The sequence below is a fragment of the Brassica napus genome, chromosome C1 (assembly GCF_020379485.1).
Source record: "Brassica napus cultivar Da-Ae chromosome C1, Da-Ae, whole genome shotgun sequence".
Lineage (NCBI taxonomy): Eukaryota > Viridiplantae > Streptophyta > Magnoliopsida > Brassicales > Brassicaceae > Brassica > Brassica napus.
This window is the reverse complement of record NC_063444.1, coordinates 18,976,502-19,120,680: the sequence shown is the minus strand read 5'-3', so window position 1 is coordinate 19,120,680 and position 144,179 is coordinate 18,976,502. Positions and strand designations below refer to the sequence as shown.

General features: G+C 36.4%; 7 protein-coding genes, 1 non-coding gene and 1 pseudogene across 16 annotated transcripts; 5 read left to right on the top strand and 4 right to left on the bottom strand.

Annotated features, from left to right (window-relative positions):
- Window positions 1–14,581: 14,581 nt before the first annotated feature.
- LOC106370032 lies at window positions 14,582–16,101 on the bottom strand. Its single transcript, XM_048743749.1, has 2 exons — window positions 14,903–16,101; window positions 14,582–14,741 (listed from the first exon to the last, which is right to left on the bottom strand). Exons 1-2 carry the CDS (start codon window positions 16,099–16,101, stop codon window positions 14,582–14,584), a joined length of 1,359 nt encoding a protein of 452 aa, XP_048599706.1.
- Window positions 16,102–35,478: 19,377 nt separating this feature from the next.
- Window positions 35,479–36,858, top strand: LOC106370031 (annotated as a pseudogene).
- A 3,234-nt stretch (window positions 36,859–40,092) lies between these two features.
- On the bottom strand, window positions 40,093–43,762 carry LOC106372709 (probable protein S-acyltransferase 19). Of its 3 annotated transcripts, none has more exons than XM_013812987.3 (10): window positions 43,618–43,762; window positions 43,232–43,328; window positions 42,992–43,105; window positions 42,479–42,874; window positions 42,324–42,392; window positions 42,175–42,246; window positions 41,974–42,102; window positions 41,802–41,882; window positions 41,524–41,724; window positions 40,093–41,448 (listed from the first exon to the last, which is right to left on the bottom strand). In XM_013812987.3, the coding sequence occupies exons 2-10, from the start codon at window positions 43,274–43,276 to the stop codon at window positions 40,405–40,407; spliced, it is 2,151 nt and encodes a 716-aa protein (XP_013668441.1). In that variant the 5' UTR covers window positions 43,277–43,328; window positions 43,618–43,762; the 3' UTR covers window positions 40,093–40,404. The 3 variants fall into 3 exon arrangements, with proteins under 3 accessions (XP_013668441.1, XP_013668443.1, XP_013668442.1); XM_013812989.3 differs by having other exon boundaries at window positions 43,594–43,723; XM_013812988.3 differs by having other exon boundaries at window positions 43,232–43,454; window positions 43,618–43,719.
- A 16,449-nt stretch (window positions 43,763–60,211) lies between these two features.
- Window positions 60,212–61,268, top strand: LOC106370755 (VQ motif-containing protein 22). Its single transcript, XM_013810753.3, has one exon. It carries the CDS (start codon window positions 60,504–60,506, stop codon window positions 61,053–61,055), a length of 552 nt encoding a protein of 183 aa, XP_013666207.1. The 5' UTR covers window positions 60,212–60,503; the 3' UTR covers window positions 61,056–61,268.
- Window positions 61,269–63,621: 2,353 nt separating this feature from the next.
- LOC111212460 (choline-phosphate cytidylyltransferase 2-like) lies at window positions 63,622–71,152 on the top strand. Of its 3 annotated transcripts, XM_048744915.1 has the most exons (9): window positions 63,622–63,894; window positions 63,968–63,993; window positions 69,618–69,705; window positions 69,806–69,901; window positions 69,977–70,019; window positions 70,092–70,247; window positions 70,358–70,426; window positions 70,535–70,645; window positions 70,735–71,152. In XM_048744915.1, exons 1-9 carry the CDS (start codon window positions 63,758–63,760, stop codon window positions 70,921–70,923), a joined length of 915 nt encoding a protein of 304 aa, XP_048600872.1. In that variant the 5' UTR covers window positions 63,622–63,757; the 3' UTR covers window positions 70,924–71,152. The 3 variants fall into 3 exon arrangements, with proteins under 3 accessions (XP_048600872.1, XP_048600873.1, XP_048600874.1); XM_048744916.1 differs by lacking the exon at window positions 63,968–63,993 and having other exon boundaries at window positions 63,664–63,894; XM_048744917.1 differs by lacking the exons at window positions 63,622–63,894; window positions 63,968–63,993 and adding an exon at window positions 69,312–69,549.
- Window positions 71,153–74,050: 2,898 nt separating this feature from the next.
- LOC125581150 lies at window positions 74,051–74,157 on the bottom strand. The gene has a single exon (XR_007318861.1). It is a non-coding gene; the product is annotated as a small nucleolar RNA R71 (small nucleolar RNA).
- A 462-nt stretch (window positions 74,158–74,619) lies between these two features.
- On the top strand, window positions 74,620–75,966 carry LOC106370030. The gene has a single exon (XM_013810110.2). It carries the CDS (start codon window positions 74,620–74,622, stop codon window positions 75,964–75,966), a length of 1,347 nt encoding a protein of 448 aa, XP_013665564.2.
- A 23,896-nt stretch (window positions 75,967–99,862) lies between these two features.
- Window positions 99,863–101,484, top strand: LOC106372705 (extensin-like). The gene has a single exon (XM_013812979.3). The coding sequence runs from the start codon at window positions 100,165–100,167 to the stop codon at window positions 101,281–101,283; it is 1,119 nt and encodes a 372-aa protein (XP_013668433.1). The 5' UTR covers window positions 99,863–100,164; the 3' UTR covers window positions 101,284–101,484.
- An 8,281-nt stretch (window positions 101,485–109,765) lies between these two features.
- LOC125580442 (sterol carrier protein 2-like) lies at window positions 109,766–111,713 on the bottom strand. 5 transcript variants are annotated; one of them, XR_007318153.1, is made up of 4 exons: window positions 110,528–111,708; window positions 110,383–110,443; window positions 109,909–110,008; window positions 109,766–109,820 (listed from the first exon to the last, which is right to left on the bottom strand). XR_007318153.1 is itself a non-coding variant. In XM_048744874.1 (3 exons), the coding sequence occupies exons 1-3, from the start codon at window positions 110,612–110,614 to the stop codon at window positions 110,171–110,173; spliced, it is 252 nt and encodes an 83-aa protein (XP_048600831.1). In that variant the 5' UTR covers window positions 110,615–111,706; the 3' UTR covers window positions 110,022–110,170. The 5 variants fall into 5 exon arrangements, 1 of the variants encoding a protein (XP_048600831.1); XR_007318152.1 differs by having other exon boundaries at window positions 109,900–110,008; window positions 110,528–111,704; XR_007318151.1 differs by having other exon boundaries at window positions 109,769–109,998; window positions 110,528–111,713.
- Between the last annotated feature and the right edge of the window lie 32,466 nt (window positions 111,714–144,179).

Below are 144,179 nucleotides of genomic sequence, written 5' to 3'. Positions count from 1 at the left end.
AAAAAATAATTTCTTATACTTATACTTTGTACCTGGGCTAAACCATTTATTGGCATCGTAAATAAATGACTGCAAAGTATAATTAATGTCGATTTTTATTTGTCATCGTTTCCATTTTTTAAGGCAAAATTTTAGTTAGGAATATGAATTAATCAGAAAAGACAACATTATTAAAAGGAAAAATTATTTATTAGCTCAGTGGCATTGTAATGTAAATAACTTCAAAAACTTGGGAACATTTTCCTAGGGTGAACTTCTAGGTTCACCAACCAATAGAATTATGATATTTCATATTTGATATCTTTTAATAAAGGAAACAAAATATTGTCAAATTATATTATGTTTTTAAAATAAAAAGATAAAATAAAATAAATAAAAAACAGTAATAATTACAAAAAATAAAGATTTTTAAAAAATATATTTTTAACGTCGTCAGCAAAACATTAAACCCAAAATCCTAATCCCTAAACCCTAAACCCTTGGATAAACCCTTGGATAAATCTTAAATTCTAAATCAACAACACTAAACACTAAAACACTCAAGGGTTTAGGGTTTAAGATTTAGGGTTTACGGTTTAGTGTTTTAGTGTTTTAGTGTTTTAGTGTTTAGTGTTTTAGTGTTTTTATTGTTTTTATTTAGAGTTTAAAATTTATCCAAGGGTTTAGGGTTTACCCAAGGGTTTACCCAAGGGTTTAGGGATTAGGATTTAAGGTTTAGTGTTTTGCTGATGACGTAAAAAATATTGGGAAAATTTTACTTTTACACTTTGTTTAGTACCACTATTCATATATACACTTAGAAGGAGGACATTTTCAGAAATAACTAAATCATTAATAGGCAAAAGACAAAAATAACCCTCTCCCTAATTTCCTATCTCTTTCTCTCTCGAGTGAAAGCTTCGACAGAGCGGCGGCAACGCGACGACGGCGACGAGATCAAGCGACGACAGTGAGGAAGTCGAGCGACGACGACGAGATCGAGTGTATCCTCTCTCATGCACGAAGAAGACGAGATCGAGTGACGACGGCGACGAGATCGAGCGACGACGAGATCGAGCAAGAATCACAACTTGTAAGTAATTTTCTCATATTTTGTTGTTTCGATATAAGAGAAAGAGTTATCTATAGTCGGATCTAAGAGAAAGATTTCCGATAGTGAACATTAAGTTTTTGAAAATTTATAACTCTTTATAAATCTAAGTTTTAGGACGACGGCGATCCTAACAATGACGACACTCACGGCGGCCACTCTCACGACGAAGACGAGAAAATGTCTTCTCTCTCACTAGTCACGACGTCTCTGGAAAGAACATCCGGTGACGACGAATAACAATCACACTACACGATTCAAAATCTCATCTCAAAAATGTCGTCTTCTCTTCACGATTCTCCTCTTCGCGATTCTCCTCTTCACGATTCTCCTCTTCGCGATTCTCCTCTTCACGATTTTCCTCTTCATGATTCTCATCTTCACGATTCTCTACAAGTAAGTTCCTAAATTTGGGTATCTTTTTGTTTGTTTCAAGTCCTTTTTTGAATTTGTAATTTCTGTTATAAGAAAATAGAAGAAGATTGGTTTAGGATTGTCATGTTCCAAGTTAGATCTAAGAGAAAGAGTATCGATAGTGAACATTGAGTTTTTTGAAAAATTATAAGCCTTTATAAATGTGGGTTTCAAGTAATTATAAGATGCGTGAACTCAAGAAGTGTTGTCTTGTATTGCAGTTGGATAGCAACGAGTTTTGCACAACCTTGAGATTGCCTGGGAGAGTTTATGAAGCTGGAGAACCACCAGATAATCCCAAAGCGATAATCCATTACTCAAAGATTGATTATGTCGAGAAGGTAGAAGATATATTAGGAAAAGAAGAGTTCTCTTTGATAGAGAACTCTCACATTGGGAGCATTTTGAAGGTGGTTAAAAGGAGTAGGGTTCAATTTTCAGAAGAGTTGTTCCATTTTCTAATGCAGAGAAGAGTATTGACGCAAGGAGAGGATCTCCGGCTAACTTTCTCGGACCAGCCTATGAGGTTTTCACTAAGGGAATTTCATCTGACAACAGGCTTACGTTGTGAGGAAGATCAAACAATAACAGAGCCGCAGTTCAAAATAATGAAGAAGCCATACCTTTGGATGCTGGGCAAGGATGATAAGTTTACGGTGAGAACGTTGTATGAAATATTTAAAGAGAAAGCCCGAAGCATGCCAACACTAGAAAGAGTATCCCTTGGAACAACAATAATCACATAAGCGGTAATTATGGCAGAAAACCCGAGTTCTAAAATCCCGAGAGACAGATTGTAGCGTTATATGAACTATCGCTTACCCAAGGTGGCTTGGGGTAAAACTGCTTATAGCATCTTGATGAGAAGTATAAAAAGTTTGAGTGCAAGTTCCTGGACCGGAGATAGTTATGAAGTGAGTGGTTTTGCGCTAGCCATAAATTTGTGGGCAATGTCATCAGTGCATGTGCTTGGTAAATCTTTGGGAAAACCATGCGAGACATCCTCTTCTTCAGATCCGTTGTGTCTACATTGGGACTCAACAAGAACTCCGACAAAACTGAAGTGTTAGAGCTGGAGAAGATAAACAATGTGAGTTTTTATAAACGTCTATAAATATATTTGTATTGTATTGTTTGAAAAATGGATTTCTAGGGACTCCTTAAAAAGATCCACAAATTGGTGTCTTGTAGGGATTGTAAATGTGACGTGTGTTTATAAAAGATTGTAAATGTAGTATTATAGGGACTTATAAATTAATATATATGAGGTTTACAGAGATTTTTTTTATTTATTATACATGTTGAGGTTAGCACAGTGATTGGATTGGCTGAGGAATACAAACATTTGGTGGGGGCAACACATAGTAACGATGCTGACTTTCACAGTGTTGTGAAACTAGTTCAACAAGGATACAAAATGAAGAGAAGCGATTGGGAGCAAGGTTTTGTGGATATGTTTGTTGCAACAGAAGATATAGGTCAACAACGCAAGACAAAAGACGAAGATGCAGAGCATGGTGAAGATCTGAACCATAGTGAAGATGAAGAGGAAAAGAAAGATGAAGAGTATCAAAAGGATAAGGAGCAAAGAAAAGATAAAGATCATTCCATGTCTAACAGCGAGAAACTTGATAAGCTAATCCAAATGGTTCGTGATTTGGATAAGCGAGTAGTAGTGATGCAGAATGTTTTAGGAGTTAAGGTAACCACTTGAATTTTACCAAGTACTTATCAAATATCACGTGTTATTTCTCTCTAACGATTTCACTTGTTTTTTTGAAGTTTAATGACGGTTCACCAAACAAAGAAGATTGTGAGAATATAGCTAGTTCTGGTGATAGAAGAAGTGCACAAGATTATGAAAATGAAGAAAATACAATTGATGAAGAAGCAAACTCTGGTGATAAAAAAAGTGCACCAGATGATGGAAATGAAGAAGATACAATTGCTGAAGAAGCAAACTCTGGGGATGGAAGAAGTGCACTAGATGATGAAAATGAAGAAGAGATATGTGATGAAGAAGCGAAATCTGGTACAGAGCATCTAAGGGAAGAAGAGAATATTCTTGGGGAAAATGAGACTACACAAAAAATCACTCAAGAAGAAGACACAGAAAAATTTGTATCAGAAAGTTGCTTGAAACAAACGTCGCACGTATGAATCTAAAAATATGATATAAAGGTTTATAAATTTTTTGATTTAGTGCTTGGCAAACTGAATTTCTTATTTCTTTTGTAGGTTACGTCGCCTACTCCAACATTCAATACTCCAAACTTTGATACAAGGGTACAAAATTAATATATTTTATAAGGCCTTGTAAAATTTAATGTATATATCATAAACATCTAATTTTCAAATATTTTATTTGCAGGTTACATCGCCTACTCCAACATTTACGTCTCCTAAGTTTGATCTTCTTTCCCAAGAAAGTCGTCATAGTGGAAACGGTACAAATGAGGTATTTTATAAAACTTTATAAACTATTTCATGATCGATAAGGTCTCTTAAACAATTATATAAAACGATTTGCATGAATCAGGTTCTTATGAGAGATATTTGTGAGATTTCTGTTTTCCAACCTCTAATGAAAATTAAAAAGAGATTGGTACAACAAGACAGCCAGGTTTGTTTTCCAAACTTTATGAGTATTGATTTATTTTATAGACATAATAACTCTTCGTAAAAACTATTTTTTTTTGTATGTAGGTAAACGAAGATGTTGAGCCTCCACTTCAAAAGAAGATTAAAGCTGATACAGATAATGTTCCACTAAGAATAAGTGGAAGAGGGTCAAATACCATCCATTCATACACAACCCCCATTTATAGGAGCAAGGAAGAAACATCCGATTCTTCATCCCTTTGAGTAAGTTGATAAAACAAGAAAGGAAAAGATGAGAGAATGGAAAATGTCAAACAAAAGAAAGTTAGTTTTATTTTATAAGAAACTATATATTTCATGAGGTGAAACTAGATACCTTCATAATAAGTATGAGTGTACAATGTAGGAAACTGAGAATCAATCATGAGATAGTAACCGCAAAGTGGTTTTCAGATATTGAAACTTCCGAAAAAAGCTTTCAAAAACGGTTAGACTATATGTGAACAAAAAGTCTTTGTAGTCCCTTATAAATTTATATTAATCTTCTTTATAAAACTATATAATCGCTTTTCTGAGTATTTGTTATTTCTGTCTCAGCATATTGAAGCAGGTTTGGAGTTGCTGAAACTGAGAAAGATAAACAATCCAGATTTGTTTCTGAACAAAACTGCCTTAGTTATTGGAGTGAAGTTTCTTGAAGAAATAGATGAGCTTTATGATGAGTTTTTAGGTGACAAGGAAGGTTTCCAATTCGGAACAGGCTTTGACAAGTACAACATATAGAAGAATATCAACTTCCTCTATTCGGCTATTGCAGTAAAAGAAAAGTATTGGGTTGGAGTTGTAGTCAACTTGGAGAAGAGAAGTATCACAGCATTCAATTGTGCAGTAATGAAGTTCACAGATGCGAGTTTAGTCCCTTACATAAATGCATATGCGATGGCTCTCCCATTCATGATTCGCAACTTCTTCAAAGATGTCAGCATGGATACAAGCATGTTCTCGATAAAAATTGTATCTGAAGGTTTCCCACAGGTAACATCTTTATAACTGCTTATAAATCTTCATGTTAGATTTGTATCATAGATCAAATAACTTATATTATAATTTATCTGCTATGTTCTTAAGACTAATATATTACTAACACATTTTTGTTTCAGGTTCCTAAAATAGAAGACAATGGAGTTTATGCATTGAAGCTGATAGAGTGCCATGCAATACGTATAGTGGACTTGGCAAAGCTGAGTGAAGAAAAAATTGCAATCATCCGAGAAAAGTTGGCGGTTGATATCTTTTCGGAATTACAATGAGTACTAATGTGGGAATGAACAAAAACTTTATCACTTGCTTATAGTTATGTATGAACAACTATCTGTTTTATGCTTGTTTGGTAAACTTTGTTTGTAGAATTCTGAGTATTATGAGTTTATGACTTGGATTTATGGTTTTGCTTTAATTTAGAAAGTTAAATGGTAAATTTGTATTTCAGTAGCTTTATAACACATTATTAAAAATAGTTTATAACCTCTTATAAAATCAAAACAAAATGGTTTATTACAAAATTTATATCTTAGTAGCTTTATAACACCTTATTAAAACTAGTTTTTTACCTCTTGTAAAATCAATTGAGTTTAGGATATATAAAGGCGTATTTAAAAGTTATAAGGATTTATAAATCTATGAAAATTAATTTATAAATGTCTATAACTAATATAGAAAGGCTTATAAATCGGTTTAAACTATTAATAATTATTTTCAAGAGCTTATCAGTTCATAAACAAAAATAATTAAGGTTTATAAAGTCGTATAAACAACCAATGATTTATAGATCTGTATAAACTAATTTATAAGGGCATATAAATTTATATAAGATAAAAAATAAATGTTTAAAATGAAAGACTATGTGTCATATAGGTTTAAGTTTCCAAATTTGTATTTCCGTATCTTTATAACACCTTATTAAAAAGGGTTTATAGACTCTTATAAAATCAAGGGAAACAAAATGGTTTATTTCAAAATTTGTATTTCGGTAGATTTATAACACCTTATTAAAACTGGTTTTTTACCTCTTGTAAAGTCAATCGAGTTTAGGATATATGAAGGCGTATTTAAAAGTTAGAAAGATTTATAAATTTATGAAAATAAATTTATAAAGGTCTATAACTAATATAGAAAGGCTTATAAATCAATTTACAATATGTATATACTAAAATAATGATATATAAACACCAATACCAGAAACCGTGTTAAGCGTAACGAGTATGTGATATGGTCTAGTGGTAAGTTGAGGTTCCCTTAAACTTCAGTTTAGTCGGAATCCCGGGTTCGAACTAGGACCTCAACGATTTATCTGTTTTTTATCATTTAACAAAGCGATGACAAAGCAGTAAATTTAACTCTTCCCACGCCACGTCTTCATCCTCTTCCTTCCGACAATCTTCCCCATTTTGAATCACTAGGGGCATTGCCCCCGCACAAGCGCGGAGTTGTGGACAAAGTTTTTGTTTCATCTCAATATTTACAAGGGTTATTGTAGTTGTGAATTTTGCGTTTTGAGTTGTTTTTCAAGTTTTTTTATTGTTATATGGTTAGAGTTGTGATGATGAATTGTGTATGCATTGTTCTCCACTTATGAAGTACTAAACTGTGTTAGTAATGTGATTGATATAGTTCGTGGTGTTGTTTGCTGTGTCACTGAGACTTATTGTTTGTTTGTCTTTTTAATTTGTTTCTTGTACTATTAAGAGTACATAAATTATATTAAAGTTGTTGAGATTACCTTTTGTTTCTGGAAATTTTTTCACCAGTTTAGTTGTGTAAGTTTTATGTATTAAGTAATAATTTTTATTATCCTTATTATGTTTGTTATATGTTTTTTTTTTAAACTTGTTGCTCTTACCGGACCTTTAAAACAAATATATGAAGACTTGTAGAATTAACAGTAAAATGAGTGACAGTTCTGAGTATTTGGACCTTAATGGAGTTTAAATGAATTTATGTATTTCTCATAAGAAGACAATAACATTGACCTGTTGACATTGGACATGTAAGCTGTTTTTATAAGACAAGAGGAGTAAGCAGGTGGAGATGTTGTTGCCGCCTTTGTGTATGTCGGGATTTTATCTTGTATCTTCTGGTTTGGTTGTGTTTGTTTCTCTTTTATTTGATGGGTAATATGTAAGCAAAAATTATTGTTAGTTGTATTTATCAGAGTTCGTAATTTACTCTGCTTTTTTGTTTAGGTAATTTCTCTGATCTTGGTTGTCGTCTTCGTCTTCTTCTTTGCTAAAGTAAGTTTGTAAATTGTTAAATAGTTGGCCGTGTAGTTTGTATTTGTTTAGCTGACTCGATGTATGTGTCGTTGAGTTTTAGTTAAGGTGATTTATTTGGTATATTCGTTTTGAAGTTTATTTCTAAGATTAGACAAAAAAGAGAGGTGATCATTAATGATTTGTCTTTTTTGGAATTCTAGTTTTTGGTGTTTTGATTGTTTGAGATGTTGTGGTTTCTTTTAAGCTGTAAAAAAAAGGTTTGTGTAAAATTAATTTGATAAGTAAGGGAGATAAATAGACGACCACATATTTTGGGTAGGAAATATTTTTGATTATTGATGTTAGCACAATATAGATAATAATATAAAGGGAATTGTGTGTTGATTGTTTCTTACGGATCAATGAGGAGACGGATAACGACTCGGGTTGTTTCTTTGGTAAGGTCAGAGCCCTGGACATAACGGATTTGTCCAACCACATCTGCGAGTTTAAATATCAGTAATGATATCAAAACATAATATAAACCCAGATGCAATATGACAATATACCTGAGAGTTCTAGGTTTGTGTTCGCAATCACTTGGAAATTGTCGAACAATCTAATTACGACTGGAGATTGATCTTAGGAGCATCCGTGATGACTTCATCAATAATAGTTGGTGAGATGAAACGAATGAGGAAAGAATGATCAGTTATCTTGTACATGCTTGAGCACCTATCAACCTCAAAACGATCGACTTACACAATGGAACCGGCTTTCAAAGATGACATGTAATGATTAGCACGTCCGGCGGAAATAAACTCATGAATCACAGAATCTGTAAATAATATTATTCAACAAAAAATCAGTAAATCAATTAAGAACAATCTATAATATTTTTCTTCCCTAGGCCCGGCCCACAGAGAAAGCCGAAGAGGCAAGGGTTTCCGACCTTCATAAATATATATTAGTTTCGGCCATCAATGTACAAAGTATCCTTTAGTTTAGTGGTATAAATGTTGGTGTTTATATCTTAATAACCCGGGTTCGAGCCATGGACTTGACACTTTTTCACACTTTTTAAAAGTGGGACCCACAAAATGCTGACGTGGCGCGCTGAGGAGAGAGCAAAAACTCAATCATTATAATATAGATTATCGTGGACAAGGTAATTGAGTTTCATCTTCAATTTTGAATCAACAATCTAAATCGAATTGAATTTTTGTTTGGAACCTAATTGATTGACTTAAAATCTCAATCTGTTTCAGTTTCAGTTCCAATTCAACTTAGATCGATTTTGGCAAAAGTTAATTCAATTACATTCTCTGTATTCTCTTTTGACTTTTTATATTCAATTTAGATCAAATTGAATTTTCTCTTTGCTTTTGTATATACACTCCAAAATCGAATTGAATTTTTGTATGGAAACTAATTGATTTATCTAAAATCTCAATTTGTTTCAGTTTGTTGGATGCATGTCGTTCATTTGATTTTATTTACCTTCTTTCTTTCTTTTCTTGATTTTTTTTTTGGGGCTCTGCATTTTCGATTCCTTTTCAGGAGTAACCAAAGATGAAAAATTTGAAGAAAAAAGGAAAACTTTTGTCTATTGCCAAAAGTTGTGAAGTAGAAGTATCTCTTCAAGAAGATGGGTTCAAAGGTTCTTGGTTTAGAGCTATGCTCGAGCAAAATCCGACGAGAGTGAAAGGAGAAAAGCTTCGGGTTTGTTACAAAACTTTGCTCCACGAAGACGGTGTAAATCCTTGCAAGGAAACTATTGAAAGATGTTTTATTCGGCCGGTCCCGCCAAAGTGTCTGAATGAGGGTGTCGTATTCAAAGAAGGGTCGGTGGTGGATGCTTATTTTAATAATGGTTGGTGGACTGGTGTTATCATAGTTGAAATACCAGATGGTAGTTTTTTGGTTTACTTTGATGATCCACTAGACATAATGAGATTCATCAGAAGCCAACTGAGACCTCATGCTGATTGAATCGGCTCTAAATGGGTCAAAAGCAAAAACAAGGTATTGTTTTCTTTCTATGTTTTAAGTTCTAAAATTTTGAATTGTTTAGGGCTTTAGCTTATATATGATTGTTTTGGAATTGAAGGTATTGAGTCAGCACATGTTTAGAACAAGGAAGTTGGTGGAAATGACCCGTGAAATTAGTGAAAGTGAAAAGGAAAAAATATGGGTCCGAGCATTAGTAATTACAGAGATTCAAGGGGGTGATAGAAGAAATTTTTTGATCAAAATATGTACAAGCTCACAAAATTTGAGTGATGAAGCGGAAGGAAAACCTTCAACAGTTGATATTTGCAAAATCATGCCATCTCCTCCTCGAGATCTTTGTGCAGAGTACAGTCTGAACGACTTTGTTGAAGTGGTTGTTACACATGGGTGGCGCAAAGGTCGAGTGACGGAAATTCTCATTGAAAACAATTACAAAGTGTATTTCGATGCCACAAAAAAGGATGCGGTTTTTAATTACACTGAGATTAGGCTGTCAATGGAGTGGCTAGGTGGTGGTAGTTTGATTCGCGCACGTAAGGTATTTTCTCACACATAAGTTGTATTCAATTTTGGTGTAATTAAAAACCTTCCTACACCATTTTTTCAGAGAGAGTTTGGAAATAATGCTGCCACACCAATCAGATCCGCTCAAGAGAGCCCTAGTAACACACTTGTTTTAGAATCCAATGAAGATGTTACGGTGAATGATGATGCCACCGAAATCACATCCTCTCAAGAGAGCCACAGTAACACTTCTGTTTTAGAAGCCACTGAGACTGAAAAACAAAACCATGAAACCATAGATGTAAGTTTTAAACTATCACCCCCTTGTGTGTTGTCATAGGCTTCTTTTTCTTATCGTTAAACTATATGTTTTTACTAATGATGTGTAGGGAGTGGAGTTACCATTACCTCATGAATCATATGATATGATGGATGATGTAGCTACTCCAATCATAGACCCTCAAGATATACCTCGAGGTAAAATGTACATTAGGATTTATAAAAGCCTATAAATAATTTATGAAGACTTACGAATCTATATATTATAATTTATAAAGTCCAATAAATAATTTATAAGAGCATATAAATAGTTTACAAGGGCTTCTAAATCTATATAAAAATTTTGACAATTATTTTGAAGGGCTTATAAGGATTTATGAAGATTTATGAAATAAGTTATAAAGTAATATATAAAGGCCTATAAATAATTTAAAAAGATTTATAAATCTGTATAAAATGATTTACAAATTTTGCCAATAATTAATTTATAAAGACTTATGAATCTATATATAATAATTTATAAATACCAATAAATAATTTATAAGAGCATATAAATAGTTTACAAGAGCTTGTAAATCTATAATAGTTTATAAAACCATAGTATTGTTTTCTAAGCATTAAACCATATATACCTGGGCCTTAAACATTGATAATCGAAATTGGGCCTTAGAGATAAAACCGTCACAATTAAGGGTAAAAAGACGGGACCTTTCATCGTCTTCCTCCGTTCGCGTTTCTTCCGATACAAATCCACAACCACATCTTTTGATCTGTTTTTATATTCCGCCGTTCTCCATTTTTTTTATTACAAAAATCTACTTTTCACTGGTGGATTTCAATTACCATCGATTTCTCTTAACGTCGGTAATGTTATTGGTTCTTCTTGGCGATTCTTCTTCTCGCTCTGCCTATAATAGATGTGTGATTGATATTAGTGTAATATTTGAATAATTTTGTTAGAGGTTGTGGCCTTTAGGTTTAGTATGTCGTAACTTGGAATAGAGTAGATTAGATTTTTTTTTTTGTCATTTGCGATATATTTCATTGCTAGTTCTTTCGTTATTGATGTGGTTCATCAATTTTAGATTGATATATTATGATTTACAAGTGTTGATAAACAAAACTTTTATAAATCATTATAAAACATATCTTTGACATTACCATTTTGAATTGTTTCAGGTGAAACGATGAGTAAATCTGATGATAAGATTGCTTTGCCAAAAAGAATCTCCGAACCTGGTACAAATGGAGGCGTATTGGATAGAATTAACAAGCGCTCCAACCTGAAGTTGGTTGATACTGTTGAAAACATTTTGGACAGAAAATTCAAGAAGCTTGAAGATTCATTCTTGGCTCCGGTAATTAAGATGGGAAGGAGGCAGAACCATATGGTGTTTTCAAGGCATTTGATTCATCACTTACTCTTAAGGAGAATTGATATAGGCAAGTAGGGTTTGTGGTTTTCTTTTGGAGAACAACTAATGAGATTTTCTCTAAGAGAATTCCACTTGGAAACGGGTCTGCCTTTTGTTGTTGACAAAGATGAAGAGGAAGTGGAGACTTCAGCAACAAAAAACAAGAAGGAAGACCCATGGATGAAGAAGAATCAAACTTTAAACACCTTTCTTAATCTACTTGTGAAAAAAAGTACAGAGCTTACTGCTGATCAGAGATCAAGGTTGGGAGCTACAATCCTTGTGGAAGGGATATTAATGGCAAGCAAACTAGTGACAAGTATACCAGAAGAGCGTCTGCTTAGAGGTAGAAATTTCAAAGAGTTTTGCAAGTATCCCTAGGGGAATTTGGCCTTTGATTATTTACGAAAAGAAGTGGAGAGCTTTGCCTATAAAAAGTTGACGGAGAAAGATCAATATGCGATTTGTGGCTTTATATATCCACTTCAGCTATGGGCGTTATCTTCTGTGAATCAACTAGGCACGTTCTTTGGTATTAGGGATGATGAAATTCAGTTTCCCTTGTGCTTGCATTGGATAGAAACCAAATCGCTTACTATTGAAGAGGTTAACAGATTCGACAAAATGGAAAAGGTAACCTTTTATAATGTTTTATAAAACTGTTTTAATCTTTGTATTCTTCTTTTATCGATTGTTTGATCATATGCAAACACTTGTCAGGTTGATGTCAAATGTATCCTTGGAGATCCCGAATTGCATAGCGACTTGGTTGAAGATGTTGACAGTGAATTTGGAAGAGTTGTCAATCTTGTCAAAAGAGTTTATCGTTTGAAGAGACAAGATTGGCTTAATGGAAGTGTCGACATTGCCGTTGCTGAAGCTGAAGTGGACGAAAATAATTCTGCTCCTGGGATTGATGCAACTGATCAAGAAAAGATTGAATTCCTCACTAAGAAGGTAGTGTCTCTTGAAAAAAAAATGAAGTACCTTGAAGGTTTTTTGAACATTCGTGGAGAAATATTGAAGGTAAACTATTTTCAATATTTGTTTCCTGTTGTAAATGAAAAGAAAGATTCATATGCTTATCTATAACGTCTCCATATTCTTAATACAATGTATTTGTATTGACATATAATTTTTCAGGTAAATGGACAAAATGCTGATTATGAAGTTGGTGACACAGAAGTTTTACAAAATTATATAGATGCCAAAAGACAGGAAATCGCTAAGGTTATTGTCTTGTAATATTAGGGAAAGAAGAAAGGTATAAGACCTCCAGGTGAAGTAGACCATCAAGTAGAAGATGATACAGAAGTCGAACACGGTGCTAAAGAAAGTGACACAACAAAAGTCAATGAAGTAAGCTTATTTATAACTCTTTATAAACTGAACAACCGTTTTATATTTATAAATCATTATAAATATGTAATCATTTTTTTTAAATAGGGAAAAACACAAGAGGAAGAGGAACACCAAGTAGAAGATGACGCAGATGTGTACGTCGGTGCTAAAGGAGATGAAAATCCAGAAACCAATTAAGTAAGCTGATTTATAAATCTTTATAAACTGATAACCTTTTTAAATGTTTAATATACTCTATGTAATTTTTTTTATTGTGTCATCAAAATTGAAGGATGGAGAAGTAAATGAGGATGCATCCAAAAAGCCCGTGAAGGTTACAAAGAAACGTGGAAGAGGAAATAAGGTAAATATCTCCGTGTATAATGGTTTATAAAATGTTCTTTCAAATTTCATAGACTACATTCAATTATCATTTATGATTTACAAAGGCTGTTATTAAATTCGAAATTGCTAAGTTATTTTTTTTTCTTGTAATATTAGGGAAAGAAGAAAAGTGTAAAACCTCCGCGTGAAGTACAACAACAAGTAGAAGATGATGCAGAAATCGGTGCTAAAGAGAGTGAAAATCCAAAAACCAATGAAGTAACCTGATTTATAAGTCTTTATAAACTGATTGACTTTTTAAATGTTTAATATACTCTATGTAACTTTACTTATTGTGTCATTAAAATTGAAGGATGGAGAAGTGAATGAGGATGCATCTAAAAAGCCCGTGAAGTTTACAAAGAAACGTGAAAGAGGAAATAAGTTAAATATTTCTGTGTATAATGGTTTATAAAATATTTTTTCAAATTTCATTGACTACATCCAATTATCATTTCTGATTTTCTTAATTGTTATACTTATAAATGGAACCTAACGTTGATACCTCCAAATCAAAAAGACAAAAGAAACAAGAAGATTCAGCCGGTGATGTGATAGGACGTGTATTGGAAGATCTGAAAAAAGCCGATTAGAAGCATGACGAATTTGAAGAAATGAAGCTCTTTTCAGTTTTTAGTGCTTTTAATTAATATCAATGAAACTTTTTCAGTTTTAGTGTTATCTTTTGTTGATGTCTTCAATGAGGAACATTTGTTGTCTTGTACCTTAATCCTCCATGATGAGAAAAATATCTTTTGGTTTGTACCTTAATCCTTTGATAAGGAAACATATTTTATTTATGTTCATGCATGTAAGCTAAGATATCAAAAGAACATATAATTTACCTTAATCCTCCATGATGAGAAAAATATCTTTTGGTTTGTACCTTAATCCTTTGATAAGGAAACATATTTTATTTATGTTCATGCATGTAAGCTAAGATATCAAAAGAACATATAATTTCTGCAATTAATCTGAATCCTAATGTTTTATAAAGGGTGGTTAATGTAACCACACATTTCGTATAATAAGTAACATAACTTTTATTAGACACCTGTAAACTTTATAAAGCATTATAAAATGATAAATGTAATAATAAAGGTTCCCCAAAAGCTATGGGATTCCAATTCTCTCTTATATCATCATATAAAATAATCAATTGCACACAAGTTTTTATACTACTCTGTTATCAAATAGGCACTACACAACTACTTTTGTTGTGTCCTTTATGTCCACATCTGCTACATTTGTAAGACTTGGGTGATGGGTTGGATATGCGCCGATATTTTTCATACTCCCACGAACTTGGTATCCTCTTTTTTTTTCCTCCTGCCACTAGGAAAGCGTGTAGATGGAGGGCGACAAACAAACGAAGCTACATGGGGAGGAATATCCCAATATGCTTTATCACCAACAGGATATACACTCTCTGAATATGCTAGTGTAAACCTAATAAGAAAATTAAGAGAATTAGATAAAGGTACAACCAAGAAAGAAAAATGAAAAAGAAGTGTTGTACAATAATGTTTGTAAAACCTTATAAATTCGATCAATTATATAAACATATATAAACGTGGTAATGTATTACCACAATAGCTGAGAGAACGCACCTTTCATTGGAGAAAAACTCATCGACATAATCATTTTCATGCTTATTTCCAGCCTTTGCAGCGGCAATTGCATGAGCACAAAGAAACTTCTCAACATCAAACACAAAGCATGAACAATGCCTTGTTTGAAAATTCACCACTTGATCTCTTGTATTTCCCTTAACCTCAAACTCTGAATCATTGATTTTGGAAACTTCGAGAAAGTGAGACGTAAAATCATATAGCTCCTTCAACTTGTTCCCCACATCGAGAGTGACAAGGTGGATGTGACGAACTCCTTGCTCACGTCGTTCAGTGAACCACCTAGTCATTATCATCCTAATAGTGTCAAAAAGACAGACTATTGAATACTCACGACTCACTTTCAACAAATAATTTATAGATTCAGCCAAGTTTGACGTCATGATGTTGAAGCGATTAGCAGGAGAATAAGCTCGAGACCACTTCCTGAAGTCTGCTTTACGAAGATAATATGCTAATACAATGTCGGACGCCTCAATCTCATGAAAATAGCAATCAAAATCATCCTTGGTGTAGGCATAAGCAGCTTCAACAACCAAAGGGATAAGTGTTGAACTCTTGAAATTGTCCAGAACATTCTTTTCAAAGTGAAAGACGCAGATTCCATGGTGAGCAAGCGGATAATGTTGTAAAAAAGCATTTTCAATAAAGGTTGCATGATCAGAGACAAAAACCAAATCCTCTTCATCAGGAATGATGGTTTTCAGACATTTCATAAACCAACTCCATGAGGCATCATTCTCAGAATCAACTATAGCAAAAGCTATAGCATACAAGTGAAAATTACCATCTTGTGTTGTGGCAGCAAGTAGAGTCCCTTTATACTTTTCTTTCAGATGGGCACCATCAACAGAAAGTACCTTCCCCATCAACTTAAACCCTCTGATAGATGGACCAAGCGACAAAAATGCGTATTTGAATTTCCCAACAGAATCAACTTCAATAAAAGTCACAGAACCTGAATTCTTCTCTTTTATCATGTGAAACCAGCTGGGCAAAGCTTCATAACTGTCATCAGGAGTATCCCTAGCTATATCTTGGCCGTGCTCTTGAGGCCTCCAAGCCTTTGAATATGAAATCACAACACCATGATCTTTTCTAGCTTTTTCCATGATCTGTTTAGGTTTCATCCCAATCTTTCCTCCTTCATAATGATTGCTAACCATAGTTCCCAACATTTTCGCAGTAGCTTGCCGATGACTTATACTGCTCAGAGAAGTGTCACAAGTATGTTTAGATACATAATGTTGAACAAAAAAACTCTGAGATCCTTTAACTGATTTTGCACGAAAACACCAACTGCATTTTTCATCCACGCATCTAAGAATATAACGTGTTTTGTCTGAATATTCTGTGTGGAACTCAAAGCTTTTACTAACTGCATGCAATCTCAACTTTGTGCTCATTTTCTTTTTATCCTTGAAAAACTTCCCGCAGAACAAATCATCATCATCATCACATTTATTTGTTAAACAAATTGGGGCCAAGATATCTGAATGGGAATGTGAATCTTCTCCCATGCTTTCTCTACCGCGCCTACTAGAAAAAGATGTCAATTTTGACTTTCCAGACCCATATACAACAAGTCCCATCTAGTCCAATCCTCTCTAAGATAAAAACATGAAACATGTACATTAAAAATAGAATTTATAACCTATTATATGACATTGATTAAATTCTTATATATTTATATTTAAGAAAGGAAAAAGTTATATGTACCTTATTGCTAACAAGACCACTTGAAGGATAAATAAGACTATCTCTAATACGAGTAGTTGTATACCAGAAACTTCGTAAACTCTCTGAATGTTGTTCCATTTAGTCTCTGGGTGTGTTTTTTTTCCTCTCTAGAAAATTAAACATGTATATATTACCTTTATAAGACATTATAAAATAAAATCCTTATTTACAAAGTTTTAATATGTACGTCACAACCAACAATAGCTCAATAAGAGCCAATACTGCCAAAAGTAACGATATTATTGTAGAACTCCATAAAGTATAATTTCTAAAACAATTTACAGAACCTTATAATTATGAATGTTAAGGTAAGAGTTTTGAAAAGTACCTCAAATACATTACTACTTCTAGCAATAGGCGAATCATGAGTACTGGAAATTTCATCTTGTGTCTGAATCATGTTTCACATAATCAATGGTGATTTTTGTGTTCCTCTCTGAAACATAAAAACATAAAGCTAGTAATGAATCTTGTACCTTGTATTTTATAAGGTTGTTATAAACATTAAAGGTGTCATAAATACCTGACAAAAATTTCTACTACCAGCAATAGGCAAATCATTAGTAATTAACACTTCATCCTGCGTCTGAACCATATTTGACACAATCATTAGTGATATTTGTGTTTCCCTCTGAAACATTAAAAGATAAAGCTAAATATAGAATCATTTATAATGTTTTTACAAGGACTTATAAATATAAAAGTTGTAATAAATACCTCAAGCGGATTACTATTTCCAGCAATAGGCAAATCATGATTAATTAAAACTTCACCCCGTGACTGGATCATATTTGACACAATCATTGGTGATAATTGAGTTCTTCTTTGAAACATTTAAAATAAAATAAAAGCTAATTGTTAAAATATATGTGGTAATGATCCTCCAAAATGCACAATTATTATTATAAAGTCTTACAAATGTAAAAGTTTTAATAGATACTGCTATGGCATACTTCCTCCATCAATGAGCAAATCATTAGTACCACATACTACCTTATAAAATAACTGATAACTCTAATAAACAAACAAGTTAGCAAAAGAGTTTCATGCAGTTACCTTAATGGTTACACATAGATGAAGGTCTCCATTCTCTTTAAGTTTATTCAGATAAGATGTTACTTGACGATCATTCCTAATAAATACTGGAGGAAGTTCTTTTGTACCAAAATTTAATTTTGAAGGTGAGGCATAGCTAAGATTTCCACTGTTTATGTTGCCATCAATTCCAAAATCTTCTAAAACAGCCACAATCAAATCATTGTAGCTGATATCTTCATGAATCATTCTAAGAGAGGATCCTCGTTGATCATCCACTATAAATCCAGTGAATTCCATTTATTAGTTTCCTTTCTCCACATATAGAACATATTTCGATCATCATAACCTGATTATAAGAACATGGGGATTAGAGAAGGAATGATCAAGAAGATATATCAAAAAGAAAAATACATAACACTATGTTCCTCATCGATAAAAATTTATAAGGTTTTATAAATCTGAGATTTGAAAACTTCATGAGAAAAACTTCGTCTCCTTCCCAGAAACCGATCGATTTTGAGAAACCAAGCAAAAATTACAGAAAAGAGACGAAAATCACTATCTATTATCCTCTGACCTTTGTTACGCGTTCGTGAAGAGAGATTGTTCTGTTCGTTTGATCTTGTAGTCTTCCCCAAATCTCGTCGGATGTCAACGTCGTCGGAATTATCAAATCTCGCCGGGGAAATCGCCGGAGTCGTCGAATCTCGCCGGAATCGTCGAATTTCTCGCTGGAGTCGTCGATCAATTCTGAAAATTCTTGTTGGAGAAGACATGTGTATGTTTGATTAGATAAGGCTATAATGGTACTTTACCCATTAAAATTTTAATGGTAAAGTTGGTTAGTGTAAAATTGAAAAGTGGTATTAGAAAAATGGTATTAGTGGCAATTTTCCAAAAATATTTTTTTAAATATTTTTTTTGTAATTACTATTATTATTTTTTTACTTTTTTATTTTAAAAACGTAATATAACTTGACAATATTTTGTTTCATTTTTTGAAATATATCGAATATGAAATAACTCAATCCTATTGGTTGGTAAACCTAGAGGTTCACCCTAGGGGGTGAACCCAAGAATAACTCCTATTTTAATAAGATGGATGAAATTTACTAATATGCAGGCCTGCTCATATGTACCTTTTTGTCGTCGACAGACAGCATTGAACTCTTGTCTTTGTTCCTATGCGACGATGGAGAGTGAAGCCTTGCATTTGGCGATGGAGTAGCTTTGCCTCTGGTGATGGAGACTGAATCTTCGTCTATTGCGGTGGAGAACAAAGCCCACTATTGTCCCTCATGTTATATGGTCGGTGATTATCATTCGCTTTGCTTATTTTTGCTAAATTATAAATGTCATTACCAAGAATAAAGGTTTTGTTGGGTCCCTCCTAGATGGAGAGGACCAATTGGGGTGAACTTAAGAAATAATTAATGTTCTCCTTTGGCACTTGACACAATAATAGAGTTTAGAGAGAGAGAGACAAAAGAGAGAAAGAAGAGAGAAGGAGGAGAAAACTGGTCAGGCTATTTCAAGACTGGTTTTGGAGGATCAAACGGAACTTGATCGGGCTAATATTTTGTGGGAAGCTTCTTCAGTCAGTGGGTTAGAGATTCACCGAAGGGATTTGGTTTTCAACGGTTGGATCTTCTGTTGTCTGGGTTTTAGTGAAGCTGGTCGTCACAGTTCTTCAGCGGGACAGTCTTGGGTGTTTGGTAAATCCAACGGTTAGATCTTCTCTTCTTGAGCTGAAATTTGGCAGAGGTATTGTCGACTTGTTTATCTTGGATTTGTACGGTTGGATTAGTTTCTGGAAGCCGGAATCTTTGTGAGCTGAGGTCATTTGGTTGCTGCCGGTTTTGAAGTTTTGTGTTGCTCTCTTGTTGTTGTTTTTTTGTGTTGGAGATAGCTATTTGTAGCTAGACTCTCTGTTCTGTTCAGGCTGTTGAACAGGGAGGACGTGGTTGTACTCATACCATTTATATAGTGGATTTTTGAGTGGACTACGGTCCCGTGGTTTTTCCTTCTCACATCGAGGAGGTTTTCCACGTAAAAATTGTGTGTCTCATTTAGTTATCGCAACTTTGATATCTTGCCATCGTCGAAGTATTTTCTTCACAGGTTCGCACAAGGTCAGGGGAACACGACCGTGACATTCCGCTGCGCCGTGTGTCTTTCCCCAACAGAGTGGTATCAGAGCTTCTGATTTTAGAGCTTTGGTTTTGATAACTTTGGGTTGTTATTTGCTTGTGTGAAAGATGGAAAATATGAGCAGGATGATAAGCTTGAATGGTGCTAACTATCATCTATGGAAGGGCAAGATGGAGGATTTGCTCTTTGTTAAAGAATTCCATGTTCCAGTCTTCGAGGAGCAGAAACCTGAGAAGAAGACGGATGAAGAGTGGAAGCTGCAGCATCGCCAAGTGTGTGGGTTGATAAGGCAGTGGGTAGATGATAATGTGTTGCATCATATTGAGACTGAGACGGATGCTCGTTCTTTGTGGAAGAAGCTGGAGCAGTTATATGCTAGGAAGACCGGAAACAACAAGATGTACATGATCAAGAAGTTGATTGAGCTGAGGTATCAGGAGGGGACTCCGATGACAGATCACTTGAATGCGTTTCAGGGATTGCTCAACAAGTTGTCTGATATGGGCATCAAGTTTGATGATGAGATTCACGGTCTGTGGCTTCTCGGTACTTTACCGGACTCTTGGGAGGTTTTCAGGATGTCTCTTTGTAACTCCGCGTCGGAAGGTGTTATTTCGATGGATTCAGTGAAGAACAGTGTTCTTAATGAGGAAGCAAGAAGGCAGTCGAATGCTAGCAGTTCGCGTTCAGATGTCTTTGTTACTGAGTCAAGGGGGAGAAGTACAAGTAGAGATCCCAAGAGAGACAAGAACAGGAGCAGGAGCAAGTCTAATAGATTTGCTAATATGGAGTGCTACTTCTGTCATAAGAAAGGGCACATGAAGAAGGATTGCTGGAAGTTGAAAAACAAGCAGCAAGGAAATCAAGAAGAAAAGGTGGATCGGGTGACTCTCACCGAAGATCAGTTTCTCATTCTTCTTGAGGGTGATGCCATTAATGTCGCATGCCAGGACACCAGTTGGGTGATTGACAGTGGAGCTACTACTCATGCTACATCACAGCGGGATTTGTTTTCTACCTATACTACGGGTAATTATGGTTCTGTGAAGATGGGGAATGATGCGATGGCTCAGGTTGCTGGCATTGGTGATGTTTGCTTGGAGACTAGTCTTGGTACTAGGCTGGTGCTTAAGGATGTTAAGCATGTTCCTGATATTAGGATGAATCTGATATCGACGGGAAGACTTGATGATGAGGGTTATTTCAGTTTGCACGGTGGTGGTAAATGGAAGCTCTCTCGCGGTTCTTTGATTGTGGCTCGAGGTGAGAAGTCTTCATCTTTCTATTGGATGCAGGCTAAGGTCTCCAAAGATGTTGTTAATGCGGTGGAGAATGATAATGCCATGGAGTTATGGCATAAGAGACTCGGTCACATGAGTGAGAAGGGAATGGATGTGTTGTCTAAGAATGAGGTGATTCCAGGAATCTCTGGTTTGCACCTACAGAAGTGTTCGCATTGCTTTGCGGGAAAACAACACAGGGTATCTTTCAAGTCTTCCGCACCTTCTAGGAAACCCGAGGTACTGGATTTGGTACACTCAGATGTGTGTGGTCCAATGAAGACAAGATCTCTTGGTGGCGCATCATATTATGTGACTTTTATTGATGATCATTCAAGGAAGTCGTGGGTATTTCCTATGAGGACGAAGGATCAGGTGCTGGGATATTTCAAGCACTTTGTGGCATTGGTTGAGAGACAAACGGGGAAGAAGCTGAAGTGTATCCGCAGTGATAATGGTGGAGAGTATCTTGGACCATTTGATGCTTATTGCAAAGAGCATGGAATAAGGCATCAGTTCACGCCACCTCATACTCCACAGTTGAATGGGTTGGCTGAAAGGATGAATCGGACGATTGTCGAGAGGATGAGATGTTTGATCTCACAGTCAGGCTTATCGATGACTTTCTGGGCAGAAGCTTTGAACACGGTGGTTCATGTGCTGAATTTGTCACCAAGTGCTCCATTGGATGGTGATGTTCCAGAGAGGGTTTGGACTGGTAAGGATGTTTCTTACAGTCACTTGAGGGTCTTTGGGTGTAAGGCATTTGTTCATATTCCCAAGGTTGATAGATCGAAGCTTGAGATGAAGTCGCGGCAGTGTGTGTTCATCGGTTATGGTCATGATGAGTTCGGGTACAGATTTTATGATCCCGTTGAGAGGAAGCTCGTAAGGAGCAGAGATGTTGTGTTTATGGAAGATCAAACGATTAAGGACATTGACAAGTCCAAAAACCCAACTCAGATTTTTGAGGGTTTGATCGATACAGAGGCTACTCCTTCTACATCGGTTCACGGTGAGGTTGAGGCTGAGGTTCAGGATAATACACCCAGTGCAGATGCTCCCGCACATGAAGATGGTAGTGGTGATCATGGTGACGATCATGGTGAGACACCAGCTGCTGAGAACCAACCTACTATTGTTAGAAGATCCGAGAGAGGTCTTAAACCGTCGACAAGGTATGATCCTAGTGAGTATGTATTACTTACTGATGGGGGAGAGCCTGAAAGCTATGATGAAGCTTTGGAGGATGAACACAAGGATAAGTGGTTTGGAGCCATGGATGAGGAGATGGATTCTTTTGAGGAGAACCATACTTTTGAGTTGGTGAAATTGCCTAAGGGCAAGAAGGCTCTACTTAATAAGTGGGTGTACAGAATTAAGCATGAGGATGACAATTTGCCACCTCGACACAAGGCTAGATTGGTTGTGAAAGGCTACAGCCAAAAGAAGGGAATTGATTATGATGAAATCTTTTCTCCTGTTGTGAAGATGTCATCCATTCGGGTTGTACTTGGATTGGCAGCGAGCCTTGATCTAGAGGTTGAGCAAATGGACGTGAAGACTGCTTTCCTTCATGGTGATTTGGAGGAAGAGATCTACATGGAACAACCGGAAGGCTATGTGAAAAAGGGCAAAGAAAATTTGGTTTGCCGCTTGAAGAAAAGCCTTTATGGATTGAAGCAAGCACCAAGGCAGTGGTACATGAAGTTCAAGTCTGTTATGGGGGAGCATGGTTATGCAGAGACTGATTCAGACCATTGTGTATTTGTGAAGGTGTTTGGTGAGGATGATTTTATCATCTTGTTGCTGTATGTCGATGATATGTTGATTGTGGGCAGGAACATGGACAAAATTAAGGAGCTGAAAGAGCAGCTCAGTGAGTCCTTTGCCATGAAAGATATGGGTCCAGCGAAACAGATTCTTGGTATGAGAATTGTTCGAGATAGAGGTGAGAAGCTGATTCACTTATCTCAGGAGAAGTACATTGAAAAAGTACTTAAGCGGTTTCACATGGACAAGTCTAAAGTGTTGAGTACTCCTCTTGCTCCACACTTAAGACTGAGCAGTCAACAAAGTCCGAAGACATATGCGGAGAAGGAAGATATGGCGAAGGTTCCGTATGCTTCTGCAGTGGGTAGTTTGATGTATGCCATGGTCTGTACAAGACCGGATTTAGCCTACGCCGTTGGAGTTGTCAGCAGGTTTCTCTCCAATCCGGGAAGAGAACATTGGAATGCTGTGAAGTGGATTTTGAGATATCTCAGAGGGACTTCTAATTTGAAGATTACATTCGGAGGTAAGAAGTCATTGCTTGTCAGTTACACTGATTCTGACATGTCGGGAGATGCTGATTCTAGCAAATCTACTTCGGGTTACTTGGTAACATTTGCGGGTGGAGCTGTGGCATGGCAGTCAAGGCTGCAAAAGTGTGTTGCACTATCTACCACTGAGGCAGAGTTCATTGCAGCAACTGAAGCTTGTAAAGAGCTGTTGTGGATGAAGAACTTCTGTGAAGAGATCGGTTTCAAGCAAGAAAAGTATGTGTTGCTTTGTGATAGTCAAAGCGCTATTTGTCTCGGGAAGAATTCTACATTTCATTCGAAGTCAAAACACATTCAAAGGAGGTATCATTGGATACGTGATGTGGTTGCTTCCAAGGAAGTGGAACTTGAGAAAGTTCATACGGATGATAATGGAGCTGATATGATGACAAAGTCATTACCGAGGGGGAAGCTTGAGGTATGCCGAGAGATAGCCGGAATGGCTGTCTCTTCCATCTAGTCGGAGGGGGAGTTTGTTGGGTCCCTCCTAGATGGAGAGGACCAATTGGAGTGAACTTAAGAAATAATTAATGTTCCCCTTTGGCACTTGACACAATAATAGAGTTTAGAGAGAGAGAGACAAAAGAGAGAAAGAAGAGAGAAAGAGGAGAAAACTCGTCAGGCTATTTCAAGACTGGTTTTGGAGGATCAAACGGAACTTGATCGGGCTAATATTTTGTGGGAAGCTTCTTCAGTCAGTGGGTTAGAGATTCACCGAAGGGATTTGGTTTTCAACGGTTGGATCTTCTGTTGTCTGGGTTTTAGTGAAGCTGGTCGTCACAGTTCTTCAGCGGGACAGTCTTGGGTGTTTGGTAAATCCAACGGTGAGATCTTCTCTTCTTGAGCTGAAATTTGGCAGAGGTATTGTCGACTTGTTTATCTTGGATTTGTACTGTTGGATTAGTTTCTGGAAGCCGGAATCTTTGTGAGCTGAGGTCATTTGGTTGCTGCCGGTTTTGAAGCTTTGTGTTGCTCTCTTGTTGTTGTTTTTTGTGTTGGAGATAGCTATTTGTAGCTAGACTCTCTGTTCTGTTCAGGCTGTTGAACAGGGAGGACGTGGTTGTACTCATACCATTTATATAGTGGATTTTTGAGTGGACTACGGTCCCGTGGTTTTTCCTTCTCACATCGAGGAGGTTTTCCACGTAAAAATTGTGTGTCTCATTTAGTTATCGCAACTTTGATATCTTGCCATCGTCGAAGTATTTTCTTCACAGGTTCGCACAAGGTCAGGGGAACACGACCGTGACATTCCGCTGCGCCGTGTGTCTTTCCCCAACAGGTTTTGGTTACAAAGTGAATTGTATCCACAAACTTGATCTTATTGTCTTATTAACTTCAATCATTCTCTTGATTGAAGCTTGGATTTAATCCATTAATCTCTTAAGAGTTTTTTAAAAAACTTTTTGCGGCCTCTTAAATGTCATTCACTTTTCTTAATCATGCAATTTTTGTGAAAATATGAGTTTTGTATGAATATTTGTTGATTATTGTATGAATAGTCAGAATGAAAAATATTGAGAACAAGAAGAAAATGAAAACGAGAATGGAGTTGGCAATTTGGAAGAGAATGGAGATGACAATACAGAAGTCGTGAATAGTAAATAGGAGAATAGCGATGATGTGGATCGTTATTAACATGAGATTGAGCAATCTGTTGCTGAGTTTGTTGATGAGGAGTTCATTGGACACAAGACAAATCCTGAAAGTTCAGATGAAGAAGAAAATGTGTTTGTTGCAAGATAGAAGAATTAAGGGAAAGAAATATGATGGCAAGCTAGCTTTTTTTTTGGAACACAACTTTTTCATTGAGCTCAACTTGCTTGATTACAAATGATATAGGGAAATATCTATCCACTTTGAGTGAAAGCATAAACTATAACATCATAAGACAAAAAAAATAGTTCTTCAAAAGAAGAAGATGACAGTGAACTCAAGATGGTGTTTGAATGTGTCAGTGTGTAACCTTCACGACATGGCCAGACAGCAGAGAGATAGTCACCTTAAATTGTGACGTTGGTATCCAATCCGCACTTCGTAAACTCGTCGAAACGAATCCCGCTGCATCTTCAGTCCCCGAACGAACTGCTCCACAAGATAGCAAGAAGGTTATAGATATGGACAGAACACTCCTTAAATAGGAAGCAATGGATGATAATGATATTCCCAATGAACCCACCTGTAAATGAAAAGATAGGCTACTCTTCCAATAAGAGAGAGGATTCAGTGAGTACAAATTTGTTTCAGTAAAAAACTTGTTGAGCCCCCCCCTGGCGTAATAGTGAGCTGTGAAACTGGCACATTAGCTTTTGTGGGCTCTCTTGACTTCGATCCAGGTCAATGAGGCCCAGCCTAGTGAGACCCTTCCGGTTTCATCGACAGTAGGTCAATGCGGCGAATGTGAAACGCGGTCGAGAGGGAGGGATCCGATGGTTGAACGGCAACGAACCGGGGCCAAACTCTGATCTGAAGAAAACGAGTTGCAGGAAGGCGGAGCGGCAGTAAACGTGAGAAAACCTTGGTTCAGTTAAGAGAGTGAGCTGACATACAATGGTCTTGGCTCTGAGGGAAGAAGCACAGATCCGACACCGCGGTGAGAGAAGCTAGCCTCGGAAGAAGGCTGATAGTCAGCAGCCGTCAAGCCGACGAGACAACCGTAACAGTATAGCCCAGCGCCGGTGAGCGTTGGAACTAATGGAGATATGGGAACCCCCCCCCCCCCCCCCAAAAAAAACAACAACAGATCTGGTGAGTCCGGAGAGAGCAGACCCGTCTCCTCCACACACCAAAGGCGGCGGTCGTAGCAGAGGACCGTCGGGCGAGGTGACGCGGAGACATAAACGACAGCGGGGAACGAGAACGATAGACATATACGAAGCTGTAACGCGAGAGAGATGGTCTATGAGCTTGGAGTGCTCGACGCCGGCAGACAGAGGGTCCACCGGCGTCGAGAAAAGAGAGTAATGGCGCTTCCTCGATTTCCAGGTTTGGGAGCGAAATAGGGCGAACTCGGGAGGTTTTTTTGTTGTTTCTCTTTATTTTCTAAATTGATGGCAAACTAGCTATTGGAACAACTTTCTACTCCGGTTTTGAGTTCAGAGAGGCAATGTTAGAATATGCTCTGAGTAAGGCGAGAAACATTGTCCAAGAAATGTGGGATAAGAGCAAACTGAATTTTAAGTGTGGTATTGGAGGGATATTTAAATGGGGGATTTACTGTTCTTATGATAAAGCCGAAACGGTGTTGGTTAGTTAAGATATGGCACAAGTACCATAGTGGTACTCCTAATGGAAAGTGAAAGCTCCTCAAACCGGTAATAGCTAAGCTATTTCTAGACAAGTTGCAAAAAAATAGTGGTCTGGTGCCAGAGAAAATACAATACCAAATTAAAGACATTTGGAAATTAGTTGCGTCAAGGAATCAATGCCAACGAGGAATACTACTAGCATTGAAAATGGCTTAAGAAGGAGTATGCAAATCAATTTGCTCATCTCAGAGGCTATGTGAAAGAGGTTGAGAGGAAAACCCAGGGTAGCAGCGACGTAAATTCGTTGTTACACTTACTACGAATTAATTAACTAGGAACCAAAAAAAATAGAATACCCTTTAGTATATGTAAACTAGATGTTTCGCTCACGAATGCGGATATAAATATTTTATAATTACTTATAAATATATTTTCTTACTAATTAAAAGACTGTAGTGATATATTATTATTTATGTCTTTTAACTAACTATTATTCATGTTTTAATTTGAAAATTCTTAATAGCCGCATGAAGTGGTATACTCTGCCGACCATTATTAATAGATAAATCTTATAAAGATAACTCAATATTTCTATTCAGTTATACAAAATTAAGAATTTTACCTTTTTTATTATTTAGTAATGAGTTTTCTGTTTTTCAAAATTTTTTTTTATTAAAACATATTTTCATATAACAACACAATATATATATATGAATTATCTTTTCTTTTTAAATAATTTATTTTGGATAATTCGTCATATTATTAATTTTGATCACTTATCTAATCAAAATAATTTAAACTCGTTTTTATTTTGTAAGTAATTTATATATTTTATTCGTTAAAGGTATAAATGATATCAACCCCTGTAACTTTTAACGTGAGAGCTTAAATGCGAAAATATTTATATTTGAATGGATCATTCTTATTATTAATAATTTTAATCATTTATGTAATTAAAATAATTTAAATTATTTTTATTTTGTACATAATTTATATTTTTTATTTATTAAGGGAACCAATTTTCCGTATATGGGTGAATTTGTGAAATGACCAAGTCTGGGAAAAAAATTAAAGTGCAGAGCATTGATTTTGACATAATGTATTATCTAACAATTGTGCTTCATTTCCACCGGTTTTACTCTTGATTCATACAAGTTTTCAGTGGCTTAAAGATGTAGAGATGACGTTGACAAAATCCAAGTGTGACCAATAATTAATGCAAACTGGCACCAACAAAAGGAAAATAATACAGCCACATCACATACAGAATAACCACTAACATTTCATTAATTCTACTTCATATCACCAAAATAATATAGAATATTAATTATACATCAAGCTTAAATCTAGATACTAAAACTTATCTCAATGTGAAACTAATCTCTAAATACTAAACCTTAAACCCTAATCACTAAACCTTAAATCCAAATATAAACCTTAAACTCAAGTATAAACCAAAATCTAACTCCAATTTTTAAATACTAAACCCTAAATGGATCACTAAACACAAACTCAAATGTAAACTATATTATATATTTATAATTTTAAAATAAAATTAAAATCTGAAAATATATATAATATTTTGTGATATTAAACTATACTATATAAAGATGGAAAATATCATACTAAACTCTAAACCGGGAAAATGGCCTATTCCTATATAAACTAATTGTTTCCCGGTTTTTTCACATACGAACTTTTACGCCATGCCAAAAACTACATGAACAGCGGGAAAATGGTTTATTCCCCAATGAACTACTTGCTCCTGGTTTTTTCACACACAAACTTTTAATTCATGCCAAAAACCATATGAACAACTCTATTTTTTGAATTACATACACAAACTATCGATTTTAAACTAATTCCCCTGAAACCGTAAACAGTGTTATTTAAACGTTAACTTGATTTATAACAGGTGGAGAGCCAATTTATTATTTTATTCTTTTTTATTCAACTGCTTTTCTTTTCAGAAATCGTTTTCCTCTTCATCATCGATTGGGGATAAGATTTATTATTCTGCAGAAGAATAAAACATTTTACATGACTCATAAAGAAAGAAGAGCATCAACTACTAGCTTACCAATCTCCATGTATTGCCACAAGGAACTATAAAATCGGTGCAGTATCTCCAATTGATGATGAAAAATAAAACGATTTATGAAGAAAATGAGCAATTGACAAAAAAAAAAAAGAAGAATAAAACGACGTAGTATTTTTTTATCAACTCAAATTAAACCGGCTCTCCATCTGTCATAAACCAAATTAACTTTTAAATAACACGTATACGGTTTTAGGAGAATTAGTTTAAAATCGATAGTTTGTGTATGTAATTCAAAAAAGAGAGTTGTCCATGTGGTTTTTGGCATGATTTAAAAGTTCATGTGTGAAAAAACCAAGAACAACTACTTCATAGGGGAATAAGCAATTTTTCTGTTGTTCATGTAGCTTTTGATATGACTTCAAATTTTATGTGTGAAAAAACCGGAAACAACTAGTTCATAGGGGAATAGACCATTTTCCGACTCTAAACCCAACCCCTAATTACTAAACTCTAAACTCTAGCCACTAAATCCTAAACCCAGATCTAAGCTATAATATATATGTAAAAGAAAATCAAAATCTTAAATATATAATATTTTCAAGTACTATACATACATAGTATGGATATTGTATAAAATAGTATACAAATGTTTATTCTATTTATATTAGTTGAGCATCATATGTAAAATAGTACGAAAAGAAATAAAAGTACTTGTTGATGAAAAAGACGTTCTTGAACTAGACATGACCCTACATTGTCAAACATTTGAATGAAACTAATTTTATATTAAACCCTAACTTTTGAATACTAAACCCTAAACTGTTATCACTAAACTCAAACCTCAATCTCCGATACTAAACCCTAAATGCTAATCACTAAACCCTAAATCCTAATCACTAAGCCCTAAACTCAGATAGAATGGAACAAAAAATATATTATGGTTTACTAAGCCCAAACTTCTACTTACTAAATCTAAACCCTATGCATGAACCTATAAACTCAAATACAATCTATAAATTATTTCCTAATATTGGACACTTGAAGGCACATTTACTTGGTTAGCATGTTACATATTTTCTATTCCATATAGTCTAAGTAGTATTGTACAAGAATGTTTAAAATAATCAAAAAAATTCAATGGTGTATCCATAGTATGAAATACAAATAGTAAATCCTCTTCACCTGCAAAAAAACAACAATACAAGACACACCATCTATATTATTAAAATTAGGCGTCACTTGAATATTATAAATTTATGTATGAGGTTTGAGTTGGATCCTCCCAGGTCTGAATGATTTTGATTCTGATGTGTAAAAACATAAAAATATCTAAATAACCAATGTATCCGAAAGGGGTTCGTATATTTGTACCAAAAATAATCTTATTACCCGATTTAGTCCAAATTTTTTGAATACAATTAGTTATATGACGACACATCTTAAATATATAACGATAGTTATAAAATAACGAATAAAAATTTATAAAACCATAAAAATTAACACCCGCACGGACGTGCAGGTCAAATCTCTAGTTAATTATTAAAGCTAAACCCTAATTAAAGAAGCATAAACCCAAATAGTATATATATATATATATATATAATATGGTTTACTATACCCAAACCTCTACTTTGTAAATCTAAACCCTAGACATAAACCTATAAACCCAAATACAATCTATAAATATTTTTCCATTATTGGACACTTGAAGGTATATTTTGAATATTAAACCCTAAACTGCTATCACTGAACCCAAACCTTAACCACACACCTTCCAAATACTAAAATTTAAACTCTAATCACTAAACCCTAAACCCAAGTATAACTCCTAAACCCAAACATAATGGAATAAAATAAACAGTATAGTACATATTGGTGAACAAAATAAAACACTCTTTATTAATCGTCAAATGAAACGATACATGTTCACTAAACTTAAATCCCAACCTCGCCCTTCTAAATACTAAACCCTAAACCCTGAACCCAAGTATAAACCCTAAACCCAAATTGAAACCATAAACCCTAAACTCTAAACTCAAATCTCAAAATCTAATATTGGCCTCAAACTCACCCCTATTACTCTAAATACTAAACCCTAATCACTAATTACTAAACCATAAACTCAAATATAAACTCTAAATCCAAATATCAAAATCTAAAATAATACATAATATTATGTAATATTAATTTATACTATATAAATATTATTTATAGTTGAGAAATGTAGTATAGTACCTTAATATAAGAGTTTATTTGTCATCTATCCAAAATTGGTTTTAATCATTACACTTAAACCAATATAGTATCAATTTCATATTACAATCAATTACACAAAATGACATAGAAGAAAACTATCAAATTTGTAAATATGAAGATGATTACATTTTTAAGGGATTGTTTAGATATATATCCCAAATAGTATAGTAACTTTACATAAATAACTACACTAAAGAATATATACTATACTATTCCTTTCCCGAATATAGTATAGACGATAAGTTCATCATCTTCAATTCTTCTTCTGTCAAACATGCTGATACACCTTCACTTCGTTCACCGTCGTTATTCTTCACTATCATATAGAGATCATCTTCATCTCTTTTTCTTTTTTTCCGACACGGCGACGCTTTTACCGGTCCGCCGTCGTTATTCTTCACCATTGGATCACTAAAAAAAAAAGGAAACGAAAACAAAGTATGAAACCAAAAGCATGATCTGAGAATCAATGATTTAAGAGAAAGAGAAAAAAAAATGAAAGAGTTGTTATGTTTGCTCACCGTATACGTCTTCATCGTTGTTCTTTGTTCTTCTCATGAGAAGAAATTTAGTTCAAGAAGATGTATGCATAATAAAAGACCACGTTCATCTTCATCTTCATGAAAGCTATCTAATTATCTTGAGAGGTGAGAGTAAATACAACGTGACCACATATTTTACTTGTTACATTAATTAATTATTTATTTAAGTTTTTTTTGGTAGTAGGTTTCACCGGTTGAATATGAGAGCAATATGGAAATAATGTATATTATGTACAGGGTATATAGGTAAATTAAATCTTTTAGATAGTAGGTGAATTATAATTTGTTTGAAGATTATATAGTCCAATTTTCTATATATTAATTTCTCTAACTTTTAATTTGAAATCATACGCTAAATCACTTCACAAATAATATTATAAACAATAAACTGTCAAACTAATCAAGATCATTAATACGGGGAAAGTGGGTCTTGGAAAAGTAATGAATCAAATATCAATCGCGGAATAATAGGACTAACAAGTCTAAAAACCTTGCAAGTTGCGTGTCAATGACAATCACCAATAAATCATAAACTTAATTGCTACCTCACGTTACAGAACCGGAATCAAGAAAGAGAAAAAAAATTAGAAATAGTTTCCTTGTTTTTTATTAAGAAAATAAAAGGGAAAATCAGTACAAATACACAGATTAATTTCTATTTGCTAATAAAATACACTAATTATTTTGGATCCATGTTTAATACACTAACTAATTTACGTTACCTAATAAATACATAAACTTTTAAAATTTGTAGATTTTACACATCGTTTTAGACGGCGTCCATTATATGTAATGGAAGTAACGACGGTGTTATTATTTAATTATACAAATAAAATTCCATGAAAATACACGAACTAATTTTTTTTCTTAATAAAATACACAAACTATTTTGGATCTCTGTTTAATACACAAACTAAATTTTGTCTCCCATGAAACACACAAACTTTTGAAATTAACCTTGATTGACTCATTATCAATGCAATCAAAGAGAAAAATAAGAATCAGAAACACATAACACTAAACTAATTCTAAAATCAGAAACTCGTTTAAAATTATTTAGTTTCTTTTTTCCTTTTTCACGAGATGAAAATCGACTCCACTTCGAAACGATATAAAGGGAAATCAAAGCGAAGAAGAAGAAGAAGAAGAAAAATAACAAAGTTTAGAGAATAAGAGAGTTTTTGGCTGACTGTGAGCGATTTTCATAGTTTAGTTAACAACATCTTATATATTAAAACAGAAGTCACAACCTTGATTCATGTGTGATTTAAAAAAAAATGGACTTAATGGACATATTCTTAAAACTCATGTTACATTTAATATCAAATCTTATCATTTAAATTTTAGGCATACCAGAAATTTTTTTTGGGCTATCAATAATTAGATTTAAACAATTGATGATCCATTGGATTTATAGATAGTATAAACTAAATAGATATAATTTAATATTGTAATACTATACCTGTATATGCTAAATATTTAAATATCTGTCGATGTTAACTTTTAAAATTATAAAGATTTTTTTTAAAATAACAAAAATCATATTATCTAACTATGATTAATCTTTACTACCATAAACCAATGAAAACAAATTTTAAACTATATAATTTATTTTAATGTTTAATTATTTACTCGATAATATAAATCTATGAAGCAAAAAGTTTAATTTTTAAAAAACTTTATAAATTTGTGAAATGTTACAATATCTTTGAATATGACAATAAAACAATATTTTACTAATATTTTTATATATATAGTTACGATTTTAATAATGAAATAATAATCCGAAAATATATATATAGAAGAACATACAAATACATATAAAAGTTTGAAACAATCTATTCAATGAAAAAAATATATCGTAAACTTATTATGTTTTAAAAATTGATGGACACATATATATTATAATATATACCAATTTAGAATTGAAAACAAAATATTTCTATAAAAATAAATGAAAAAAAAACGCGCGGGTCGAAATCTAGTGTTTAATTAAAATTAACGTCATATTATGTTAAACATAGTTGACGTTGTCTGAATAGATGTGTAAATTTATAAATTTCAAAAATTTGTGTATTAGATAGAAAATGAAACTTAGTTCATGTATTAAACGGAGATCCAAAATTGTTAGTATATTTTATTAGCAAATAAAAATTAGTTCATATATTTTTAAGGAATTTTCATTTCTCTGTTTAGCCACGTGTGCAATTAAGCACTAACGTTGTCACCACTTTCGGTAAACATAATTGACGCCGTCAAAAGCGATGTGTAAAATGACTTATTCTTGGGTTCACCCCCTAGGATGAACCTAGGATTGTATTATTTCATATTCGATATCTTTTAAAAAAGAAAGCAAAATATTATCAAATTATATTATCTTTTTAAAATTAAAAGGTAAAAAGAAATAAATAAAAAATAGAAGTAATTACAAAAAAAAAAAAAAATTTAACGTCATCAGCAAAACATTAAACCCTAAATCCTAATCCCTAAACCCTAAATCCTAAACCCTAAACCCTTGGGTAAACCCTTGGGTAAACCCTAAACTCTAGGATAAATTTTAAACTCTAGGATAAATCTGAAACTCTAAATCAAAATCAATAAACACTAAAACATTCAAGAGTTTAGGGTTTAGGATTTAGGGTTTAGAGTTTTAGGGTTTAGTGTTTTTATTTAGAGTTTAGGATTTACCCAAGGGTTTAGAGTTTACCCAAGGGTTTAGGGTTTATCCAAGGGTTTAGGTTTACCCAAGGGTTTAGGGTTTAGGGATTAGGGTTTAGTGTTTTGCTGACAACGTTAAAATTTTTTTTTTTAATTCCCTATTTTTTTCACTTTTTTTATTTTAAAAACATAATATAACTTGATAATATTTTGTTTCCTTTTTTAAAAAATATCGAATTTGAAATAATGAAATCCTATTGGCTGGTGAACCTAGAGGTTCACCCTAGGGGGTGAACCCAAGAATAACTCGTGTAAAATCAGCAAATTTCAAAAGTTTGTGTATTTAAGGTGTTGATTGTTTTTAGTTTTTAGAATGGTTTTTGGTTTTTGTTTTTCAAAAATCATTTTCTTAGCCAATCAAGATTTCTAAAAAGCTGATTCCCTAAGATTATAGGAAACCAAAACTCTTTCTACACCCAATCAAGATTTTAGTAAAAGAGTTTTCCTATAAACTAGGGAAACCAGTTTTACATGATGTATCAACTTTTAAGTGAAAAACCAAAATCCATGTTTTTCTAGTTTTTGTAGAGGAGCACGTAGCTTCTTATAGTTTTTTTTAGCTTTTTGATACTATTAATATAATATTTATCAACATTGATTAAATGTTATGCTCTAGAATAAATGTATTTTTTTTTGAAACACAAAGTAAAAATGTATTCTTAGTTTATAAATATTGTGTAGTAGTCATAAACAAATTTATTATTTATTATTTATATTTTTAGTAAAATATGTTAATTTTTTAAACATAATAAATTGCGAAATATTTTAATTGTGAAAATATATAATTTTAAATATTTTAATAATTATTAATTTTTTCAGAAATCATTTGTCATCCACTCAACATTACACATAAAACTAATCATTTATATCATAAAACAATTGTCATTCAAGTTTTAAAATAAAATATAATTTATATACTAAAATTTCTAAATAGTTTATTATTTTAAAATATTTTAATGTTTGCAACTTATATCTATTTTATGATGAACATTTTATTATAATATATTTTTATAATAATATAAGAACTAGAAACATGTTACTGTATTTTATTATTAAACAAAATCATAATATTTTGATAAACTTTTATCGTAACTTCTAAAATTTAATTGATATTTTGTTGTATTATTTAAAAGTAATATATAATTATTCTTTTAAAACTAAAAAATACTGCAAAACCAAAAACTAAAATCAAAATCTAAAAGCTAAAACCAAAAGCTGAAAACTTAAAAACAAAAACTGAAAATCAAAAACCAAAATTTAAAATCTAAAACCTAAAATCCAAAAGGTAAAAACTAAAATCAAAAACTACTAAACAATCATCACCTAATATACAAGACAACCAAAATTAGTTAGTGTATTAAACGGGGATCCAAAATAATTTATATATTTTATTATCAAATGAAAATTAGGCTTTGTATTTGTAAGGAATTTTCCCACAATAAAATTATTAGAGGACCAAATCTTTTTGTTTCCCCTAGCCCCAAGGCCTTAAGTATATAACAGCCGGCGTGAAGACAATTCAATATTTTGCAGTCTTTTCTGATTCGTTGCTTCAGTTCGTGCTTGGAGTTTGCCAAGATATGGACAAAATCAGTCAGTTGCCTGATGAATTGCTTTTGAAGGTACTATTGCCTCTTCCAACAAAAGTTGCTGCAAACACAAGTATTTTATCCAAGCGATGGGAGTTTCTCTGGATGTGGCTGCCTAAACTTGAGTACGATCACTCAATGGATGAACGCAAGAGTTTAATTGATTTTATTACTCTGAATATGCCACAACATAGAGCTCCAGTCATAGAGAGCTTGCGTCTCAATTTTAGTTACGGATACGAAGGATCAGTTACACGGGAAGATATCAGAATGTGGGTAGCTATTGCAGTTACTCGCTTCCTTCGTGAGTTAAGTCTTGACCTTTATCCTAATTTTGAATCCCAGACTACTAAACTGCCGAGTAGTTTGTATACTTGCAAATCACTCGTGATCTTGAAACTGGAAGAGGGGATTCTCGTTGATGTTCCTCGTACAACTTGTCTGATTGTCTCCCTTCCCTGAAAACTTTGCTTCTTCAAGGTGTTACTTACGCAGATCAAAAATCTCTTCACCGACTTCTTTCCAGTTGCCCTGTTCTTGAGGATTTATTTGTGAAACACAATGGATGTGAAAGTGAACATTTGGAAACATTTAGTGTAATTGTGCCGTCCCTGCAGAGACTAACCCTAAAGATATGTAGAGGATCTTTTTTCCAAGCGCTTGTGATGAACACTCCATCTTTAAAGTATTTCAAGTTTACGGATTATACTTGTGAACATGATGACTTTAGTGATATTGATTTTGATTTTGATTATAATGGTTACTCCTTCTATTCTGATGATATGCCTAAGTTGGAGGAGATGGAAGTTGATTCGACATACCTTGATACAGAAAACTTTGTTAGTTTAATCACATATGTCAAGCGGCTTTCATTATGCCTACCTGACCAAGCCGAAAAGGTAACATGTTTTAATCCATCTGTCGATCTCAGTTTAGAACATCCTCCTTATTCTCTTTTTTTTTTTTTTTATCGTGTGCAGGCTTTATATCGTGAGGGTCTTGTCTTGAGCCAGCTTCGTCATCTGAAGCTGTGTTCATGTACTATAAAATGGTCAAAATTACTTGTCCTGTTCCTCAAAGATTCTCCTAATTTACAAGAGCTTGTGGTCCATCTAACTATTGTAAGTTTCTTCGAAACAGACCTATTGTGTTGGCTTAATTTAATGTACGTGTAAGCAAATCTGTCCCATTTGATCTCAGGATCATACAGATATTTGTGAGGATCCACCGGTTTGCTGGGAGAATCAACTGAATTGTGTTCCAGGATGTCTGTTGTCGAGTCTCGGAACTTTCAAGTGGATAGGGATATATGGATCGCAAAAAGAGTTAGATCTGGTCAAATTTGTGTTGAGAAATGCTTGCTGCTTAAAGACTGCGACAATTTTGTTTCGGTCATGGGATAGTGCACTGGAAGAGGATGAGCTTGAGATGGTTATACAAGATTTATCACTTTCTTCTCGAGGATCAAAAGATGTCAAACTCGTATTTGTTTGAGTATTTGAATCATTTGACGCTTTAGTAATAAGATTCAGACTTCCCGGACAGACACCTCATGGTCAACTCCTTGGTTTTCATTATAATTTGAGAATGATGTATAGCCTGATGCTAAGTTACCTCAAAGTAGCTGCTAACTAATTCTGATGCATACCCAGTCAACTCGCGACCAGCATCACTAAGTATAACAAAAACAGCCAGTGATCTTTGCACGGTACCTGTTATGAAAAATTCAAAAGCCAATACCAGCAAAAGCTTAATTGAATATTGAGGCGAGAGTTCACACTGTGCAACACCAGCTATGTTAACCTTTCCACATTTTGTACACATCAACGAAGTTTGGCTTTTGGTAGCTTTAGTATTGCACCCACTGCAGGCAATATAATACCAAGCAGAGCCATGCATAACATCATCAATCGTAGCGGTGCACTAGAAAAAGGCATCCTGCGACCGTGCAAGTGATAAAAGCCCAAGTGGGTTCGATTTGTGCCAGAGTAAAATATATTTCAGACCATGGGAAGAAGCCCATCATAGATGATTTTCTGACTATGAGTAAAAGACTTTTTCCCTGGTTGGCTTTCTTTTTAATCTAACGAGCGGTAATCCTCTTTAGTATTGTTAGATTGTGCCTGAGTAAAATAGTTTTTAGACCACGGGAAAAAATCCATCATAGATGAATTTCTGACTATGAGTAAAAGACCTTCTTCATGATTAGATGTTCTTTTAATCTGACGTGGACATGCTATCTTTTGAGCATTAAGCTTTTTTTGTATTATTAAATTGTTTATTTGGTGTTTTTATTTCTTTGCAGACTTTCACACTACCTTAAAAACGATTAAACGATTTATCGAACCTATTTTATCTTATAACTAGTTGATCCGCACCTTGTGCGGACTAATATATCTACATACCTAACAATTTTTTAGTTTTAATGTTTATTTTTATAAAAATAATAATTAATTTTGATAGAAAATTTAAATTATTATAAATCATAAAATTTCAATATTAATATTGGTAATCAATGTATTAAATTATGTTCTTTTGTTTCATAGTTTTATTTATGTGATGTAGATTTTAGATCAAAATATTTTCTATAGTAATAATTAAATTAAGAAATTTGTATTTGAAATTAAACACATATATACTGTATTTTGGACTGAAAAGAAATCATGTGGCACTGAAAGGATTTTATAAAATCACAACTACAAAACATCAACAAAATAATGATAGTATATGAATTTTCAATCCGGTAAAACCGAACCATTCAAAATCGAACCAAATCGAAATAGAGAAAACAATCTGGATATGGGTAGTACCAAATAAACTGAATGAATGTTATTTTTAAGAAACCGCAATATATATATATGGTTCAGTATATTAACCGATCAAACCGAATAAACCAAAGAAACTGATTAATACATATATATTAGTATACTTGTATATAATTTTTTTAATAATATGTATTTTATCAATATTTCTAATAAAAGTCAGAGAAACTGACTATAATATTAGTCATTAAAATCATCAACTAAATATAAGATAAAAGTAATGATGATATTATTGGTAGATATTATTAATATCAATTTTTAATATCAATTTATTAATTAAATATCTTAAATAACATTATAATTATATATTTAAATATTTTTTTAATAATAGAATATATATATATATATATATCAATAGAATAGTTTAATGTTTATCTATTATCTTAATATCATGATACTATATAAATATTAAAATAATAATTTAAATCATAATATTAATTAAATTAATGATTTATCTTAAAATCATGGAAAAGATGACAAATAGACAAATTAACTAAAATCATGGAAAACATGACAAGTAAGCAAATTCACTTATCAAATAAAGATATATTAGTATACTCGTATATAATTTTTTTAATAATATGTATTTGATCAATATTTCTAATAAAAGTCAGAGAAACTGACTATAATATTAGTCATTAAAATCATCAACTAAATATAAGATAAAAGTAATGATGATATTATCGGTAGATATTGTTAATATCAATTTTTAATATCAATTTATTAATTAAATATCTTAAATATCATGATAATTATATATTTAAATATTTTTTAAAATAATAGAATATATATATATCAATAGAATAGTTTAATGTTTATCAATTATCTTAATATCATGATATTATATAAATATTAAAATAATAATTTAAATAATAATATTAATTAAATTAATGATTTATCTTAAAATCATGGAAAAGATAACAAATAGACAAATTAACTAAAATCATGGAAAACAAGATAAGCAAGCAAATTCACTTATCAAATAATAGTATAGATCTTTGACAAAATAATTTATCGTATAATTTCAAAAATATTCTGATGGATTATTATAATCTCAAATATCCTAATGGATTATTTTATAAATGTATGATATCTAATTTCATAAAGTCCTATCACAGACAAAATACGTTTTCGCTATCATTATCACAGTTTTTTTTTTTTTTGGGCAAATATCACAGTTTCTATTCACCCTGTTTTTGAAGTGAGATTGGATCATTCGATCTATGGATACATAGTTTAGCTAGAGAGACGAAGTGGCTTTGTTGGGTTAACATTGAACAGGGGAATGGTATATCTCGGTGGGGAGGGTATCAGTGGCTGCTACAAAGTCGAGAGAAAGTAACAGTTCAAGACACAGGTTAGCTAGACTGTATCCAGAACCAAGATGTAACTTTAAACCTTGGGTAATTCTGTGGAGTAATGATCATAAAATCAAGGTTAGATTCATGGAGTCATAGAACAAACTAGTCTTTAAAGCGAATACGAAGCAATGAAGTAAGAAAGGCTAAACCCATGGAAGAAATGTTCACAAAGGATTCTACTTTCTACCTCATTAAGTCCTCCGCAAACCTCTCAATCTCAAATACTCAAAGATTCAATCAACCCCCATTAGACTTTCCTGCAACTGCTGAGCGAACTCCATGAGTTTTGACCGTCAAACAGCTACATGTATGTCCTTAACCTTGACAGTCTCAGATCGATGAGAACAAAGTCCTTGAAATAGTTATGGTTTCTACTTGCGGGTACCCACAGGAGCAAACACTGGAAGCTGGTTTGAGGTTGTGTCTCTTCTGAATCTAGCTTCCCGAGGTAATGCCAGTGTCATTCTGTCTTGCCCCTCTCTTCCCGAGTCACCTTCGTTTCTTAGACCATCTCTGTTCGGGATATTTACCAGCGGACCTCCAAAGAAGATAGAGTCACCTGTATACATGAGTTTCTCTCCTTGCTGCGGTGGAGGAGGATGAAGAGGGGCTTTCCCTGATGAAGAATCTTGAGGTGGAAGAACGGATCTTGGATTCTGAGCGTGTGAGCTGGGAATTGGCTGGTGGTGTGAAGCTAATCTGGTTCTTGCCTCAGATGTTGTAGCAGGTACTGATACATATCTACCTGCTTCTTGGTCCCACACAACTGATGTTCTTCTCACATCTCTCAGAAGAGAAGCTGCGGGAGCAGGAGCAGGGTGTGGCAATGGATCGGCCTTGTTTCCTTTCTGCATTATCTTTTCATCAAAGGTTGAGTGGATCATTCCTGGATTGAGAGGTGGCCGGGGAGCATTCGATGAGGCCCCTGCAGCAAAGCGGTTGCCAGCAGTATGATACTGAGGGAGAGGACTAAGCGAGACAGCCTCGTGAACATGACTTGGACTGCTGAAACTGCTCATACTGTGGGTCTCTGTCTCGTACTCGTCCTTGCTACCATGGCTTGGAGCGAAAGAGTTTCTAGAGAGAGGCAACCTTGGATCATTGTTCCCCATCTCTTTACTCATCGCAGCCGCATTTGCATCTGTGCTTACACTACTGACGACACTCATGGTGCCACTGGAACTAAGTTCATCGTCTTGTGCATGACGGTTTTCTATTGGCCGTAGAACAGATGATGACGCCCTTGCTCTGGCTGCTGCCCTCGTGGCTTCGTTTGAATTCAGCTTCGCGAGTTTCCAAGCACTGAGTTTGACAGGTCTCTTAGGAATCTTGTTGCCCCTCTCTGCTGATTCAGTTGCATCTGGATCTACCGTTGATGGAACCATCCCAGGGTCCAAATGAGGAATCACTTCATCCTGCAACCAATGTAACAAGTATCAAGGCCACATATCAATTAATGTATATATACTCAATGGAAAAGCAAATGATACCTGATAATCAACAAACACTCTAGGCGGAGTGCACCAGGCTCCTTTGTATGGTAGACTAAGGGAGCTTCCACCACTAAAGCCGGTCGTGGCAGATCCAGAGGGAGAATACATCACATTAGGCATTTCCTCATCAACAGAAGCTCCGGGTGGAACCTCACTCATTGCTCTCATTGCCACAACGTACTCATAAGTTGTAATGCCCTATTAGAATAAAACAGGGAAAGTGAAGTGAGTTCACGTCACTTAGAACATATATTATATACCATAACCACACTCACCTTTTTAATGAGAAGCATGTGGAAAAAGAAAAGTTCACCCAATGGAAACAATGCGAGCATGGAAACAGCAGTGCAGAGACCCTGCATAATTTGCAAGAAAGCGTCAGGAACATCAACAGTAGAGAGGCTCATACTCACAATATTGTAATTGCTTAACACTAAGAATACTTACAACAACCGTAGCAAAAGGTGCCCGAGAAAATCCATTTCCGAGCCTATTGACAATCTCTGTTTCCATTTCCCTTTTGTTAACAAACACACGCACTATAACCGCAATCCCAACTGCTGCTTCAATAATGAGCTGAGAAGGGGAGAGATTAATTGATTACTGGTTAAAGCAAAGAGTGAGCTTGATGAATGAGCATATACGTACCCAGAGAAGACTGGCAGCCATCAGCAATATAAATGTGATATAGTTCTTGCGACCGACACAATTGTTAAGCCACTGTAACATTTAAACATTCGATCTTTAAAACTCTAGCCAAACAGCTTCAACATTGTAACAATGGTACGAAGACTTACCCGGCAATGATGATCAAAACAATCAACACATTTGTCACAACTTCGACAATGCTTGCTAAACTTACGTACCTGACACAAAGAAGGAATCAATAGAAAATAATAATCAGCAAAAGGATTAAGTGGCAGTAAAGAAGCATGCAAATGTAGCATAATACCTCAGCATTGCACAAGGTGCAAAAGAGAGCTTCTTCCCTGTCCCCTTGCTGTTCATCTATCTCTTCTTTCTTGCGACAATCTTCATAAACAAACACGCCGCACAGGATAGCCAAAGGATTATAGCAAGATTTCCTCGGAACAACAGGCTCCACTCTCTGAGGGTCTCCAACAGAGCCTTTCACGCTAGAGTTTGCTGGTAAAGTAGAGGTCCTTGAGGCAACTGAAGGAGAAGACTGCAGGTGACTGCCCGCTTCACTAAACCTCCTGGCGATATCTTTGGAAGGTAAGTCATGATGTCCCATGTCACCACCTTCTCTTTCGAATTTGGACATGATTCCTGGATCCGCAGGATTGATTGCAGTACATCGAACATAAAGCACGAAAACAATGAGAGCCTGCAAAACAAAGACAAACAAAACTTATATCAATTCATAATTCAACAACCCAACAAGGGTAGTGGGTATGAGCCTCAAACTCGTGATTCAGAAGGAAGGATATACTAAAGAGCATACCACAGGAGAGTAAACACCGAGGAGAATGTACTCCCAGATGCGTCCACCAACAAAAGGAGCGAAGAAAGCATAGTATGCTACAGCCAACAAGCAGAACACCGTAATCGCAATCACCTTTTAAAACAAAAAAAAAAAGAAACAAACTTTACATAAGCAAACCCCATCACAATCAACAACAACTAAAAAAAAAAAAAAAAAAGAACCCAAAAATTGCAATCACAAATCAATAGAATCAAAGACCTGAAATTTGTGAGCGGGGAGTTGCCAGCCGTGTTTCCTCACCATACTGACGGATTTCAAAAATTGAAAACGGAACCCTAAGTCTCAGACGGCGGCGCTGCAAATCGTCAAAGAGAGATTTGGTCGATGATACGAGAGAGTCAGGAGAGGAGTAAATGGACTGAGAAAATATCTTCTCTCTCAATCTCCTCTATTAGTCGCGCTCTAACTATGGTAGGTCAGTCTATGGTCAAGTGACGAAAGAGGAAAGTAGATTGAAGTCTATTTATTTTAATTAAATGGAAAATATATATTAATGCGAGACTAGAATTGACCTTTAAGTCAATATTCAAATTAGCTGCAAAAGGTAATAATATACGAACCATGGAAGGGCGAAAAGAGCTTACAGCGGAAGAAGAGCAGGCATGGATGGCCTTAGTCCCAAACTCCTCCAAAGAAAGAGAGAAACTGAAAGGAATTTTTGGAAGAGAGAAAGATGACAAAATAGAAAAACGTTGACAGACTAAAAGGCAGAGACAGACAAATGAAAGTGGTTACCGGAGCTTTTATTCTTCGCTTACGTGTCTTTTTCCATTTCTTCGATTTTTTTTCTTTTTCTTTATGTCCAAACGATATTTATGTAAACCCTCATTTCTTGGGAAAAATAAAAATTGAAATCCAACCGTTGAGATTAATGTTTTATTAATCCAAGGGTTGTTATTTTTTGGGCAATTCTCTCAGATATCACTTTTTAAGTTTTTTTCACAAAAAAAAAATGACTAAAATAGCTCATTTTTATTTTTAAATTTTTAATTTTTTTTATTTTTTTTTTTTAATTTAAAACTTTATCCCCAAAAATTCACTTTTTAACTCTAAACTTTAAGTCTAAATTAGTTAATCGTAGGGTAAAAATACATTTCTATCTTTTGATAAAATTTATTTTGGTCATTTTCTTTATTCAAGACTATTTTTATGACAAAAATTTTAAAAAAAACTATCCTAGAGAATTATTTTTTATTTTTTTAACAAACAATATTTTGTTTACCGGAGAACTGGTTTCATATCCCAATCACTATCCTTAATTTTTTCGTTTCATTCTCTATCTCGATTTTGTATAAACAATTACCTCTTTGAAATAGTTTATTTTATTCAAATAAATACAAAAAAAAATATAGATCCAAGGTCAGGTTGGATATCTAAATTAATTAACCATTTCAAATAACATCTATAAAATTGGTAGCCTAGTGGCAATCTATTGGATTTTAGTGTGTACCCACATCAGTTCTGGATTCAATTCTCCCTCGGAACTAAATTATCATCGCTTGGCCAGTCTGTGCTTGAGTTTCGGTCCAAGTGGTTTACATGGTGGATCGTAACAGATGATCGGTTCACCTCTTGGCATTAGTCGGAAGGTATTCCAAACTCGGGTCAGACAGTGTGGTAGCCAGACCACTCTGTAGCACTAAGTGCGTTCCTCCCGAAGCTGACCGGATCAGCCGATAGGGTTTATCAAAAAAAACTAAAAAATTAATTATAAATATTCAAATAATTTCAAAATTCCTGAAATTTTTTTAAACTATCCAGAATGTTATCTTCTACGAGTCTAGTTAACCTTTTCCAAATTACTGATTTTTTTTTCTCTGATTTTGATTAATAGTATTGTGGGGGTGGATTTACATCCTCCATCAAGGCCCATTAGACAATAAATTAGGTCCATTTTACTATGAAGCTCTATGCTTCTTCCTTGGATAAATAGATAGACACTTCTCTTAAGCAAATGATCCTCTTTCTCTATTTTTTAAGATCTAAAACACTTTCTTATAGAGATTTATAGATTCTAAGGTTCACTTTAGATATCATCTTTGTAATGAATTTTTAATCAATAAAATCTCTTTGATGTTCTCTTTTCTCATTTGATTTCTATGAAGATATATCATAAGCCTCATGAATCTAATTATTAGATTCTTTATTGTATGATTCCAACGAACACTACCAGCACTATTTTTGGATCAAACAGTTGGCGCTATAAAGAGGAGGCCAAGGAGAATTATCTTCAAAGCATATCAAACTTGAGAGAATCCTAGATCTAACTTCACCTCAAGCTAAAGGACGAAGCTTTCTCATGAAAGCTTTGCTTTTGGTGTCGTCAAAGATCGCAACAACCCACGAAGGAAGAAGACGAGTCTCATAAAGCTTGCTACTATGATTGACGTATCTGCAAAAAACCACAGATTTTGTAATCACCTCAACACAAGCTTGCCATCTCGGGACAGCTGGCCACCTCGACACGAGTTCATCATCCTCTACTTCGCATTCCTCTGGGTGATGCGTGAAAGTATTCGTTCTTATCTTCACAGCACCAAGACCAGCACAATCACTTCGTCAAGCTCGACTCTTTGTAATGATCAATCACGATTCATACAAAGAAGAGTTATGGTCGGCGACGACTCCTTGATGTCGACAAGAAGGCCATCTGTTCAGTCAGTGCCGAGAACAAATACAAAAAAAATTCTACCAATCTCTATCTTATCTGGATGCAGCAGAGTAGAGAAAATCAATGTGTTCTGAGACAAGCAACATCTGATGCTGACATTCCTTCAAATCCATCCCTAGAAGCTCGTCTCTGACGTCAAGCTCCATCGATTTCATCGAAGGAGTCACAGATCAGCGGGAATGACGATGAGATTCAAGGAGAACAGAAAGAAGCCCGGTCACTTCAGTGCCCGACACGGTCGTATCGGGAAGCATCGATCTCAGCAACTCCCTGTCGGGTGGTTCATGCCGGCGTGGAAACCTCTACCGAAGACAAGCTTGGCTTCGTGAGGGTCCTGGTAGAGAGCGTTCATGTCTCTTGGTGATGCTTTTTCGAGCTCTGTTCCTGTCTCTCTCTCTCTCTATGCCGCCAGCTCGCAGTTTTAGAGATTCGGCTCGGTTCCAAGCTCGTGGTTGGCGAGAACGCCTTCTAAGAGAGCCGCATGGGTTGCTGGAGCAACAAGATGAACCGGTTCTCTGTTTCCTTTGCTCCGCTAGAGCTGCTAGTGAGAGCTCGAGGTCTAGTTATTACAGCCTTCACATGGAGGGTTCAGGAAAGCTAGAGCTGAGGTGGGAGAGTAACATCACTTTCTGGAAAAGCTTGAGACTTTATCGTGGCAAAGCTCGAGTCTCTAGCTCGCCGTCTCGTGCTCGTTCCATAACTACACCATCTTCTCCACGAAGGAAACAACTTCAGCATCTCCCAGAGAAGAGACAGAGCGAGAGAGAGTTGAGAGGAGCTACAGAAACATTCGATCAACGTAGTGAACGTGTAGAGATCGTTTCAAACCCCTGAAAGTTTTATCTTTTTGCTAGGAGAGATGACGACATCGTGTCTCTTTAACGTGACGAGAAGAGAAACAAAGAGAGATCTTGAACTAAACTCATGGTTTGTCTTGTCGACAATCACCATCCGGTTTTAGGACGATCTCGGTAGGTCAGTATATGCGGCTCCTTCTCGTCAATGCTCGAGACTTGGCCTCAGGAAGAAGGCCATCTCGTCACATTTGTCTTGGCGTAATCTTGTCACAAGCAGTTTCTGAACCAATGACAGAAACCCCGTTCTCACTCCATTGAAAGTTGATGTTTCTCTCTGTCGGCTTGTTCTGTGATATGCAAAGCTCATCACTATCTCAGCTCAGACAAGAGCTATCCATTGAGATAAGTTTTATCAATATTAATTAATTATTATCATTAGACTACATTCTTTAAAACTTCAAATATGCTCGTCTGATAGTTTGACACCTAATTGTTTTATTAACGTAATTGGCAAAGTTAATCTTGCTATGAAAAATTAATATGCTAGCCTACGTATTAAATCATCTTTTTGAAGACATGCCACGATGGCACAAAAAGACTACGAGACATATGTTCGAGTCTCAGCACACCAGTGAAGTCACGAAAGTCTTGTTTTGATCTCGGCAGTGCACGCAGACCAACAAGACGACTCGACGTGCCGACTCCACCATTTCATCTACACATGGATCGCAACAATACCGCGAAGACATGTCCACCGTGGTGATTTGATTGTGGCGGTTCGTCCATGGTGGTACGTTCATGATGATGATGTCATCAAACTTGGGAGAATCTAAGATCTAAAAAAAAATCAAAAACCAAGATCGACTCATTCCTCTTCCATTCTCAAAACATCTCAGTAGCCTGCAGAGCTTTCTCATCCTCGGTGAACCTGCAATCATAGCCATTCACAAGACAACTTTTTGTTTCTCAGGCGTTTCGTCGAGCACTTGGCGTGCACTAGAGATATCACCTCCCGCTGAGTAAAGCTTGACAAGGGATGTCGGGATTTGGGTTAGGCTTTCGAACCCAAGCGTTCTTACAAGAGCGTGGATCTTTTGGCCAACAAAAGAAGGAAGCTTTCTCATGAAGCCTTGCTGTTGATGTCACCAAAGACCCACCAAAGTTTGAAATTTCCGAATCTTGCCATCTATTCCGCATTTGCAATCAGTTCGACAAGAGTTTGGTTTTGGCAATGCTTGAGACTTTATCTTGGCAAAGCTCAAGTCTTTATCTTGGCACCTCGTTCTTAAAGATGACGAACTCATTCAACAATGGTGCTTCTCCAACGATCGCTAAGCAAACATGGTGATTCTTCTCGGCAAAGTAGTGTGACGAGGAGATAAACTCTTCTCCGTCTGTAGCTATCCTTTCATGCTCCGTCAGCAAGTTCCGTCAGTGACAATGTCTTTAAGCTTCATCCCGAGCTCTATTTTTTGAAAGAGTGATCAGTGAGACGCTGCCGACAAAGAAGCTCGGCCTCTTATGCTCCATCGGTTGCAACATCTTTAAGCTCCGACAACACCAAGGAGCCCGAGCAGGACCCTCAAACACACCGTTTTTGGGTCAGAGAATACATGACAGAGGAGAAGGAAGAAGAGAAGCCATGCTATCTGTTTCAATTGGAGAAGACAAGCACGAAAGATGACGTAACGATCTCAGCACGATAAGTCTTGAGGTCGACATGACGTCACCTTCTTCTCCACAGTTCGCCAAGACTAGCTTTCCGCAACCGGTTACGAGCTTCTCTAAAGTACTGTCGTGTCATCAACCCAAGCTTCGAGATCAAACTCTCCAACAAGGTCTTCTCTAGAGCTCTCCGCAACTGGCACGAACAGGAGAGAATAAGAGTTCAGTAAGAACAAGCTCATCTCCCGATCTCGCAAGACTGCAATGATGGAGCTCAATCTTGCAAGATAAGCTCACAGACCAGAGTTCTACACAAGCCTCGGGAGGTCATTGTGAACCAGCCATCTCGCCACAGAGACGTCTGGAAGCTTGAGACAAAGCCATCTCAGCATATGCATGATCCCAGCTGTGACACCCCAAGAACGTTGAATAAGATCGTCGAGACTGATCTAGTAAAGCCACCATGTGTTTGGTCGTGTTTCGGTGGTGGAACTGAACGTGTCATCTCCGATGTCATCCCGCCACGAGCTTGACGAACAGAGATGGCCCCGAGATGAGAAAAGGGTCCTTGCTGAAAGTTATCAGTTTTCCTCTCCACGCCTCTTCCATTAGCTCCCATATGATAAACAAGCTCAAGCAGCTCAAAGGTTTGAGGACGCCAAAACCGAGAAGCTCGAGCTTATCATCACGAATGCAGCTCCGATCTTATCTTGATATTAAAGTTGAGCTGAAATCTGGCGAGATCTCTCGGAGCTCGCTCAACGTCAACGTCCTCACGAAAGCAGAAGAAAGAGAGAGGAATCTCATGATAACAGATTGCTTAACTAAGCAATTCACCGAGTTTGTCGCTTGTCATCATCATCCTCTTCGCAGAGTAGTTAACTGTTTCGCCATCTCGTCGTCAAACAGCCGACCCCAATGAAGAACATATAAACTAATGTCCTTCTCGGCAATGGTGTGACGGGGAGATCAAGACTTTTCAAGACACATGTTTTCAAAATAAGTCTTCTAATCTTATTAGTTAATTATTTGCCAGATATCACCGCTTCATATTTGGTGGCAGAACAAAGACCTTCCCTTAATATATAGTATTAAACATGGTCTCCCATATTAATAATTGATATGCCTGCTTACGTCTCAAGATACCCAATTTACAATACAAAGTCAAATTAATTGAATTTAATTTTCTCTGTATAGTATGATGAAGTGGTTCTTGTATGCGGAGCCAACACAAGAGGTCGTGACTTATCTTCTATATTGTCTCAACGCGAACAACTTCAGATCATCATCGCACGAAACACGAGACAAGCACTCTCCCCTTACACAAACAGAGCATAGAAGATGAAGAATATGAGACCCTCTTTGCAAATGACGCCGACTTGATCATATTTCTCACAACTCTTGGCGACTTCATCGTCACTGATCACCATCTCGCATTCATCGACGTCATCATACAACGAGCTCGGCACGAGACATATGTTTGAGCCTCAGCACACCAATGAAGTCACGGTAGTCTAGTTTTGATCTCGGCAGTGCGCGCAGACCAACAAGATGACTCGACGCGCCGACTCCACCATTCCATCTACACATGGATCGCAACAATACCACGAAGACATGTCCACCGTTGTGATTTGATTGTGACGGTTCGTCATGGTGGTACGTTCATGATGATGTCTATGGCGACTTGTTCTTGGCAGTTAGTCGATTGACGCTTCGTCCATGGCAACTTGCTCCGGTGGTTCAGAACACTGTCTTCACAGATCGTTCGCGCAACCATCCCGGAGTAAGAAGTATGATCGGAATCAGAAGTATGTCGATGACAGCTCGCCCGAGACGGTCCGTCTATGAGACTTCATTTATGGCAACCTAACCATGACGGCCCATTCATGACAATCATCTGCGACATGGGTATGTGTCTAGTTCATTGTCTCATAAACCCTATTCGTAAAATTCACAGAGATCGATTTCATCTCTCTCTACGAACTTGGGGGGAGCTTACTGTTGGGGGTGGATTTACATCATCCCTCAAGGCCCATTAGACAATAAATTAGGCTCATTTTACTATGAAGCCATATGCTTCTTCCTTGTATAGATAGAGAGACACCTCTCTTTAGCAAGTGATCATCTTTCTCTATTTTTTAAGATCTAGAACACTTTCTTATAGAGATTTATAGATTCTAAGGTTCACTTTACATATCATCTTTGTAATGAATCTTTAATCAATAAAATCTCTTTAATGTTCCATTTTCTCGTTTGATTTCTATGAAGATATCTCCTAAGCCTCATGAATCTAATTCTTAGATTTTTTATTGTATAATTCCAACAAACACTACCAGCACCGTTTTTGGGTCAAACAAGTATCAAAGAGAGAAAAAGTTGGTATATATTTTTCTAGCAAAAAATGTAAATATATCTGAAATTTTAAATCCCAACTGAGAAAACATTCAAGGGAAACAGATATTACAAAACGATTCTGAAAAACAAAAGGATAACAACTAATGAACCATTGGCCCGATATCGTTTGAAAAGGTGGACAAAAGATTCTAAGAGTGGAGAGTATCGCCTTGAGAAAGAGCAGGCCAGAGTTCAACTTTATAATGATTTGTGTAGTCCAGCCCTTGAATTGAGTCAGGAAGGTTGTCTCTGAAGAAACCTACGATAAGATAACACTGGTTGAGACCCTATAAAACTATGTTAATCTGAACAAGTCTAGAAACATCACTAAGTCTAATAGCCAGCTTAAAAATTGTGCTCACCAAGAAAAAGAAAAAAACAGGTAATGGCCGGAGTACAAGCAACCAAAAGAAAACTGTTGTTAGGAAAAGAAAGTACATTCTCTGCAATCTAAAACCATACGTATTTGATACTAATACATTCTCTTAGTTTCAAAGATGTAAGAAAGTACTCAAAATAACCTTGTGCAGAGACAACCAGAGGCTAGTCAAATGCTTGAATCTCAACAGAGCTTGCAAAACCCAACGGTTTGTGCTTTGTATGAATCTTCTCTTAATTCATTTGATTAACAGTGCATCTTTATATATGAGATAGAGTAGGATGTGTTGCTGCTGGTTTTTGTGATTGTTTGTGCGGGAAAATATAACACTACAAGAAAACAGCATGATTCCTACTGACGATTTTCGTCGGAAATCCGTCGGAATAAGTCATTTATGACGAATTTCCGACGAAAAAAAGTCGTCGGTTCTATCTCGTCGGGAAAAAAAATTTCGTTGGAGTGTCGTTGCATTTTCTGACGAAATTCCAACAGACAAATTTACTAATTTCCGACGAAAAATTGATGGATAAATCTGACGAAATTCCGACGGATATATTTCCGATGAAATTCCAACGGAGAACATTCCGACTAAATTCTGACAAATGTTATCCGTCGGAAATTTTGTAAACTATTTAAAAAAAAAAATTATTTTAAATATAATATTTTAATGAATTACTTAAAAACAAAATTTAAAAATCATTTATAATAAATATTTTTAATTCTTTATATACAAATAAAATAAAATTTAAAATTAGGAAAACGTTTTTGTAATATAATAACATTTTTAAAAACACAAAATGTTTTATAAATCAAAAATATTTAAGATAAAGAGAAAACGTTTTAATAAATTTTAAAAAATCTTTTTGTAATTGAACCCATTTCCTAAAAATTGAAAAATATTTTAATTAAATCTAAAAACACACAAAAACCTTTTATAGATTGAAAAGGTTTAAAAAAAGTGAAAAATGTTTTGATAAACTTTAGAAACCAGAAAATGTTTTATAAATTATAACAAACTTTAAAACTTTTTATAAGAACTTAATTTTTCTTTATAAAAAGTTTAAAACGTTTTATAAAATCATAAAAACGTTTTAAAGCAACAATAATAATAAAAACCTGAAAACGTTATATAAATATATTTTAAATAAAACTTTTAAAAATTATAGAAACTCCAAAAAGGTTTTAAAATTTGAAAAACATTTTATAAAATAATAAAAACTTTTTAAATTTCACAAAACAACAAATTAAATAAACAAACCCCAAAATCACAATCAAAACCTATCTAAACCACAACCTAACAACAAAATCCAACATATAATTCATAAAATTCTTCATCCTAATATAAATCAAACATTCAAAACCTAAAATTCACAATTTCACTATCAAAAAGTAACAAAAGTCAAATGAGAAAAGGAAAGAGATGACTTACATAATATGTGAGGTGGATTTGAGGAGTTTAAGGCTTAGAATCGCCGGATTAGAGAGAGAGAATCTGATAGAATTTGTGGGTGTTTAGAGAGAGAGAGAGAGAGAGAGAGGAGAAATGAGGAAGAAGGGGCTTACTTTATATTAAAAACTTCTGACAGACTGTGTTCGTCGGAATTTTTTATTTTTGCGCTTCACGAAAAATTAGGCGGGGTTTTTCCCGGGCAAATTTCAATTTTTGACGAATATACCATTTTCGTCGGAAATTCGTCGGAATATATCATTTTCGTCGAAAATTCTTCGGAAATATATTCGTCAGAAATTTCCTACGAATTACGTATTGGTGGTTCGAAACATAGGAAAAATAGAACGATAATAGCCATTCATAATAAATTGATGACTTTTAGGGGTTTAAAATCTTCATAATGTTTAAAAACACTTGAAAACACACAAATTAAAGATTGTAAGATGGATCACCGGAAAGTATTTGCTTAAGTGTATAAGTGTTAACGAGAAAGATTATGTATCTGTCAATGCATCGATCGCAAGAATATATATATATATATATATAAAGCTTAAATAATTGAGGTATTTTTAACCGACATCATATTTATCACTTAATATATCCGGTTTAACATTTATTTTGAATATTTCATATCTAAAACTCAAGTTCGTCAGAAATTCGTCGGAAATTTCCTAGGAATAAATTTGTCAAAAATTCTGTCGGAAACTTTTACGAATTAATCATTTCGTAGGAAATTCGTTAGAAATTTCTGATGAATTTCCGACGAAAACATAAACCCCAAATCTATACCCCAAATCGTTTAATCTTCCTCGGGAGTCGTTGGTATTTCGTCGATTAGTTATGACGAAAGAAAGTTCGTCGGAAATTCCTAGGATATTTCCGAAAAAATACCGAACGAATGGTAAAATTTCATATTTCTCATAAATCCGTCAGACGTTTGTCAGAAATTTCCGACGAATATTTCTTCCGTCAGAAATGACTATGTGAAATGACTATGTTTTCTTGTAGTGAATTAGCAACACATGTTAATACGGTCCTCAACTGAACGTTCAAGGATTTGTATGCTTGATTATTACTAAACCTGTTTTAATTGTGGATATAGTTATATTTGATGGAACCACCTCAAGAAGGCTACTTTGTAAATCAAGGAACCATCCAAGGCCTGGCGGGTCATATATACACATATATGGTTGAATCAGAGAAAATAACACCAATGATCCATCACCCAAATATGTGCTGATCAGTATAAGTTAATGTGAAAGGATCAAGATTTGTCATGTGGTTCTTTATGATTTCGGGGACAACTGAGTTCCATTGCACCAGTGCATTTTAGCTTCTTCACGAAACAACAAGCCATGTCTTGGCTGGTACACCCTGCCTTACATTATAAAATCCTCCACCAAAAAGGTGATTTTAGAAGTGTGTTATGAGTGTGATCTTACCAAACAAAAAAAAAATCCTAAATTTGTTCTCACATTCTACTATTATAAATATGATATTATTCTAAATGTATCAGTTTTCAAATCTGTGTGGTAAATTATGAAGATACAATTCAGAGCTTGTAGATGTTAATATTATGTCTTGACAAAGTCGGCCGTGACGAAGTCACTGATCGTGAATACAAAAGGAATATGAACTGGTCATACCACGTTGATGTTGAGTTAGAGAAAGATAAACCTGAAGTTTGATGCAGGTTGTGTCAGACAATATTCCAAGAAGCATGTGGAGTGATTGATACTACGTAGATGCCAATGTTGAGTTGGAATAAGGTAAACTTGAGGAGCAAATTTATGCGTAAAAAAAAAGCAAGACGATACACTTTGCGAGTAAGTTTATGCTTTGAAAATATGAATAAGAAAAATTCCAAGAAAAGAAAGTTGTACTTATTAATATGGAAATTTCAATATGCATTGCTTGAAGATCTTTAGACTAGAGTTTTGGGAGCATGGAGATTACTTTAAATAGCTACAGGTCGATGAGGAATCGATGAGGCACTAAGACTGATTTTATAGAGGAAGAATGGGAATCTCTTGAAAATGTTTTTGGGATTGCTCTGAGTTAGAGGTTAACGTATTAGGCAACGAGACATAAGTTGGATAACTTAGGCATATTTCAATAGCTATTGTTATGGTGTTAATAAGTCGTGTAAAACATATTAAATATGTCATGTAATAGATTGTTTTAAGTGATTTCTAATTAAAAAAATGTGATTGCTTATATATTACTAGGGGTGAACCCGCGTTTCGCGTATGATTTTATATTTTAGAAGTTTGAAATGATATTTGTTTTAAATTTTAAAGAGTTAATTATTTACTTTTTTAAATCATTATTTTCATGATATTTTTGTGTATATAGAATCTGAAAATATTGATAGTCCAAGTCTCTACAGTTGACTAAATTGCATAATGTAATAATTGTGATATTTGGTGACATATTTTTTTTTTGTTTAGACGATGTAACTATTTTATTTCTTTTGTGCCATCCAGTGTTAATTATGTCTACTCTTATGTGTTCTCTGTCGATTTGTTGTGTACTCATCCGGACGTTGCAACTATTTATTTCAATTTATATTGTTGCAATCAGATTATGATAGTATTTTAATTTGAAATCATTTTTTTTTAAACTTTTCCATAAGTAATTGGACATAGTAATCCTACATCTCTTTCTTAAATTCTGAAAATAAACTTTTCATCTATTTTTTTTAGTAGCCGGTGCTACAATTATTTTCCATGTTGCCAAGGTTACTGTCGTAGATGAATAGTAATAAAGAAAAAAAGTTAGTTTTAGAATTGACTTGAAATTATAGGTTGGTTTTGAAAAAACCCCATAAATATTACGTTTTAGTTACAAAATATATATATATATACATATATATATATATATTACGTTTTCGGTAAATATAGTCATTTAAATACTAAACTCACACATTTCACTCAAAAAAGTATGTATTCTTTATTATTATTATTTTTTTGACGTCAAGCGGCTATTCTATTACTCAAGTTTGAGGTGGACTAGGTAACCAGACCGGAATAGAATAACCAATAAAATTTAACTTCCTATGGAAGGATCTAGCAGTCTTAGCTAAAAAATCTGAAAACTGATTGCGCGCTCGTGGAACATGAATGATGTTGAAATCCGGAAAGCAAATCAGCAGCGTCTCTATCCTTTCCAATTCCGTCGCAAAGCTAGGCCAGACATAAGGATTCTTTATCATTGCTATCAGCTCCTTGCAGTCTGTCCCAAAGTTCTGGCAAGTTGAGTGTTGAAGCATGTTCTCCATTGCCCATCGCAAAGCTTCTACTTCTGAATGCAAAGCTGATTCACGTCGATTGAAATTTTTTGTCCCCAACAATTGAATGTTTCCTCCACTGTCCATCCAGACCCATCCACATCCACTATACTGAGCCGAGGTTGTCCAAGATCCATTTAGCAAGCAAATATTACCCAAGCTTATTACTTGGGGCTCCTCAGGAATGACTTCTTGTACCACAGGTTGTACCACTTCGTTCGCATTAAACCAGGCTTGACATTCACTCTCTGCATGTCGAACTAGCTCCAAAAGATCTCTGTCTATCCCCCTGAAAAGTTTGTCATTCCTTGCCTTCCAAATGTACCAAATTATCCAGGGATAAGGATCCTTGTCCTGTTCCGGCTCGATAATACTGTTTTTCCTCCATAATAGGTAATCCACATTTGCGTAAATGCTTGGTACTGGAAATAAACCTGGGCTTGACGGAGTTGATGATAAGGTCCAGACTTGTAGAGCTGGCGGATACTCGAATATAGCATGGGTTACAGATTCTTCTAGCTCTCCAAATCTTGGGCAGTAGTTATCACATCTCATATTGCGTCTTGCTAAATTCTTCGTTACTGCCACATGACCAGTTAACAGCTGCAATATAAGATGACATATCTTCGAAGGTGCTTTTATCTTCCAAGCGAAGGCTTGAAGCTTTGTGATACTCGGTTCTAGGACTTCCTTCTCCCCCTCTGTCTTTAACACATTATGAGCCACTCAATATCCAGATTTAACCGTGTATTGGCCATTCCTTGTGTAATTCCAACATAATGTATCGCGACGATGTGCTGAACTTGTGCCCAAACTCCTTATAAGTGGTATGTCCTCCGGATTGACATAATTCTCCAAAAGACCAACATCCCACTATTTCGTTTCCGGATTAATGAAGTCACTAACTCTCATATTAGGATGCATTACCGGTGCTATAGGGAGAGCTGGTCTCGCAGGGGTCGTTGGAATCCATGGATCCTCCCACACCTTGACTTCATAGCCTGAATGTATCTTTTGTCTGATTCCCGTTAAAAGCAACTTTCGCACAACACTAATGCTAGACCACACGTACGATGAGCTACTAGCAGAGATTACTCTGAGTGGTGAACTCATCCTATAGTATCTTCCCCTTAAAACCCGGGCCACCAAAGAGTCTGGAAATTGAACTAGTCTCCATAATTGTTTTGCCAGTAATGCCAAATTGAACTCATGGATCATACGAAAACCCATCCCACCCTCTTCCCTTGGTAAACAGACTTTCTCCCATTTCGCCCAGTGTATTCCTCTTTTTGGTGGATTTGAACTTCACCAGAATTTAGCAATGGCACTTGCAAGGTTTTCACATATCTCCAAAGGGAGCAGGAAAGTAGACATTACGTATGTCAGAAGAGCTAGCAGAATGGATTTAATCAACACTTCCTTTCCTCCTTTTGAGAGCCATCTACCTGTCCATCCATTTACTCTATGCATCAGCTTATCCTTTAGAAACGCAAAAAGTTTGCACTTAGAGCCACTTATGTCTTCCGGGATCCCTAGATAAGTACCCATTCCACCTTCGTTTTAAATTCCCAGCACATCTTTAATCTCTTGTCTCTTGTTGCATTAATCCGCTTACCAAAGAGTAAGGACGATTTATCAAAGTTGATACATTGGCCTGAAGCTTTACCATACTTCCTGACTATTTTCATTACTTCTTCACATTCACGGGGCTCCGCCTTACAAAAGAAAAGGCTATCATCAGCAAAAAGAAGGTGGGATACCGATGGACACGCGCGTGTAACACGCATCCCCATTATCTTCCTTTGGCTCTCTGCATGATTGAGAAGGCTAGTGAGCGCTTCCGTGCATAGAATAAAAATGAAAGGAGACAAAGGATCTCCTTGACGTAGACCTCTACCTGGAACAATATTTCCTCTTGGCTCTCCATTCATGAGGACCTTATATTTCACCGACGTAATGCTTCGCATTATCCAGGCGATCCAAATTTCTGAGAAACCCATCTTGTGCATGACAGCTTCAATAAAAGACCATTCCATCCTATCATATGCTTTGCTCATGTCAGTCTTGATGGCCATCCTTTTATTGCGCCCACTTGTTTAGTTCTCAGAGCGTGGAACATCTCTTGTGCGATCATAATGTTGTCTGAGATCTGTCTCCAAGCAACAAAGGCTGACTGGGTTTCCGATATCAGGCCTGGTAACACTTTCTTTAATCTCTGGCATAAGACCTTAGAGATTATCTTGTAGCTGACGTTGCACAAGCTAATGGGTCTGAACTGAGCCATTGCATTAGGCTTTGTTGTTTTCGGGATGAGGCATATATTTGTATCATTCAGTCCACTCTCCATTGTCCCCTCAAAAAGGATTTTATTAACCATAAGAGTTAAATCCTCCTTTACTATATCCCAAAATTTTAGATAGAAAAGCGCAGCATCCCATCTGGCCCAGGGGCCTTCTCTGGATGCATAGCAAAAAGCGCTAATTTGACCTCCCATTAAGTTACCGGGGAGGTAAGATTGTCATTCATTGCACCAGCGATCGTGGTAGGAACTTGAGCTAGCGCCTCTTCAATATCCTCTGGATTTGATGATTCAAAGATCTGTCTAAAGTAGCTAGTAGCAATGGCTACTAGTCCTTCTTCATCCTCAACAATATTTCCATTCTCATCTAAGAGCTGTGTGATCTTATTTCTTGCTCTTCTTTGCTTTGTCAAGGCATGAAATTTTTTTGTGTTTCTATCTCCTTCTCTCAGCCAGAACACCTGGCTTTTCTGTTTCCAAACATTTCTTCAGCTTTAAGAGAATCAGAGAGTTCCTTCAAAGCTGCTGCAATTTCCTCAGTTGTGGCATTATCATCTGCATATAAGCCCTCCACTTTTTTCTTAAGCTCCTCCACTATTTTCACCGAGTTGACATTATGTTGCTTTCGCCATTCACTCAAGGCTTTTCTGCAACTGGAAATATGTTTCATAATCGTTGCATTGAGAGGAAGATCAGGAGATTTCCATCCCTCAAGGATAACTTGCCTTAGCTCCTCATTATCCAGCCATCTTTTATCAAACTTGAACTTTTTTTATCTTCTCATTGGCTTTATGAGAATGTCTGTCAGAATCGGACGATGGTCCGATCCGCATAACCTCATATACTTCACAGTCGAGTGGAGAAACTTCTCATGCCAGTCTGCATTTCCTACTGCTCTGTCTAAGCGACATGGAACAGTTGATCCTCCTGCTCTCTTCTCTACCCAGGAGAGCATGTCCCCCGTGAAAGGAAACTCTAGCATCCAACAATCATAAAGCATCTACTTGAAAGGGAGGAATGAACAATCAGGGCGTCGTCTTCCTCCTTCTTTCTCATTGTGACATGTTATTTCATTAAAATCTCCAATCATGAACCAAGGTCCATTTCTTGTTGTTGAGAATCGCGTAAGACGCTCCCAAACTTGATCTCGTCTTTCTAGTACAGGGTCCCCATAAACAAACGTCATATAGACTTTTATTCCATTTATGACTGCCTCAATGTCAATCATACGATTATTTGAAAATAAAACATTAACTTGAAATTCATCCATAAAAAATAAAGTTAAACCTCCGCTGAGTCTAAGTGGCTCAACAGTAAACAAATGATCAAATCCGAAATCGGCCTGAATGTTTTGCAACAGCAGCCTTCTGTTCTTCGTCTCAGAAGGAACACAAATCCTGGGCGATGCTTCTGACACATCTCCGTAAGGCGTCGAACTGTGACGTCGTTCCCTATCCCTCGACAGTTCCAACTGATTGTCTTCATGGATGATTTTTTGGGTTTTTTTTGGACCCCTCCAAACCATTTTCCAAATGAGAACTAGCTTTTGATTTTTTCGATTCTCTAGGACGATTCTTATTATGTTCGGTTCTCTCATAAGAAGAAAACCTTGACGAAGATTGTTGCCTTTTCATTGGAGAACCCTTGCTCAATAGCCTTGCCTTTGTGCTTTGCAAGCCCAAAGGAACTCTACTTCTTGAACGACTCCTTGAGGACCGAGCTCTTGGGCGATCCATCCTAGCAGCTGGGCGTGATGATGATTCTGGAGTGCATTCCACATCTTCCATCATCTCAAGTTCTGCTCCCAATAAGTCATCTTCATCACAATCTATCGTCATATCTTGTTGATCTTTCTCGGCAATACCCGCAATGTCCATATCCTTTAGTGCATCTATAACCAGATCATCACTTTTTGGGGATTGTTGCATTGCCTTCTCCGTAGGGGAGAATGTCGTTGATCGTGCAATTTCATGTCCCCGAACCGTAACGTTCGTATCATCAGGAGCGATGCGTGATGGTGTAACAATAGCACTAGCCAGCTTCTTCCCTGGTCAATTAAACGTTTAAAAATAATTTTCCCTGGTCAATTAAACGTTTAAAAATAACTTTTAAAAATTATATATAAATTTGATCAACCGAAAATTATAAACTTTGATTAAATATAAAAAGTAATACAAAAAGTGTTTTTGGAATGAAAGAAATGTGATAAAAGTGTCGTGATGTAAATGACTCCTAAAGTTACTGAATGTCGGAATTGCACTATGCGAAAGAGTAAAGAAATGCAAATCGACAACCTCAAACATTAGGCGACGACAACTTTCATCTGATCCACGTGTCAAAAACACACACCAAAAGCAACGGCAACGATTCGTATAGATGAACTTCTTTTGACCAAGCCGAACCGATTAGAAAATCAAGAAAAAAACTTTTACTCCTTTATAAAACACGTAGAGACTAGAGAGTCTCCACAGATACATAACCAAGAGGGCTAGTCTATAATAGTATAATCTCTCGCATAATAAGAAGATGGCCAACCCCAACAACGACTGGTCTCAATTCTACAACAAACAAACCTTCTTCCCCACCACAAGCACCACCACGACCACCGCTTCCACGTCAGCTGATTCTTCCGTTAACCCTGAAAGCCGCCGTGTTTCAAAGCCAACTCGTCGGAGGTCTAGAGCCTCCCGCCGTACACCCACTACACTTCTCAACACCGACACAGCTAACTTCAGAGCCATGGTCCAACAATTCACCGGCGGTCCATCCGCCATGGCTTTCGGTTCACCGTCATCTGGTTTTAGCCTCACCTCGTCGGGACCCACAGCCGGAGCTTCTTCGGTCGGCTATCAGTACGCTAATTTCCAGAACCAAGTTGCTCATCACGAAGTATTGCAACAACAACGACAGTCCATGGTCTCGTCATCAAACCACGTGAGTACTCATCTTAGCTATCCTAACACAGTGGTTTCCGATGGTTTTCTGGCGGTGGATGAAAGTAGAGACGGTGGAAGAGGAGGAGGCTATGCTCCGTCATCGGAGATGAATAGCAATAGTACTACTTCATGGTTGCAATGAGGATCGGTGGATCATTCTATATATTTTATTTCTGTAACTTATTTTCTGAGGAAAATAAACATAAAAGGAAGAAATGTTAGGTACTGACTTTGTTTGTAGCAGAATGAAAACTTTGACTATCGTAATTTTTGTTTAAGTTGTGTTTTTCTTTAGGATTTCTCTTTTAATCACTTTGTGAACGCATACATAGATTGAATAAATTAAATTTTCATTTTCCATGTTCAAATAGAAATTAAATAATGTAAATAAAAAAAAAATCATTTACATTTTTTTTTAACTTTCTTTAATCATAAAGAAAATTATCATACAGAGAAAGAAAATAAACATAAAGAAATTCATTTTCATTTACTTTCTTCAAACATAAGGAGAAAGAAAATCAACTGTAAACTCAATGTGCTCATCTCTAAATTTTTTTATTGTTTTCGGCTACATAATCATACATTATGTAGTCATACATTATGTAGAAAACATTATATCATATACTTGTGTTATCCAAACAGCTTGCTCAATCTAAATTCGTGTTGGGATAATGGTAGGTAGCTGTACTTTTACTAACTACCGTAGTCAAGTTTTATAATATAAGTTTATATTGAGATGATGTTGGGAAAAATTCATGCAACCTAGCAAACTGATGTTTTAAGATGAAATGATCTTCTTCTTTTTTTGGAAAAGAAAAGAAAATTGAAATGATGTTTGGAAAAAACACAAAACTAAAATTAAACACGCACAATGTAATTACATCCTAATTAATATGTATTATATATATACATATATATGTATATTTCGATTGTGAAAAGAAATAAGAGATGCGAATACAGTTTCAATATTTCAACATGGGATATGACTAATATCATAAAATAGATATAGGTAAGTTCGATTATATGGTATCCTAATCTATTGACATACTTGATTCTTTGTTTAACTATATGGGATTCATGATTTGGGAGTGGTGGGGTGTGTGAAAATAACTTTTGAAAACTATATGAGAATTTAATATAGAACTTCTTTTCTTTTGGGAATTGTTTCGAGTATCATATGACTTCTACATGGAAACCTGTGAGCGTATTTTTCTTTATTTCTTTCAATGTGGCTAGCTTTAAGAAAATTATTAGTTGCAAACGAAGAATTTTCTCTAAAGAACAAAGAAAAAAATTAAATATTTTACTTCGCCGTTGCTTTTCGTTTGGAAACAGAAGAAAGTAAGTTGGTGAAAGTAGGCTACCAACATGTGAAGACACTCACGTGATGGTTTTTCTTTTTAACTTCCCCCTCCTCCACCCCCACCCCACCCCCCCCCCCCCCCCCCCCCCCCCCCCCCCCCCCCCCCCCCCCCGAAGAATGAGTGACAAGAAAAGGGTCGAAATAACATAAACATAATTCGAGTTTTAATTGAAATTCAAACTCTGGTCAATTTTGGCATGGTTTTTATTTTGAACGTGTTGAGAAACAAGAAGCTGCAAGAGAACCGACACAAACCGCAACAACGGGTTAAAATTTAGACACCATTTGAAAAAAACTATTTGTCTACTCATTTATGGATACCAGCTCCATAACTTTAAATCTTTCTCTGTAACTTCGGTTATTGGTCTGCTCCTACAATCCTCATACGTCGACCAAAGCTGTCTAACTCAAGCTCAAGACAATGCTCGGTACCAGCTCCATATATGAGATTCCTAAAGCTCACTTCATTCAGCCTTTTAAATTTATCTTTTTTAGGATAAGTTTGTTCAAAATTCCTCTCGACGAGGCTGAGAGAGATCTATTTCCACTTCATCCTTCTCAAAGGAGAGAAACTGTCCCCTGATATCCCTCTTTTTAAGAGGATACAGTCTCCCGGAACTTAAAACCGGAAAAAAGTACCAATTTCCTAGCCGTTTGTTATCTTATGTGAAGGTTCACTTGGAGCCGGTAGATGTAGCGATTCGCATTGTGATGAGAGTCGAGGTTTTGGATGGTGTTGCGACGTCACATGCTATTGTGACTAATCGTTTCTTACTGGAAGAATTTGAAGAGCGGTGTAAATCTTTCATAGATTGGATCGTAAATGGCAACTTCTATTTCTTGCTTAAGGCTTTATCAAACTTTTTAAAGTCTGTGTCTCTATCCCTGTATTTTGTTGAATTTTATGCTTTGGATTTAGCCTTTTCGCTCGCACATCTGCTTATATGCGATGGTGCTACTTCGTTTGTAATCCTTTAAATTTAGTAACAAAGAAGTTTGTGCACAAAAAAAAAAGACGTCCACGAAGTACTATCAAATTTGAAAATTTATGAAGACGACACATGATAAACGTTTACTAGTGAAAATCGAAAATTTAAAACATTTGCACCACATTCTCAATTGTTTAAGTACAGTAAACAAAATAATATCATATAGTTAGTTAATTCTCTTTTTTTTGGTCAAAACATGGCCAAAATATTATCATATCGTTAGTTAATTCAACCATTGAATTTTAAGTACAAAATTTCAAAAAAGGAATCATTTGTATTATTGACTTTTGGTACATGTCAGTGTTCAAACATGGCCAACTAAGCTAAACATCTATCTCCCCCCATCTCAGTTCTGTCTGAAAATGAGAGATCATTATTTATTTAGAAAATTGCGTGATTGGAGGGAGAGCCAATAGAAAACTAAAGAAACAAGAACAACACATTTAAGAAGAAAACCAAAAAAAAAAAAGAAATCAAGAAAGAAGAAGAAGAATGGCCATTAACGGTGACGATAAGGTTTCAGGAGAAGAAACAGCTTCGTCGAACCTGCCGGTTAGAGTCTACGCCGATGGGATCTATGATTTGTTCCACTTCGGTCACGCTCGGGCCATCGAACAAGCCAAGAAATCGTTAAGTACCCATTCATTTTTTTCTTGTTATGATTAGATGATTCAGTTTCTAATTGAAACGGAAACAAATTAGGTTTCCGAACACGTATCTGCTCGTAGGATGTGATAATTTGTGAGATTATGAGAGCTTCTAAGTGTTTTAACCGTGATGAAGCACACGAACAAAGTAAAAAAGAGTGAAGTAACCGTAAGTATTTGAGAGAGAAGAGAAATTTGAGAATTTAAGAGAATGAGAGGATTTGTGAGATTGAGAGAATGAAAGAAATGTTTGTATTGAATTGTGTGTTTAATTGTGTAACATACATGGTGTATTTAAAGGAAACAAAAGCAATAAGCACTCAATGGTGGAAGAATAAATAACTAGTAGTGGATTAGCCACTCCTCCCCATTTGGTAAGTGATATGGCCACTCCTCCCACTTCTTCCACTAACTAGTAGTGGACTAGCCATTCCTCCCCATTTGGTAAGTGATATGGCCACTCCTCCCACTTCTTCCACTAACTAGTAGTGGACTAGCCATTCCTCCCCATTTGGTAAGTGATATGGCCACTTCTCCCACTTCCTCCACTACTTCCCTTTGTTTAATTCTTCATGTCAACACTCCCCCTCAAGCTTGACAGTAGTGAGTGTCAAGCTTGGAAAGCCATGAAGTATTCCCTCATTAAAACTTTTCTTGGAAAAACCACTTGGGATAAAAACCAAGCAAAGGAAAAAGAGTAGAATACTCCACGGTGAGGAGATCATTGACATGGAAGGTTTATGAGTCCAAGTCTTGGAAGAATGGACTCACAAACTTTGCTACTGGCCGCCTTGGTGAAGATGTCAGCCAGCTGATCCGCACTTCTTGTATAACATGGGAGAATCACTTGCTGCTCCACTGCTTGTCTGACCTTGTGGCAGTCTACTTCTATGTGCTTTGTCCTTTCATGAAAGACTGAGTTGGATGCAATGTGTATTGCGGCTTGGTTGTCACAGTGCATGGTCATGGGAGAGGTGATCTCAATTCCCAAGTCGCCTAAAAGCCCCTTTATCCAGATAAGCTCACTGGTTAGCTTCCTCATTGATCTGTACTCTGCTTCTGCGCTTGAACAAGATACTACTTTCTGTTTCTTGCTCTTCCAAGTGACAAGATTCCCTCCAATGAATGTACAATAACCGGTGGTTGACCTTCTGTCTACTCTATCTCCAGCCCAATCTGCATCACAGTATCCTATCACCTCAGTGTTCTTGTTGCAAGCCATCCATACACCTTGTCCTGGCGCTTCTCTTAAGTATCTTAGAATCCTCTCCACCATGTTCCAGTGATGAACCTTGGGAGTTTGCATGTGCTGGCTCACTTGATTAACTGCGAAACACACATCTGGCCGAGTGATGGTTAGATAGATCAGCTTCCCAACCATCCGTCTATACTGCTTGACATCTTCAAATGGAGTGTCTTCATACTCCCCCTCTCGCAATACCTTGTAACCTTCTTCAAGTGGTGTCTTGGCATGTCTTCCTCCAAGATCTCCTGCCTCCTTTAATATGTCCAGGGTATACTTTCTTTGGGACATGAATAATCCTTCCTTTGATCTGCACATCTCAATGCCAAGGAAGTACTTCAGTTCTCCCAGGTCTTTGATGTCAAATGCGGCCTTGAGAAATGTCTTGGTTAAACTGATCCCCTCCTTGTCACTACCCGTGATGATGATGTCATCCACATAGACTAGAATTACCGTAATTCCTTGCTTGCTGGTGAGAGTGAAGAGTGTGTGATCCGCTTGAGACTTCACAAATCCCCTTCCATTCAATGTAGTGCTTAGCTTGTGGTACCAAGCTCTTGGTGATTGCTTCAAGCCATAGATTGCCTTTCTGAGTCTAAGAACATTCCCTGGTTTCACCATTTCTTCCATCCCCGGAGGTGGTTTCATATACACTTCATCTTCTAGTTCTCCTTGCAGGAAAGCATTCTTCACATCCATTTGCCAAAGGTCCCATTCTAGGTTCACTGCTAATGAGAGTAGAATCCGGATTGTATGAAGCTTGGCCACTGGTGCAAAGGTGTCTAGATAGTCCTCTCCATACACTTGTGTGTATCCTCTTGCCACCAGTCTGGTCTTCTTTCTTTCTGGCTTCCCATTTGCAAGATACTTAATGGTATGTATGAGTCTGCTGGTCACGGCTTTCTTCCCTTTTGGAAGTTCTGTCTCATACCAGGTGTTGTTCTTCTCCATGGCCCTCATTTCATCATCCACCGATATCCTCCATTCATCATCTTCCATAGCTTCTGCATATGTTCTTGGTATCCATTCCAGGTCCAATGAACTCATAAAGACTTGATGTTCTTCTGGATAGTGAGCTAGGGAGCATAATCCACTTTCTGGATGTGCCACAGCTTGAGCATTGTAGTAAACAAAATCATTTTTAACCCAATCTGAGGCTGGTCTTCTGATCCTTGTACTTCTCCTTAGGACTTGTGTCTGCTCAGGTTCATTACTGCTGCTTGGTTCTCCTTCTTGAGCTTCAGTGTCTGGTTGTCCCATCTCATCTTGATCATGAGATAATACTGGGTTTTCTTCAGGTTGAGCTTGCGCCGGTTGATCTTCATTCCCCCCTTCATGGTCAGGATGAGAGTCTTCAGTGTTATGAACCATGGTCTCTTTATAAGGAGTAGTGTCCCGGCCTTTCTCTGGTTCCTTTTCTAGGTTAATGCCGAGTCTTTCCATAAGAATCTTCAGGTTGTTAGCTCTGTCCGAGGCAGAATGAGATAGATCTTTGAGTTCCTCCCAACTCTTCTCATCATAATAGGCCTTGGATTCCATGAACTTAACATCTCTGGATACTAGGACTCTCCTTGTCTCTGGTACATAGCATTTGTACCCCTTTTGGTGCGTAGAGTATCCAATGAACATTGCCTTTGTGCTCTTTGCCTCCAGTTTGTTTCTTAGTTCTCCTGGAATCAAAACAAAGCACACACACCCAAACACACGCAAATGATCAATTGATGGTCTAGATTTGTTTAGTACCTCATATGGGGTGGCATCAAAGAGGACTCTTGTAGGTGTGCGGTTGATTAGGTAGGTGGCTGTGACTACTGCATCCCCCCAAAACCGCTTGGGTACATTTGTATGGAACATCATACTCCTTGCCACTTCCATCAAGTGTCTATTCTTTCTTTCAGCCACACCATTTTGTTGGGGTGTGTAAGGACAGCTGGTTTGTTGAATGATTCCATGTGAGGCTAGATGTTGTTTGAAGGCTGTGCTAGTATATTCACCACCATTATCTGATCTAAGAATTTTAATCTTAACATTGAAATGGTTAGTAATATAGTTCTGAAAATTTTTAAATGCTTCTAGCACCCTATCCTTAGATTGCAACAAAGTGATCCATGTGTATTTAGATTTTTCATCAATGAATGTCACAAAATATTTATGTTGTTCTCTAGATACACATGGAGCAGTCCACACATCAGAGTGAATCAAATCAAAGCAGTTTTCATATTGGGTTTTTGATTTAGGAAACACAGTTCTGCAATGTTTTCCTAATATACACGCTTCACACTCATTTTTAAAAGAAATACTAGGCAACAGGATGTTCAAGGCACGAGAATGGGGATGTCCTAGTCTAGCATGCCAGATTTCATCTTTAGGGAATTCAGAAACAGAATGAAACACACACGATAATTGAGATACAGGTCTTGTGTCCTCAAGTAAGTACAAGTCTCCCTTGGTAACACCTTTGCCAAGCAACTTACTAGAATCAATATCCTGAAAGTATACATTGTTAGGCGTGAAAGTAACTTGACAATTGAGATCATTAGTTACTTTTTTAACAGACAGTAGATTTGAGGCAAATGTAGGCATATAGAAAGCTTTAGATTCTTTATCAAACAATCTAAGTTCACCTACACCTTTTATTGGAATTTTATCTCCATTTGCTATCATCACATTTCCTAAAGCCGGTTCTATGTTCTTAATCAGTTCTAAATCACTTATCATGTGATGAGAAGCACCAGAGTCTATAACTAAGGGCTTAGCCGATTTAAAATTATTCATAGAACCATTTGCATTGTGAGAAGTATTAAGGGAGATACCAAGAGTTTTAGATATACCAGATTCCTTGAGAGCCTTGATGAGAGCGGTTAAGTCAGACTTCTTGATGGTCTCATCTAGATTGGCTCTTGGCGTGGCATAGCCTGATGTGGAGGCAGTAGCTCTTCCCACACCTAGGTTGCTTATACCCATGGTGATTGGTGTTGTTGGCTCAGCACCATCAGTTGAGAAATTGGCTCTTGCATCTTGGTATTGAGGGCGGTTGTCCCTAAATTTGTTGGGCTTGAGGTGCGGATGTAGTATCCAGCATTTGTCCTTCATGTGGCCCTTCTTCTTGCAGTGATCGCATGTCAAGTTTTTCTTCTCATCTAGCTTGTAAGCTGCCTTGTTTGACACGGCTCGTTCAGCTTGATGTGCCATGTTTAAGTCTCCCTTGCCTCCAAATAAGCCCACAGAGCCTTCTTCCTTCTGAATTTGAGCGCATACTTCATCCAGGTCAGGTAACTTGTCAGCTCTCAGGATGTGCTTGATTAAGCTCCCATAAGATGGATTAAGCGTGAGCAGTAGTCCAAACACTCTGTCCTCTTCACGCCTGGTTAAGAGAGTGGCGGGGTCGGTAGTATGTGGTCTGAGTAGTTCCATCTCTGCCCAAAGAGACCGGAACTTGCCAAAGTGAGGCTGGAACTCCATATCTCCTTGGTTGAGGGTATTGATAGCTCTTTTTACTTCAAAGACCCTTGTAAGGTTGGAGGTATTTCCATACACTTTGTAGAGTGTATCCCACAGCTGCTTGGTAGTTTCACAGTAGGAGTAAGACTCCATGATGGCGGGTTCTAGGGAGCTAAGGAGCACTGTGAGAACCATGAGATCTTCCTGAGCCCATTTGTCTTCATCAGTAGCTACCACAATCTCCTGTCCATCTTCTCCTTGGGTGGTTTGTTTTGGAGCTGCTTCTGCTGAGACATGACTCCACAAACCCTTTCCTCCAAGGGCAATCTTCACCATCCTGGCCCACAAGAGGTAGTTAATCCCCTTCAGGGTCACAGGTATGCTGATGCGGTTGTTGTTATTGTTGTTGTTGTTCTCCATCTTGGGGATTTACTTGGTCAGAGGTAGAGTTTAAGAACTAGAAACAGAGTTTTGATTTTGCGGAATTTAGAAAGGTTTCAAGATTGAACCTTGCTCTGATACCATGATAATTTGTGAGATTATGAGAGCTTCTAAGTGTTTTAACCGTGATGAAGCACACGAACAAAGTAAAAAGGAGTGAAGTAACCGTAAGTATTTGAGAGAGAAGAGAAATTTGAGAATTTAAGAGAATGAGAGGATTTGTGAGATTGAGAGAATGAAAGAAATGTTTGTATTGAATTGTGTGTTTAATTGTGTAACATACATGGTGTATTTAAAGGAAACAAAAGCAATAAGCACTCAATGGTGGAAGAATAAATAACTAGTAGTGGATTAGCCACTCCTCCCCATTTGGTAAGTGATATGGCCACTCCTCCCACTTCTTCCACTAACTAGTAGTGGACTAGCCATTCCTCCCCATTTGGTAAGTGATATGGCCACTCCTCCCACTTCTTCCACTAACTAGTAGTGGACTAGCTATTCCTCCCCATTTGGTAAGTGATATGGCCACTTCTCCCACTTCCTCCACTACTTCCCTTTGTTTAATTCTTCATGTCAACAGGATGTTGTAACGACGAGATCACAAACAAATTCAAAGGAAAGACCGTGATGACAGAGTCCGAACGCTATGAATCTCTCCGACATTGCAAGTAATGTGGAAACACACACACACACACCACGGAGATTGTCTTTATTTTGTTGAGTTTTTGTTTTGTTTTTGAGTTTAAAATTATTTATATGGTAAACAAGGTGGGTCGATGAAGTGATTCCAGATGCACCATGGGTTCTCACCACCGAGTTTCTCGATAAGCATCAGATCGACTACGTAGCTCATGATGCTCTTCCGTAAGCTTAAGGTTTAATGCTTTGTGTTGTTCTGTCTTTAGTTTTTAACTCTTATGTCATGTTTTTTTTTCTTAGATATGCGGATGCTAGTGGAGCTGGAAACGATGTCTATGAGTTTGTAAGTTTCTTCCTTTGGTTATCTCTTCTCATTCATATTGTTTCTTAGGGAGTTTGGGCTTGGTATCTGCAGGTAAAGTCCATTGGGAAGTTTAAAGAAACTAAACGAACAGAGGGGATATCGACATCAGATATAATCATGAGAATTGTGAAAGATTATAATCAGTATGTGTTGCGTAACTTGGACCGAGGATATTCAAGAGAAGAGCTCGGTGTCAGCTTCGTTAAGGCACGCTCTCCGTTCTTTTTGATGTAGTAATGGTATTACTATCCAAAATGATGCACTAACATATTCATGATGCACTAACATATTGTGATGGGCTTGTTTAATACAAACAGGAGAAGAGGCTTAGAGTGAACGTGAAACTGAAGAAACTACAAGAGAAAGTGAAAGAACAACAAGAAAAGGTGGGAACTGAGGATTCTTTAATTTGTTAATGATGTTGCTTCTGATGCCCTGCTTGGTATAGTGTAAATAACTTTTAAAATCCTGAATATTTTTTCTTTTTTGTGCAGATACAAACCGTAGCAAAAACTGCTGGGATGCACCGCAATGAGTGGGTTGAAAATGCTGATCGTTGGGTTGCTGGGTTTCTTGAAATGTTTGAGGAAGGTTGTCATAAAATGGTAAGCAAAAGGATTGATTCTCTCAACTTTTGAGATTTCAAGTGTTTCCATACATCACTCATGTCTGGATGGATGTTTTTTTTTCTCAGGGAACAGCCATCAGAGATGGGATCCAGCAACGGCTACTGAGGCAGGAATCAGAAGATGCCGAAGAGGATGATGAGAGCGAAGAAATTTCTGATGAGGATGAGGTTGCAGAAGGGGATGAAAACTATCATGATCAGGAAGGTTTCTTAAATGAGAAGGGCAACACAGAGAATGGGATAGTGATGAAATGAGAGTTTTGGTTCATCATTCAAGAATTTCCAGATGCGGAAGACCAAGTGTAACAGATTCCACAGTTATGGACTAGAATTTTTTATTATGTTCAAGTGAATACATGAAAACTTTACTTCCAAATCTGTACTTGTTTCTGAGACTCAAATGTCACTGATGTAGAATTTATCAATCACTCCAAATGATTACATGTAGACCATACATAGAAATAGAAATACATATAAATGTCCACCAAATGTTTCTTAATATTATGATTTGAAGGTTTCAAAAGAAATTAAAAGTTTACGAGACTATGGTTTTGGATAATAGAAATGAACACAAGGTAGAGGAGAGACTAGCGGGACAGAAACATAGAAGGTTGATTTTTTGGAAAAAAAAAAGTAGTGACAAACATAGCTTAAAAAAAAATCAGATCGAGAAATAAGAAATTCAGAATATGCATGAGGAACGAAAAGAATTTAGCTTTTCCTCCTTAACCTCTTTTATCTCTTCAAAATACTCCTCCACGGTGCTATTTCGTTGTCTAAGAAAATACAACAGTTTTGTAAATCTCTATGGAAATAAAGATCAATGTACATTTACCTCATAAGGTGTTTCATGTCAATACAATATTCAAATGGCTCGCAAAAGGTTTCTCTTTTGGTCTGATCATTATATCCTTTTAAGAGGAGTCTCTTTGGTCCAAGATTTTGTACTAATAAAAGATGTGGTTCATCCTCTATTTCAATCAAAGTATGCTTATGGATACACATTTTCTTGAGAAATATGGAGTTGTAAGCTTGATGAAGCTATATTTTTGTCAATATAGTGGTGTAGTTATCATCTTTTTCCTCTCTATGTTCATCTTGTGGAACAAATTTCCTTTGTGTTTTATAGTTGAAAAGGGTGATCTAGTTCATCTTATGATAGCGGAAAAACATTTTCCAAAGGATTTGAAGCTGATGCATTTTCCAAAGGATTTGAAGCTGATGGTTCATTGACATGAATTCAAACATAATTTGGTATTGATCAGGTTTGTTGTCGTGAACTTATAGACCATGGATTTTACCCATTATTAGCCATGGTATATAAGTATTTTAAGTTATATTTACTATTATATAGAGTCTTTTGGAGCAATTACAGGTTCATGTATTTATTAGAGGAAAATGATGTATTTGGAGACCTTTTGAGCTTTGCTGGAAATAAAAGATGGTCGATTATTTATCCAGAATATCGACCGACGGTTACCAAGAAATATCGATCGATGGAAAGCTCTTCTCATCGATCGACGGTGAGGCCACCCGCGAGTTAATGACAAATTAGAAGATTGCAAGTTTCACAAAAGTTTCAATAATTACATTCTAAGTCTCTGACCGCCTGTTAAGCTATATATTATTTGGGTTTTGTATCATTTTAGAGGCAAACTTGCCTAGAGACCTTTTTGGTGACCTAGTTTGGAGTGAAGCAAAAAACCACCATTGGAGAGAGAGCTTAAGATAGGAGAGATAGTTCTGAACTACAAAATATAGAAGATCTTGAACTCCTTTGTTTTCATTTACTTTATTGCTTACTCTTGTTTTTCACTTTAATTAAGTATTAGTCAGACCATCATAACTATGTGTTTCATGAATATGTCTGAGTAGTCCTTGCTGTCAGGTTTAAGTTTCTCAATAGGTTGATACATGTAATGCTAACTTAAACTGTTGCTATGGTGTTTAAAACATAGTTCTTCGTCTAGTTGTTCTTAAAGCTAAGTTTAGGATTGGTCACCCTTTAAACTTAGATCATAGGATTAATTGGGATCAAGCCATTGCTTGACTCAATACCTGAAAACAAACTAGTATGATCTAATTAACCAGATACAGACGAGGGTTGGTCTAGAAGATTAGAGAACACAAATCAAACCTGTTCGTAAAGCTTTCTGGAAGAAGCGTCCATCGACGCAACAATAGTTCTGTCGGTCGATACTTTGAAAGGTGTATCGACCGTTATTCTTTATGAATCATCAGTCGACACTTTCTCGCGATTAACATACGATAGTTGAAACCCGAGATCCAGATTAGATAATCCGATTGATTATATCTAAGTTTGAGTTCGAGAACAATTAATATCAATAAACCCCTAAAAACCCAAATTAAATTATTTACTTATCATACCTGAGATTATATCTGAATCTAACCATTCTCCCAACTGTTAACAACCTCAAAACAAATCAATCGAGCAATAACTTTGCTCGTCAATTCATTTACTGCTTTAAAAATCTCTAAATCTAACTCTAATTCGAAGGCTATAAATCTACTGCGTAATCCTAGAGTTTCTGTGGATTCGATCCATAAGTACTACATCTGATACTCTTATTTGAGAGAGTAATTCACTCCTTAGGGTAATTTGAGTGATATCAAATTTAGCGCCGTTGCCGGAGACTCTTTCTTATTACCATTAGATTAAGTTTAGAACTTAGTCTAGATTTTTGTTACTAAATTTGAAAAAGTTTTCCCTCTTATCCTGCTGACACATGTACTTAAGATGGAAGATATGGATTTTGGCCTGACATCGATCGACGAAACAACAACAACATCGAGCGACGAGTCGACAGAAAAATCGATCGACGCTGCACATCAAACATCGATCGACGACGCCCCGCCGGAAGCAAGTAAGTCTTCTCTTACCAATAATGCTAATGAGGGAGTAGTCCTAGGAGAACCTAAATGTCAACTAAGCAACGCAATTAACAGAATCATAAATGAACAGGGGACTGCAATCCCTGTTAAAATTAATTTGATCTTAAAAAGAGATAATGAAATAAAATTGCCTCTGCAAGACTACTTAAACCCTGGCAGGACCTATTCCAATAGGTCCGCCATTAAACTATCCAAAGATGATACCAAGAAATCCGAGGTTAGCCTCGAATACTTATTCTTGGTACGTCAGAATCCTTTTCGTGGAACCGTCTCAGAACACCCACAAGATCACATCAAATATCTAGAAGATATGATGGATGACGAGTACAATCACTGTAAACTTTTTTCATTTTCCTTAGAGGGCGACGTCAGAAAATGGCTGGACCAACTACCAGCAGGCTCTTTGACGTGCTGGAAGGAAATAAGGAATACCTTCATTAATCACTTCTTCGATGAGACGCGTTACTGGGATATAAGGAAGAAAATATCTGCATTCCGCCAAGATCCACGAGAATCATTCAAGAACGCTTGGGAGAGATTCAAGAGTTACCAGCTTGAATGCCCCCACCATGGCTATTCAGAACCACAACTCATTAATACCTTTTACGGAGGTATTAACTTGCATTACCAAATCATGCTTGACACAGCCAGTGAAGGGAGCTTCAGTACCGGGAACCCTGAAGAGGCGAAGCGTTTGATCAAGGATGTAGCTACGGGTAAATCCTACGAAATGATGGACGTAGAGCGAGGAAAGAGAGTCGACTCAATGGATGGGCCACATTTAGCCAAAATCAAAGAGTCTCTAGACACACTTCATTCTGCTCTAGAGGAACAAAACCAATTTGGAATTTACCAAATTGACGATGATACCCTTTCTGAACTAGAACAACGGGTGGATTTCGTAGTTATTACAACCTTGAAGGATAGGTATTATATCCTAACACCGATAGTTTTACCCAAAACTACGATGCTACTGTGGGATCGTGCAGAGGCAGAACGAAATTTAGGCTAAACCAAACTTTCACGGGAAATCGCAAAATGGCCACTGACATGAATGGAAAGATAAACATAATCTACAGTGAGCTGATGAGAAAGTTCGACGCTTTAAGTGAACACATTAAGAGACTGGAGAGTCAAGTAGCGGAGAATGCGACCGCCATCAAAAGAGAAATGGTACGTCTCCCTGGGCGAACTGACGCGAATCCGAAGCGTCAAGTTAATGTTGTGTTGCTAAGGAGCGGAAAACGCCTCATCCCGAGCACAATAGAAATCAACCATGCAGAAAAACCCGCTGAAGTTGAAAAGACCGGCGACAGTAGATCACTGCCGATAATTCTGGATAGTCCCAACCCAGAATTAGAAACTTCTCGAGAAAAAGGACGGTCCAACACTGAGGAAGCGGCTATCGACCTCGAGGAGGAAGAAGAGGAGTTGGAAGAAGAAGTGGAAATAGATCGACAAAAAGGAAACAACGTTGATCGACCAACTACGGTAAATATCGATCGACAAACTGGAAACAATGTCGATCGACGCTCGACTTCTGCTGAACCAGCCGTAGAGAGAGTGTATAGGACTTTACCACCTTTTCCTCCTAATAAGACGCAAACTAAGCGAGAATTAGATAAGGCGATCTGCAAGAAAGCATTCGATAAAATCACGTTGGAAATGCCATTGAGTGATGTCATAAAAGTATCACCTTCAATAAAGAAATATGTAAAAGACATGGTATCCAACAGCTTCCCAGCCGCTGAGCACAGCGTCATGATGGTTTCGGAGGAAGTGAGTGCAATAATCCAAGGCGAAACTCCGATCAAGTGGCCCAATCCGGGCAGCTTTGTTTTGGATTGCAATATACGAAATAAAAGTCTTCCTCGATCCCTTTGTGACCTAGGTTCCAGCGTGAACCTCATGCCGCACTCTGTCACGATATCCCTGGGATACGACAAATTCAAACCAACCAAAATAACTTTGGTTCTTGCCGATAGATCCGTTAGAGTACTTGAGGTAGTACTTGATGACGTGTCAATAAGGATTAACGACTGTCACGTACCAACGAATTTCGTTGTGCTGAAATACCAGAACGAACCGAAAGATCCCCTTATTTTGGGTAGACCATTTCTAGCTACAGCTGGTGCGGTCATCGACGTCAAGGAGGGTCAGATATGTTTAAACATTGGAAACATTCCAATGACCTTCGATATGGAAAAAATGATAAAACGACCCTTAATCGATAAACAGATCTCCTACATGGACGATATCTCTGAGCTGGCTGAAGAATCCTTCGTAGACCTATGCTCAGATGATCCTCTGGAAAAAAAATGCTTACATCTACCGAAGAGGAAACATTTAGTGTCGACAGGAGGGCTGATGAATACATGCGATTAATGGACGCAAGTATAGAAAAAGCAAATGTCGATGAAGTAGAGGACGTGACTTCGGAAATCAATGTCGATCGATATTTAAAGGATGCCATCGCTCGACAAAAATCTTCCCCAGAAGATTGGGATCCCGAAAAAGCACCAAAAATTGAGTTAAAGCAACTACCTACCGGACTTAAATATGCTTTTCTCTATAAAAATTCCTACCCCGTAATCCTAAATGCCAACCTAACCAATGGAGAACTTGCGATGCTATTAATAAAACTGCACAAATATAGGAGAGCCCTCAGATACTCTCTCGAGGATATTCCTGGGATATCTCCGAACCTGTGCATGCACCGAATTCACTTAGATGACGATTCCAAATCGTCTGTGGAACACCAAAGGAGGCTAATCCCGAACTTAAAAGAAGTTGTTAAGAAAGAAATTATCAAACTCTTAGATGCTGGAGTCATCTACCTAATTTCAGATAGCAACTGGGTGAGCCCAGTGCATGTTGTGCCTAAGAAAGGTGGAATTACAGTGGTGAGGAATGATAAAAATGAACTAATCCCTACGCGCATTGTCACCGGACATCGGATGCATCGATTACATAAAACTGAACGCCGCCACTAGAAAAGATCACTTACCTTGACCTTTCATTGACCAAATGTTAGAAAGATTAGCGAATAACCAATACTACTGTTTTCTAGACGGATACTCTGGATTTTTCCAAATCCCTATACATCCTGACGATCAAGAAAAGACCACTTTTACGTGCCCTTACGGAACATTCACATACCGCAGAATGCCATTCGGTCTATGTAATGCCCCTGCCACTTTCCAACGATGCATGATGTCAATCTTTACGGAGATGATAGAAGATATCATGGAAGTCTTTGTGGACGATTTCTCAGTATATGGATCTCGTTTCAAAAATTATCTCGATAACCTATGTAAAGTTTTGGCAAGTGTGAGGAAAAGAACCTAGTTCTGAATTGGGAAAAATGCCACTTCATGGTTAACGATGGAATCGTCCTAGGACATAAAGTATCCGCTGCTCGTATAGAAGTCGATCGAGCAAAAATTGAGGTAATGACCGGCTTGCCTGCACCTACAAACGTGAAAGACGTAAGAAGTTTTCTCGAAAATGACGGATTTTACAGGATGTTTATACAAGATTTTAGTAAAATCGCTAGACCACTGACAGCCTTCCTCTGTAAAGAAGTTAAATTTGACTTCACACCAGAATGCGTAAAGTCTTTTGAGGAAATAAAGAAAGCCTTGATAACTGCCCCCATTGTACAAGCACCTGACTAGAATCTTCCTTTCGAAATTATGTGTGATGCGAGTGATTTCGCCGTAGGCGCAGGTTTAGGCCAAAGGAAAGACAAAATGCTACTTGCTGTTTACTATGCCAGTCAAACACTCGACGAGGCACAAAGGAATTATGCAACAACAGAAAAAGAACTACTTGCTGTAGTCTATGCATTTGAAAAATTCCGGCAATATCTAGTCGGTTCGCGTGTGATAGTCCACAACGACCAAGCTGCAATAAAATATTTAATGCAGAAGAAAGACGCAAAGCCACGACTCCTGCGATGAATCCTTCTACTTCAAGAATTCGACATCAAGATGAAAGATAAAAGAGGAGTAGAAAACGGAATCGCCGATCACCTTTCTCGGATATGAATAGACGATGACGTTCCCATCGACGATTTCTTACCAATATAAAACGTTTACCGAACAGATTCATTCTTTGGAAACATATGTCTCACATCCGAGGAGCCGTCGATGGACGCCGACGATGCTATGTCGATCGACACTCCCGATGATCAATATTGCCTTCAACACCATACCTCCTGAACATGACTCTCCCGTAGACGGAAGTCTGAGTCGGGAAGTGCACGCAATCTAAAAAATTTTACGCGATAGACATTGGTACGCTGACATAGTGAACTATCTAGCTGATGACGTAGAACCTGAAGGTTTAAGACGGTATACAAGAAAGAAATTTTTGAGAGAAGTTAGGAGATATCACTGGGACAAGCCATATCTCTACAAACATTGCTCTGACGGGATATATAGACGTTGCGTCGCCGAAACTGAAATCCCTGATATTTTATTCCAATGCCATTGATCCGACTACGCTGGACATTTTGCAACCTTTAAAACAGTGTCAAAAATCCTTCAGGCGGGATTTTGGTGGCCGACCATGTTTCGCGATGCTCATGCATTCATAACACAATGCGACAGATGCCAACAAAGTGGGAAAATCAGTAAAAGACATGAAATGAAACATAAATCTATTCTAGAGGTAGAAGTCTTTGATTGTTGGAGAATAGATTTCATGGGCCCTTTCCCTTCTTCGTACGGGAACAAATACATACTAGTCGTTGTTGATTATATATCGAAATGGGTAGAAGCAGTAGCGTCCCCAACGAACGACGCGTCTATAGTCATCAAACTTTTCAAAAGCATTATCTTCCCAAGATTTGGAATACCTCGAGTAGTCATAAGTGACGACAAAACCCATTTCATCAACAAAATTTTCGACAGATTACTCCAAAGTAAAGAGTAAACCATAGAGTTGCCACACCCTACCATCCACATACAAGTGGATAGGTGGAAGTCTCAAATCGGCAGATCAAGGAAAGCTTAGAAAAGATTGTAGGGACCTCCAGGAAAGTTTGGTCTAGGAAACTAGACAATGCACTCTGGGCTTAACGGACTGCATTCAAAACTCCATTGGGAACGACCCCATTTCACCTACTCTATGGGAAATCCTGTCACTTACCAGTTGAGCTAGAACATAAGGCAGCATGGGCTATAAAACTATTAAATTTCGACATCAAACCAGCTGCCAAAAAAAAACTAATGCAGCTTAACGAGCTGGATGAAATTAGACACTTAGCCTACCAAAGTTCTAAGATATATAAGGTCCACCAGGGCGTTGGTGGAAGTGCAGCCTCGGGCTGATCCGGCTTAGGTCCACCAGGACGTTGGACCGTGTAGCGTCAAGGCATGGTCGATGGGGTACGGACAATCGCTAGAAGTTCCTTTTCTGTAGTTGCATAGCGACACTGAGCTTCATCTAATGTCATGCTCGCACAATCGATCACGTGAAGCTTCTTGTCTTTTCGTTGTCCTAGCACAGCTCCAAGTGCGAAGTCGCTTGCGTCTGTCATGATCTTGAATGGGAGCTCCCAGTCTGGTGGTTGCACGATGGGTGCGCTGACTAGAGCTCCTTTGATCGTGTGGAAGGCTGACAAACAATCGCTGTCGAACTCAAATCTTGTCTCCTTGCAGAGCAGGCGAGTAAGTGATCTTGCGATTTTGGAAAAGTCCTTAATGAATCTTCTGTAAAAGCCAGCATGTCCTGGGAAACTCTTGATTCCTTTGACAGAGTTTGGAGGTTGTAAGCTCATCATCACTTCTATCTTTGCTTGTCCACTTCGATCCCCTTTTCGAAGATTTTGTGACTGAGAACGATCCCATCTCGCACCATGAAGTGACACTTCTCCCAATTCAAAACGAGATGCTTTTCCTCGCAGCACTGAAGGACCCTACATAATTTTGACAAACACACAGAAAAGGAGTTCCCATAGACGCTAAAATCGTCCATGAAGACTTCCATTATATCCTCAATTAGGTCAGTAAAAATAGACATCATGCAATGCTAGAATGTCGCGGGAGCGTTGCACAAACCAAACAGCATTCTCCTGTAGGCAAAGGTGCTGTAAGGACATGTGAAGGTCATCTTCTCGTGATCGTCTGGGTGAATGGGAATCTGAAAGAAACCTGAATAACCATCTAAGAAGCAGTAATATGGGTGGTTTGCCAATCTCTCAAGCATTTGATCAATAAATGGGAGCGGGAAGTGATCCTTACGTGTCGCCGTATTTAATTTTTGAAAATCAATACACATACGGTGACCGGTTACTGTCCTAGTGGGTATCAATTAATTCTTTTCATTAGCAACTACAGTGATACCCCCTTTCTTAGGAACTACATGAACAGGACTAACCCACTTACTATCAGAAATAGCATAAATTACACCAGCTTCTAGAAGTTTCATTATCTCTTTCTTAACAACATCTTTTAAATTTGGGTTTAACCGCCTCTGATGTTCTACAGAAGTCATCGATTCATCTTCTAGGTGTATTCTATGCATGCATAAATCATGTGAAATACCGGGAATATCAGCTAATGAATATCCTATTGCCTTGCGGTATTTTCTCAATTCACACAATAGTTTAGCAGTTTCCACATTATTAAGCTCAGAGTTCACGATAACAGGGTATGTTGAATTAGGTCCAAGAAACGCATACCTGAGTCCCGCTGGAAGGGACTTTAATTCGATCTTTGGAGCCTTGAGTTCGCTCCACGAATCATCGAGCTGGCAGGTTGGTTTGGTCAGCTTTTTAGGAGCAGCTGCTCCTCCTTGTGAAATCTGATTTCTCGTTTCCCCCAGACTTAGAAAAGCGACCGGCTTCTCGATGATTTCACACGAGTCTAGCATCTTTTCGTATCCGTCGGCATCAACGTTGCACGTGTTCTGCTCAGACTATACTCGTATCAGAGCTACTTCCAAAGGATCATCTACAAGGATTTCTTCGATCATCCCTTGTTGAGGGGTCAAGGCAGCATTCTCGTCGCTAATCGTGAAGTTCTGACCATCTAGCATAGGTCGTTTGAGAAGCTCATCCATCTCGAACTTCATCACAATATCTCCCAGTTGGAAATCAATCGTCCCGTTGCAGACGTCAATTATTGCACCAGCTGTGCACATGAAAGGACGGCCCAGGATGAGAGGGTCTTTTGGTTCATCTTCGAGCTCTAGAACCACAAAGTCTGCAGGAACAGTGGTGTTACCAATTTGAACTTGTAGATCTTTAAGAACACCTACTAGCAACTTAACTGATCTGTCTGCGAACACTAAAGAAATCCTGGTTGGCTTGAAGTTGGTTAGTCCCATGCGTTTTGCAATTGATTAGGACATGAGATTCACACTGGAACCCAAATCGCATAAAGAACAAGCGAAGACTGTCTTTCCAATCTGAACAGATAGGACAAATTTTGCAGGATCTTCCAATTTCCTGACTGTTCTGTTTTGAAGGACTGCGCTGCATTCTTTCGAGACCATCATGATGTCGCTGTCTGCAGAAGTTTTCCCGGAGATCAGCCCTTTCACAAGCCTGCGCATTGAAGGAATCATCTGAATAGCATCCATGAGAGAGAACTTAACGTTCAACTATTTTAGCATCTTTTTGCACTTCATCTCTTCGCAATCCTTGCGTGATTTCTTAGCAGGGACTGGATAGGGAACTTTTGGAATGTAGACGCGTGTTGGAACAGGTTGTTCTTGCGTCATGGGGGCTACTGGTTCAGCGGTTTGTTGGCGGCTCCGGTTCATGATCGTCATCGTGGACATCCTCATGCGAATGTGGTTCTCCCTCTTTCTGATTTCCCTTCTCTTGAGTAGTGAGCTTCTTGTGGGCAGGATCTGATAGATGTCTTCCACTTCTCAGATCCACTGCGTTACAGTCTTTGGGATTCTTGTATGTGTTCCCTGGGAGTGTTCCCTGTTGCCTTTTTATTGTTTCAGCAGTTTGAGCAATCTGAACGTCCATCTGCCTTATGTGGCTCGCTACAGCATCGTATTTGGAATTCAATTCCGTGAACATGTTGTCCACCCGAGGGTTTATCTCGGTTGTAACCTGTTTCAGTGCTTTTCCTTGAATATGTTGACCTTGCAGAAGTTGTTGCATCATTCCCTTAAGCTCATCTGGCGGACCGCTCGCGGTTGCAGGAGTAGCCTGTTGATTATTCTGCCGGTTCTGAAATTGATTCTGAGCCTGGCTGAGGATGAACATCTTCCCATTCTGATTATGATTCTGATTCTGATTCTGGAAGTATGGCTTCTGATATCCAGTGTTTTGGAACTGATTTCCTTGAGATTTGTCGTTGGGGTTATCTGGTTTGGTCTTGTACGAGAAAAGATGCGGGTTTTTCCTCATATTTGGATTTGGATGGTAATTTTTGAACTGCCAACCCTATAATTGGATCTTAATCTACTGTCAAGTTAACAGTGTAGTTGTAATATTTTTAGATTCAATTCCAGAGAACCAGTTCACACTTTATCTTTATGGGATCAGAATTAAGCTAAAACGAAGTAGGGGTTTTAAGAAGATGTGAATAACGTAAGGAACAAGTAACAAGATTAGGTTGTTTTCAAATTGATTAAAGGCGCTAGTCTAGGGTTTCTTTTCAGGCAAGGAGTTCGCGAACCAAGCAATTATTCAAGTTCAGTTTATAACAAGTCTAAATTCGGATCACTCTGATTGAATCAACCCACTCTCGTGGTGTTGATTCCTTTGCGAGACAATCTTGATGCCTAAACTCTTGTTTAGATCAAGACACGATGGCAAGCCTTAGAGATCAAGTCCGATATGTTCACAATACACCCTAATATCTACTCTCGCTGATTAGGGATGCAAGCTCATTCAAATCATGTCAGGTTATCAATCAACGGTTAGCTAAACCGATTAACCCTAATTCATGCACTAAGTGATCAGTTCAATGCAATCAATAAGAACAGATATGAATGTAGACAATCTCAAGATGACTTATCTATGCTTAGCTCACGAATCCAAAACCCTAGAACCCTAAACTAACTTGGTGACTACTCAGACATAACACAAGAACAGAGAAGCATGATTTCTGAATAATACTGCATATAATAAATAATAGGAATCAGAGGGTTCAGGATAATCTTCTCTAGGAGATAGATGGAGCCGTCTCCCTTATAAGTAGTAAATCGCAAATCACAAGCTCTCTCTCAGGTCTTTTTTGCGTAAAACTGAGGTAGGTCTAAAATAATAAGTAGGAAACTATATATATAGGAGCCACAAGCGGCTAGAAGAAGAAAATAGGAAATCTAGGGAAAATCCCGAAATATTTGGAAACTTTCTTTTTTTTATCTCTGTCGCTGGAACAGGCACTCATGCTCCTCCGGTTGGCTGTTTTGCGCGAAAGACTCCAAATCATACTTTTTTCTCTTCTTTTCCTCTAGCTGGTCCATTTCCCATCCAATACAACTCTAGACCTGTTATGACTCAAAGGGGACTAAAAAGACTCGATAAAACCTTGAAAACTATTTGTAAGACATACGTATAATGTGCCAAAAACACAATATATCACTTGTAGTCGGCCTTTGAATAAGATCAGTGCTAACAGTAACTTTTTCTTCTTCTTAGAGCTAGTTGCTTCCATCTGACCTTGATCTTTATACAGCTTATCCTCATCAAAGACTACATTCCTGCTGATAGTACACTTTTCCTCTTCTGGTAACCACACGCTGTAACCTTTAGTACCCTATGGGTAACCCATGAAGAATCCCTTAACAGCTCTTGGACCTAACTTTTCAATTGTTCTGTGTACATAAGCAACACAACCAAACCACCTAAGATGACTGTAATCAACCTTTGACCCTGACCACACTTCTTCTGGAATCTGAAACCTCAAAGATGCATTAGGAGACATGTTTATCAGATAAACTGCAGTCGACGCTTCCTCAGCCCAGAACTTCTTCTACATTCTTTTTTCTGCCAACATACACCTAATCTTAGCTGCTATTGTCATGTTCATCCTCTCAGACACTCCATTCTGCTGCCGAGTATAAACGCAAGTCATGTGTCGTTTAATCCATGAGTCTTGACAAAGCTTATCCATCAGATTGTTGCAGAACTCCAGTCCATTATTTTTCCTTAGACACTTTATCTTCTTCTTTGTTTGATTTTCCACAAGTACCTTCCATTCTGAAAAAAATTCTCGAACACCTCATCTTTACTCCTTAAGAACCTGATCAAGGCCATTCTTGAGTAATCATCGATGAATGTAAGAAAGTATTTACATCCTGACAGAGTTGGCTCATTCAAAACCGAGCCCCATAGATCACTGTGAATGTATTCAAGAATACCTTTTGTAGTGTGTTTGCCCACTAGAAAGCTTTGCTTGTGGGACTTTCCAAATACACACTCCTCACAGAAATCTAAAGTGTGGACCTCCTTTGAGTCTAGATAACCTCCTTTGACCAGAAGATTCATGTTCTTAAGACTCATGTGCCCTAACCTTGAGTGCCATTTGTTTGTCAAGTTCAAATCAGCTCTGACAACAGATGCTTCTCCTTTCACCATCGATCCTTGCAAATAATACAGCCCATCTTTATATTTCCCAGAAATCACCTTCTGGCCATTCTTGTAGAAAGTAACTATGAAGTCTTCTCCTTCATACTTGCAACCGCTCTTTTCTAACTGGCCATAAGAGATGAGGTTCCTGCTCATGGTTGGCATGTATCTCACCACAGTCAAGATAACCGTAGCTCCTTCTGAGTTTATGATCTTCAGCTTGCCCATACCTTTGACTTCACTGAAAGTATTATTTCCCATTAATACCTTTCCACCATCAATCTCCTTGAAGTCAAATAAAACATCTCTATCTGGTGTAATGTGGAATGTACATCCAGAATCCATGACCCACTCACTCTTGGGGTCTTTTCACTTGCTGTCAAGATCATAGGAAACTCCTTTTCCTGAGCGACATTTGCGGAATCAGCTGCTCTCCCATTCTTTCTTTCAGGATAATCTTTCTTGAAGTGTCCTTCCTTCCCACATATCCAACATTCTCTAGCTTTATGTTGATTCTTTGGTCTAGATTTAGACCTTGAATCCCTACTCTTGGATCTTTCACTTGACTGACCATAACCCTTCCTCTCAGGTCTACCCCTGGTCACAACCAAACCTTCTGCATTTGACTTAGCCTTTCCAATGAGCCCCTTTTCCTTTAGCTCAACTTCCTTGGCATAAGTAGAACTGGTTACTTCCTTCAGAGTCAGTGTTTCCTTCCCATTACCGTATTTAGTGTATGAACCAATGAGTCGAACTGTCTTGGGAGACTAGGCAGGACCTGGATTGTTTGGTCCTCATCATTCACATTAATGTTCAAATTTGCCAAATCGTCTACCAGTTTCAGAAACACATCAAGATTTTCCTCTATGATTTTGTGTTCTTCCATCTTAAAACTGGCAAACCTCTGCTTCAAATAAATTCGGTTAGGTAAGGACTTCGTCTGATAATCCCTTTCCTGAGCCTTTCATACTCCTAGAGCTGTTGTCTCCTTCCTAACCTTATGTAAGATCATGTTGCTAAGAGAAGAGCATATCAGATTCTTTGCTCTCTTATCCTTCTCCTTTTTCAGCGGATCAACCGGAGAACTCCTAGCTTCTGTGACCTCACCTTCTTTTTCTTTTCCTTTAACAGAACTGTTGGATTCTTCTTCTTCAAAAACAAAATCTAAACCCTGAAGCTCAAGCTTCATAAGCATTTTAAACTTCCATAAACCAAAGTCTCCTTAACCGTCAAACTTCTCCACCTCAAATTTACCTTGAGCTGGTTCCAAGACTCCAGACTTTATCCTATGCTAAAGCTGAACACCCAGACCAGTAACCTTTAACTTCTTCAAACAACTCCAAATGATGGACAGAACCAGAGCCCCCTGAACACTGTGCAGCCAAACACCAACAGCAGATCAAAAACTGAAACCGTAATCTTTCTCTGTTGAACCTAATGCTCTGATACCACTTGTTTAGAATTCTTTAACCAATTAACCAGTTTATCTCACTTGACTAAGTAACCTTATGTTGGGGTCAAAAACGATCACGACGAAGTTAACATCCAAATCTCCGTAAAAATCAGCGTGAACATTTTTTACGAAAGTTATTCTTCGTAAAAAGAATCTTCACAAAAAAACCTTGCTGTAAAATCTTGTTCTAATCTCAATCAAACCGCTAAATACTGTTGGAGTCAAAAACGGTTACGACAAAGTTAATGTCCAAATCTCCGTAAAAATTAGCGTAAACATTTTTTACGAAAGTTATTCTTCGTAAAAAGAATCTTCACAAAGAGCCTTGCGGTAAAATCTTGTTCTAAACTCAATTGAACCACTAAATACCGATTTTTCGGAGGCAACGAACAAGTATCTAAATCGGCCACGGACAAGCTCAAGTATGGCCATCGGACCACGCACACGGCTCGGTTGCTACGTAGCGATCGAGCTCCAGCCAAGCTCGGTCGCTACGTAGCGACCGAGTACGCACATGGCTCGGTAGCTACGTAGCGATCGAGCTCTAGCCAAGCTCGGTCGCTACGTAGCGACCGAGCACAAGCCAAGCTCGGTCGCTACGTAGCGACCGAGCACGTACGCGGTTCGGTCGCTACGTAGCGACCGAACTTTCCCAAAACGTTGATACGACACGAATCCATACATTCTCGTATACTCTTTAATGGTATCTCCCGTAGGCCACAGCTAAACCATTCTTTGTTTCTCATCACTCGAAGTCATCAGTCAAACTTTATGATAAAAACCACGGGAAGTTTGTTTTAATCGAAGAAACCGTAATAAACGTTTCGAGTCAAAGACGGCCCAAAGAGACCTAAAACGCAACTCGAAGCCCACTTACGATTTCTTAACCGAAAACCCATAAGCCTTATGACTGTTTATGCTTGGTTCGTAAGGCAAGATAAATGTCAAGTTTCCGCGGATAAATGTGAAGTTTCCGAAGATAACCACGAAGATCGGGAAAATTGGAATACCTCCAATTTTGAGCTATGACGGCTTAAGGGCAGAAGGGGAAAGGCACAAACCGACCTAGGAGCAAGTATATAAGGAGTCCTAGGTGAGAGGCAAAGGGGGATTCGACACACATCAAAACTTAGCACTTAGAGCAATTTAGGCAATTTTTCGTTTTGTTTTTGAGCTGCGACTCAATTAGGTTTAACAGCTTTAGGGTTTTAGAACTAGGAATCTCGCCAACAGCTCTCGTAGCCCAGGCTCTTACCTTGTTGTAACGCTCAAACGTGAATTCGATTTCTTATATTTTATCATCTTTATTTCGTGTTCTGATTGCTTGGCGTGCGCTATTAGCAGATATCTGGGACCTCTGGGAAACTAGGATTCTCCTACTTTCCTTATTTAAACGAAAATCGACAGTGCAAATTTCGGTTCCCACAGTTTGGCGCTAGATGGAGGGGGGTTACAGATTACTCTTACTCATGGCCACAAAACGCTTGATCGAAACGATGTCTGGATATATGAAAGACAAACTCGCAGCACTGACTTCTCCTATGGCCAACGCTTACAGAAACGCCGTAGTGTTCAACAAAAATGGAAAACTTAGTCGCGACCTTCCGCCATAAGAAGAGCACTAAACGAGCTCGCGATTTCTCCCTCTAAACACAAAGGGCAATAATAAAATATATCCAACCCCATAAAGTTCTTCTTATTACCGAGTTGGAGAAATCTCAGCGTGTTATGGTTTGACCAAAAGACTTTTTCCGAAAAATTTTCGGAAAAATAAAACTTGCTCTCCCAAAAACTGCGGAAAAACCCTAGGTTACTCGCGGAAAAACCTTAGATTACTCGCAGAAAGAAGAAGAACATGAAATCGGGTACGCAACCCCAACGGTGGTACTTCTTCTTGATAACTTTCGGAGAAACAAAGTCGATTTCTTAAATCATTCAAAATTTAAAAACGGTTGACGGACATGAAACAAAGCAAAACGGGAGATCGTTTCCGTCACTGTTAAAACGTTTTCTGAAACCTAAGGTTTCATAAAATACTTAAGAGTCGCTTCCATAGTAACATAAATCGTCGAATTCGAGCTTATTACGGAAAAATTACTCAAAACTTCCTCGGATCAATCCTGCAGAAAACGAGAAAATTTCTGATTAAGATGGGTCGCAATAAATTAAGCTCGTCACAGCCAAAGTTTATAGTACTTGAACCCAGAAACTAAAGTTGCAGAAGAGCCGCAAAACATTACTTTTCCGGAAAAGGGCTTTTCCACAGCGGAACTCGAAAACATGTTTACGAAACAGCTTTCGTAAAATTAAACTCATAATAGTTTTGCAGAATAACTTTCGTAAAATTAAGCTTGACAACATTTTACGAGACTGCTTTCGTCAATCTGAACTCGATAACATTTTATGAAACATCATTCGTAAAATTAAACTCAAGAACATTTTTTACACAGCTTTCGTAAAACTAAAATAATGACATTTTGCGGAATAACTTTCATAAAAACTTGAAAATATTTTCCGAAACAGCTTTCGTAAAATTAAACTCAAAAATGTTTTACGGAACATCATTTGCAAAGTGAAAAGAGTCAATATTTTATTATGAGACTTTCGTAGAAAAATTGGCAGCATTTACGAAATGACCGCATCAACGTATCATCAAAACTCGAGACCAGCCAGTGCCCAAAACAGGTCGCTACATAGCGACCTGTCAGGCCTCAAAAAGGTCCTCCTTTGTGTTCTCTTTTGAATCCTCATCGAAACGCTTTTCGTTTCATCTCAATTGAAATTTCCGTTGAGATTTTATGACGAAAACAAGTTAGACTCATCTAAACTTCTTGGCTTGCTCCTACTCGCTACATAGCGACCTGTAAGACCTCCAACTCTCTACATAGCGACCTGTCAGGCCTCAAAAAGGTCCTCCTTTTCGTTCTCTTTTGAATCCTCATCGAAACGCTTTTCATTTCGTCTCAATTGGAATTTCCGTTGAAATTTTACGACGAAAACAAGTTAGACTCGTCTAAACTTCTTGGTGTGCTCCTACTCGCTACATAGTGACCTGTCAGACCTCCAAATTGCTACATAGCGACCTGTCAGGCCTCAAAAAGATCCTCCTTTGCGTTCTCTTTTGAATCCCGATCGAAACGCTTTTGGTTTCGTCTCAATCAGAGTTTCCGTTGAGATTTTACGACGAAAACAAGTAAGACTCGTCTAAAATCCTTGGCTTGCTCCTACTCGCCCTTACCTCCATCTTTGCGTTCTCCTTCGAATCTCGATCGAAACGTCTCTTTTGTCGTCTAGATTGGAGTTACCATTGAAACTTTACGATAAAAAACCGCAAAGACTTGTTTTCTCGCATGAATTCAAATTAATCGTATAAAACGGCAATAGTTAACTTAACACCTTGGCCGCCTCAACTATACGATTACGTTGAACCTTTTCATAAAAAATTGACGTCGTATCTAAGGAGAAGATAACAGTCAAGTTCGGAAGATAAATGTCAAATTTCAAAGGATATCGAAAATGGCGAACATACACGAGAAGAGGAAGCGAAAATAAGCAAGCAAAACTGAGAAGAGACAAAACTGCATCTCCGAGAGCACTAAGGAATGTCTGACTTGTTTCAAAATCAAACTTGGAATTTTCGTAGGAAGGTACTAAGTATTAAAACGCTTTTGAGACTGCCATAGAATTTTAGGGAACTTAAAACTTAGGTGGATAGTCTTGTGAACTAAGTCATAGGCAGTTTTTCCTATTGCTCTTTAATTGCTCTGGCAGATCTTGCTAACCGATCTAAACTCTCGCAAAAATGAGAAACGATTGCCACGCATACTTAGCTCGCTTCCCAAAAAAAAAGAACTAGAGACACGCACATCGCCTTAAAATCGATTCGTTCCTAGCAACTTTCTTAAAAACCGACATACTCCAAGTTGTCAACCTGAAAACCACCAATTCGCAATCCTAGTGTCATCTTCAAACCGACCCGGATTGTCGGTCATTCTATTCCTCGAAAAAAAGGGAGGGAGTAGGTACATATACTATACTCGCATACTCCCTTACTTCAAAAAACTTTTTGCCTCGGCATAAAAAAAATGCTTTTGACAAAGTAAATTCTCGCAGCGATAGGTAGAAAACACTTAGGCAATCGGATGCCTCAATAAAATCGTCCCAATAGGCAAACGACAATCTAAGATTTTTCTAAACGCCAACAACATATCTAAAACATCACGAACATAATCTCGAGGACTATACAGCACCTCTTATCACGATCATGCGTTTAGAAAACATGTACCAATATCAAACTAAAACTCGACGATTAGCCAAAGTCTGGAAGACCCTTTCAACTTAAATAAAACGAGTTTCATATAAAAGTCAAAAATTATACGAGAAAATCTTCAACCACCAGCATTGCTTTCAGTTTCCGTTGAACCTGGTAAGTCACGGAAAAGCATCGAAAAAATTTCTTACAACTGGATCATAACAAAATAACCTTTGGTAAAACTCCATGAGTGATTCCAAGGAAATCTCACCAAAGATCGAAATCAAAGCAGAAACGCGTCCCGTAAAATCTGTGGAAATATCGCTACTTTGACATATCTGATTTACTATCATCGTAGAGCACTGACTTCTACGTTTCACTTCCCTCAGATATATCCGAGCAGGAAATAACCTCGAAACTGACTCTGCACGGGTTCTGGGTCGAGACTCTTAGGCTTCGTCTCCCTCGGATAAAAAGGAAACAATTTTCATACGACTGAAGGAAACATTATACGAAATATTCGTCGTATAACTGAAACCTAAAGCAAAGATCGTTTTCTACACCCATGGGCCATCTTAAAACATGAAAGCTTCGGCTTACTCGGCCTATCAATCTCGACAAACGCCCTTTGGCCCTTGGCTAACTACGCCTTCCCGTAAAGCCCGAACCAGAATTCGGCATCCCTTTAAGGAAAAATCGTAAACTAACACAGCTTTGGTGTTAACACAAAAGTGCCATGGTTTAATCCTTTACCAACAACGTCCTTGGCTATAAAGCTGAGCACAGCCTTCATGCAAAGCCAAAACAATTGAGCGACCACCGCTCCAATAACTTGACGGCTAAACGGTAATCCCCAATTTGTCTTGAAACGCCAAGTAACGATTACACAAACAATTATCGTATGACCCAGAAACGGGAATCATACGGTAAATTCGTCATAACAAAACTCAGTCCTAACAACCAAACAGTTAACGGAAAGGTTGAACTTGTCAAAAATTGACCAAGTTCCATATACTACGATTCACTTTAAGCCCGCTGTGTTTTACTTGTAAAATGCGGCATGTAAGGAAAACTCGTAACATAGCTCCTATAGCTATACGAAACATCTTCAAATATACACGAAAGAAATCTCGGAAGGCCAGCACCTCACAAAGCACAGTATAGGAGGATGCCTCTTTCCGGGGAAAAATTTATGCGATCCCTTGGTCCTAACTCCTAGATCGCAATCCAAATCCAAACAGGAACAACAATTTTGGCTGCAAACATCCGTAGACAAACCAAAATGTTTCTCAAACGCAGGGTTAAGACTATAAACCCTTGCAAGACCGCATAACATCTTCAAGCCCGCGAACATTTCGAGCACGAAACGCGGCATACGAAAGAGAAACCAATCTTCAGCATTGCGAGACGTCGCAGACGCTTGAAGAAACATTTTTAAAGAAAAATACCTTCCTCGATAAAAACACCATCTTGGAGGACCAAACAATCATACTCACTAACACCCTCTTAAAACACGTATCCTTCGCGAAGATTCAAAAAAGGTAATATCTACCAATAAGTTTGTTGCTGATCACAACAAACTCTTAACAGTCCTAAACAGACTTAGCCATCTCGTAGAGATAGCTCTCATACACCCGACACAAGGGTAATAGCGCTATAAAAGAAATCCAAAATTTTGGTCAGTACTTCCAGGAGACTTAGAAATTGTCCTTGGAGAGATGTTCGGTTTCAACCATACAAGTCATATAAGCCGAGAACCTATCGCGGACTTTAAATCGGTATGGAATCAGGTTGAAACTGTAACGGGATACGTAAGCCGAATTAGTCATCGCACCCCCTAAAACCAGAAGTAAGCCTAGGTCTTGCCCTAAACCCAACACACTGGTCTCTAACATCTCTAGGCATGATATCAAAAGATACGAGATCCCAAAATATGCCTCTTCACTTGTATTCCAATGTTCATGAAGTTCTGAAAAGAAAAATTTTCGTACATTCTCATCTAAAATGAATAGTGAATATAACAATCTACAAAGAGTTAGATATGAGATGACAACTCGTACTCTTCCCTCTACAATCAAACGAATACAAACATGTTCTTAAAACGCGAAACACAATTTATTAAAAAAGTCGCAAAGCGGCTGGGATTCGAAGCCACACGCTTTAAGTCCCAAAAACATAAATACGGCCACACTTGGCCAAAGCAAACAGCCAACAAGGATAGTTTCAAGGCCGACAAAGGTCCAATATAAAGTGCCATCAATAGCAACATGCCTGATAATCTCTACATGAGACATAACAAAACCGTAAATGTCTCATTGGAAAACAGATCATAAGCATCTTAACTCCAAGACGAACTACGAAAGGCTTGATCCCTTCGACAAGGGTACGTAGGCAGCCTTCATAAGGCGCAGCCCCAATAAAAAAAAACTTTTCTTTATATGCATAAGTTTTTCTTCGTCAATGTTTGTCTACGAATATTTGGACACGAACTTCGTCCAACGTGCCTATCTTGCCTAACTCGCCTAACCGCATGCTAGAATCTCATCAACGATCCACGTTAGGGTCAAAAACGGTCACGACGAAGTTAACATCCAAATCTCCGTAAAAATCAGCGTGAACATTTTTTACGAAAGTTATTCTTCGTAAAAAGAATCTTCACAAAAAACCTTGCGGTAAAATCTTGTTCTAATCTCAATCAAACCGCTAAATACGGATTTTCCGGAGGCAACAGACACGTATCCAAATCGGCCACGGACAAGCTCAAGTATGACCATCGGACCACGCACAAGCCAAGCTCGGTAGCTGCGTAGCGATTGAGCACGCACACGGCTCGGTCGCTACATAGCGACCGAGCTTGGCTTTAGCTCGGTCGCTATGTAGCGACCGAGCTCAAGCCAAGCATGGTCGCTATGTAGCGACCAAGCTCATACACGGCTCGGTCGCTACGTAGCGACCGAGCTCAAGCTAAGCCCGGTCGCTACATTGCGACCGAGCTCAAGCCAAGCCCGGTCGCTACGTAGCGACCGAGCACGCACACGGCTCGGTCGCTGCGTAGCGACCGAACTTTCCCAAAACGTCAATACGACACGAATCGATGCATTCTCGTCTACTCTTTAATGCTATCTCCCGTAGGCCATGGCTAAACCATTCTTTGTTTCTCATCACTCGAAGTCATCAGTCAAACTTTATAATAGAAACCGCAGGAAGTTTGTTTTTATCGAAGAAACCGTAATAAACGTTTCGAGTCAAAGACGGCCCAGAGAGGCCTAAAACGCAACTCGAAGCCCACTTACGATTTATTAACCGAAAACCCATAAGCCGTATGATGGTTTATGCTTGGTCCGTAAGGCAAGATAAATGTCAAGTTTCCGCGGATAAATGTGAAGTTTCCGAAGATAATCACGAAGATCGGGAAAATTGGAATATCTCCATTTTTCAGCTATGACGGCTTAAGGGCAGAAGGGGAAAGACGCAAAACAACCTAGGAACAAGTGTATAAGGAGTCCTAGGTGAGAGGCAAAAGGGGATCGGAGACACATCAAATTTAGCACTTAGAGCATTTTACTCAACTTTCTGTTTCTATTATTCGAGCTGTGACTCAATTAGGTCTTGCAGTCTTAGGGTTTTAGAACTAGGAATCTCGCCAACAGCTCTCGTAGCCCAGGCTCTTACCTTGTTGTAACGCTCAAACGCGGATTCGGGATAAGATCTATTTTGCTCTCTTTTCGATTTCTTATTTTTCTCGTCTTTATTTCGTGTTCCGATTGCTTGGCGTGTGGTTTAGCAGATATATGAGACCTCTGGGAAATTAGGGTTTTCCTAACTTTTCTAATTTAAACGGAAATCGACAGTGCGAATTTCGGTTCTCACACCTTAGCACACTTCTGTTGTTGTTTGAGTTTGTTATTGACACATAAGATTTTTGACCCAGTTCCCTTTCGGTACATCTGGAGAGAGGACGACACTCTCAACGATTCACTAGTATCAGGTGTATACATGAGCTTCCTTACACAACCACCTCTGTGTTTCTCTATTCACCTAGAGACAACACAACAATAAGCTAAAGGCTTAAGCTTACTGAAACTTGTGTGTATAGGAGATGAAATCTACAGTCCAAAGAAGCAGAAGTAGTCTAAGACTCTTGACCGGATCCCCCTTTGCTTCTCCTCTACCTTCTTTGTAGATACTCCTTCCAACTTTTCTCTTTGCTCTTGCTTCTTGCCTCTTTCCTTTATTAATCTCACTTTGTGCCAAATGAATGTTATGAGTGTTATGAAGCAAGAAATTAGATTTAGAGAGTATTTATAGTGTCTTTCTAAACTCTACCACTAATGAGTTTTCGACCACACTAAAACCAAAACAAACCAAATTTTTTCAGTCCAATACACATATATGCATATGCATCCACCGAATGGCATCCACCTGACCAGATGCACACACTCAACATATATTCTGGCCCTTGGTTTCAGCACAAATTAACAATGGTCTGCTCACATGCGATCCATGTATGTGAACTGTGATCATCATATATATACAATATATAATTACAATTTACAACTCATACACGGTTCATTCGTCTCATTATGATTATTTAAGACTCTTATACGTGAGTCGTGACGTTATCCCATTCTCATTTGAAAAGACAAAACAAAAGGAGCAGATTCACGGGTTACATTATTTTTACTACACGCCAAATCGACCCGCAATTCGCAACCTTGTACCCGCGTCAATACATTTCTCCCATTAAAAATATATTTTTAATATTTTTGTTTGAGCTAGCTTATCACTATTTTATATTTACTTATCAGTTTCATTATTATTGTGTCTGCTAACGACTCTCAATCTATGCCATAACAGGACAACTTTATGGATATGAAAATAATTCCAAGGATAGTCATCAATCACGGACTCAATCACTTCTCGTGGGAAGCTAAGATCTTAAAAGGAGCTTGGAAAAGGTCTAGAGAACGTAAACCAAGATTTAATTATATAAATGTAATATTGGTTTATTAGTATAAACACATAATAATTATGAGATGGGTCACATGAGTCCGAAGTGATTTTTTTAATATATATGTAATTTGTTAGATTTTGAATAGTTGAATATTCCATCAATAGTCTAACATTTCTTGCATGTTGTTATCTTTTGACATATTAATCAAAAATTTTGTGACAACACTAGTGAAAATTTTGTGACAACACTAGTGAAAATAATTCTCAAAAACTAGTTGAATATTCCATCAATAGTCTAACATTTCTTGCATGTTGTTATCTTTTGACATATTAATCAAAAAATTTGTGACAACACTAGTGAAAATAATTCTCAAAAAAAAAAACACTTGGGTTACTTTAACTTGGTAAAACGTAACAAATGGTTACACAAGGGCCATCATAGTTTGGAAATTTGCACTAAAATTAACCATCCACGGAATCCTACGAATATTCTACTTGGAAGTTAGCTTCTATTAAAAACTAGGTTTGACTGTAATTTTTTTTTTATAAAATGTTAAATTATTATACTAAAAAATTGTATATCAGCTATTCACTTTTTTTAACGCTATTTTATTACGATATTACTGAGAAAGATTACATAGACGATTCGACAACCGACAATATTATCTGCCTTATAAGGATCTACGACTAACTGCATCACCTGAGTTGTCCTACGAATATCACGTCTGACCGAGTTTTACTTGCACCATGTTGAAGATCTATTGTAAGCCTTTCATCCGTAGTCTACATAATTGTTTAATAAATCGCTCTCTCCGGGAATTGAAACATGGACCTGCTGGTGTAGAATCATTAATGAACTCTTAGTCAAAAACATGGGCTTCCACTGCTATTCACCTTTATATTATCAAATCTTCATTACGATTTAATTTGGAAAGTCGAGAGAATTGACATCCATGACCGCTAATTTACAATTTCGTTAAGATCAGATAGTGAACTTGTATTTAATTACAAGTTTTTTTTTTATTAAATACAAGTTTTTTTTTGGTACAATAAACTGGTATATGTTTTGGTTGGTCTCTTGCCTTTGAGTTTTGACATTATAAAAAGGTAAGAAAACATTAAGACCGTTAAATCAATATGCTAATTGATGACAAAATACAAACCGTAATCATGTTATTACTTAAGGTTTACCGTTAATTTTTTTACATTTTAAATCAGCTAGATTATGGCCCGATATTTTTTAACAAAATCTAATTTACAATATCAATAGATTTTAACATTTTTTTATAAGTAATGTTTTAAAATTTATATTCTAGTGTATTTGAAAACTATATAATTATATTATTTTATATTTATATTAAATATGCAAAATTATCTAAAATGTTGCTTAATTTTATTTTTAATTATTTTAACCCATTTCAATACAAAGTTTTGATAAATATCTGTAATTTGTTTGATTAAATTTGTGATATATACTTATTTGATATTTTTTTAATTATAAAACTTAGTTGATGTTAATTTATTGACTATAACATTTTATTAGTATAAAACTATTTGATGTCAACTTAAACCACACATAATCTCGCTGTTCTTAAGAATAAAAAATTAAGAATAAGAATCTAATATTTATTATTTTTAAGGGATTGCAATTTTTTTATGAAAATACAAAACAAAATAATCTCTTAATTTATCTAATTTTATATTAAATGATTTTTGTAGTATCTCAACTCGCAAAAATATTTATACTTATTTTCAATTTTATAAATTATTCGAGCGGTTTTAAATTAAATAATTCGAAGGAAGATAAATAAAAAGTTATTAAAAAGGTATGACCTAATGTTTTATATTGTTTGGACACAAGATTAGTTATTATTGGGAAAAATTATATAAATTAATAATGTTGGGACTTCAGTATTTTATTAATTATAGAGTTTTTAATTTACAAAAAGTTTCCTTTTTAGATTTTCTATTTTAAGATATATTTTTTCTAAAATAAGAAACATATTTAATTTTAGTGTAATATACATTAATTAATTTTTTGAAACTCGATATTTATATTAGTTTTATTCTGTTATTAGATGTATATAAAATATATTTCGAAGAATTTAAAGTGGTTTTAGATATATTTTTACTAATCTCATAAAAATATATTAAATATTAAGAAAATATAAAGATAATTCTATTGTGAATATAAAAGAAACAATATAATGGTTCGTTTATACTTATATAAAATGTATGTAAATATAAATTATTAATTTATAGTTTTAGTGAGACCATATATTTACATAAGATTTTCTAAGAAAATATTATATTATTATTTTGTTGACTTTAGTTATATTTTAAATCTGCTCAACTTGTAACCGGATAAATTTATTAATTTATGATGTTTATTAATGTATGGAATATTAATTTATAGAATTTCTACTGTATGTTATTTGGAAACACATTACAAATTTAGTAGTATAATGTTATTTTTATAATTAGAAGAGTGGATTTAACTATATAATAGAATGGTGTATTTAATTTAAAAAACTCATAAAAAAAGTTACGTCGATGAAAATGATTATGTTTTAATAAAAGAGATGGTTTGTGATGAACGTTTTATCCCAGCTAAATAGAAATCTAGCAAGTCCTTGCAAAAAGAATGACCTTCGATGAGTAACATAATTTCTTAAGTCTTAGCAAAAACACTATAAGCATCCGTTTGTGCATAGCACACATGTTACCAGCCAATATGTAAATGCCCTTATGAGTTATGACTGTGGTTTAAGAAAATTGAGAAGGTCAAATAACAATGCCAAAGTCAATCATTTGTCTCGCCACTGGCAAAACAGTCATTGCACTACAAAATATTTTCAATCTTGTAGTCTTTTTTTTTCCTATTTGTTGTTGGTTTAAATCTATAACATTATATAGCCTTAGTAATACCATCAGCCAAGAAGGTAATAATATACTTTTAAATCTATAACATTATATAGCCTTAGTAATACCATCAGCCAAGAAGGTAATAATATACTTTCTCAAAAAAAGGTAGTAATATACGTGGCTGAATTCGTTGAATTCTCAAAAAAAAAAACAACTAAAATCCCAAAAACCAAACAATAATTCCAAAAACTAAACCTGAAAACTTAAAACTAAATCTTAGACAACAAATCTTGATTTCGAACCTCAAAAATTAAAAATATAAATTCTAAGACTACGCCATAAACTTCAAAATTGTATATATATAACCTTACAATTATAGAATTATTACTAGTCTACGAACGTACGTAAATTCAAGAAAGCTTGACGAAACCCGTCGTACCTAATTTTTTTTCTTTTATAAAAGGAAACCCTTTACTTCTAATTACGAGCAAGTGACAAGTATATTTATTCTTACTCATCCCATATATATTTATCCTAAAGCATTACAACATGTTTTTATAACCACGTGTCATCACTAAAATAATTCTTAGAATCATTAGAAAAATAAGTTGATCTATATAAATATATATTATACTTTTTATTAAACTAACTATCAAATTGATAAGTAGTGTACAAAATAATATTTTAATTTTTTTCTTAAATAAAAACTACGGAATTAACTAATATGATTAACATATATATAACAATTAATGATTATGAATAATACATATTTGATAAACAAAATGTATCCTCTCTTTTTGTTTAATTTTATATTATTAAAAGAAATTAAATCATGCTTTAAGCATATAATAAAAAAATAGTTTTTCTTATATGTTATATTTTGAAGTTTTTTAAATGACTATAAATTATTAAAAATGGTAAAAGTCTCACATAAAATTTTTTTATGATCAATGGTTTAAATGTTTTTGTTGAGACAAGATACAAATGATCATAAATCGTATAAATAAGACGTCTCATTAATAGATATTTATATTATATATATTAATATCATCTAAATTAAATTATATACTATATAAAATATATATAAATATGTTAATTTAAAAATTTACATTAAAAAATTATTGAGATCATAATATTTTAACTTTGAAATTTGTATTGATAAATCTCATATTAAAAGTTTTGTGACTAACGGTTTAAATTTTTGTTACAACAAATATACATATATATGCTAATAAAATCATATGAATAGGATGCGTCAATATTAAATATTTATATTAAAACATAGTATGTATATATATATATATATATCTATGTCAATATCACTAAAGTTTATTTACCAAAAACATGATTGTAAATAAATAAAATGTATTGGTTTTAATTTATGTACTTACACTAATGTATATACTTTTACGTATACAAATTATTTTTTAAATAGGAAGTTTCTAATATTTTATCGTGACAATCCCAAAAATGCACTTCTTCAAATTGAACTGATTTTTAATATTGGAAGCACTGTATATATATATTATTTCATTCAGATTAAATATTTTAGTTTTGATTTTTATTTTTAAAAAACTTTTAATGAAATATCACGACAAGATTCCAATCACCTCATTTTGATTTTGTTTGAAGAATGAGAGATTTGATCATTCGTTTAATATTTATTTCTCCATAATACCCTATCTACCTATTATAATAGTAAGAATGAGAGATTTAAACTATTTATTATAAGTTTTTTGGTTTATCATTTAATAAATCAAACAGTTGTTATTTTATACACAATTTACATATACTAGAATAGTAAAGTATTATATATATATATATATATATATTTTATCCGTATACTCTTAAGTAACTAAACCTCAAATCGTAGGTTAAATTGACACTTATGTAATTCACCGAATTCATAGAAGAAATTAAAAAAAAAGAAACAAAACTTATATCAGTGAAATAGAAACGAGAACGAAAGCACGGTTTTATAGAGATGGAAAATGAAATCAGTTATGGAGAGTCAATAATAAACAAATCGAGAGTAGAAAACCTACTCACCTTTCATCATTTTAAATCGATGTTGCCTATCTAGTTTTTATGATTTGTGTCTGCTGCAAAACTTATTTTTCTTTTGTGCATATGAAGTTTTAAAAATAATTAAAATGAGATATAATAAATTAACTTTTCAATAACGACGATACATTTAAGTGACCAACATTTTGTATTCATCATTTTAGCATAAATAAAGATTATATTGTTGCAAAATGTTAAAATAACAAACATTAATATAAAAAAACTCATTAGCGCGCACGCACGCGGATTTTATATCATAGTCCAACTTCAATCATCTCATACACAGCAATTTGGCACGTTCATATCATCACGGACGATGATAATGAAAACATTATAAAGAAAACAAAAAAAACTTAGAGATTCCGTTGGTCTATATAAAGAGGACGCAATAGTTTTAACGTACTTCATCACTTCCTCACTAAACCAAACGGAGAACTCTAAACCCCAAAGATGGGGATTCTTCACAAACAAAACCTCTCCTTTGTGATACTTCTCCTCCTTGGTTTCTGCGCCGTCTCTTACGCTTGTGACTGTAGTGACCCTCCAAAATCATCTCCACACCCCGTTAAACCTCCTCAACATCCCGTTAAACCGCCTAAACCACCCACTGTCAAACCACCACATCACACTCCAAAACCACCCACTGTCAAGCCACCACATCACACTCCAAAACCACCCACTGTCAAGCCACCTCATCACACTCCAAAACCACCCACCGTCAAACCACCTCATCACACTCCAAAACCACCCACCGTTAAACCACCTCATCACACTCCAAAACCACCCACCGTTAAACCACCTCATCATATCCCAAAACCACCTCATCATACCCCAAAACCACCCACCGTTAAACCACCTCATCACACTCCCAAACCACCCACCGACAAGCCACCTCATCACACCCCAAAGCCGCCCACCGTCAAGCCTCCAACTCCGTACACTCCATGCCCTCCACCTTACACTCCAAAACCACCCACCGTCAAGCCACCACCTCCGTACACTCCATCCCCTCCACCTTACACTCCAAAACCGCCCACCGTCAAGCCACCACCTCCATACACTCCATCCCCTCCACCTTACACTCCAAAACCGCCCACCATCAAGCCACCACCTCCATACACTCCATCCCCTACGCCTTCTCCTCCACCGCCAACTCCAACCCCACCAGTCGTAACCCCGCCACCACCGCCAACTCCAACCCCAGAGACGCCATGTCCGCCACCGCCACCTCCACCAATTCCGTGTCCTCCTCCACCTCCGGCACTAACGCCTGAACCGGAGACGTGCTCCATCGACGCACTGAAGCTAGGCGCGTGTGTGGACGTGCTTGGCGGCTTGATTCACATCGGACTAGGAAAAAGCTATGCAAAGGCAACTTGTTGCCCAGTTCTTGGCGGTTTAGTGGGTCTTGACGCAGCGGTCTGTCTTTGCACCACCATTGGAGCCAAGCTTCTCAACATCGACCTCATTATTCCCATTGCTCTTGAGCTTCTCGTCGACTGTGGCAAGACTCCACCTCGTGACTTCAAGTGTCCTGCTCCACAGAAAAAGACTCCTCTCTTGGCTTGATCTTTTTGTGTTTCTTTTCATACAGTAAAAAATGGTTGAGATCTCAAGATCTAGGTTCTTCTAGATGTTTTAACGATTACGGAAACAGGGATTAAGAAGGATCTAAGTTTTGTTATTGCTCTTATATTAAAAAAGAAAACTTTATGTAACTGTAACGTGATTGTTTGGATAATGTTATATGAAATCTAAATTTCAAAGGGAGTGACGGAATGTAATGAAATATTCCTTCAGTAATATATGTCTTTTAAACTATTCAACTACAAAGCTGATGAAAATGTTATGGCTTGTGAAAATGTTGTGAACAAATGTGAATAAACTCTACGAAATCAAAAGAACTGGATAGAAGCTAAGTTGATATGTGTATAAGCATATGTTGTATATGTGAGGGTCTATTATTTTGTGGAAAATCCCACCCTTAGAGCATGATTATCCCTATAACCTCATAAGGGTTTCTTAATCACTTTTTTTAGTATTAAATGTGTGTTAAGAATTTAGTTAAGAAACAATTAATCTTAACTTGGGTTCTTAAAAAAAAAAAGTGAATGATGATTAAAGAGAGAAAGAGAAAATGGATGACTTTGGTTTTGTGAATAAACATAAATATAACAGAACAACTACAAGAAGAAGACACAACATAAACATAACAGAACATTAACTCCATTACAGAATCAAGAGACAAAACAACCTAAACAGAGCTTCTTCTTAAACAATTAAAACTCATCCATTACAGAGAGAATACTCGAAAGAAACACTAGTAAAAATCTATCGCATATCCACTGTAATGCCACTTAAAAACCGTGGCTATTTAAAAGAAGCCACGAAACCGCCACGTAAAAGCCACGGTAAAATTAAAAAAGCCACGATCAAGTCACGAAACAAAGCGTGGCAGGTTAAAGCCACAGAAGCGCTACGAAATTTTCGTGGCTGTATAAAATAGCCACGAATTTGCCACCAATAAAACGTGGCACCATTTTGTTTTTTTTGTGCCGACATCAAAAAGGAAGTGTTACGTCCAATCGTTTGACGAAATGGGATATAGCCACGGTTGTTTCATGGCTGTTTCGTGGCTATACATGCTTTTTGAGTCTTTATTCTGGTTATGGCAGAGAAATATTCGTTTGGCAATGATATTTTAAGGGAGCCACGAATATTTCGTGGCCTTGTCGTGGCTATTTCGTATCATATATACGCTTCATAACCGTGACATTTAGAACTTTTGTTCTTCTCTCAAATTTTCAGAACAAAATGTCTTTCTACTTTCAATCTAGAGAATGGATGGATCAAAGAATTGATCCTGAGAGTAATCAGGTTTCTGAAATATTTCTTGGAGGTGTTGATGCATTTATTCAATTTGCGTGTAATCAAGAAGATTACAAAGAAAGAGAAACTTTGTTGTGTCCGTGTGCTCGATGCAAAAATGTGAAGCAACGTGAAGCAAGAGTTGTCGCACGACATATATTCTTGTACGGTTTCAAGGGAAATTATTATTTTTAGACGAGTCATAGAGAGAAATTCAACGATGTTGGTGAGAGTTCCGGGGCGAATCATTTGACGGGTGAAGAAGAAATGTTAGAGACTCCTATTTGGAATGCTTATGAAGATCACCAGCAGAATATTCCAGAGGTACCCGCAGACATTGCGCCAGCTTACATGCCGGAAGCTATAGAAGAGACAGACATAGCACAACCCTATCATGATAGTGTTTTTGAAGCATTTGAAGCAGCGACTCAACTTCCCTACGAAGGATGTGCAGAAAGAATTTCTCAGTTGTCTCTTGCTTCGCGGATGATGAAAGTGAAGACAGATTATAATCTACCAGAAGCTTGTGTAGATGAGATATCTGAAGTATTTAAAAACATACTTCCGCAGCCAAATAAAGCTCCAGCAACATATTACGAGACAAAGAAACTGACACGGTCGCTTGGGTTACCCTTACAGAAGATTGACGTATGTGTGAAGAACTGTATGTTATTTTGGAAGGGAGACGATGCGAAGTTGGTCAGTTGTCGGTTTTGTGGAGAAGATCGCTACTACCCAAAGAACGGAAAAGGTAAAAACAAACCGAAACAGAGAATGTTTTACCTCCCAATAGCAGATCGTCTGAAACGTCTATACCAACTTGAGGCGACAGCTTCCAATATGCGGTGGCATAAGGAACATGTAACTCCGGAAGGAGAAATACATCATCCATCTGATGCCATAGCGTGGAAACACTTCAGTGAGTTATATCCTGGATTTGCTGCTGAAAGCCGGAACATTTATCTATGCTTATCAACGGATGGGTTTAATCCGATTGGTATGAATGGCGAAGCACATTCCCTTTGGCCAGTTATTGTAACTCCATACAATTTACCTCCGGGAATGTGTATGAAAAGAGAATTCTTATACCTTTCGGTGCTAATTCCCGGACCCAAACATCCAAGAAAAAGCTTAGATATTTACCTTCAGCCGTTGATTGAAGAGTTACAGAGTTTATGGAAAGATGGTGTGGAGGCATATGATATTTCAAGGAAAGAAAGATTCATAATGCGAGCAGTGTTGATGTGGACGATAAGCGATTTTCCAGCGTATGGGATGCTTTCAGGTTGGACGACACATGGTCGGCTATCGTGTCCATATTGTCAAGATGAGACAGGTGCATTCTGGTTACGTAATGGACGGAAACATAGTTGGTTTGATTGCCACAGAAGGTTTTTAGATGAAGATCATCCTTACAGGATAAACACTCAAGCATTTACACGGGGAAAACAGTTGTGGATCCTCCTCCACCATGGTTGACCGGAGAAGAAATATTGCGTGAGAGGATAAATAATATAAAAGGTTTATCAAAGTCCGTTGAATGTGGAGGGAATGGACATGATAATCCATCCAAGACAATATCTGAATACGGAGTTACTCACAATTGGGTTAAGAAGAGTATTTTCTGGGAGTTATCGTATTGGGAAACTCATCTTCTTCGGCATAACCTTGATTTCATGCACATTGAAAAAAACTTCTTCGATAACCTCACGAACACATTGTTAAATGCTCCTGGAAAGACAAAAGACAACGTCAAAAGCAGATTGGATCTTCCAGGTCTATGCAAAAGGCGTGATTTAGAGATGAAAGAGGATGGAACGATGCCCGTGCCAATATTCAGGCTGTCAAATGCGGCTAAGCGAGAATTCCTTCTGTGGCTGAAAAATGATATAAAATTCCCCGATGGATATTCCTCCAAATTTAGTCGATGTATTGACGAAAGCAATTTAAAGCTACATGGACTGAAAAGTCATGATTGTCATGTCATTATGCAACGACTCTATCCATTTGCATTCGCGGAACTTCTTCCAAAAAATGTTCATACGGCAATTAGAGGTATTTATTTTTTATGTTATCTTAATAATTACTATGATTGATGTTATAACTTTAATGTTTTGTTTACAGATATTGCCCTCTTTTTCCGAGATATCTCTTCGAGGATTTTGAAAGAATCAGATATTGATCTTTTAAAGGCAAATATCGGTGTGAAGCTTTGTAACTTGGAAAAGATTTTTCCTCCATCGTTCTTTGATGTTATGCAAAATCTTCTTGTGCACCTTCCAGATGAGGTAGCCTTAGGTGGGCCCGTCCATTTTAGGTGGATGTATGTATTTGAAAGATACATGTACCATTTAAAGAAGATGGTCAGAAACAAAGCACGCATTGCGGGTTCGATAGTTGCACAATGGATAAACGAGGAGATTTCAAGAGCATCCTCAAATTATTTTGGTCATCCTGAGATCATGAGCATTCCAGAAGGTCCAAATGATATTCGTTTCTCATACAATTATCCGGATGTACCACCTTTGTTTTACCACGAAGGGAGAATCAGTGGTCAATGCTCAACTGGTTGGTTAAATGATAAAGATAACACCGTTCTTCAGACATTTATGATGCTCAACTGTGAAACATTTGCTCCATATGAAAGGTACCTTAATATTATGAAAATATAATATAAATACATATTTCTAGTTACATAATTAATATTTTAAATGTGTGCAGGATGTTTGAAGAATATATGACACGGAGTATTCCTGATATTACTCCAGTTGCAATGCAAAAAGCGAAAGACACCAACTTTGCAGAGTGGTGCAAAGACTATGTGAGCTTTTGTTTTAATATTATCAAGTTCCACAATTTATTTATTTTATGATGTAATTTATAACAATGTTATTCTATTGCAGATTAACGATGCGACTCAGTTTTACACATTTCCTATGTGGATGTTGGATTTTGTACAAGGTCCTAGGCGCAATTATAGGTCTTGGCCAATATATCACACCCGGGGATACACTTTCCACACACATAACCACGGTCAAAATAGAAAAACTCAACATTATGGTGTTTGTGTTCCTGGAACCAATGAAACAGACTACTATGGCCTCATACAGGAGATTATGATGGTGGAGTATCATGGTGATGTTGGCTTGAAGGTCATGATTTTTAAATGTTTGTGGATTGACACCACGGAAAATCGCGGTATGAGAATACATCCATCTGGTCTTGTTGATGTCTCACCACGAAGACAATATGTAAAATATGATCCTTTTGTATTACCTGGTAAGTGAAATATATATGTGCTTGAGATTTAATGTTTGATGAAAAGCCATAATTTTAAACTTTGATGTTATTGTATCATGACCAGGTAATTGTGATCAAGCATGTTTTATTTCTTATCCACGGGTACGTCGACATTCTGCCGATGATTGGTGGGCATGCGCAAAAATTATTCCTCGAGGAATCCGAGAAACGTCCGAAATTGCTTTAACTGCGTGGCAGGATGATAGACGTGACCAAGTTGCAGAAAGTTCATTGTTACGGGTGGAAACACATGTTGTTGACGATGTTTCTGATTATGATCTTGCCCCGGTGAATCCTCCAAACGATGAATATGTATCAGATGTTGAGGTACAATCAGACGGTGATTCAGAGTAGTCAAATATATGCTTAAGGTTGTAAAATATGTTTTAAGGTTTGTAAAATATGTTGTAAGGTTGTAAAATATGTTATAAGGTTTGTAAAATATGTTGTGAGATTGTTGGAAAAATTATATTATGTAAAATATATGAATGTATGAAGGGTTTGAATTGTAGTTGTTGTATGGGTATAAGGTTTGATGGAAAAGAGTTTGGGTTTTAGGGATTGTGCTTTAGGGGTTGGGTGTTTGTGGTTACGCGTTTTTAGATAGAGACACGGTTTAAGTGGCTGTTTCGTGGCTATAAGGAAAATAGAGAAAACCAATTGGTTTGGCTCGAATTTTTTTTGGTTTCCCGTGAGATATTACATATTGCCACTGTAATTGCGTGGCTAAATCGTGGCTAGTCCAAAATTTTGGTAAACCAATTGGATTGGCTCCAGTTGATTTGGTTTTGGCTCCAATTGTTTTTAATTTCGCGGTTCAGTGCCACGGTTTAGCCACTGATATTTCGTGGCTTTAGAAAAGGGTTTAATAATTCAGTTTTCTTCTTTCTTCTCAACACTTAGAGAAAAAAAGACATACTCTCTCTCTCGACTCGCGACGGAACGGTTCTTCTCCTCTCTGTTTCTTGTGTCGCCATCTCCGGTTCAATCTCGCCGTCTCCGATTCAATTTGCCGTCTCCGATTCCATCTCCCACCTCTCATGGTAACCCTCTCTCTTTCTCTTCTCCTTTCTCGGAGATGAAACCCTTCGATTCTCGATTCGATATGATGTTTTAGGGTTTTCGATCTAGGGTTTCGATTTCTCTCTATCTTGTTTGATTGGTTGTTACATGTCTACTTTCTGTTTCGATCTAGGGTTTTGTTTATTTTAGAGTATCGATTAGGGGTTTTGTCTGTCTACTTTCTGTTCTTCGTTTAGATTTGTCTTTCTCTCTTTCTTGACTCTAAAGATGTGTTCTTGTTGGTTTTGTACAGATGAACTCAACAAGAGCACCTGGAACACAAGCTGCGTCTCCTCCTATGCCTTCGGGTGCTACTGGACCCGCTGTTTACCATGCTTGGTCTCCTCCTATGCCTCCTGGTGCTACTGGAGCCGCTCCAAACCATGCTGCTTCCTCATCTCGTTCCAACAGCTACCCGCAGATGACCCTTAATGCGATGCTCAACTCACCTGCTAGGCTCTCACAGCCACATCTCCATCCTGATAAACCGAATGGAGCTTTATGGTAAGATCACTTCCTCATCTTTGAATGTTTCTGTTATTTGAATTGGGTCTTTGATTAGTTAGGATTGTTTCTGTTAGGATTGTTTTGTGAAATTTTAGGTATGATTTTGTCATAGTCTTGTTTCAGTTACTGATGTTTGTTATCATCTTAGGTTTGGTATTGACCCATGTATCCATGCTTTCATCCGTGCAACTTGGCAAGGATACTACATGGGTCCTTGGAAGAGTTGGAATAAGGTGCCTGAGGAAAGGAAGGATTCCTGGTGGCAAACGTTTGTGGTAATCAAAAATTACATTTTTTTTTAAATCTCTTACTGTTATTATTTCTTGTTTCTAAACCTCTTACTGTTTTGTTTTTTGTTGTAGCAAAATTTCTACTGGGAGCCTCAATTTAATGATTTGGTCTACGGTCTGTGGAAGAAGGAAACGATGACATCCGTTGGTGAAAGGATTAGCAAGAAGAAGAGGCAACACAAGAAGCCAAAGTACATCAATGATAGCGACTGGACACTGCTTCTGGAGTATTGGGCGACTGATGAAGCTAAAAAGAAAAGCAAGAAGGCTGCTAAAAGCCGCAAGGCTGATCCTGTGGGTAAAGGGTGCCACAAGCATAATGCAGGCCTTAAGTGTTTTGCAAGGATAGCGTATAACATGGTATCTTCCATGTCTGTACTATAATTTGTCTTTCTAATCTGTCTTCCTAATTTCTTTTTTTTTGCAGACGCAAGCCTCTGGTGAACCACCATCCTACACTGCCCTTGTCAGGGAGACACACTCCCGACCAGATGAGACTTTTGTGGACTATCGGGCTGAAGAACTGGGAACTCAGGCCGAGATGGAAGCCACACAGCTCTCTAACACTGAAGGATCACCAGGGAGTCCAAGTGCATCATCTGCTCCTTCTCGCCTCATGTTAAACAAGGCTTATCTGAAGGTATCATAGCTTAACATTTTTATTCTCGGACACTTTTAATCTTCTGTTCTGTTTTGACAATTGCATTACATGTGTTACCTGAGTTGATCAAATAGCCTTATGTTAGTTTCTGTTTGGTCTTGCTTGGTTTTGAATATTTTTCCATTTCTCTTGACAGAATGCTAAGAGTAAGAGGGGATATGTTTACGGACCTGGCAGTGAACAATTCAGGGAGCATGCGCCTTCTTCACGCGTCCCCAATGGTATTGCCCGCAACCTGGACCTGGAGATGCGTGTGGGCGGTCTTGAGACAACCCTCCAAAGTGTCACTTCTGATGTTGCTGGGGTGAAACAGGACGTCTCAGACATGAGGCAGGACTTTGCAGCAACAAGGGAAGCAATCAATCAGCTCCTCCAAACACTTAGGCCCCCCGCAAGCACCTACTGGACAGACTTCTGATCATCAGGCTCAAGCACCAACTGGTCAGCCTAATCCTCCCAATGGCATTTAGAAGTTGGTACTTTATCTTATAACCTCTTTTGTAACAAGGTCTTTTGTAACAAGGTCTTTTGATAGTCTTCTTAGACTCAAAACTTTTAACCTTGTCTTATGTAACTTTTTATGAATGTTGAACCTTGACTATCGTGTATATTAAGCTCTGTGTTTATTGAATGTGCAATTTTAATAATTTGAATGAATCTCTAATATGAAAATTGGCTAATTAAAACTAATCAAACCGAATGTTTTTCAAAACAGTGGATACTATAAATGTTGAATCTTAGTAGCTAAATCGTGGCTATAATAGCCACTGAAAAACAGTTTTAAACCGTGGCTAATAGTGCCACGTCGAATAAGTGGCAGTATCGTGGCTATTATAGCCACTAGCAATAGCCACGTCTTAATATTATATCGTGGCTATTATAGCCACGAAAACGTGCGTGGTAATAACGTGGCTACTAGCCACGAAAAGCCACGCTTATTTCTAGCCACGAAGCTATAGCCACGCTACTTTTCGGACATCTAAGCGTGGCTGATTTCTTTTATAGCCACGATAATTTGCTCTATAGCCACAACTTTGTAGTGGCTATGCGTTGGATTTTTACTAGTGAAAAGAGATAGAGAGGAAACTGACCGTACTAGAGCAGCAGTGGCTTGGTCACCAATCCAGCAGTGGCTTCATCACCACCAGACTGTGAATTTCCAGCTGCAAACGAATCAGAACATTATCACAATCCTGCTCCGCAACACCCTCCGAGTCAGAAGCCTGAAAACATAAACATCTTAATTACAATAAGGAATGCTCTCAACAGAGTTGAGTGAAATAGAAAAATAATCAAATGTAACATTTATCTCAGTTCAATACAACTCCTGCAGTGAAAGAGGAGAAACTGTGTTTGTTGACTTGCCTTCTCAGAGAAGAAACGAAGCTCGGACAGTTTGTATTAGACTTGAGTTAAACCTACAGTTGGATAAGTTACTGCAGGTTGTTTGGTAGGAGACAAGTATCAGATGGTGAGTTCAAGGGAAGCTTGCAGCACCATTCTTACACTGTGTTCACAACTTCGAAGGCTTTGGATAAATGTCAGGGGTGAACTTCTTGCGCAGCACTGAGACTACCCTTTATCTTCATCGCACCCCTGCCACCAACTAAAACATTCAACATTCACACAGAGACTCAGAGATCAACTTCTTGAACCAAATCAAACAAAATCAAGACAGCAGAAGCTTGGTGGATTTGGGTTTAGACACAAAAACAAAAGGCTGCTTAAAAACTTGTAATAAAATGACATTAACAAAAAAAAGACAAAACTAATGAAAGCAATATGAGGATTCATCTTGCCAGTAGCAACTTTGAAAAAAGTCATCATCTTTGAAGGAGAAAGTAGCATCCACTTTCCCTCCTTCATATTTTCCTAAAAAAATCAATTTTGCAAAATAAAAGAACAATCAATTGATTTTAAGAGGATCCAATTACGATAATCATGACTTAATTTTTCTTATTTGAATACCCAATTGCTAACCTTTGGTGACTTCCCCTTTCTTCAGATCCACGATGCAGGTAACCTCTTCAAACCCTAATTTCTGAAAAAATCAAACAAAATAGACAAAATTAACCAAAAAAATTAATTAGAACACAAATCGAGTCTAAGAAAAGGGGGGACCTACCTTGGGAGAGACTTTGATCTGATAAACGAGACCGATCTTCTCCGTGAGCTCTTTACCGGCATCGGTGGAGAGATGATGCTTCATCATATTAGTTTAGGTGCTGACACGTGTCTTTAAATGTGTGTTAAGGATCGGTTACAAAATAGCTACATTAAGGATCGGTGTTTGGGATATTATGTATTTTTGATTTAATTAAATGAGTCATTAATTTTAAAAAACCCTCTTAAGGATCGCCGATAATGATGGTCTTAGGGTTCTTAAAACTTTGTTTGTTTTAAGAACCTTAAGGGTGGGGTTCTCTACAAAATAACGGACTCCACACTTACATACGCATATACAACATATACTTATATATATATGAATTTTTTGAACTTCATCCCCATTGGAGGTGCTCTAATCCGTTTTATGGTTTGTATGTTGATTCTATGAATGAATAAATTACAATTTTTTAGATTTGTATTTATACAGCTTCAAAAATCTGATATTTTTTTACCTTTATAATAATTTCTTTATCTACTAAAATCGGATTCCTAATCTTAAAATTATATCGGTAATGCTAAAACTGTATACAGCTGCCATTTATGGCTAACGTTTTGATTTGTCGAACAAAAAAAAAGAGAAATTTTTTTTGCGACTTATGGCTAAAAGCACACGTTTGTTAAGGGAGAAGAGACTTCGTCTGAAATCAAAATGTGTTATGAACTATTACCTCAGGATATAAATGATTATGTATATACTTGTATTTATAGAGAAAATAGAATAATAAAGGAGAGAGTGAGAGTTGGTCTGTGTGATTGTGAAGAGTAAAGAAGAAAGTGATCTTATTATTGTTGTATCTTTTATCTTCTCAGAACAACAACTTAACTTAGCTATTTATAGTGCAACAAAATTACATAGTCATCATCTCTTTAATAGAGAACAAGACGCGTAGAGATGACAAAGATGATGTTATGATAGGACAAGTATCCAAGTTGGATAATCATCCTCTTTTGATATTTATCTTCGAACACTCGCTCTTGATTATCCATCTTATATTACGTAGTGTCTCGTTAAAAATCTAGTCATGGAAAAACCCATTGGGACAAAAACCATGACAAGGGAAAAAGAGTACACTGCCGTAATCTCCCCCTGAGAATAGTGGACCTAGCTTTCTCGTCACAGGTCACGCAAATGCCACATTCTGATACCATGAACGTGTTTTCGGAATGTTGTAGTCGGAAGAGCTTTTGTGAACAAGTCAGCCAGATTGTCGCATGACCATATACTTCTTGATTTTTCTCGAGTTCCCGTATGTACGAAAAAAAATCTTGGAGGGATATGCTTTTTTTTTGTCGCTTTTGATGTAGCCTTCTTTGAGTTGAGCGACACAAGCCAAATTGTCTTCAAATATTTTCGTTGGCTCTTTCTTGTTAACTATTCCGCTTGATTCTTGTATGTGGTGACTCATTAACCGAAGCCACACACACTCTCGACATGCTTCGTGAACCGCAATAGTTTATGCTTGATTCGAAGATGTCGCAACCAGAGTTTCTGGGACCGCCAAGAGATCGCGATTTCACCAATTGTAAAAACATAGCTGGTTTGTGTTCGACTTTATAAATATCATGTATCTGCAAAACCATACCAAACTCTGGGTTTCTAGGATAAATCAATCCTAAATCCATACGTACCTTGGAGAGAACAGATATGTTCTCGACGCCGTTCTAATTTCCATAAATAGGAAATGAGCTATATCTCGCAAAGACATTAGTGTCTAAAAATATATTTAATCAAATACAACTCACAAGATATATAAGCTCACATATGCTTTATTACCATTTAGCATCTCCAAAGTACTTATTTATATACGATCTAACCATGATCTTTTAAAACAACATATCTTTTAACATCGAGAGATCTATTTACCGTTGGAGCACTCAAAGGAGTTGCTTTGTCCGTATAAAAGCGTTTCAATAACCTTTTCGTATAGTTTGATTGATGCACAAATATTCCTTCTCGGAGATGCTCTATCTGGAGCCCAAGACAAAACTTTATCTTGCCGAGATCTTTCATTTCGAGCTCCTCTTTCATACGAGTTCGAGCATCATCAACCTCCTTTTGAGTTCCAATTATGTTCAGGTCATCTACATGTACATCAATGATCACAAAGCCAGATGACGATTTCTTTATAAAAACCCATGGACATATCGCATTATTCACATATCCTTTACTCAAAAGATAGTCACTTAAGCGATTGTACCACATGCGCCCGGATTGCTTTAATCCGTAAAGTGATCACTGTAACTTGACCGAACAAATCTCCCTGGAATTTTTTTTTCAATGCCCCTGGCATTTTCAATCCCTCAGGGAGTTTCTTATATATATCGTTATCCAACGATCCATACAAATATGCAGTTACAATGTCCATGAGATGCATTTCAAGATTTTTATATGTCGTTATGCCCATCAAAAATCTAAACGTAATTACATCCATTACCGGGGAATACGTTTCCTCAAAATCAATTTTCGGTCTCTGAGAAAACCCTTGGGCAACTAATCGGGCTTTATATCGTTTTATTTCATTTTTTCTCATTTACTTTTCTCACGAATACCCACTTATACCCGACATGATTTACATTCTCAGGCGTTATGACTATAGGTCCAAAGACACTCCAAAATGGACCTTGGATCGGGATCATCACTTTTATGATCGATCTCTTTGGACACAGAAAAGGAAAACATTCCATCAACATCTTTTATCTTATAACTTTTCATCAAGGGCGTAGTTGATGAAAATCTCATACTTTTATGTTACCTTTTCTTCATCTGGATCATCTTTACTTGGTTCATCTTGAACCTTTTCATCTATGCCTTCTTTCAGACATTTTTCAGTATCAGGTTCTTCTGGAACCTTTCCACTTATGCCTTCTTTTAGACATTTTTCAATATCAGGTTCTTCTGGAACCTTTCCACTTATGTCTTCTTTTAGACATCTTACAAAATCAGGTTCTTTCCGAACCTTTCTGCTTTGCTCAACAAATTTCTTTTTCTTTCGGGGATTTTTATCTTTAGAACCCGCTAGTCTCCCCCTATTTAACTGAACTCTACGTTCATTCATTTTGTTACCATCAGTTTGTTCTTTAGGAACATCAACTCTTGATGGAACATTTTCAGCGGGTATATCATGTCGTATCTGTGAACACATTTGGTAACTGGTTTGCGAAATTATACAAATACACAATTTCCTGAAGTTCAAGCTCTCTTTGATTCGTAGGGGGATCAAGGTGTAACAACGACGGTGAACAACAAGTAATCTCTTTAGGAATTCTACTGATTCCTCCCCCTAACGCTGGAAATTTATCCTCATTAAAATGGCAATCGGCAAATCGTGCCGTAAACATATCACTAGCTACCAGTTCAAGATACCTTATATACGGCTTGTTCTAATTCTTCCAGAGTTTTATACATTCCCGAGAGCATCTTTAACTCTCCAGGGACTACTAAATATCAAGATGCAAATCAAGTCGTTTATGTCCTGCCAGACATTTCAATATACTGCATCTTTTTTAAATTTTCTCCAGTGACCTTGGAACAAGTCGTTTTTCATACTTCAAGGTCATCTTTCATTTTATTCTTCGAGAAATATATACCTTGGACTTTTGGTCCAAACATTTCTCGTTTTTCTAACGAGCTTTATATCAAATTGATTGCCTCATTCGCTCTTTGGCTAATCAATTCACTCTACCCTCATACATAGAGGTGCATTCAGGATCCTCATTTATATAGCGCTCTTTCTCATTTATTGTCGACAATCTATTTTGTCTTTGGTTCCATCTTTTTACCCGTACTAATATGGTTAATCGAGATCTCTTTATCATCATCAATGATTTACCCAGGTACCTGACTATTATATTAACCATATCAACGGTCTCATCATGAGATTCATCCTCTATTTATATTTTTGTTCCTTTTCGAGGACTCTTTGGAACCAAAATGGTCTATTACGTCTCTAGCGTGCCATAGACTCATATATCCTCCTTTTAGGACACTATTTTCTTATTGGAGCATTTTCAGCTGGAATAAGAGATTTCATTATTTCATCAAAATGTCTGCCAGGCATTTTGTAAATGGATTATTCTACTTTTCATTGTAATCCATTTCACATATATTATTCCATCAGCTTATCATATGCTTCTAGCAAACTTGCGAGCATATTTCTAATTATCTATATACTTTATCCCTCTGGATTGTATATGTCTTTATTACATGCACATAATTTTTTTATCAAGTTTTTTTTTCAAGTGCGAACATAATTTTTCAATGTTCCACTCACTAGGATTCTTTAATTCTCCCCCTCGAGATGATGACACTCCATGTCTAAAATCTCGTACTGAATACCACTCTAGAACCAATAACATATTCAGTTTTCCCATTTGGGATGAATTATGTTTCAAATTTTTTAGAGTGAGATCCTAATTTGGGGTCTGCTTAAAGAAATCACATATAGTGAACTTGTTTGATGATTCATCACCCATGATGGTTTCTTTTATTTTCTTTAAAACATGTTATATGTGAAAAACTTCTCGTTTTTCAACATTTCACAATAATGTCGTTAACATTATTGGAGATGGCTATATATCAGTAAACTTCAAGTTTACCACTCATTTATAATTTTCCCATTTTTTTCTTATGCATGTCTTTTCATCATAAGCTCTTCTAGAGCCAATAATATTTTTATATTACTAGATACTATACTTATTTATTTTGAGAGAGGAAAGATATTTGTTACCTTCAATAGTCATGTATGATGACCCAATATCTGCCAAGTATATCTATCTTTATCCTGAATCTCAAAATTTTATTCATGCATATAATTCTCATATCACATCGATATTTTCATTTTTATTTTCCGGACCAACCAGAAAATCTAAATCATCAAGATGAGTATTCAAGCTATGAAAGATGGTTCGGGTACATAAGAGACGGAGTTTAATATACTTCCTTTTTTTCTTTTTGATTCTCGATATAGATCGGCTAAATATTTGGCGTACGACAACTACGTACCCAATTTTCTTTCTGGCCATATAGCAAACCTTTTCTGTTTGCCTTTTATTACCCAACCACTTTCATTTTCGTGGAAGTTCTCATTATTCTCATAGGGACGAAATCTTCTTCCTCGTCTTCTTTCACGACCACGATAGCGGTTTCAACCGCTTCTACACCCTCGTCCTATTCTAATAAGACCGACTTGATGGTTTTGTATCATGATTTCTATATTTATTTATTTTTTCAGTTTTCACAGAGTATTTACATCAACTCCAACTATTTAGTGAATCCTTTCTTTCAAGGATTTAATTATTCAAAGATCTTCTAGATCTTTTCTCATGATACACCTCATCTTATAAACCATCATTGAAGTGGTGTAAATTATCATGGCTTTATCCTTTTCTCATCCGATATAGATTATAGCGATGATTTCTCAAAGCTCATTTTCTCTCAGGTGTATCTCTACACCTACTGCGCAAGTCACATAATTATTTTTCGTAATATCAAGGGCATCTAAGTTGAGCTTTGTCAAAATTCACATGATAACATTATTCATAGAATAATATTATAAATATAGTAAAAACGGGAATTTAAAGGCATAATTTAAATGCAAATATTAAATGCATAAAGTAAAAGCATAAACTTAAATTGCAGAAATTTAAAGAGTTTATATTCAAGGTTCGAGGAGACATTGTCTGTCATATTAACCTTTTCTCTTCTTTTTTTTCAAGATTTGAGGAGACAAAGTCTACCATATTGATCTTTTCTTTTTATTCAAGTTCCGAGGAGATTTAGTCTGCCATTTTTGACCTTTTTTTTTATTCACAGAGGCAAAGTCTACCACGTGTTCTCTGATCGTGAAGGCATAGCCTACCATAACGATCAATTGGGAAAGGCAGCACCTATCATCCCGAAAAATAGACAGAGAAGACCTAGGCTCTCATTACAAAATAATAATAAAATTTAAATAAATTAAATATATTGAAATACATAAATTTAAACATCACCTCAGCTGGTTTAAGAATTTTCGGATTCATAAACCTCAGTTGGTCAGAGCTTCGTGCCGATAACGTGTTATGAACTATTAGCTCAAGATATAAATGATTATGTATATACTTGTATTTATAGAGAAAATAGAATAATAAAGGAGAGAGTAAGAGTTGGACGTGTGACTGTGATGAGTAAAGAAAAAAATAATCTTCTTATTATTGTTGTATCTTTTATCTTCTACGAAGAACAATTTAACTCAGTTATTTATAGTGCAACAAAGTTACATAGTCATCATCTCTTTAATAGAGAACAAGACACGTAGAGATGACAAAAATGATGTTATAATAGGACAGGTGTCCAAGTTGGATAATCATCCTCTTTTGATATTTATCTTCGAACAAAATGAAATTTTTCTCAAAACTGATGGTTAGGGTTGTTCCCAAACTATACTCGATAACTCTTGCATCGAGACTCGACCATCTGTTGAGTTTGAGTAAGGTTTTTTCTCTGCGGTGTAAATATAAGACAAAATAAGGTTGTCTTGAATATGATAATATTGTTATTCAGCGATATATCATGATTTCATATTGGTTTATCGTAAAATAATATAGATAATATTCTTTGATATATTAATAAAATATCTCTCTCATGTCATTCTGCCTTACTCTTCTTGCAAAAAAAGTACCTAAATTTTGTTAAAGCACAAACACTACGCTGTCATTACTCAACGTATACATGTGTTGTGTCCTTCACCCAATACTACTGTAACACCTAGACTACCCACGGCTAATAGATTACCCGTGCCCGCTCACTCGGCCCGTAGGCCGTATTCCATCCGACGGATTGATGCGTTAATTTTTCAGAAGGTTCGAAACCATTGTTTACTGATCCTCCAATCACCACATGATCTTTCTCCGTGCTTTGGTCTCACTCACACAATATCGCGAATCACTTCCCGATAGATCACCCATCATTCCACTACTCCAACTCAAGCACACTTAACTCTAGAGTTCTAAACAGACGTGTGACGGAAAAGATAAGTAAAGTTCGGTGACATAGGTAGCCAAATTAATTTTTTTAAGCCTTTCCATATATCACAACTCGAGATGTTACAATTCACCCCCTTTCAAAGAACGCAACGTCCTCTTTGCGCCCTACGACAGGTCTCAAGACGTCTCTCGGGTCAGAACCGAGATGGCTAACAAGGTTTGATACCACTTGTAACGTCCCGACCGCCCACAGCTAATCACTACAAGAAAACAGCGGTATTCTGACGGACATTCCGACGGAAAATGAAATCCTCGGAATATCCTGAGGAATTTCCGAGGAAATTCCGAGGAAACACAAAATTGGGTTTCCTCGGAATTTCCTCGGAATATACCGACGGAATTCCGAGGAAATATCAATCCGTCAGAATATTCCGAGGAAAAATTCCTCGGAAAAAACTGACAAATTCCGAGGAAATATTAAAAGCCGTTGGGGGATTTTACAAAATTCCGAGGAAATTCCGACGAACTAGCCTTTTCCGTCGGAATTTCCTCGGTCTGTCGGCAGGATTTAAACTATAAATACAAGCCCTCCTCTTCCTCTTCATTCACTCCATATCTTCATCCTCCCTCTTACTCTATTTACACACGAATTTGATTCATAAAAAATATGTCTTCTTCAAATTATTTTCGTTCTTGGATCGATCGACCTCATTTGGATCCGAACACGAGATTGCTTACGGAAGAATACCAACGAGGTATAACCGAATTCATGGGGTTAGTTCACCGACAACCGGAAGAAAAAACAGGTATGTTAAGATGTCCTTGCTCTAATTGTAAAAATAGAAAGGTTATTAAAGAGTGGGATGTTTGGACTCATCTATATTTGAGTGGGTTTACACGAAGTTACAAAATTTGGTATCATCATGGGGAAACTGATTATGAACATGGTAGTACTAGCGAACCTCAGCCAGCGGTTAGATTAGAAGAACCAATTAGAACGGATGTAGATTATGGTGTAGGTACTGAGCAGATGGTAAATGATCATTTTAGAGGGGAAGATTTACCCAATGCAGAAGCTAGGAGATTTTATGATATGTTGGATGCTGGAAAGCAACCATTGTACGAAGGTTGCAGAGATGGTCATTCAGCTTTATCATCTGCTACAAGATTGATGGGCATTAAAACAGATTATAATTTGGCTGAAGACTGTGTGGATGCGATTGCTGATTTTGTAAAAGGTATTCTACCCGAGGATAATGTAGCTCCTGGTTCATACTACGAGGTTCAGAAACTCGTAGCTGGTCTTGGTTTATCGTATCAGGTAATAGATGTATGCAGCGACAACTGCATGATTTATTGGAGGGCGGATGAACAGCGGGTTACATGCAAATTTTGTGGAAAGCCTCGTTATAAAGATACGAGTGGAAGAGTTCCAGTGCCATATAAAAGGATGTGGTATTTACCTTTGACGGAAAGGTTGCAGAGGTTGTATCTGTCTGAACGCACAGCGCAACCAATGAGATGGCATGCGGAGCACTCAACAGATGGTGAGATCAGACATCCTTCAGATGCAAAAGCGTGGAAGCATTTCCAATCAAAGTATCCCGACTTTGCGTATGAGAGAAGAAATGTCTACCTTGGATTATGTACTGATGGTTTCAGTCCGTTTGGCAAGAGTGGAAGACAGTATTCTCTATGGCCCGTCATTCTTACACCATACAACCTACCCCCAAACTTGTGCTTGCGACGAGAGTTTTTGTTTCTCTCGATTCTCGTTCCCGGACCAGAGCATCCTAAGAGATCACTTGATGTGTTTCTTCAGCCACTAATATATGAGTTGCAACAACTATGGGCTCAAGGTGCTGAAACATACGATGTTTCGTGTAAAGAAAACTTTCAAATGCGGGCAGTACTAATGTGGACAATAAGTGATTTTCCAGCATATGGTATGTTGTCTGGATGGACAACGCATGGAAGGCTATCATGTCCATATTGTCAAGATAACACTGATGCTTTCCAACTAAAACACGGAAGGAAAACGTGTTGGTTTGACTGTCACAGGAGATTCCTACCACCTGATCATCCATATCGTAGGAGTAGGAATTTGTTTACGAAGAACAAGAGGGTGTTTGACAGTCCACCTCCGGAAATTTGTGGGAAAGATTTGAAGATACAACTAAGAGATTTTGGTGCAGAAAGGACGCCAGACGTCGGTGGACATGAGCGTTTTCCGGTAGATGCTGTTGGAGAACTACATAACTGGCACAAAAAAAGTATTTTCTGGGATCTGCCATACTGGGAGGATCATCTGCTAAGGCATAATTTAGATGTCATGCATATTGAGAAGAACTTTTTTGACAATCTCATGAACACGATCCTTAATGTTCAAGGTAAAACAAAGGATAATTTGAAGTCAAGACTGGATTTAGTCGATATATGTGCTCGTTCAGAACTTCATGTTGATGAGAATGGTAGGGCTCCTTTTCCCATATACCGACTTGATGCAGAGGGAAAAGATGCGTTCTTTGATTGGATTTCAAACGATGTGGAATTTCCAGACGGTTACGCATCAAATTTGCGTAACTGTATCGACAGAAAGGAAGGAAAGTTTACTGGCTTGAAAAGCCACGATTGCCATGTAATGATGCAGCGCCTCCTTCCGTTCGCCTTCAAGGAACTATTACCACGAAATGTTCATGAAGCAATTGCAGGGATAAGTGGTTTCTTCCGCGATTTATGCACGAGATCAGTGACTCTTGAAGGTATTGAAAATTTGAAGACTAACATAGCCGTGATTCAGTGCAACCTTGAGAAGATATTTCCTCCCTCATTTTTTGATGTTATGGAGCATCTTGTTATTCACCTGGCAAGAGAATTGGAACTTGGTGGTCCTGTGCAGTATAGATGGATGTATCTGTATGAGCGGTATATGTTCCATTTGAAGAAGATGGTGAAAAATTTAAGTAGGGTGGAAGGTTCTATAGTCGCACAGATGATCAATGAAGAAACTTCAAACTTTGCCGAGTACTACTTTCCAGCAGAAGTTCAGACCAAAAACAGAAGACCTGCTCGGCATGATGATAGAGGCGAACGGGCAACATATCATGTTACGGTTCCAGACATTTTCACAGACGTTGGACGACTTAGCGGAAAACCAAAGGACCGTCGACTTACTGAGCAGGAGCGCAGTCATTTGCAAACATATTTGCTCACCAACTGCGAAGACGTTCTTCAATATGAGAGGTAAATAAATGAGCTTACAAATTTTTATTTTAACAAGTTGAAATTTAAATCTTAATTAATTACATTATTGTCATCATATACAGGATTTTCATGGCAGAAAAGCGGTTCGAGTATAGATACGCCACAGAGGACGAACTAGAAGAAATGAAGCAGAGAGAATTTACTGGATGGATGTTTACTTATGTGAGTGCTTTAAACAAATTAAAATATATTTTATCACATATTTATACTAATTCACATTTATTGATATAACATATATATATGTGCTATTAATAGGTGTCTGCTGGTTTGGCCAGAGGTGAAACATTTGACGATTGGATACGTGAGATGGTCGTTGGACCAAACTTTGTTGTGAAGTCATATCCGAGATTTTGTACTCGAGGATATGCATTCACAACTCAGAAGAGGAGACGTTCGAGTACGACTTATGATGCTGGCGTTTGTTCTGCATCAGGAGATGATGTATACTACGGACACATACATGAGATTTTGGAAATCAAGTATTTGGGCATGGTTGGATTGCGCTGTACTGTTTTCTATTGTGATTGGCACGACAACACTCCAGATCGAGGTGTGAGAACAGATGCATTTGGTGTTACATCAGTAAATTCGAGGCGAAAGCTGCAATATTATGATCCTTTCATTCTTGCTTCTCAGGCCGATCAGGTAATTAAATGTTAATTATTCAGAATGATTCATCATCATGTGTATTAATTTATAATTTTTCTAAATGTTACAGGTTTGTTATATCAAGTACCCCCGGGTAAGGAACAGAGATGATCCATGGGTTACTGTTACAAGACTCAACCCGAGAGGCCGAGTTCAGGGAAGTTCTGAGCTGGAAGACCCACTACAACCAAGCACATCCGGCAACTTAAGTGCAGCAGAAGATTTAGCTGGAGTTGGCCTTGTAGTCGATTTAACCGACTTTGGAGAGGAAGCCGTCGTTCACGTAGAGGATGAACCAGTGATTGGAGAGTTTCACCAAGATCCAGATTCAGATTCATCTGGTGATGATGACTCGGAAACAGACTACCATTGATTTTTTTTTTTTTTTTAAGAAATACCGAGGAAATTCCGAGGAACACTTGATATAACCTCTTTCCTCGGATATTAGTTATTTGGTTTATCTAGCAAGGCAAAGCTGAATACGAATTAAAAACTACTCAAAACACAACCAAATAAAACGAAGAAACCATGTAAAAGAAATACGAACTCATAATTAAGAAAAAAAAAAAAAACTAAGTTCAAAATTAACAGAAAATAAGACCATAAAACGTTAGAATAGAAAAGAAAATAAAATAGCGCGGTCGGAAATCAAATGGCAATACTGGCCGGTGATAGCTCCTACTCCTCGTCTCCTGCTCCAGATGTTCCTGCATCGTTGGGTCTCTTGGACCTCTTTCTTACCCTGTGTGTACCACTCGAACCCGAACCAGAGCTGGATGGAGAGTTGTCCCGATGAACTACATCATCCTTTTGGCAACGACACGGCCTGATACGTGAAATGGCAGCCCAGATCTTGTGTAGCATGTCGTTGTTTGTCTTTATGCTCTGATCTCTCCAATGTTGTTGCTGGCGCGAAGTGGCGTTCGGTGGAAGCTCTTGCAGCTTGTACTGGCTGGAGTCTGATGGGAGTAGCTGATGGGGTTGTGAATCATCTGGAATGGCTTGTGCAGCCTCATCTTCTCCTTCTTCATCAACCACGGCCTTGCCTTTGGTCTGATATTTTGGCGTGAAGAAGGATGGCTTGTCTACTAGTGCGGTAGCAGGGGGTAGGAACTCAACTGCAGCCTCTGAAAGTAGAGCAGTCAGGCCGATCTGAGGCAGGTGGCAGTAGAGTGTTTTCTTCGCTCGGTCCTGGAATACGTAGACGTAAGGACCATCCCGATCGATCCTCGAGTGGGGACCAGCTATGAACTCCTTACTTACTAGAGAAATGACATCCAGGTAGTTCCAAGCAATGTTGTTCGATCTGTCCAGTGCTACCTGCTGGTTCTCGCAGTCTACACCCACATGTCTAAGGATCCGAGTAATCACTGCACCAAATCCACATGCATTGCTCTTGGATTTGGTTACTTTCCCCTTGTATCCTGCTAAGTTTGCGGCCAGCACCGCTCCCATGTTGAAGGCAGTAGCAGGTGGGAATGTAGAGTTTCCAAATGCCGGTAGCAAATGCCTCACACCTTGGTACAGGAGGCACAACTCCCATTGCGTGACTGATGCGGCTGTGGTTGTCCCGTATAGCAATGAGCCAATGAGGCGTGTGGCATATCTCAGTACTGGGCTCCGGATAAGTGACTCCTTTGCCTGAGAAGATCTATAAACCCCTGTGCCAATCGTTTCCCAGAAGTTCAACAGCTCTGAAGTCCAATAAAGACCAGATGTCCTCTCCCCTGCACTCAATCCAAATAGTCCGCAGAGGTCTGTGAAAGATACCTCATAGTATACTTTCTGCACTACGAATGCCAGAAAACCTTCCTGATGGCTATCATCGGGACGGCTGACGTATGCGGATGCTATGAACTGGCGTACCAACTCCGGATAAGTGGGTTCGTTGAGGTTGCATAGTTGGCCTAGACCCATGTTCTGGAACAGCCCTTCAATGTCTGCTTTGATTCCCAATATTGTCATCGTCTCAGGACATGCTAGTTGTGTAGCCGGAACGGCTACCTTCTTCATGTTGTTGTAGTGGGTGGTATCAGACTTATCCCACTTCTTTGGCCTTTGCTTCTCTCGCTGAGACGAACCCTCTTCTTGTGTGTTCTTCTTTGCTGATGTTTTCGTGCGCTTCATTCTCTACAAAATAGAATCATTGCTCTCAACATGGTTATAATCAATTAAGAACTCAAAGTAACATGAAAATGAAAGGCGAAATCGAGTTGTGATAAAAAAAAAACAAATTGAAAAAAATTCTCAATCCCTAAATCATCTCAAATCCTGTTCCAAACTCGTTGATCACAGACAATTGTGTTCTATTCCATGTTTAAACATCTGTTTCATGCATATTTGATCAAGGAATCAACACGGAAATAAGAAATTCACAAAACCCAAAAAATTGCTCAAGAACACGATTTCAGAATGTGGAGATTCGCGGAGTATACCTGTCTTAGGGTGAAAACGAGTGTAGGAATCAGGTAGAGCTCGAAAAATCAAGGGGAATAGAGCCCAAAATTGTTCAAATCGGATGATTATAGAGAGAGAAAGGGGGGGCGAATTATAGGGGAAATCAGAGGGGATGAGAGTTCTGAGGTTTAGATCCAAAAAGTTCGGGTTTTGCCTTATAATTTTGTTTCCCGCACACGCATCGATCGATGCATTTTTGAACAAATACGGATTGATCGATCACATTCTTACGCTTTGGTCCATCTTAGTGATCGATCGATGCGTTTTTGGACATATATCCATCAATCGATCCGTTTATAAAATAACTTACAAGATTTTCCGAGGACATTCCGAGGAACAATTGAGATTCTCGATCAATCGATGGGATAATCTCATCGATCACATTCTTACGGTCCGGTCCATCTTAGTGATCGATCGATGCGTTTGTGGACATATATCCATCGATCGATCCGTTTATAAAAAAACTTACAAGATTTTCCGAGGACATTCCGAGGAACAATTGAGATTCTCGATCGATCAATGGGATAATCTAATCGATCGATCACATTCTTACGCTTTGGTCCATCTTAGTGATCGATCGATGCGTTTTTGGATATATACATCCATCGATCCGTTTATTAAAAAAACTTACAAGATTTTCCGAGGACATTCCGAGGAACACTTGAGATTCTCGATCGATCAATGGGATAATCTAATCGATCGATCACATTCTTACGCTTTGGTCCATCTTAGTGATCGATCGATGCGTTTTTGGATATATATACATCCATCGATCCGTTTATTAAAAAAAAATTGACGTATTGAAACCCCAAACACTAGTTCCTCGGAATTTCCTCGGAATATTCCGAGGAAATTCCGAGGAAGAAGAGGGTTTCCTCGGAATTCCCTCGGAATAATCCGAGGACATTCCGAGGAAATAGGGTTTTTAAACCGAAAACAACGTTTTGCGGTTTGAATAACACCTATATAACCCTTATTAAGTGTCTTACGTTCATTATGAAGTCAAAAATTTGTTCCTTACCGTATAATTAACACTTTTCCGATTGTATGAACGAAATCCCACAACATAAGAGAAACACTTATACCTTTTAATGAACGGTAAAGGGAATACTTTCAATTAGTTTTGAAATTTGTTATTTCATGGTTTATGCTCATCTATACAAAGAATCCTCAATGGTATGCATTACAATTGTATAAGAAATGAAATACGGCAAAAAAAATTGATGTTTTGAAACCCCAAACACTAGTTCCTCGGTATTTCCTCGGAATATTCCGAGGAAATTCCGACGGATATTTTACTATCCGTCGGAATTTCCTCGGAATATTTTCATTTTACCGGGCAAATATTTCGCGAAAATTGAAATTAGAATTCCGACGGAATTCCGACGGATAATGTCCGTCGGACCCTAGGTTTTATAACCACGAGCCCCTTCTTCTTCCCCATTTCTCTCTTCTTCCTCTGCGCGACTCCGCTCTTCTCTCCGGCGATTTCCCCCTGAAATCCGACGATATCTCCGGCCATCTCCCCCTTCTCTTACACAAATCATGTAAGGACCCTATCCCACTCTCTTAGGTTCTATTTGTTAGGTTTTTGTGTAGTTTTGATAGATTTGTGTTAGGGTGATTGGTTAGGATTGTGATTTGGTTGTATAATAGGTTTAGAATTGTGATTTGGTTGAATAATTTGTTTTGTTGAATTGATTTAGAATTTTTTTATAATTTTTTTATTTTTTTGTATTTATAAAATCGATTTTTGTATATAAAATCGTTTTTTTTTTTACAAAACGATTTTTCGATCTAAATTCGATTTTTTGGATTTTACAAAAAAAAATTTGTATATAAATTCGATTTTTTGGATTTTACAAAACATTTTAAATATCTATAAAACTTTTTTTGTGATTAAAAACTATTATTTGGGATTTAAAAATATTTTTAATATATATATATATATTATTAAAACTATTTTTTGTAATTATTAAACTATTTTTATTTATTAAAACTATTTTTTGTTTATTAGAACTATTTTTATATATTTATTAAATATTTTTAATATATATAAATCTTTTTTGTGATTAAATTATTTGGGATTTTTTTTTTAAAAAAAAATTAATTTATATATTTCTCTATTTATTAAATATATTTTTTTAATTTACAGGTCTCATGATGATCAGACCCGGTCTCGACAGCGTCGTGATCGTGGTGGTACGGGGAGCCAGTCTCGGGATTCCAGCCATTTTCAGGATTCCCCTTCGCCCCACAGCACCAACCATATATATCCCTCTGCTGCACCCGCTCCTGCTCCTCTCGCTCCCGCTGCTGCATCCGCTCCTGTTCCTCCGGGTCCTCCGGGAGTGATGAGTGTTGCGGAGTTGGTTCAACAGCCCGGTCGTGACCATCTTCCGTATCTCACTCCGTATCCACATGGACGGGGTCAAACATGGTAATTAAACATTTTTTTTTCTTTAAATTTGGATTCATTATTAACCGTTTGTTCTTTTTATTAGGTTCAACCGATCCGGGAACGGGATCAGCGCATGGATCAACCGTATGATGTACTCGGCCCTCGACAGTGGACATCCGACTTTCACTCACTTCCCTACCGACAAGCAGGTTCTGTGGTTTCGTCAGTTTGCGGTAAGTATTCTAATTTTTTACTTATATTTTTAATCTTTAATATAAATTTTCTACTAATTGTGTTTTTTTTTCAGCAAGAGTTCAACTGGAATTCCGATGAGACGCTCTTTATCTATCACCACTTCGTCCATAAAGTTATGGACAACTATGGGAAGCAGATCCACGAGTGGAAGAAGAAGTGGGAAATCAATAAGGTTCGATTTAATTTATTAAACAATTTTTTAATTTATTAAACTATTTTTTAATTTATTAAACTATTTTTTAATTTTTCTTTTTTTTTTATTAAAAGGTCCCAAAGTCGATGAACGACACGGTCTGGAAGGAGTTGTGTGCGCATTGGGATAAGGAAGAGACGAAAGAAACTTCTTCCACCAACTCCACCAACCGCAGGAGCGACCGTAAAGGGAAGGGCATCTACAAGCATAACTTGGGTGCTCAATCTATTGCCACTCTGGGAGATCGCATGGTAAGTTCAACCGCTTTTTCTTCAATTATTTGAGTTTCAGAATTTTAATTTATTGTGCATTTCTTCTAATTTCTAATGTTTCTTTAATTTATGTTTTTTTCAAGGCGGAAGAAAATGATGGCGAGCCGGTTGATGATCTCGCCCTAATGAGGAGGGCGTATACCAACAAGAAGACCGGCCAGATTGATGACGGTCTTGTGAGGGACGTGGTCGACCTGGTCCAAACTCAGGTGGTAGACGAAGTGTCTCAGCTTCAAACCGAGGATGACGCTTCGACGGCTTCGACCAACTTGTCCCGGTTTCGAATCAACGAAATCGTTGAATCCGTAAGTTCTTTTTTTTTAAAGTTCAATTCATTTATTTCTTGGTTTAAATTTGTAAATTTGGCTATTTTCTATTCAGTCGGTTCCAAAGAAGAAGGGACGTTTGGTCGGTTTGGGTCGTCGCACCCGGTCGGTTCCTCCTTCTTCTGCACCACCGCCCTTTGTTGATCCAGAAGTACTTACGGCTCAGTTGAAGGACAAAGATGATCGTATATCTTTGTTGGAGACCCAGATGGCGGCTCAACAGGCGGGCTATGAGGCACAGAGGAGGCTGAACCAGCAAATGATGGAGATGATGCAGAGGATGTACCCGAACGAGGTGTTCCCGGACGTGCCAGACCCGTAGTTTTTTTTTTTCCCAAAAACTCGGAATGTTTTATTTTTATTTGTGAAACTTTGAATATTAATTAATATGATTTCAATTTTAATTTTAATATCATATTTTCGAATTTAAATTTCAGAAATTTTATTTTTTTTAAAAAATTAATATTTTTTACATTCCGAGGAAATTAATTATATTTTTTACTCGATCGATCGATCCGTTTTTGGACATAAATCCATCGGTCGATCTGTTTACAAAAAAAAGTTCGGAATATACCGAGGAACCGGTTCCTCAGAATATACCGAGGGACATGTTCCTCGGAATATTCCGAGGAACATGTCCGTCGGTATATTCCTATCGATAGATGTATATATGTCCAAAAACGCATCGATCGATGAACTTCCGAGGAAATATCCCGACGAAGTTCTCCCTCGGTATATTCCGAGGACATTTCCGACAAACTAGTGATCCTCAGAAAGTTGTTTCCTCGGAATTCCGTCGGAAAATTCCGAGGGATTTCCGGGGAAAGAAGAAATTCCGAGGAATTATTTCCGACGACTTGTTTCGTCGGTATGTCGTCGGAATAACGATATTCCGACGAAATTCCGACGATTTTTTCCCTCAGAATCCTTGTTGTTTTCTTGTAGTGAATGGGCCACCCACGTCCGCTCACTCGGCCCGTGGGCCCATCCTCGAAATCATTGTTTACTGACCCTGCAATCACCACATGACATCTCCACGTGCTTTAGCCTCACTCACACGGTATCGCGAATCACTTTCCGATAGGTCACCCATCCTTCTACTACTCCAGTTCAAACACGTTTAACTCTGGACTTAACTCTGGAGTTCTAAACAGATGTGTACTGGAAAAGAGAAGTCAACTTTAATGACATAGATAGTCAAATCAATTATTTTAAGTCTTTCTATATATCATAATTCGGGATGTCACAACTACGTTACGTCAGTCAAACATGCATATATCAATAGATACGTAAGTGCATTCATATATAGAAAACAACAAAAACATTATGGTCCTTCGGGCTTCTTTGTTTTCTTTATGATTCCAAACGTACAAGTTACTAAGTGTTCGTGTCACAAAGAATGTGGTGATCAACATATACAGCCATCGACTTTTCTACTTACCTACCTTAACTTACCTTACCTTACGGTCTCCTAAGAAAAGAACGGAAACATTTATGTATACTAGTATGTATGTATGACAAGTTGATAATGTTATAAATCATATTATGGATGTCCATAACCAGCCTATACTAGAGAGAGAGAGCCGGCGCCCTAGAGAGAGAGAGAGCCGACGGCTAGAGAGAGAGAGAAATCCTAGTTTCCTTTTCCTGATTAGTTTATGATTTGTACTCTTTCCAAATTTGTATTTCCTTTTCTAGTCTTTCCATTATTCTATGACGGTGTAATTCTCTATATCTAAAGGGCTCCTTATGTTTAAGATTAATGAGAATATACAGTTTCTATTCTCTAGTTTCACAACACGTTATCAGCATGATTACTCTAAGAACCCTAAGCTAAAATCCAAAATCGATAAACCCCAAAACCCTAGCCAACGAACCCTAATCCCGATCGCGAGAACCATCCCGATCGCGGACCTTCCCAATCCAAGCTTCTTCGCGTCCCGATCAGTTCCAGCTCACGGCGATCTCAGCTTGGACAGCTAACGTTCCGGATATCAGCTTCAACCTGTTCGCAACCTGATTTAAGCAAGAACAGCTCGCAGCCTTCTCTTGTCCGATAGACGATCTCAGCCAGCTCGCGTTCCCGAAGGACAGCTCGCGTTCCCGATCCAACAGACGACGTCTCAGCTCGTTCCAGCTAGTTTGCGTTCCCGATCAGCAACGTCCAGCTCGCGTCTCTTCTCATTGGTGGTCCATTCAACACATCTGAGGTTAAGGTAACTCGAAACCCTAATGATCAATCATTGAACCCAAAATCGAATTTTGATTCCTTGATATGAATTGAAACCATAAAACCTTAAAACCAAATCGAAACTAATAAGCAAATCGAAATCTTAATGTGTTGAAATCGAAACCATAAACCCTAATTCGAAACCTTAATGGTTTTGAATCGAAACCTTAATGATCTAATGATCAAAATCGATTTCCTAAACCCCAATGATCTTTTTTTTTAACGCTGATTTATTATGGCATTATAATTATGAGAAAGATTACATAGACGATTTAACAACCAACAATACTACATGTCTTATGAGGATCTACGCCTAACTACATCACTTGAGCCGTCTTATGAAGATCCACGCCTGACTGAATTTACTTGCATCATGTTGAAGATCCTTTGTAAGCCTTTCTTCTGTAGCCTGCAGTAATAAATCGCTCTCTCTGGGACTTGAAACCTGGATTTCCTGTATTATGCAATAAATTGCATAGTCTGGGATTCGAACCCCAGACCTGGGTGTAAAAGCCTTTAAACCTTAACCATTAGGCTACGGTGCTTCCACTAAACCCCAATGATCTAATGATCAAAATCGAAACCCTAATACTTTAAATCCCTAGCCACATGCATGAATAATGCATGTTATGCATAAAATCGATACAAACCCTAATTAATCTTTGAAATCGAAATTGATTGTTTTGATTGATTGAATATGATCACATAGAAATCGTTTGCTAGGATTGCTAAACCCATACTTGAATTTGGTTGACTGAATTGATGAACCGATTGAATGTTTTGAGATTAAGGAATCGCCTAGAAATTGTTCTCATCCTGTTTAAGACTTAACCTGACCGGCTTTGTTCATATGTTTAAAACCCTAATCGCATTGAATATGATCCGTTAAGTTGATAGTAATTAACACCTTGATGCATTGCTTGATTGCTTGATCACTTAGAAACCGATTGCGCAGATGTATGAACCGATTGCATTAAGATCATATAGAAACCGTTTGATAAGATTGTTCATACCTTGTCTTGGCCGTGCGGCTTGTCTTGCATCATGCTCGTATGAACTGAATGCATCATATCCGTTTGGTCGTGTGACCAATTCGCATTACATACCTGATTGTCTTGTATAATCATAAAAACACTAAGAACATTATAATCTTTAAAGATCTAAATTATAAAACATATGATTTCAGATGTCGAAAATCAACAACTTGGATTTTGATGCCCTAAATCTCTTTGGAGATAATTACTTGCAATGGGCACTTGATGCTAAGATCATCCTAAAATCCAAGGGACTCTGTGAATGTATCACCGAGGACAAGGATGCTAGTGAGAAAGATAGATACAGAGCCATCTTGATCATTCGCCATCATCTAACTGAGAGTCTCAAAGATCAGTATCTGACCATTGAGAATCCATTAGACCTTTGGACAAAATTGAAAGCAAGATATGATCACCAGAGAGCGGTAATCTTACCAAAGGCTATGTATGATTGGAGGAATCTCAAGATCCAGGACTATAAGTCTGTGGACGAGTATAACTCAGCCCTATTTAAGATTGTTTCGAAATTGAAATTGTGTGGTGAGGATATAACGGATAAGGATATGGTATGGGCAATCATTGGGCTAAGACATGTAGGACTCCCAAACATCTAGTTGACTTCTATCAAGAGAGTTTGAAAGGGAAGAATCCTGAAGCCCACATGACATATCAAGATGGTGAAGATGATTTCAATCATGACCAAGATGATCTTATGGATTATGAAACTTCGGATTGTCTAAAAGATTGAAGTTGATTTCGACATTTGTGTTCTTTGCTTTGGTGTTTTTCTATGTTGTCATTTCTTTGAACTTGTTTTATTAAACTTAATAAATGAATAATTTTTATATATGAAGTCTCTATGTATCATCCTATGAATCTTGTTTTAGAAATGAACGAAAACAAGGATGTATTCTTAGTGGACTGTGGGTCAAGCCACACGATCTTAAGAGACAAAAGATACTTCATAAACTCAACCCTTAAAAACACCAATATAAACACTATTGCAGGTATAGCCAGTCTCATAGAGGGCTACGGCCAGGCTAACATCCGGTTGCCTAAGGGTACGCATCTACAGATATCTGATGCATTGTATTCACCCAGCTCTAAGAGAAGTCTATTGAGCTTTAAAGACATTCGAATGAATGGTTTTCATATTGAGACTAAGGGCGAAGGAAACAAAGAGTTCCTTCAGATCATTGAAATCGCCCAAGGCAATAAGAAAGTTTTAGAATCTATACATGCACTCTCTACAGGTCTTTACCATACCAAAGTCAGTATGATTGAGGCCAATGCCACATTTAATAAAATAGCCATCGAAAATTTCACTCTATGGCACGACCGGCTTGGCCATCCTGGTTCGACCATGATATGAAAGTTGATACTGAACACTAATGGCCATACATTGAAAGAAAAACGAGTTGTTCCTAAGAATCTCACGTGTATAGCATGTTCACAAGGGAAACTCATTGTTAGGCCATCACCAGTTAAAGTAACTAAGAAAACGATAAATTTTCTGGAAAGAATACAAGGAGACATATGTGGACCAATACATCCATCTTGTGGGACGTTTAGATATTTCATGGTCATCATTGATGCATCCACGAGATGGTCGCATGTCTGTCTCCTGTCGACCCGCAACTTGGCGTTTGCGAAGTTGCTTGCTCAGATAATTCGGTTACGAGCTCATTTTCCAGATTTTCCTTTAAAGACTATACGTCTTGATAATGCTGGTGAATTCACGTCCCAAGCGTTTAATGATTAAAGTATGTCCATGGGGGTAACTGTGGAACACTCCGTGGCACATATACATACACAGAACGGCTTAGCCGAATGATTTATAAAACGCATACAGCTAATAGCTCAACCATTGCTTATGAGGTCGAGACTTCCGGTTTCTGCTTGGGGACACGCCGTGTTTACGGGTCATGAGCCAGACATATCCCATCTTAAGACATTTGGTTGTGCCGGTTATGTTCCAATTGCTCCACCACAGAGAACAAAAATGGGACCTCAAAGGAGGATGGGAATATATGTTGGATATGATTATCCAACAATTATTAAGTACCTTGAGCCAACTACGGGTGATTTACTTAAGGCCAGGTATGCGGATTGTCATTTCGATGAATCCGAACATCCAACATTAGGGGGACATAATAATAAGCTGGTAAAATAAATTACATGAGATCAAACATCCTTATCTTGGCAAGATCCTCGGACTCAAGAATGTGATTTAGAAGTCCAAAAGATAATACATTTACAAAAGCTAGCTAATCAATTGCCAGATTCCTTTGCTGACCCGAAAAGAGTGACAAAGTCATATATACCAGCTGCTAATGCACCAATTAGAATTGATGTTCAAGGGGGACACAATCAAGTTGCTACAGAGTCTAGACAACGTTTGAAATGTGGTAGACCAATAGGTTCCAAAGATAAGAACTCGCGGAAAACAAAGAAAGGTGCTGAACCCGAGGTTGGAACCCCAGACATGGCCGCGGCCGATCCTACCCGAGATATGGCCGCGTCCGACCATAAGGCTTTAGACATGGCCGATGGTCCTGATGTACCAAACACTGATGCTTGGGACGCCAAGCTTCATGGTACTGATGGTTCTGATAATAATGAGATCTCAAAAAAATTATGTCTTGTCTGGAATACAATGGAACAAAAAGAATGTCGACATTGATGATATATTTGCATACAAGGTAGCACTTGAACTTATGGATTTAAACGAGGATCATGAACCCACGTCTATTTATGAGTGCACTCAACGATCAGATTGGATCAAATGGAAAGAAGTTATAAACGTGGAGTTAAATTCTTTAAAGAAAATAGGTGTTTTCGGGCCTATAATCCGAACACCATATGATGTTAAACCAGTTGGATACATATGAGTCTTTGTGAGGAAAAGAAATCATCATGGTGAAGTAGTGAGATATAAAGCACGGTTTGTTGCACAAGGATTCTCACAGAGACCAAGAATCGATTATGAGGAAATATATTCCCCTGTGGTAGATGCTACTACTTTTAGATTCCTGATAAGTCTGGCTATAAGAGAGAACTTAGACTTGCGGTTAATGGATGTAGTAACTGAATACTTATATGGTCCACTGGATAATGAGATATATATATGAAAGTACCAGAGGGTATTGAATTGAAAGACAAATCGAGTTCTCGAGAACAACATTGTATAAAGTTGAATAAGTCACTTTATGGACTGAAACAATCAGATCGAATGTGGTACAATAGACTAAGTGAGTACCTAGTGAAAGAGGGCTATAAGAATGACCCGATCAGTCCATGTGTTTTCATAAAGAAATTCGAAAATAAAGGATTTGTGATCATAGCAGTGTATGTTAATGATCTGAATATCCTAGGAACCCTAGAGAGATTTCCCAAACAGTTGAATATCTTAAGAAAGAATTCGAGATGAAAGATCTAGGAAAAACAAAATTTTGTTTGGGATTACAGCTTGAGTACATTAAAGATGGAATCCTTGTGCATCAAATGGTATATACAGAAAAGGTACTCAAGTGATTTAACATGGCCGAGTCTCACCCATTATCTAGCCTCATGATCGTGAGGTCTCTCGGCCTGGACACTGATCCGTTCCGTCCTAAGATGGACGATGAAGATGTCCTAGGTCCCGAATTGCCATATCTCAGTGCATAGGAGCTTTGATGTATCTGGCTAGTCACACACGACCAGATATATGTTTTGCCATGAATCTATTGTCTAGATTTAGCTCTTGTCCGACCCAAAGGCACTGGAACGGGATTAAACATGTTCTTCGTTACCTGCAAGGAACGAATGACTTGGGTCTATTTTATACTAACCAAAGGTTTAGTTGGTTTTGCTGATGCAGGTTATCTTTCGGATCCACACAATGCTCGATCACATACAGGCTATGTGTTTACACATGGTGGAACGGCCATATCATGGCGTTCTATGAAGCAGACGATCGCGGCCACATCTTCAAACCATTCGGAGATCTTGGCAATACATGAGGCCAGCCGCGAGTGTGTTTGGTTGAGGTCCATGACCCAACATGTCCGAGTCGATTGTGGGATGACCGAAGACAAGGACGCACCAACCGTGATGTATGAAGACAATGCAGCTTGCATTGCTCAGCTTAAGGATGGCTACATCAAAGGGGACCGGACGAAGCACATACTACCTAAGTTCTTCTTCACGCACGAGCTACAGAAAGCCGGCGAGGTCCAAGTAGTCCAAGTGCGTTCCAGCGACAACTCAACAGACCTGTTCACCAAATCACTTCCGACCTACACGTTCAGGAAGCTCACGCATCAGATTGGGATGCGTAGGTTGAAAGATCTTCAGTGATGTTCAGAACATGGGGAGTAATACGTGTTGTACTCTTTTTCCTTCACCATGGTTTTGTCCCACTGGGTTTTCCTGGTAAGGTTTTAATGAGGCAACATCCAAAGCGTATTATAAACTCTGTATGGTTATGACATCCAAGGGGAAGTGTTATAAATCATATTATGGATGTCCATAACCAGTCCATACTAGAGAGAGAGAGTCGGCGCCCTAGAGAGAGAGAGAGAGAGAGAGAGAGAGAACCGGCGGCTAGAGAGAGAGAGAAACCCTAGTTTCCTTTTCCTGATTGGTTTATGATTTGTACTATTTCCTTATTTGTATTTCCTTTTCTAGTTTTTCCATTATTCTATAACGGTTTAATTCCCTATATATAAAGGGCTCTTTATGTTTAAGATTAATGAGAATATACAGTTTCTATTCTCTAGTTTCACAACAGATAACGCATAATGCTTTTATTTAAAAGTTAGATTTCGTACTTGTTAAATATATAATATTTATATATTTAAAAATATTTTTAATCAAATATCATTCTAATTTGTAAAGGTTAATGGAATTTTGTTTCTGTTTATTTGTATTTTGCGTAGAACTGACCTACAAAAAATAATTATCACTGGAATTTAATAAATTTGCACTTTCACGAAAACGCACTATTTTAACATATAAACTGAAAAAATAAATAAATTATAATGTAAAGGAACAAATAACGTAACAAATACACTACTATTAAACTATAAGAGTTGTCTATAATTTTTTTCTAATCTTATATATTAAAATAGAAGTCACAACCTTGATTCATGTGTGATTTTTTTAAAAATGGACTCTCACTAGAAATCAGTTATCATTCATTTATTGTTAATAATATGGCTTCTAATATATCATTCATAATATAACATCGACTCCTATAAAACCAGAATGGTTAACAAACCCACATTTGATTCCTTAATAAATTATACATAGTGGTAATGTAAACCATCTAAAACATAAAACACAATCCATCATATTGAAATCATTTTCGTTCATAGACTAATACATTTTCGTTCTGTTTCGTTCTGTTCTAGAGTTCTGGTATGTTAATATACATGTCGTTCATGTAATAAACAAAACCAACTCGTATCAACAACATTTGTAGACAGACCATACAGCCGGTTCGTCGTTAACAGCTCAAGCATTTCATCTAAAATGGTCCATAAAACCTCTGTTTTAGATTGGTTTTGTCACTTACACATTATTTATACATGCTCAAGTGATGATTCGAGTTCTATTATTTGAACCTGTTCACCTGAAAAGAACCATCAAACCGGTCTTATCATATCAGCATCGAGCCAATATATCATATCAGTTATAATTCGATCATTATTCAAATCATTGTTTATCTTTAAAACCAATATAACAAGATTTTTCAAAACCATGATTCTGTTGCAACAATAATATATATATATAATATATATATATTCCTTATATTGAAACAACTAATTTACACAGTTCATGTTACTTGAACGTTTAAAAAATGATATTCTAACCATAATGATCGAATTATAACTTCCCGTCCACTCCTCATGTGTTTTCCTAATTTTTTGCAATGAAATATCGAAACAACTAAGAAGAATATCCTCAAATATATCAAGATACGAATATTTACGATATAACCATAACAACTTATTCAAAATTTTCTACAATTCATATATATTACTTGCGAATAAAGTCACGGTATATTCTTTCTAAATACCCTAACAAACCTAGCGATCTATATATATATATCGATGGCTCTACCCTTAACCTCAACCATCACCTAAACTAAAACAGTTTGAGCTATTTCTATGATCCAAGCACTTTCGTTATTAAAAGACGTCAAACCCTACAAACAGGGCTGGCGAGTCCAAGTTAAGTTGCTTCACTCCTGGAGGCAGAAAACCAATGATCCTTGGCTTTCCTTGGAGCCTCTTTACGATCTTCCTCACAATTGTTCATCCATGTCATGCATGCTGCGAGAAAGATTGTATTATATATCTGTTAGCTTGGCTTATCATTCCTCACGATCTTCCTCACAATATCATTCCTCACGATCTTCCTTGGCTTTCCTTGGAGCCTGTTTGTATTATATATCTGTTAAAAGAATAAATTTTAAAGTCAGTCATTGAACTTAGTAACTAATTTATGGATTATACAGAACTTACGTATATTGTTTGAGACGCCTAACCCATGTACGAGCTCTGTTTCTTGATCTCAAGATCATTCAACAGTTCCTCTGCACTAGAAGGACTTTGCAGTATCTTCCATATCAGGCATCTTTAAGATGATTCTCTGCAGAGATTACAAAACAGAGCTTAAGAATATGAAACAATTGTAAATAATATATTTCGTCACTAACTTATTGCAGTATATCAATTTTGAAAAAACAAAGAGTATATTAAAGTACCTTTCTATTATGATAAACAAAATATATTATCCTACGCTCAAGCTCCAAAACAGAGGAAATTCAACTTAGTATATTAAAGTACCTGTCTATTTTGTCTACGAACCTCTGTACGACCTACAAACATCTCCACCACTACGACTCTGTTAATGCTTTTATCGAACATATTTTTGATTTCAGAAACTAAGCTTGATCACCCAAAAACAGAGGTTCGTACTTCGAGGAGTGGACCTCTCCAATGTCATAAACGCCGATCTGTATGATTGAGATATAATCTATCAAATCTCGATTCAACATAACAAAACCCTAAAATCATCTAGAATAGTAATCGGTTGTTAGATAAATTAAAAATAAACTCCAAACATTTGTAGATAGGCGTTAGTTATTGATGATGTTCAAAAACTTCTTCCGTTTAGATTCAAGTGAAAAGTGATATGTATCTATGTTTAACGATGCGGTGAGGAAGACATAAAGCTCTTCTGAGATTAGCTTTGTTCTGAACGAAAAAAGTCGCGTGTGTTATCAAAAAAAAAATTAGTTTTCTTCCCGTAAAAAAATAGGTAACTGAAACCTAATGAAATCATTACTTGGATCATAGACTATTGTGGCCCATATTACAATCATTATTTAATCTCTGTATTTGATTGAATTTTATGAATTTAAGAAGATAAGTTATTAAAATTTATAGAATAACATGCTACCAACGCATTTTTAAGGTAGATGCAACAAAATCATTTTAAATATATGTCAGTGTTATTTGTTAAACAAAAAATACTTCGTTTTTTGATAAAATAACCAAAAAATACTAAATATTTAATTAATTACTTTATAATTATAATCTATGAGATATAATTTTAATTCACTTTGACTTTATATTTTTGTGAAATGTTACAATATCTTTGTAAATGAAAATAATTTTATATTTTTACCAATCTAGATTTCAAAAGTTCATGAGTTCAATAATCAAACACTAATTCAACAAACAGAAATATATAAAAGAAAATACATGTTACATTTTGAAATGATTAATTTGATGAAAAACAATAAAATTGAATCACATGATTATGTTTGAAAAATTCATATACACATTTGAATATACATCATTCTTGAAATAAAAATAAAATATCTATGTAAATAAAAATGAAAATTAACACTCGCGCGGTTGCGTGGATCCAGATCTAGTACAATATTAATTGAGAAACATTATAACTTCTTTTTGTAGCCACGTGTCATGACTAGGATGATTCATAGAATCATTAGAGAAATAGGTTGGTCCATCTAATTATATAATATATTTTTTATTAAACTAACCATAAATTCATTATTAATGGTCTTTATAATTTCCTTAATTAAAAGTTACGAAATTGCCTAATGTGGCTAAAGCATATATGACAATTAATGATTTTGAATAATAAAGATTTGATAAAAATTAGTGTATATTCTATCATATTTGTTTAATTTTAAATTATTAAAATAGATTAAAAAACCACATTAACCATATAATAAAATTTAAAATTTTCTGTATATGTTATATTTTGAATTTTTAAAAACGACTATAAATTACTAAAACTGTTAAAAGTCTCAAATTCAAATTTTGTGATCCATGGTTTAAAATTTTTGCTATGAAAAATAAAAATTGTTATAAAATCATATAAGTAAAAAGTATAGTTTAATTAATTATTAAGATTAAAAGATATATATATATATGGGGGGTGATTGGTGTTGGCTCTGAGTGCTCTACACAACCATAATTCTTTTTAGAGCAATAAAATCGAAGCAATCAAGCTTTATTAATAAAAACTAAACCTAGAGCACAAAATCTTTAAAAGGAAATATAATGGCTCTAGAAATTAATTTTTCTACGACTTTAGGTTTACTGCTTTTAAAACTTTGAAATAAACCTACAACAATCCCTTATATATTAATTGAGGAACATTTGAAAAGATGTAACCTCAATTTTGTATTAATTAAAAGAGGCCCCAATGCATAGGTGGCACTCAATTAGGTAGTCAATTACATTCAATTGAAAAATAAGTAGGTCCACATTCGATTTTTATATGTTGTTAGATACATAAGTTGGTCAAACTATATGATATAATGATATGATATGATATTTTCTTTCCTTAAATAAAACCTACGGAATTACCATAAATGACTAATATATATATGACAATTAATGAGTTTAATAATAAAGATTTGATAACAATGTATATCTCCTCCATCATTTTTTGTTTAATTTTATATTATTAAAATAAATTAAACAATCAAATTAGCTATAAAAATAAAATTTAGATTTTTTCGTATATGTTATATTTTGAATTTTTAAAAACGACAATAAATGACTAAAACTATTAAAATTATTATGTTAAAAATTAATGATCAATTGGTTTAACATTTTTATTATAAGAAGATACATATGATTTTAAAACCATATGAGTAAAAAATATCATTTAATAATAAAATAAATAAATATATATATATATATTAAACACTATATACCATAAGATTACATAAATATTTTAATATTAAAACTTTCAATGAATTTTCAAGAACATTTATAAATTATAAATTTATTAAAGATTTTAGATTGAAAATTTTGTTATCGATGATTTAAATATTTTGTTATAAAACGATATGAACGATCATAGAACTGTATGATTATAAATTCTTATTTAATAAATAACTATACAAAATATACTATTCCTAGAAAAATAGGTTGGTTCATCTTAACTTATATTACACTTTTTATTAAACTAACTATCGAATTGATAAATAACGTACCAAAAAATATTTTGCACTTTCCTTAAATAAAAGCTACGAAATTACCTAATATGATTAACGTATATGTGAAAATTAATTATAATGAATAATAAATATTTGATAACAATTTTTGTATCTTATTTCTTTTTTTAATTTTATATTATTAAAATATATTTAAAAATCACATTAAATATATAATAAAAACATTTATAATTTTTCTTATATGTTATATTATGAATTTTTCAAAACGTCTATAAATTATTAGAAATTTGAATATCCCCACTCTGAAAATTTTGTGATCAATAGATTATTTTTTTTGTCATAATAAGTACAAATGATCATAAAATTGTATTAATATGAACTTTTATTTAATATTATAAGAAGATACACATTATTTTAAAACCATATGAGTAAAAAATATCATTTAATAATAAAACATATATATTATATATATATATATATAGATTATACTATATACCATAAGATTACATAAATATTTTAATATTAAAACTTTCAATGAATTTTCAAAAACATTTATAAATTATAAACTTATTAAAGATTTCACATTGAAATTTTTGTTATCGATTATTTAAATATTCAGTTATAAAATGATATGAATGATCATAGAACTGTATGATTATAAATTCTCATTTAATAAATGACTATATAAAATATACTATTCTTAGAAAAATAGGTTGGTCCATCTTGACTTACATTATATTTTTTATTAAACTAACTATCTAATTGATAAATAATCTACCAAAATATTTTTTGCACTTTCCTTAATTAGAAGCTACAAAATTACCTAATATGATTAACGTATATATGAAAATTAATTATTATAAATAATAAATATTTGATAACAATTTTTGTGTCTTAGTTCTTTTTTTTAATTTTATATTATTGAAAGATATTAAAAAATCACATTAAATATATAATAAAAACATTTATATTTTTTCTTATATGTTATATTTGAATTTTTCAAAATGTCTATATATTATTAGAAATTTGAATATTCCCACTCTGAAAATTTTGTGATCAATAGATTATTTTTTTGTTGTAATAAGTTACAAATGATCATAAAATATAACGCATATGAATTTTTATTTAATAAATATTCAAACTAAATAATATATATATATAAACACTAATGATTTAAAGCAACAAGATTGGCTGATCAATTTAGTCGTCCAGTTGAAATCTTTCAAAAGTATGTGAAAGACTAAAGTCAAAGTAAATATTGATTTAGAATAGTAGTTATATTTTACTAACCAAATACCGAAAAAAACCGAACCGAACCGAAACTAACCCGATATCCGGGTTGAACACCCGTAATCCAAATGAAGCCAAACTATTGTTTCATTCTCCAAAATATAATAAAAATAATAACTTAATCCCGCGCAAGGCGCGGGTCTTATCCTAGTAAAGTTTAAAGCTAAAGCCACAAAATCTACAGCTTAATTCTTAAAACAAAAAATCCAAAGGTACAGCTTCTACCAATCAACCCCTATATATATATATATCGTTTTAAAGTCAATTGTATACCATATAAAATACATAAATATTTAATTTTCAAAATTTACTTTGAAAATTTTATTTTGATAATTGAACAAACATTGACAACTTAATTTTTTTAAAAAATATAAATTACTAAAATTATTAATCCCATAATAAAAAATTTGTTAACATTAATTTAAAGTTTTTGCTATAAAAGATACAAACGATAAAAAAATATATCAGTATAAACATCATTTAATATACATTTATATTAAAAATATACTATGTGTGTTAATATCATTTAAATTTAATTATATATCCTATCAAATAGAAAAAAATTATTCTTTAGATTAATAAAATTGATTTATATGTTCGCACCAATTTAATTATATATGTAACAGCTACTGACTTTTAATTATTCAATATATTTAATTATTTCATTATATGTAAGAATATATAATACATAAAATAATTAATCTAGTAACACAATAAAACCATGTGTTGACCATGGACAGTACGAGCTTGACATTTGAGAAGCTCGAGGTTGCCGAGGTATTTCTGACTACATCCGGGAATGCAAGGTATCTCTTTTTTTTTGTTAACGCGACGAGCTGGAGAAACTTCCTAAGCTCGAAAAACTATCCACAAACATTTGGTTTCTTTTCCCTAGGATTTGAAGATATCATCTCAGAATCAATTAATACTCTTGTTTTTTTTTTTTTTTTTGAAACACCAATTAATACTCTTGTTATGTCATGAAATTGTCGACCTTTATACCATGTGTTATTTATATGTTGTCAATGAATAGAATCTGGACCTTTATATTTTTGTATTCATGTGTTGTTTTTTCTCCCATAAATCAGTTTCACATAAAATGCATTTTTTATTTGTGATCGTTTCCTTTTTGTCAAAGCTTTTATTTTGCTCAGATTTTGGAATAAAGTTTAGAAGTTCTTCAATAAGAGATTCTGATTTGATGAGCCATTAAACACTTGGAACAACCCGTTACTTATAATGTGGGCTTTGTAATGGGTCCATTGGTGATTGATTACTCCTACATTCTTATTGAAGAACTTCTAAACATTTTAACGGGTTGTTCCAAGTGTTTAATGGCTCATCAAATCAGAATCTCTTTAAGCTTCACACCACGTTGTGTAATAAAAAATCTTGGGTCAAGATGTCCGTTTATTAACGGTGAGAATATTACCGCTCGTAGCGTTTGGTTTGAGCGCCAAATGGATTTTCATTGCTAAAAATGTTGGAAGTGGCCGCCTTACTTTTGGGCTAAATAATGTATGAACAGGTAATTTGATATGTAAATATTTTCACAATTTTTGTTTTGGCATGATTATTATTTTCAGATCCGGACCCAGAGACAGAGTATGATATGTGTAAAGACATAAAATTTTGGTAGATCTGATATATTTTTATAAAATTTTGAATGCTAAAAGGACATATAAATACAAATAAATTATTGTTACTAATTGCAGAAAGTTTCTCATTAAATATTATTATTTTAGCTTTATTAAATATATTATGTGGAATTTTATTTTCATCACTTACTGATATTATCATTTTATTTTTCATGTTAATAAAAAAAATATATTAGTTTTAAACTAATAATTTTATGAACAAGATGATTATAGAAATAATTATCTCAGTTTAGAAAAAGAAAATATTTGAGTTTTCAGTCAAAATATGTTGGATCAAACAAATATATAGTTTAACACATATAAAATATGCAGAAAGTAATAAAATCACATGCCTACTATACACATATACTAAAAAGTTATATGTTTTTGTCATATTTAACTGACAAAGATAAAAACTCTTGAGAAGTGTTGTAATCTGTGTTACTATTCAAAGATTTTCATTGATTTGTCTTTTAAATGTTATTTTCTATTTTTTACTGTTAGAATTTTTCTATAAAACCCAATGAAAGAAACTAAAAAAATATGAGGAAGAAATATGATAAGTAAATTGTTTTGAGAAATGTATTAAAAGGAATAAGAATGACAAAAATAACTTGTGATTTTATCAACCATAGATTTTAAAAGTATATTTAATACTTTAGTAGATTATTAACATATGACACATTACATAATAATATAAGATATTCAATAATAAGTTAAGCTCATATAATTAATTTTTTTTTTTTTTAAATAAACATTTATATAATACAAAATGAACGAAAAATTCACTCGTTGTACTACAATGATAAAATCGTCCAAAATGTGTTTAGACCTGTTTTTTTTACAAATACTAGACTTATTCTTGGGTTCACCAACCAATAGGCTTTTGTTATTTTATATTTGGTATCTTTTAAAAAAAGAAATAAAATATTGTCAAATTATATTATCTTTTTAAAATTAAAAGGTAAAAAAAAATAGTAGTAATTGCAAAAAAAAAAATTTAACGTCGTCAGCAAAACATTAAACCCTAAATTCTAATCCCTAAATCTTAAACCCTAAACTCTTAGGTAAACCCTAAACCCTAGGATAAATCTTAAACTCTAGGATAAATCTTAAACTCTAAATCAAAATCACTAAACACTAAAACA

Coding starts and splice junctions, on each gene's coding strand:
- LOC106370032 (XM_048743749.1), bottom strand. CDS start 16,101: ATGTTGGGAACTATGGTTAGCAATCATTATGAAGGAGGAAAGATTGGG. Junction 14,742..14,902: donor GAGTTTTTCTCCAATGAAAG/GTGCGTTCTCTC, acceptor TTTTCTTATTAG/GTTTACACTAGCATATTCAG.
- LOC106372709 (XM_013812987.3), bottom strand. CDS start 43,276: ATGGTGAGGAAACACGGCTGGCAACTCCCCGCTCACAAATTTCAG. Junction 42,393..42,478: donor GCACCTTGTGCAATGCTGAG/GTATTATGCTAC, acceptor TCTTTGTGTCAG/GTACGTAAGTTTAGCAAGCA. Junction 41,725..41,801: donor ACATGCTTCTCATTAAAAAG/GTGAGTGTGGTT, acceptor TTATTCTAATAG/GGCATTACAACTTATGAGTA.
- LOC106370755 (XM_013810753.3), top strand. CDS start 60,504: ATGGCCAACCCCAACAACGACTGGTCTCAATTCTACAACAAACAAACC.
- LOC111212460 (XM_048744915.1), top strand. CDS start 63,758: ATGGCCATTAACGGTGACGATAAGGTTTCAGGAGAAGAAACAGCTTCG. Junction 69,902..69,976: donor GTAGCTCATGATGCTCTTCC/GTAAGCTTAAGG, acceptor TTTTTTTCTTAG/ATATGCGGATGCTAGTGGAG. Junction 70,427..70,534: donor TGAAAGAACAACAAGAAAAG/GTGGGAACTGAG, acceptor TTTTTTGTGCAG/ATACAAACCGTAGCAAAAAC.
- LOC106370030 (XM_013810110.2), top strand. CDS start 74,620: ATGGCCACTGACATGAATGGAAAGATAAACATAATCTACAGTGAGCTG.
- LOC106372705 (XM_013812979.3), top strand. CDS start 100,165: ATGGGGATTCTTCACAAACAAAACCTCTCCTTTGTGATACTTCTCCTC.
- LOC125580442 (XM_048744874.1), bottom strand. CDS start 110,614: ATGATGAAGCATCATCTCTCCACCGATGCCGGTAAAGAGCTCACGGAG. Junction 110,444..110,527: donor AGATCAAAGTCTCTCCCAAG/GTAGGTCCCCCC, acceptor TGATTTTTTCAG/AAATTAGGGTTTGAAGAGGT. Junction 110,275..110,382: donor GAAAGGGGAAGTCACCAAAG/GTTAGCAATTGG, acceptor TGATTTTTTTAG/GAAAATATGAAGGAGGGAAA.